General features: G+C 41.1%; 1 protein-coding gene, 1 non-coding gene and 1 pseudogene across 3 annotated transcripts; all 3 read left to right on the top strand.

Moving 5' to 3' along the window:
* Positions 1-45623: 45623 nt before the first annotated feature.
* On the top strand, positions 45624-55020 carry LOC132663405 (dual specificity protein phosphatase 5 pseudogene; annotated as a pseudogene).
* An 8604-nt stretch (positions 55021-63624) lies between these two features.
* On the top strand, positions 63625-116440 carry SLC28A3 (solute carrier family 28 member 3). Of its 2 annotated transcripts, XM_060609955.3 has the most exons (18): positions 63627-63843; positions 82403-82486; positions 87302-87384; positions 90520-90611; positions 92023-92212; positions 93300-93444; positions 94679-94792; positions 95866-95943; positions 98109-98189; positions 99632-99712; positions 101662-101787; positions 103421-103551; positions 104710-104878; positions 105257-105454; positions 111584-111665; positions 112635-112733; positions 112975-113095; positions 113936-116440. In XM_060609955.3, the coding sequence occupies exons 1-18, from the start codon at positions 63766-63768 to the stop codon at positions 114060-114062; spliced, it is 2079 nt and encodes a 692-aa protein (XP_060465938.1). In that variant the 5' UTR covers positions 63627-63765; the 3' UTR covers positions 114063-116440. The 2 variants fall into 2 exon arrangements, 1 of the variants encoding a protein (XP_060465938.1); XR_009603125.3 differs by lacking the exons at positions 111584-111665; positions 113936-116440 and having other exon boundaries at positions 63625-63843; positions 112975-113086.
* LOC132663942 (U6 spliceosomal RNA) lies at positions 84294-84398 on the top strand. Its single transcript, XR_009603332.1, has one exon. It is a non-coding gene; the product is annotated as a U6 spliceosomal RNA (small nuclear RNA).
* Positions 116441-134017: the final 17577 nt, after the last annotated feature.

The raw sequence follows: 134017 nt of genomic DNA, 5'->3' as shown, positions 1-134017 counted from the left end.
CCTGAATACTTAGGGATCTATACCTTGTCATTAACCTCAAGTCCAGTGTCTCACCAGCATTGCTCCCTGTCCCTGCCCTAAGGGACCTGTTCTCAAGTGCCCAGCTCTAAGCCTCCTGCCAGCATTTAGCAGAAATCTGGGCTGATTCCACAGCACCCATGGTCTGCTGCTAAATGCTGCAACTCCAAGGACCCTCTCCGGTCCTGAACACTCCTGGGCACCAGCGCACAAGATGAGCCAGACCAGATTAGCTTCAGCTGCCCTAAGAGCCCAAGTGGTCCTGCTTTGTGAGAAATTTTAGTCTTAACAAACCCCCCAAAAACCTTCTATGGGCCAAGTGGTTATAATCCTGAAACAGGTGGCCAAGGGAACTAACAGAATCCCTTCCAAAGATCTTTACAATTAGTTACAAGAGAATGCTGTGTATAATAATGAATCTGTAATGCCATAAAACGTGAAGTAAAACAGTAAGAGACACTGAGGACTGCCTTGCATTTGAAACTCCAACATGCAATGACAGTATGCATTTTGCTATGAATATTTTATTAATTCATACAAGGTATGTATATTATACACCTAATTAGGTGATTAGGTGACCTGTATGTGCCACACTTCAAGCTGCTCTTAACATTGCTAACTTGAAGATTATCAGACAAAATGTTTACATTTACATTTCATGAGAGAGGAACCCAAACACTAGTTGTTTTTCCTTAATTGATAGTTTCATAATTAATTGGGTACATTGCAAGCTTTAACTTTTTGGTTTATTATATAATGAATCGTTTGAAACTGCCCAACAAAGTATCCTTTTTTCTAATGATGTGCTGTTAGAAGTAAATGCTAACTGGTAGTTGGTTTTAAGGAATTGATCAGATCATTGTGCTTTATGAAAATGGAAAACAGAAAAGCCAGAATGTGTATGGAAGGAATCGGAATTGTGGAATCTGGTGTCTGAGAGAGGGAACCCTAGCACAACACCCGTGTTTTAATAAGAGGGGGAAACTGAGGCACAGATTGTTAAATGGCTTGCCCGAAGCCCCTCACTCACCTCACCACTCCACCACACGCCCTCTCTTTTGGGCAGCAGCTGGGAGCCCCGCCTCCCTGGCGGTGGGCGGGGTCTCTGGTTTCTCATTCTCACTCTGCAGCCACGTGGCTGTGAAATCCCAAGAAATTACCTACTCCCTCTAAGCCTCAGTTCCCCATCAGTATAATGAGGCCAGATGAGAAGACATCTATGATGCCGCGTCCCCCCCCCCCCCACAAAAGCCCTCCCATACTCATAAAACTAAGCATTAAATTCACACGCAAATCTGCAACATCATCTGTAAAACCGAAACCAGCCACAGCCTGCCGGCACTGGTTTTCAGCAGGGGCGCTCCGTTCACCGCACTCCGGACTTCTCATCAGTCTGGCTGCTGTGTTAATGCCATTTTCTCCACAGCCGTGCCTGACCCCACGCTGCCTTCCCAGCGGCAGGTCTCGGCTGGGAGCAAGGGCAAGGTTCTCTGCGGCAGGCCGCATCATCCTCCCCAAGTAATTTGCTAGAAGATATTTGGAGATATATTCAGAAGCCCCTGTCATCATGTGGGTTACAGCCGCCACCCTTGGAGGGGAAGAGAGGCCAGGCAGAGTCCATGCTGCCCCCAGACCCAGAAATGAACTCAAAGGTGCAGGCCAGCCACTGGGCAGGTCCTGGCTCCCTCTAGGTCAGCGGCATCCAGAGAGATTTGGGGGAAATTTAACCTCTGCCTCAGCCACTCTGGCTGTGTTATGGGTCCCTGGTAAGCTCCCAGGAAGGGAACAGCAGGACATTTCGTCACCTTCCTGGCCGGCTACATGGAAGCAAACACACCTGGAATAGGTCAGAGCCTGTGTCTTCTCACCGCTGGCATGTGAAGTGACCCTCCTCCCAGCTCCCACCACCTCACCTCCCTGCCTTGCTCGCAGATCCCACCCCTACACCTCCCTCCAAGCTTTGACCACCAGCCCCATCTCCTGATAGTTTTGCTTACATTGTCCATGAATAGCTGAGAGGCTCAAATGCCAGCTCCTGCTAAGCAGTGCCTGAATGACATGGGTTTGGAAAAGTAACTGGCAAATGTGAAACACCGGATGCTTTGGGAGGAACCCACTTTCTGTCACCAGAGTTACCCTGGGTCTTTGGTTTCCCTGGGGGAGCAGGTACTTAAAGGTACTGAGTCCTGGGGTGCCTGGGTGGCTCAGTCTGTTGAGCCTCCAACTTCGGCTCAGGTCATGATCTCAGTCTGTGAGTTCAGAGCCTGGAGAGCCTGCTTCGGATTCTGTGCCTCCCTCTCTCTCTGTCCCTCCCCCACTCATGCACTCGCGCTCTCTCTCTCTCTCTCTGTCAAAAATAAATAAGCATTAAAAAAAAATACTGAGTCTTGGGGCACCTGGGTGGCTCAGTTGGATAAGCATCAGACTCTTGATTTCAGCTCAGGTCATGATCTCGAGGTTTGTGAGATGGAGCCCCGTGTCAGGCTCTGCACTGTCAGTACAGAGCCTGCTTGGGATTCTCTCTCTCCTTCCCTCTCTACCTCTCTCTCTCTCTCTCTCTCAAAATAAATAAACTTCAAAAAAAATTAAATAAATAAAATAAAAACATTTTTAAAAAAAGGTAAGGAGTCCTCCCCAAGGTCTGAACAGGCCCAGAATGACACCCATGATCCCACCCAAGACAGGGAGAGGTCCCGACTGCCCATAGACTTTTGTCATCAACGGGATGGCCCACTGGGAGGTGGAGAACGGAGAGAAGTGAACCATCGAGCAAGGATATGCAGTGTGAGTGAGGGGGGTGCTCCCAGCCCCCACTCTGCTCCAAGCCCTGTGCCCTAGCCAGGAGAGTGCACCTGTGGTGAGAGGTATGGGGGCTGGGGGATGGGGGGTGAGCAGCAACTTTTCTGTGCGCAAAAGTAACTTCTGCTCCAAAGTTGCATTTCCCAGGACTGTAGCTGGAGTTTTTACATCAGTGCAGAAAGGACACTTTCTCCCAGAGCTCACACACAGAGGCCAGCAGGGGCCCTGCTTCCCCAAAACCCTGGACATGCCTCCCTGTGTCCTCCCTGCAGGCCTGCGGAGAGCACATTCAGTGCTGAGCACCTGCTGTCCCTTGCCAGCTGTGCAGGGTGAGGGCCGCTCCTGTCCCTCATGCAGACCCTGGACAAGGACCCAGAGGAAAAGTGCACGGGCATGACAGCCTTGACCCAGAGAAGAGTTTACTGCGGGTCCAGTGGCCCTTCCCTTTAGGAATGGTACTTGAGGCCATTCCATAAACGGTCCCATATCCAGTCATTTTTTGAGGATTCTAGTTGCATGATCCATACAAAATTAATTAAATCTGACCTCTATGCTATGACTGCATCAGTGCCTCTGAACCCAGGCTCGGAAAGCTGGGGCTTTGTTGAGCTCACAGACAGAGAATGAACTGATCTGTGCCTGCTTGCTAACAAATGTGTGTTTAATACATGTCTACATAGGGCAAAATTTGATCTGGGTCCATGTAATGTACCTTTAACTACTGGTGGCTACCATGACACACCAAAAAAGAATATAATCCCTGTGCATGACCCCACAAAGGGTCATTTCTTCAACATGAGAAGAAAGATGCAGGGGCCAGGAGAAGGTGGAGGGGTCCCAGGAAAACCCTGCTGCTCACAAACCTGCAGTTTCTGGAGAGCAATTCCACCAGGCAAGAAGCACCCAAGATCTGAAGTTTCCAGGACTCCAGGAAAAATCAGTTGTGTCTTACCCACACTTTTTGAACTCTTAAAAACTCCCTAGGGAGTATAGAATGCAGAAATGATGCTATCTCCTGCTGTACCTGTCTCCCTGGTTCATTCATCCAACACACAATAGAGTCACTACCATGTGCCAGGCACACTAAGGACTGAGGATTCAGCAGTGAACAGATCAGCCTGATGTCTGATGACTTCTGCCGGGTTGGTCCCAAATAACACTTCACTGCATTACTGTACAATTCTGGTTAGAGCCCACTGGTCAGTGTCGCTGGTGGATGATGTTGGTGCTCTACCCAGACCCCTCGGACCCTTTTTACCATCTCTGTACTCTTCACCTTCCCCGTGGGAGATCACTAGCCAGTGACTTGGGGAGGTGGACTTTAAAGCCCAGCTCCTTCATTTTCAGGTCTACTTTTGCAGCCAGATGTAACTTCCCCTGCAGAGTTGGTAGCCACCAGGCTGAAGCCACCCCAGCCGGACTTGATGTGCCCTCGCTGCTTCACTTGGTTTCCTCCCTCCCTGTCATGCCCTCCTCCCCAGAAGGGCTCCTTACCTGTCTTCCCAGAAGCACACTTCTAAGATGTCAATTGCACGCAAATCCTCATCTATGGTCTGTTTCTAAGAGCCACTGAAGACATCGATCATAACCCCATGCATGCTTACAACAGATGCCCTCACCCCATCACACCCCAGCATCACTGAGTGCCTTATATCTCAGCACTGCTGGGTTTGGACAGCACCCACTGAAGATGACTTGGTCCCACACAGGAAGGTGGCGCGGCAATTTAGCACGATGCACACTACATTCAAAGAAGTGGTGATGGGAGGGGGTAGGGGCTGGGGTAGGGCGAGTACAGGAAGTGAGAGATCAACTCTGCCCAGGGCTTTGGGGAAAAGGCTTCTTACTTATAATAAACCCAGCATGAGGATAGGATGCAGAAGCCCTCCTTCCTCTGACCTTCAACCTCCATGCCTTTCACCCTCTCCCAAATAATTGCTTTAACTTACTTTAACTCATCTGTGTCCCTTCTTGCTCATCTGGTCTCATCGCCCCTTCTTCCTTCTGTCTGCTCTTGACCAAACATCCTGGAGAACCAAATCCTGCTTTCAAACAAGACTCGGAGCATCCGGACACGCTTTCGGGAAGGATATATTCCTCCCAAAGTAAGGAAAGCAGGAAGCGTTCATGTAGGAAGACCTCGAAGGATGAGTGGAATTTTTGTATAGATCCCCAGGGAAAAGGAAGTGCCAGTGAAGAGAAGTGAGAAACAGGAAGGGAAGGGTAGCAGAGGTGATGGCTTTGGCTTAGCAGGATGCAAGAGCAAGAAGGGGAGAGAGGGTGGGCCAAGGTTTGCATGGCCTGACATGCCAGGCGCAGGGAGGTGGCCCCTCAGCGGGTGGCATGTGCGTGGTGATGGCGGATGGAAAGAACAGGGGTGGGTGGTGAGGGACAAGCCTCTGAAGGAAAGGTTGTTGGGTGTGGAAGTTGATTCAGTCTAAGAAGGGCAAGGGGCTCAAAGCCCTTGAAGAAAACCGGGAGGATTTGGGCACATGGATAATTGTAGAGTCACTTGAAAGGGCTGACACAAGAGTGGCGAAGAGCACCAGCCCACGGGCTATGTGACCTTGGGCTTGTTGCTGCCATACTCTGAGCCTCCATTTCCCTCCTCAGAAAAATGGAAATTACAATAATCTGCACTGTGATGGTTCATTTTATATGTCAACCTGACTAAGCCAAACATGTGATCAAACGTTATTGTGGGTGTTTCTGCTAAGGTGTTTTGGGATGAGGTTAACATTTTAACAGAAGAGGAAAACAGATCACTCTCCCTAGTGTGGGTGGGCCTTGTCCAACCAGTTGAAGGCCTGAATAGAGCAAAAAGACTAACCCTCCCCCAAGTAAGAAAAAAATTCTCCAGAAGACTGACTTTGGACTTCATCTGTACCAACTGCCCTCCTAGGTCTTAAGTCCTCCTGCCTACACTGCAGATCTGAACTTGCCAGCCTCCACAACCACATGAGCCAAGTCCTTGTAATAAACCTCTTTCTCTATAGGTGCATATCCTATTGGTTCTATTTCTGATATACATACTTCATAGCATTATTGTACCAGTTAAGTGAAATTATACTTGCAAACACTTAGAATTATGCCTAGCACATACTAAGCATTAGTCTGAGGAGTTTAGATACATGTAATTCAAGATTATTCTTCATCTAGGAAGGCTGGTCATCATTTGAAGACCCCAAATCAGGACTCCACACTGCAGAAGTGTTCAATTAGTGATACTCAGAAGAGCAGCAATCATAAATCCATACTCCTGTTAAAGGAAAACCATGCACCAAGCCTCTGAAAGGTAGAGGGATAATCGCTTCACATTTTATGTCCTGCTGGAGCACTTCCCAATAAGCCTGTCTGACCCTCACCTGACTCCCCCAGAGACTGTCACTGCATGTTTGACTAACAATCCATGATAAGATGGCAGGCAGTTTTTAGCTCCATCAGGTTAGAAGTTAAACCTCCAGAAATCGATAAGTTGTTTTGACTTTACGACCTGGTAGAAAAGTGAGCCCCAAAGCTGTTGCAGTTTTCCTGGGCTTTAGAAAGTTACAGTCATATATATAACCTGGCTGCCTGATTGGGTATCCATTTCCCTAAAGACCACAAATCCTTCCCCTTCAAATGCTCTGAGCCAACACTTTGGTCTCCCTGCTGGTTCCCTCATTAAAGAATTAAATCAAGTCTTGACGCCCGGTGTCTATCTATTTGTAGGAAAATTATGTTATAACACTCCAGAGGGAGTCAAATATGCACCAGGAGGTTCATGATTTCACACAAGATGTTTGAAATAATGTTTCCATGGATGAAAACGTGCTGCCTGAGAAATGTGATTGTCACAGGGCTTGTCAAACTTTTTTTGTCTTACTGTCCCCCTTAAGGAGCCTTTTTAGACATTTTTTTCCCCTGATCATCCCCTTCCTGTGAAACTTTTGTACAACCCATATACTTACATCTGTTTGTAATACTGTGACTCTTTGGGGAGCCCCAAACTATTATGATAGCTAATATCTTCTCATTCCCCCTGAAGGACTCATGTGTTCTCAATGGGGCAATATGACCTCCCAGGGGCGGGGAGGTGGATTTTAAGCTCTACCCTCCCATCCATTTGATCTTGAGGAAGTGGCTTCCTTACTCACAAGACAGTTGTGGGACACAGACACGGGAAGAGAGGGGAGAATCACTCTTCCTAGATGTATCTGTCTGGGCAGAATAATTAGAGTCTAACCCCTGTCCCGGTCACCACTCCACTCCCCTATATATGGACACACTCATCTCACTTTAGTGTTTTGGTTTTGGGGGATTCTGGTTCATTTGTTAGGTTGGTAGGTTGGTTTTGGCCTTTCAGGTCACAATGTCTTGAAGCTCGCCTTTCTCTCTATATATTGCTAACTATATATTATTCATTATTTATTTCAATTTAATTCCATGTCCCTTACAAATGTGAAGCACTGATAGCCAGCCTCCCCAGTTAACTAGCTTCGGGGTGTGTCCCTTTAACGCCTGCTGTGAGTGATAATTTCTGAGGAAGAGACCATTTGTGTCCACAAGGAACATTCTAGAAAGACTGGAAGACCTACCAAAGCAATACTTCTACTCAATGCTTATACTAATATAAGAGTGGTGGTGATAAAGTCACAGCCTTAGAGGTAATCTTCACAGAACTCAAGATTATTTCCCAATCATGTGATTTTGTCCTTGAAATTTGAAAGACTTTCTCACTTCAGATTCTAAGAACCCTGGCTTCACCTAGCTGGGAAGAAAAGAAGCCCTGAGAGATTCAGGTCTGCTGTTCTGTGGAGATCCAATCAGGGCCAAGATCTAAAGGTGATTCCATGCCATGGAAGGCCCTTTTCTGGGAACCGGAAAAAGAGCCTACGGCGGTATGCACAGAAGGAAGGAGGGGATGCAGGAGAGAGAACTCCCATCTTAGCCCCAGGCCCATCAAAGCTTCTCTTACTAGACTGAACCTCAGAAGTTTGGTTAAAAAAAAAAAAAAAGCAGGGCAAGAGTTTCAAACAGGCCATAAATCAATACTGATGCAAGAGAAAACAATGAATATATGACTAGTAGAGCCGGTAGGGTGGTCTAAGTAACAATGGAAGAGAAAAAGTGGGGAAAAGCATTTTTCCTTGAAGTTTCAAGCTAGCCCAAGGAATAAAGGACAAAGAAGTCAACCCTAGGCTCCTCAGACCAGCCTACTTGGTTTTCTTCCCACTTTGTTGGTCCTTCACACCCAGTTGTCTTCCAAATGCTTTTGCAATCCAGTTGTGTTCTCTACATGACTAGATTTAAATAAGATCTGTTTAGGGGTGCCTGGGCAGCTCATTTGGTTAAGCATCTGACTATTGATTTCAGCTCAGGTTATGATCCCAGAGTTGTGAGATCAAACCCCCCATTGGGCTCCATCCTAAGCGTGGAGCTTGCTTGGGATTCGCTCTCCCTCTCTCTCTGCCCCTCCCCCACTCACATTCACATGCCTGTCTGTGTGCAGGCGCACGTGCTCACTCTCTCTCAAAAGTGAATGAATGAATGAATGAATGAGATCACTTTAATACGGGGAATTAAGCCCACCAGTAATTTACACGCACTTTCAGCACAAAGAGGAAATTAAGATTGGATTGCCATCATCAGAATTTTCCTCCAAAATATGAGCAAAAGAAAATATGTAATGAGTGAAATTTTACAACTGCTATCTGGGGTCAAATGAAAAAAAATCTTTTGATGTCCTAGAAAGAAACATTTTCTAAATTGTCCAGAGTAGCAAAGTAAAGTTAGTCCTGCATACTTATTATAGTCACAAAGATTCACCAGATTTGTCAGCGCACTTTCCCTGTGATGCAATACATTTTGTAAGCTTCCACCTACTGCCACTGAAAATGTAGATTTTTCAGCTTTAGGCTGAATACAGTCAATTCTTGTTATTCATGTAGTTATGTTATAAATTCACTGTAATGTAAATGATGAGCACTGAACCATTGTTACTAGGGAAACTGCAGGGTCCAGTTCCTGCAAAACTCTGGTCACATTTTTGTCAATAGATCAATACATGGCTTTGTTTTGTATGTGCTTCTGTTTAAAGACCCTTTACTGAACATATAGTGCCGATCAATTGCCATTGAACTCACAGCCAACAGCACTGTAACTCATGCCAGAACATGGCTTATCTAACACACATATTTTCTCTGTATGATACATCATAGCCTTTTTGCCACAGGAAACACTAGACAGTATTTAAGTACAGTGCTTGAAGACTATTTCAAACAGTGAAATCACCAACATAAGCACAAAAATGCAAAAAGTGCAGCACTACATAGATTGGGGAAAGGGCCCTTATTTACAGTACAGGAGCTGAAACAAGAAGTCAGCCTTGTCCGACCTCAGTTGGGAACGTACGGCTCAAACTTTTCTCCAGTCTGCACATGTCCACAAATGACTTGGCAAAAGTGCCATGAGTCTTGGCTTCAGAAGTAGAACGCAGTGATTCAACTTATGTCAATTTAATTATTAGACCAACCAAAGAATTTAGAAGGGAAGACAAAGACATTTTTCTGCCCCTACAGTAGCCAGTCTGATCTGTTAGAAAGTTCGTCCTGTCTTGCCAGGCCACAGAACTTCATGGTTAAGAGAGGACCCTAGAGCCTGACGTCCGAATTTGAACCCAGAACCATCATTTACAAGGCTTGGGCTTCAACAACTCAACCTCATTAAGCTTCAACTTCCTTATCTTTAAAATGGAAATGACAAGAGTACCTACCTCATTGGGTTGTTACAACACTTAAATGATGCAATAAGTTTAAGGCACTGAGCCCTGTGCCTGTCATGTTCCCTCATCCTCAGTAAGTGAATATGATACTGAGTTGAACAGAACACACTTCCCGTAGTACTCACATGGAAGGTAATGCAGGAAAGTGATGTTTCAGAGTGGTTTTCAGAGCAATGAGCTGTGCTGCCAACACCGTGAGAAAGAAGATAAAGTAGTGTTCTTAAAAGATTCATTTCAGGGGCGCCTGGGTGGCTCAGTCAGTTGAGCACCAGACTTCGGCTCAGGTCATGATCTCACGGTTGGTGAGTTTGAGCCCCACGTGGGGCTCTGTGCTGACAGCTCAGAGCCTGGAGCCTGCTTTGGATTCTGTGTCTCCCTCTCTCTCTGCCCCTCCCTTGCTCATGCTCTGTCTCTCTCTGACTCTCATCCCATCTCACTTATTCTTTCTGGCTTTCAGGAAAGCATAACTCATGTACCTAGTGATGCTTTTAAAGTCCAGAATTCTAGGGGTGCCCAGGTGACTTAGTCATTTAAGTGTCCGACTTTGGCTCCGGTCATGATCTTGCAGTTCATGAGTTCGAGTCCCATGTCGGGCTCTGTGCTGACAGCTCAGAGCCTTGAGCCTGCTTCTGACTCTGTCTCCCTCTGTCTCTCTACCCCTCCCCTGCTCTCGCTTGCTCTCTCTCTCTCTCTCTCTCAAAAAAAAATATTAAAGTCCAGAATTCTTTTATTTTCAGTTGATTGCCTCTCTTCTGTTCCCTAATCCTGCTGGGCTCAGAAACTTACCAGAATCATGACATGCTCTAACACCATTTCCTAGACTGTATCTGACCAACTTGCAGTGAGCACAGTCCCTTAACACTCCACACCAAGCAACAATAATAAGACAAGAGTTTGCTCTTGGACATCACTGCTTCAGCAACACTTAAACCCATCAGGAAATCCCTTAAGAGGAAGAGATTTTGCACCAAGAGTGTGTGAAATAGTCTCACTCGGGTGAGCTCTTCCAGTCCAGGCTGAGTAAAGACCATGTAATTGGAAAAAAGAAAAGGAGAGAGGGGCCCGAGTAGCCCTCCACATTGTACCACTCTACTGCCTTACTAGGAGGGTGTTACAAGAGAACACCAGCAGCAAGGCACCACCAGGTTCTCCAGTTCACTCCTCAGACAGGCCTGTGGATGACAGCCCTGGTATCACAATTTTGAATCACTTTTTCCATTTTTTCATCATCTGATCAAGAGCAATGACTGAGATTATTGCCCTCATCTTGCAGACAAGGAAAATTGAGCTGCAAAGTTCTATGCCTTAGGCACCAGAGTACAGTCCCCCTCTCTCCTGACTGCCTGGCAAGACCATTACAGGAACACGAACTGAGGGGCGCCTGGGTGGCTCAGTTGGTTGAACGTCAAACTCTTGACTTTGGTTCAGGTCATAATCTCACGGTTCATGGGATCGAGCCCTGCCTTGGGCTCCAGGCTGACAGCATGGAGTCTGCTTGGGATTCTTTCTCCCTCTCTCTCTGCCCCTCCCCCCACCCTTATTCTCTCTCTCTCTAAGATAAATTTTCAAAAAGGAATACAAACTGAGATATTCTCACAGACTTCCAAGAAAGAAATGTACCTTCTTTTCACTAACAAAAACATTTTTGATAGTATGTAATGGAAATGTCCGTGTTAAAATGTATTCCCCTTATCCTGTCTTTAGTATAATGTAGGCAAAGAAAAATTGGTTCCTTTACAAGTTACTGAATTCTTAATCCTTTTTTTTAAGATTTTTTTTTTTTTAGTTTATTTATTTTGAGAGAGAGAGAGAGCAGAGAAGGGGCAGAGAGAGAAAGAGAGAGAGAGAGAGAGAGAGAACTCCAAACAGGCTTTGGGCCAATATCTTGGAGCCAGATGTGGGGCTCGAACCCACAAACTGTGAGATCATGACCTGAGTTGAAACTAAGAGTCAGATGCTTAACCAGTGAGCCACCCCACTGTCCCTGAATTCTTAACCTTAAAATTTGCTAAATTTTACATATAACCCTAAGGTAGAAGCTATAATACCCTTGAGAAAACTGAGGTCTGAGGTATACTGAGGTAAACTGAGGTATACTCTTACTACATGAAATGTAATCATGCAACCTTGGTATTGTCTCAAAGCTGTTGAAAACTTATGTCTACACAGAAAACTGCACACGGATATTTTATAGCAACTTTATTTATAATTGCCAATACTTACAAGATGCCCTTCAGTAGGTGAATAGATTAATTCAGCACTAAAAACAAATGAGCTATCAAGCCATGAAAAGATCTGGGGGAATCTTAAAATGCATATCACTAAGTGAAAGAAGTCAATCTTAAAAGGCTGCACACAATTCCAACTACATGATATCCTAGAAAAAGCAAAATTAAGGGAAGAGTACCATGATTAGTGGTTTCCAAGGAGAAAGGGATGAATGGAAAGAATACAAAGGATTTTTAGGTCAGTGAAACTACTCTGTATAATGCCATAATGGTAGACACATGTCAATATACATTTGTCCAAACCCATATAATATACAACAGCAAGATTTAATCCTAATATAAATTATAGACTTTGGGTGGTAGTAGTGTGTCAGTGTAGATTCATCAGTTGTAACAAATGTGCTACTCTGGTGAGGGATGTTGATAATGGGGAAGGCTGTGCATGTGTGAGGACAGGGATATAACCTCTGTACCTTCCACTCAATTTTGCTATGAACCTAAAACAGTTCTAAAAATAAGAACAATTTCTATTTTTTTAAGAAAAAAAATTCAGCTCTTCTCAGAATATTTAGATATTGTCATCCTGGGGGGCTCTCCTATCTCCCAGTACAAGTTCTGTTACATCCATGTTTGGAAACCACTGGTGTAAATGAACTGCTCCCTGCCATTTAACAAGTCGGTGACTCTGTGACCTTGGACAAATTCCTTCACCTCTTACTTTAGTTTATTACTCATAAAATGAGATGATCACTCCCTCATGAGATTCTGGGAAGGATTAAAGGAGGATTCAATGTAGGGAAAATATCTAACATTATAATTCCATTCCTATCTCTACAAAGTTTGGGTTGGGTCTAAGGGCATTTAAGCAAGTCACCAAGAATTTTAAGGAGGGGAGTGATGTGATTAGCTTCCTTTAGAAAATCATTGATTTAAAAAAATAATTTAATCAGCGATGGAAAGATGGATAGAAGAGTTCCGTTGACAGCTTCTTGCAGTGCTCAATGAAGAGAGATGATAAGATCTGAGAGAGTGGGATGGACACAGAAGGGAAACATACATTCTGGAAGAAGTTAGGAGGTAACATGGACAAATTCTGGGGACTCAAGAGCCAGCCTTGACTCCTGCCTTTCTTCACAGCCCACAACTACTCTGATGGCAGGTCCTACCTTCTCTACTGTGGAGTCATCAGACCCCTAGGCTCTCCCACATATGCTGTGACTACTACCATCTACACTACCCAGTCCCTGGTCGTGGAACGTTACCAAAGGCTTCTAGTGTTCTTCCTGCTTCCAACCCCAAGCCACTCTCTACAGAGCAGCCAGAATGTTATTTAGATATGTAAATCAAATTTCTTTCACTCCCCACCTTAAAATCCTCTAGTACATTCCCATGGCATTGAGCAAAATAAAATTCTTTAACCTGGCTTTTAGGATCATACTGATTTCCTTTCCTATTTCATTGACAATTGCAGCAGCTAAATTCAAGTCCACCTAAGAGTGGGTGTAGTTTCCTGTTCCTTCTGTCTTCTCTCCCTGCCCTCCCTTCTAACTACCCACCCCCAACTCCCCACTCCACCCCTCCATACTTGCAGGCTGTCTCCCAACTCAAATCTGCACTGCAATGTCACCTCCTCAGAGAGGCCTGACCTTCCTGCTTTAATTTTATACGTAGCCCATATTGCCACCTACTATTTTTTGTGTTCATCTATTCATTGATCACTGCATTGTCTATCTCTTCCTATTGGAATATTTCCTCTCTAAGAGCAGGGACTTTCTGTCTTGTTCCCCACTCCTGGCTTGTAATAGGCAAGCAATCTGGATTGTTGAGTGAATGAAGCAAAATCATGTAAGGGTAGAGGAGGTGTTTACAAAAATGTCTTTGATGATCACACCACCAATAACGATTATTACTTTCATAGCACTTTTAACCCTTGTTTCAGCACTTAGTGTACTTTATTGTATGACCCCTGCTCTGCTGTGCAGCCTTTCCCTACCCCTTTCAGGATAGGGAGCATTTTCTTATTTATCTTTGCATTCCCAACATCTCTTTCAGCATCTGACACATGGTAACTGTTCAGCAATTATTCATAAAACGAACAAATGAATGAGTGAATACTTCTCAGTTGAGGTTTCACTTCTTGTTGAACCAACTTTACTTCTCATGTAGTTGATTCCTGACTTACTCCTCCTGGCATTTCTTTAAACTTTGCCTCCTCTCCTCATTCTTGCAGTTGAGATCTGCTCACATTCAACACTCAGCTATCCTCATATCGAACTAGAATGTGCCCTCTAACCTTAGCTCCCCAGTCTTCTCTGTTTTCACCACACAATTTCTCTCAATTCTCTCACTTCCTCTTTCCTCCACTCTTGCCCAATTTTACCCACCCTCCCATCTCCCTTATATGCCCACAGAGGCTATATTTCTCCAAGGATAGTCAGGATCAACCCCATCAACTACTATAAATGCACAGTGCTATGTTCTACCTCAGACATAATGAATTGGCCTTTCTAGAGTGGAGATCAGAAAATACAATTAGGCCTTGAACAACACAGGTTTGAACTACACAGGTCTACTTAAACACAGATCTTTTTCATTGGGTACAGTTCTGTAAGTGTATGATTTATGATTTCCTTATGATTTTTAATAACATTTTTCTCTATCTTGCTTTATTGTAAGAATATAGTATATAATACAAATAACATACAAAATATGTGTTAATTATCTGTTTATGTTATTAGTAAGACATCCAGTCACAGCAGGCTATTAGTAATTAAGTTTCTGGAAAGTTAAACTCAAGTTGTCAATTATTCAGGGGGTCGGTGCCCTTAAACCCTGCATTGCTCAAGAATTAACTGTGTGCATTTTTAACTTTCCAGATGATTCTGAAGAAAACCAGAATATGTCACCCCAAAATATGCCTCTTGGACATAAAAATTATTTTTAACTAAAGACTATTAAGAACACAATTAGTAAACACAGAAAAAGCTCCCTCATTTCTGCCTAAAGGCCAGAAAAAAGTTCTCCTTTCACTGGGCAGAGATATATATCAGCCCAGGGCTGGTACCAAAGGAATCTGCAGACAAATCTTGTTAAACGAACCCTTCTTTTCTTAGTTAAGGAAAGACAAACTACCTAGCCCTAGTCTTATCAATGCCTCACAAATATATTGTTTCCTTGTCTAAAAGGTATAAAAGCTTCCTGCTCTAGTCATGTCTTGCCATCTTCATTCTGTTATGAACATGTAAAAATTCAATGAAATTTGTATGGCTTTCTCCTGTTTATCTCAGTCAATTTAATTTTTAGTCCCAGCCAGGTACCCTAAGAGACTCGAGAAAGATTTTTTCCTCTCCTGAAATTCTCAAGAAGACTAACACTGAAGACCTCTAGTAAGCTATTTTTAATATTTTAAATAGTTAATACCCTCACAATGCAAAAAAATTCCAATAGTGCAATAGGATTTGGGTGGCTTGCCACATGTAACTATAGAATTCTTACTATTTAATAAGATGACCAAAAACCAGAGGAAAATGGGAAAGAGACATGATCAGGCATTTCTCAGAATTGCCAACAAGCACATGAAAAGATGCACTATCTTGACAGAATAAACACTCATATCAATTTCTCTCCTAAATATGTATATATATATACACCCTCAGAATTCTTTCACTAAAACATATTCAAGAATGTTCTCTGAGGCACCTGGGTGGCTCAGTTGGTTAAGCATCCAACTTCAACTCAGGTCATGATCTCGTGGTTAGTGGGTTCGAACCCCACATTGGGCCCTGTGCTGACAGCTCAGAGCCTGGAGCCTGCTTCAGATTCTGCGTCTCCCTTTCTCTCTGCCCCTCCCCTGTTCATGCTAGTTCTCTGTCTCTCTCTCTCTCTCACTCTCTCTCTCTCAAAAATAACATTTTTTAGAAAAAGAAAAAAAGAATTTTTCTCTGCAACATTGTTTGTGATATAAAGAAACAGAACAACTAAAATGTCCATCAGCAAAAAACTGAATAAATAAGTGATGTTATATTGATTCAAAGGAATACTATACAACAATGAAAATAAGTGAACCATAGCTATAAGCTTCAAACATAGATGAATCTTAGAAAATAATGTGGAGGGGCATGCCTAGCTGGTTCAGTTGGTAGAGCATGTGACTCTTGACCTCAGGGTTGTGCGTTTGAGCCCCACGTTGAGTATAGAGATTACTTGAAAATAAAACCTTAAAAAGAAAGGAAATAATGTGGAGGGATGTAAGGAGGGAAAGTAATTTTGTCTCTACCCTTCTGAATCCTTAACTGAGACTCCCATGTTACAAAGGGAAAAAATGAATGGAAGTTTATTAATATATATAACTTCCAGCTACAGGGGAGATACCCAGGGAACCTGTAACTCTCCCAGAGATGGCCCAAGCCAGCACTTTAAATACCATCTTCAGCTAAAGACAAAAGAAAGATCCTCAGAGAGGGAGGCCAGTTTCCTGATGGTTACCAGGAAAAGCATAGAAATGAGGGTAAAGTTTGCTGTGCAGATTTCAGTCTGAGCCTCCTCCACTGATAATAGTTCCGGGAAATATAGAGACTTTCTTCTCTGCCAGGTATAGAAAAGGAGACATCTTCACAAATGGAGATTTGTTTTATAATTATAAACATCTTTTACAGAAGGATAACTTCTACTCTGTTTTCAGAGCTTCTCCTGTGTCTATTTCTCAAAATAATCCTTATGCCAAAAAAGGCATATTTTGGGGTGGCATATTCTGCTACATTTCAGGGGGAAAAAAGGATAATTAACAAGTTGCAGAAGAATACACAAAGTATTATACCTTTTTTCTAAAATTCATAAATAAGCAATACCAAGAACATGTCATCTAAGGATACATACCTATATGGCAAATCTATAAAGGAAGGCAAGGGGATGACCTTCTAACAAATTTAGGATAAGGGGCACCTCAAGGGAGGAGGTGGGATGGGAGGCAGAGTAATGGGATAGAAAGAAGTCCATAGAGAATGCTGAGTATTCCATGCCAAGGGACTGGCTTATAGGTGTTTATTTTATATTACATCTCATAACACACATGGTATTTTATTTATTGTTTTGGAGGTATAAAATATTTCATGATCTCCAAATGAAGTTAGCAAGACTTAAATGATTTAGAGGAGAAAGCATATCTCCCTCTCCCTCTGCGCCCCAATCCCCAGAGGACACCACTTCCAGAGACATGCTGTGCATATACAATTATAAATGCACATATGTACATATGGTACCATGGTACATGCAGCCTTCTGTATCCTGGAGTAGACTGTTCCATTATAATGTATTAGACTGTCTCATTCTACAGCCATTTTGTTTTCCTATTTAGTTGTTGAGCTCTTTCTCATTTATTTGTAAGAACTCCTTTTATTTTTTTTCAATAGCTTTTTCATCTGCAAATGCATTTTCCTCAGCTTGTCTTTTATCTCTCGATTTTGTTGATATTTTTCCACAGAAAACTTTTACCTTTTAATATTGCAAACTCATCAGACTCTTTCTGGGTTTGTTTGTGGTTTTCTTCATGCTTACAAAGGCCTTTCCCTGTTCAAACTTTTAATTCCCATATTTTCTTCTGACACTTTTATGGATTCATTTTTAACATTAATATTTTTTATCACTGCAATTTCTTGTGGTGTATTAAAAAACAAAACAAGGGGCACCTGGATGGCTCAGTCGGTTGAGCGTCCGGCTTTGGCTCAGGTCATGATCTCACAGTTTGTGAGTTCGAGCCCCGCGTTGGACTCTGTGCTGACAGTTCAGAGCCTGGAGCCTGTTTCAGATTCTGTGTCTCCCTCTCTCTCTGCTCCTCCCCCACTCGTGCTCTGTCTCTCTCTCTCTTTCAAAAATAAATAAACATTTAAAAGAATTTTTAAAACAATTCAACCAGGTAGATTTAAAGATCTAATTGATTTTATTTGATGATTCATGAGTCAGACAGCATCCCACCTAGCAAGTAAAAAAGGAGCTCCAAGGAGTTATACAAAATGGAAGGATTTTATACGCAAGATGGATCAAGGAAGTTAAGAGTGGATTATTTCAGATAACACTACCTTCCATTAAGAGAAGTGAGAGGGCCCCATCAGACAGATTATCTCACTAGTGCTGATCAGTACAGGCGAGCAACATTTGCCAACATAAAATATGTCTCTGGAATGTGAATTATTTTAGGCTGATTTTTTTTTCTTTTTTTTAAGTTGGCTAACATAGAGCATATACAGTGTGTTCCTGGTTTCGGGAGTAGATTCCCATAATTCATTGCTTACATGCAACACCCAGTGCTCATCCCAACAAGTGCCCTCTTCAATGCCCTCACCCACTTTCCCCTCTCCCCCACGTCCCCCATCAACCCTCAGTTTGTTCTCTGTATTTAAGAGTCTCTTATGGTTTGCCTCCCTCCCTCTCTGTAACTATTTTTTCCCCTTCCCTTCCCCCATGGTCTTCTGTTAAGTTTCTCAAGTTCCACATATGAGTGAAAACATATGATATCTGTCTTTCTCTGACTGACTTATTTCACTTAGCATAATAAACTCCAGTTCCATCCATGTCGATGCAAGTGGCAAGATAGGCTGATTATTTTTAAGAAACAGAAAGCTCAAGGAAAACCCTAGGTATTCTCCCAAACTCCATAAAAGATTGTAGATAAGAGGCTATCACCATAGATAACTATAGTATAATATGAACTAGGTGTGGTAGATAGGGAGGATCTTAGCAAAGTCTGTTTATTCAAATTCCTAAATTCCAATGTTTCTGAAAGGCCCAACAGGCATTTGTTTACCAAGCTTTTATTCTTTCTAATTCCTTTGAATTACATTCCTTCCCTTTGAAGTCCCAGACCCCTCCCCTCTTCTCCTTAGCTCTGGATGATTTCTAGGCCTTAATTGACTGCCTGTGGGCCTCATATTCTTATAGAACCACTATTCATACATAATTAAATTTGATTTTCTCCTGTTCACCTGTTTCATGTTAGTTTAAATCTTAGACCAGCCAAAAACACAGTAGAAGAAAAATTTTCCTAATATCAGAAAGTTCCTGACTGATTGGTTTAAAATTCCACTCCTGTAGAGGCTGAAACTATAATCAGGTTAGGTATGAAGTCTTTCTGTGGCTTAGCAAAAGTGACTCCATTTCAGGCTTGTTGTTTCTTTTTAACAGGCATAAAAAGTGAAATTAGAATCTCACTATTTCTTTTCCTAAATGGTCATACCATGCACTAAATAAGTCATATTTTCCCTGCTAATTTGATGTGCCACCTTTTCCTGCAACAAATTCCTGTATGTATCCAGGTCTGATGAATGCATGTTTTCTCATCTGCTGGACCTCATCTGCTGTCAAGGACAACTTGTGTCCTTGGACCACAAAGCAAAGAAAGCTTGCCAACCTTATTTCCTCATTAGCTCATCAACATGGAACTACTAAGACCGCTAATTACAACAACTTGTAAAAGTGCAGTGCAAAGGGCATCTAGATATGGCCCAACCTTCTCCAGGTCCAGTCTGTAATGATCAAAGAGCCCTTCCCAGGTTGGATTTCAATAGTTCCCAGTACAGCCTGATACCGGATTGACAAAGCATATGCTCTCCAGGCAGCCAATTTGCTGCTGATTCCCAGTATTAGCAGCATTTTTATCCATAAATGGAGATTTTGATCTCAGCCCTGAGAATAGGACTTCATCAAGAACAGAATTCTGCTTTGAATCAGTTGTAATAGAACCTTTCCTGAGATACCTCTCCCCACCGAGGCATTTTCTTCTTCCCTTGCCATGTAACTTAGCCTCAGAAACAACGTGAATTTTCTTTTCTGATGTCTTGGCAAATTCTGCTTTCAGTTAAGTTTTCTCCCAATTATATATAAAATATCCTTCTTTCTTCACTGTCAAAGGATGTGAATAACCTTTAGAATTCAAAGCGTGAATGTTAGGCATTCTGAATATCATGGACTCCATAACACAGCGCGCCCCCTACTACGTATAAGGTGCCATGTCAGGAACTATGGAGAAGATAAAGACAAACACGACATTGTCTTATTCCTCAAGGAGGTTATAACCCACCAGGTAAACAAGTAACAATAGTACAAGTTATAATATGACGAGAACCATTTACTCAGGGATGAGAAGCTTGAAGGAGAAGAGTCTTTCTGTATAAACATTAGCATGTGACTTAGTCTTTCGGGTGTCCCTCTTCTTATCTGAAAAATGGAATAAAACTTACACTTCTCTTGTCAATAAGAGGAACAAATGAAACATACATGTAGAGAGTATGCTCCCGTGCGTGGTACACTTGTGGGCACCTGATAGGGGAAGCGTTCTCATCATTACAAAGTGCCTTGGGAATATAGTGAAGTAATGAATGACATTCATTACTTCTTGGGCATTCCAGGATGAATAACTTTCACAAAATTAGAGACTTAGGATTCAGGAAAAGGCAACAACTTGGAGAGAGTACAGAGGCTAGTTAGAGGGATTCCAAGATGCCTGAAGCATGCCCTGCTTCCCAAGGTCAGTCTGCAAAGGGAGTAGAGGACAAAGAAGAATGTAGTTAGGAATTTAGCCATGATTCCATACACAGGGCATTAGCTCCTGGATCCAGCCCAAGAGTTCAGCAACCGGCCTGTGCTAAGTAAGAGAAAGCTTTCTTTTTCCTACATAATTATTCCTCTTGACACTTCATCCCTTGTATTTGAATTAGAAGCAACTCCAGCACACTGCCAGTCACTACCCTACCTTCCCACGTGCATGATGCTAACCAGGTTCTCATTAGAAGACTATTTACTGTCTTTCCTTTTTATTCCACTAAATACTAATATCCTCCTCCATCCTGACATAATAAATAAATCACTGCCACTTTGTTCTTCCAGCCACATCAATTCTACTTTGCTTCCTCTTTGAGTGGCAGAGGTTAAGAAAACACAATAAAAGTATGCTTCAATTATGCCATCAGAATGCAGCTTTTCTAAGGCATTTATCGGACTTACAGGGGTGGAAGAGAACATAGGGGAAAGCCATATTTTCAAAGATTTAAAGATGCATGAAATTCATTTTTAATAAGAAACAGATGTACTGTAACTAATTGAGTGAAAGTTTTCTGAAAACAACAAGCCTTAACTGGAAACTACCAGAAAGGCCAAATTTAGAGCTGAGGGTGACAGGAGCAAAAATAAAGATAAATGGCAGCTACCATGGAAGAATAAAGATCTGACATCACCTATAACCAGGCCAGACAGGGCCAGAATTTAGAACTCATTAGATTTGCTGCACCTAATCAAAAGCAGAAGGTGGTCCTAAAAGCACATCAACCCAGAGAGGATGGGTTCAGTAAGTCTACTCTCCACAGCAGCCACACTGATTTCTTTTAAAAAGTAAATCAAATCATATCACACCCTACAGGACCCTCCTCAGTCCCTCTTCACCTCACCTCACCTTCAACCCTCTTCTGCACAGATCCACCACCTTGGCCAATCTGCAGATCTCCTGACAAAATTTCACACACCTGCCATAGAGTCAGTACCTTGACCACTCTTCTGCCAGACACCTCCTCACACCATTCTCAGTGAGGCCACCCTGTGAAGACTGAAGCCAGCCCTCCTGCCCCTTAGTATTCCAATGCCCCCTACTCTACTTAAGCTTTCCTTTTTTTTTCCATACCACTGATCACTGTCTAGCAAAATATAATGAACATATTTTGTTATATTTGTTCTTTCTCTTCTATCTGCACCTCCTAGAGTGTAAGAACACAAAGACAAGAATTTTTGTTATTCCTTGGTCTACCCCCAGAACAGTGCATAGCATATAGTTCGTTCTCAATAAATATTGTGGGATGAATAAATGACATTTATACTAATAAAAGTATTGCTGTTTGTTTGTTTGTTTGTTTGTTTCTAAATAAGAGCCAAATTACAGTTGACCCTTGAGTGGTGCAGAGGGTTGAAGCACTGACACCCCTGTGCAGTTGAAAATCCAAGTATAACTTCCAAGTGCCCAGAAACAACTACTAATAGCCTACTGTTGACCAGAAGCCTTCCCCATAACATAAATAGCTGAACATATATATTTTGTACATTATATGTATTATATAATGTATTCCTATAATAAAGTAAGCTACAGAGAATATTCTATTAAGAAAATCATAAAGAAGAACTAGGTCACAAATCAGGCCTCAAGAAGTACAAAAAGACTGAGATCATATCATGCATATTTCCTAGCCACAATGCTATGAAAACTTGAGGTCAACCATAAGAAAAAATTTGGAAAGACCACAAAACATGGACGTTGAACAGCATGCTACTAAACAATGAATGGGTCAACCAGGAAATCAAAGAAGAAAATTTAAAAATAAATGGAAAAAAATGAAAACAAAGCAAGTGAAAAAAACACAATAGTCAAAAACCTTTGGGATGCAACAGAAGTGGTCCTAAAGGGAAGTACATACAATGCAGGCTTACCTCAAGAAGCAAGAAAAATCTCAAACAGCCTAACTTTACACCTGAAGAAGCTAGCAAAAGGACAACAAATGAAGTCTGAAGCCAAAAGAAGGAAGTAAATAATAAAGATTAGAGCAGAAATAAATGATATGGAAACTAAAAAACAATAGAACAGATCAATGAAATCAGGAGAAAGTTATTTCAAAAAATCAATAAAATTTATAAACCCCTAGTCAGACTTATCAAAAAGAAAAGAGGAAGGATGCAAATAAGTAAAATCACAAATGAGAGAGGAGAAATAACAACCAACACAACAGAAATACAAACAATTATAAGAGAATATTATGAAAATCTACATGCCAACAAATTGGACAACCTGGAAGAAATGGATAAATTCCTAGAAACATATAAAGTACCAAAACAGAAACATATAAAGTACCAAAACTGAAACAGGAAGGGGCACCTTGTGGCTCAGTCAGTTAGGCATCAGATTTCAGCTCAAGTCATGATCTCACCGCTCGTGGGTTCGACCCCCCAGCTGGACTCTGTGCTGACAGCTCAGAGCTCGGAGCCTGCTTCGGATTCTGTGTCTCCCTCTCTCTCTGCCCCTCCCCTGCTTGCTCTCTCTCTCTCTCTCTCAAAAATAAATAAATATTAAAAAAAACTGAAACTGGAAGAAACAGAAAACTTAAGCAGACCAATAACTAGCAAAGAAATTGAATCAGTAATAAAAATCTCTCAGTGAACAAAAGTCAAAGGCCAGATGGCTTCACAGGTGAATTTTACCAAACATTTAAAGAAGAGTTAGTACTTATTCTTCTGGAACTATTCCAAAAAAGTAGAAAAGGAAGGAAAACTTCCAAATTCGTTCTATGAGGTCACCATTACCCTATACCAAAAACAGATAGAGACTCCACTAAAAGAGGAAGAAGAAGAAGAAGAAGAAGAAGAAGAAGAAGAAGAAGAAGAAGAATTATTATTATTATTACAGGCCTATATACCTGATGAACACGGATGCAAAAATTCTCAATAAAATACTAGCAAACTGAATCCAACAGTACATTAAGAGAATCATTCATCACAATCAAGCGAGATTTATTCCTGGGTTGCAAGGTGATTGGATATTCTCAAATCAACGTGATATACCACACTGATAAAAGAAAGGATAAGAGCCATATGATACTTTCAACAGATGCAGAAAATCATCTGGCAAAATACAACATCCATTCATGATAAAAACTCTCAACAAAGTAGGGATAGAGGTAACATACTTCAACTTAATAAAGACCATATATGAAAAGCCCACAGCTAATATCATCCTCAATGGGGAAAAACAGCTTTTCTTCTAAGTTCAAGAATAAGACAGGGATATCCATTCTTAACCACTGTTATTAAACATAGTGTCGGAAGTCCTAGCCACAGCAATAAGACAACAAAGAGAAATAAAAAGCATCCAAATTGGCAAGGAAGAAGTAAAACTTTCACTAAATGGTGGCATGACACTATATATACAAAATCCAAAAAACTCCACCAAAAAAAATGCTAGAACTGATACATGACATTGGTAAAATCATAGGATATAAAATCAATGTACAGAAATCTGTTGCATTTCTATACACCCATAATAAAGCAGCAGAAAGAGAAATTAAGGAATCAATCCCATTTACAACTGCATCAAAAACAGTAAGGTACCTAGGAATAAACCTAACCAAAGAGGTAAAAGATTTGTACTCTGAAAATCTACATGCCTGTAAACTATAAAACTATAAAACTATAAAACTCTGATGAAAGAAATTGAAGGGGACACAAAGAAATGGAAAAACATTCCATATTCGTGGATTGGCAGAACAAATATCATTAAAATGTCTATATTAGCCAAAGCAATCTATACATGTATCATCTATACATGATAGGGATTTAATGCAATCCCTATCAAAATACCAACATCATTTTTCACACAACTAGAATAAACAATCCTAAAAGTTGTATGGAATCACAAAAGACCCTGAATAGCCAAGGCAACCTTGAAAAAGAAAAGCTAAGCTGTATACATCACAATTCCAGACTTCAAGTGATAGTACAAAGCTATAGTGATCAAGAGAGTATGTTATTGGCACAAAAGTAGACCCATAGATCAATGGGACAGAATAGAAAACCAAGAAATGAACCCACAACTACATGGTCAACTAATCTTTGACAAAGCAGGAAAGAATATTCAATGGGAAAAAGACAGTCTCTTCAAAAAATGGTGTTGGGAAAACTGGTCAGCTACATGCAAAAGAACAAACCTGGACCACTTCCTTACACCAAACACAAAAATAAATTCAAGATGGATTAAAGACCTAAACGTGAGATTGGAAACCATTAAAATTCTAGAGGAGAACACAAGGAGTAATCTCTCTGACATCAACCATAACAACTTCTTACTAGATATGTTTCCTGAGGCAAGGGGATGCCATCAAAATAAAAAGTTTCCATACAGTAAAGGAAACAATCAACAAAAATAAAAGGCAACATACAAAATGGGAGAATATATTTGCAAATGACATATCAGATAAAGGGTTAGTACCCAAAATATATAAAGAACTTATAAAACTCAACACCCAAAAAACAAATAATCAAATTAAACAATAGAAGACATGAATAGACCTTTTTCCAAATAAGACATACAGATAGCCAATGCACACATGGAAAAATGGTCAACATCACTCATCATCAGGGAAATACAAATCAAAATTACAATGAGAGGTGCACCTGGGTGGCTCAATTAGTTAAGCATCCAACCCTTGGTTTCACTCAGGTCATGATCTCACAGTGGTGGGATTGAACACTGCATTGGGCTCCATGCTGAGTGTGGAGCCTGATTGGGATTTTCTCTCTCTCTCCCTCTGCCCCTCTCCCCCTGCCACACTCTCTCTTAAAATAAAATAAAAATTAAAAAAAAAACTATAATGAGATATCACCTCACACTTGTCAGAATGGCTAAAATCAGCAATACAATAGACCAATGGAATGGAATAGAGACTCCAGAACTGGACCCACAAAAGAATGGCCAATTAATCTTTGACAAAGCAGGAAAGAGTATCCAATGGAAAAAAGACAGTCTCTTTAACAAATGGTGCTGGAAGAACTGGACAGCAACATGCAGAAGAATGAAACTAGACCACTTTCTTACACCATTCACAAAAATAAACTCAAAATGGATGAAGAACCTGAATGTGATATAGGAAACCATCAAAACCCTAGAGGAGAAAGCAGGAAAAAACCTCTCTGACCTCAGCCATAGCAATTTCTTACTTGACACATCTCCAAAGGCAAGGGAATTAAAAGCAAAAATGAACTACTGGGACCTCATGAAGATAAAAAGCTTCTGCACTGCAAAGGAAACCATCAACAAAACTAAAAGGCAGCTGATGGAATGGGAAAAGATATTTGCAAATGACATATCAGACAAAGGGCTAGTATCCAAAATCTATAAAGAACTCATCAAACTCCACACCCAAAAAACAAATAATCCAGTGAAGAAATGGGCAGAAGACGTGAGTAGACACTTCTGTAAAGAAGACATCCAGATGGCCAACAGGCACCTGAAAAGATGCTCAACGTCACTCCTCATCAGGGAAATACAAAGCAAAACCACACTGAGATACCACATCAGGCCAGTCAGAGTGACTAAAATGAACAAATCAGGAGACTATAGATGCTGGTGATGACGTGGAGAAATGGGAACCCTCTTGCACTGTTAGTGGGAATGCAAACTGGTGCAGCCACTCTGGAAAATGGTGTGGAGGTTCCTCAAAAAATTAAAAATAGATCTACCCTATGACCCATCAATAGCACTGCTAGGAATTTATTCAAGGGATACAGGAGTGCTGATGCATAGGGGCACTTGTACCCCAATGTTTACAGCATCACTTTCAACAATGGCCAAATTATGGAAAGAGCCTAAATGTCCATCAACTGATGAATGGATAAAGAAATTGTGGTTTATATACACAATGAAATACTATTTGGCAATGAGAAAGAATGAAATATGGCCTTTTGTAGCAACGTGAATAGAACTGGAACGTATTATGCTAAGTGAAATAAGTCATACAGAGAAAGACAGGTACCATATGTTTTCACTCTTATATGGATCCTGAGAAACTTAACAGAAGACCATGGGGGAGGGGAAGGGGGAAAAAAAGTTACAGAGAGGGAATGAGGCAAACCATAAGAGACTCTTAAAAACTGAGAATAAACTGAGGAGGGTGAGTGGGTGATAGGCATTGAGGAGGGTACCTGTTGGGATTGAGCACTGGGTGTTGTATGGAAACCAATTTGACAATAAATTTCATCTTTAAAAAAAAAGAAATTTTGGATTTGATCCTTGGCTCTTCCACTTCACTGTATAAAACAGGGTTATTTGCTTGATAAAAAATAAATAAATAAATAAATAAATAAATAAATAAATAAAATCAGCAACACAAGAAACAGCAGGTGATGGTGAGGATGTCAAGAAAGGGGAACCCTCTTACACTGTGGAAATGTAAACTGGTGAAGTCACTCTGGAAAAAAGTATGGAGTTTCCTCAAAAAGTTAAAAATAGAACTGCCTTATGATCCGGCAATTGCACTACTAGATATTTCCCCAAAGAATACAAAAATACTAATTCAAAGGGATACATGCACCCTAATGTTTATAGTAGCAGCATTATAAACAATAGCCAGATTATGGAAAGAGCCCAAATGTCCATCAACTGATGAATGGATAAAGATGTGGTATATATATATATATACAATAGAATATTACTCAGCCATAGAAAAGAATGAGATCTTGCCATTTGTAATGACATGGATGGAGCTAGAGAGTATTATCCTAAGTAAAATAAGTCAGTCAGAGAAAGACAAATACTATATTATTTCACTTATATGTGGAATTTAGGAAACAAAACAATCATGGGGAAAAAAGGGAGACAAACCAAGAAACAGACGCTTAACTATAGAGAACAAACTGATGGTTACCAGAGGGGAGGTAGATGGGAGGATGAGTTAAATATACGATGGGGATTAAGCACTGGGTGTTGTATGCAAGTGTTGAATCACTAAATTGTACACCTTAATCTAATATTATACTGTATGTTAACTAACTAGAATATAAATAAACACTTATTTAAAAAATTAAATCATAAGGAAGAGAAAACACATTTGCAGTACAGTTCTGTACTGTATTTATTGAAACAAAATTCAAATATAAGTGGGCCCATGCAGTTCAAACTCACATTGTTCAAGGGTCAACAGTAAAACCCTCAAGTGTTTTCATCATGTTCAAAGCTGTAATTCAAGATGTTTTAAAAGTCTTATGTCCATATCTTCAAGTTTGAGGGGAAGAAGATAAGTGTTGTATTCTTTTTTTGTTAAAAAGAAAAATCTAAGGATTGGACCATAGCATTCTCCAGTGTGGGGCATTGTGCCTGGTCTTTTCATTCACATGTGTCAACAGCTCCTGTAAAGACACAATATGTTTCTTAGGATAGTTGAGACATTTCTGAGTTTGACTTTAGTAGGGAGCAAAAAACCCCCTTTGGACAGCCACACTGAGAGTTAGAAACTCACTTAATATTGTTTTTATTTTAATTTTTTATTAAAAAAAAGTCACTCCTCATACATGTTGCAAGAATCTGACAATGCATACCTATATATCCTTCACCTAGATTCACTGACATTTTGCTACTTGCTTTCTTCTCCCTTATAATTTTTTGTCTGAGAACTTCTGAACATCAAGACTTCATCTTTAATTACTTCAGTTGTATTAAAATCCATTGTAAGGAGCTTTAAGGAGACAGCAAAATCACCTGAACTTCTCTGATTTTAGTATAAATGGAAGGTTGCTATGAAGTCAATAGTGTAGAGAGCTACAGAAAGCTGTAACTAAAAGGGAGATAAAGGATTACCAGGCTGACCCCTTTCATTTTATAGACAAAGGAAACAAAGTCCTCAAATCAAGGGTATCACAGGTCTCATTATGGGAGAGCCAGTAGTACTGAAGTCAGTCTAAAGACATTAGGATATGGGAGGAGCTGCAGAGAAGGTGGACAGAATGCACAATTGGCCTTGGTCCAGTTAAATAAGACAAGATACCCATTGCAGGCAGTGCTGTACAGGGTAATGAATCACCCTGGCTGGGTACTTTTGTGTGCTTGAGGAACTAGGGCCCTGGGCTTTGGGGTCAAAGAAAAGAAAGAAGTAGCAGAAAGATGGAGACCACCAGATATCCCTACATTGAGTGTTTTGGTGTGTGATATACTCAAGTTTGCATACTTTGAAAAATCATTATAATTTAAGGTGGCAGGTTTTGCAAAAGCTATGTTCTTCCGGCTGGTTTTATCCAAGAAGAGAGTTAAGAATTGGAGACCAAACTGAAGTCATTGAAGAACACTTTTACTTAGGCAGCCAAGGTTGAGCCAAGGTTCAGGGATAAGTTGTCAGCCACTTTTTATCAGAAAGGTCCCAGTCCAAAGGTTTCTTGGCCATAGGAGAGCCATTATGTTCAGCATAATGAAAGTCACAGATAGATTTTCATTGTTGAAGTTACTTGCCTTGGTAATCAGCATAAGAGTTGTTTAAAATGAGCTTCTATTTAGGGAAAGTAATGGTATTCAGGATATGTAAATTGGTTCAAATATTTCAGCGACTCTACCCAATCAATATAGCCCAAACAGAATAAAAGGATCCAGGGAGATCTGTCACTTGTGATCTTAGGGACAATGCCCTAAGCTAAATCCCACCATAATCTCAGAGTGTGCTGGTTACCTGATGTCAACCAACAGTCTAACAGAATCCTACCTTTACAGCCTAGTCTCTCAACATTGGCACTGCTGTTATTTTGGTCCAATAATTCTTCTTTTGTGGAAGATCATCCTAAGCACTGTAGGATTTCCAGCAGCACCCTGCACCCAACCCTCTCTTTTAACAACCAAAAACATCTCCAGATATTACCAAATATTCTCAAGGGAGCAAAATTGCTGTCAAGTACTGCTATTCAATAGAATTTTCTGTGACAATGAAAATGTTCTATGTCTGCAAGGGTCCAACACAGTAGCCACTGCCACATATGCCTTGCTAACCTTTGATATGTTATTTATGTGCCCAAGGAAGTGAATTTTTAGTTTTAATATTTCGTTTCAATTCATTCACATTGAAATCTGGATGGCCGGGTGTGGCTAAAGACTACTACATTGGAGGAGCCAAGATGGCAGAACAGCATGGAAGCTTTTTTTGTGTCTCGCATCCATGAAATACAGCCAGACCAATACTAAACCATCCTGCACACCTAGAAAAATGATCTGAGGATTAACACAACAATCTGCACAACCTGAGCCACAGAAATCAGCAGGTACACAGCATGGAGAGGTGAACTGGGGGAGGGAGAAGATTGAAGGGCAGGGAGCCCTTTTTGCACATGGAGAGAGGACTGAGACAGGGTGGGGTGGGGGAGAGAATATGGGAAAAGCACCTCCCCCCAAAAAGCAGCTGGAGAGAAAGTGGAAAAGTGGAAACAGCCGTAGGGACTGAAATAAAAAGGGAGAAAGGAGAAAGGAGAGGGTTTAAATTTCATTAAGACTGTATAAACAGGGGGAGCACAGAGTCTGAAATGCCACAGCTCAATACCTGGCAGTGCTCTGGTGAGAAGAGTGAATCCCCAGGAGCAGAGTGAAGTCCAGAGTTCTTCAGGCCACAGGGGAGAGGTGGTTCCCCTGCTGGGAGGACACCTGGGAGAGGATGTGTGACTCCCCCAAATGCAAAGGCCCCAGTGGACCCAGGAGAACAACCACATTTGCTGGTACTAGAATAAGGTTGCTAGGGGTGCAGCCTGGTGCCAGATGTGTTTTGTGGTTTTCCATAATCCCTGAAATGCTGCTGCTACACAATCATGCAAACTTTTTCTGGGGCAGGCTGGCACCCAGTCGCAGTCATGGCGTTGGCAGCAGCACAAGCCAAGAACATTCCTGGGTGCAGCCGCGGCACCTGGCCATTGCTCAGTGAGACCCTCCCACAGAGGGGCAGAGCAGGTCAAAGCCACAGTTCCTCAGAAATAAGGGGTCGGAAAAAATAGCTGCGTTGGAGACAAAACTCAGGAGGGAGGTTCTGCCTGGAGCTTGGTTGTGGAGTGTGTAAAAGCGGGGAGTGGACAGAAGCCAAAGACAAAGGACAGGTGCTTGATTGCTTATCAGGGAGAGCAGAGTCCTGATACTAGAGACTGGGTAGTTGGGTGACACCATTATCACCGCTCCCGCGAATGCGCATACGCACCTACAAGCACAACAACAATCCAACCAATAAGCTAAGCAGCGCCATCTAGTGAAGAATGGAGCAATTACACTAAGTCCCACCCAAGTGGGCCAACCTCGCTCTTAGGACCTTGAGTCGCTCCACCTGCTTATTTTATGGACTATAAAGCACTTCATAGGTTGATTCCAGGGGAAAACAAAGTAATTTCAGTCATATTTCAGTCTGTTCACTGGTCCATCTATTCAATTTTCTTTTTTTTCTTTTTTCTCTTTTTCATTTCTTTTCTTTTTTTTCAATAAGGAGACAGAAAGATTTTATTTTTATTAAAAATATTTTTCTTTAAGTTTTTTCACTATATTTTTCCTTTTGTGTAATTTTTTTCAAATTCTATTTTACTTCCATCATTCCATTTTATTCTACTTCAGTGTATTCATTTTTTCAAATTTTCAAATGATTTCCTTTTTTTTCCTTTCCCCTTTGTTCTCTAATCTGTCAAAACCCTTCCAACACCCAGACCAAAACACACCTAGAATCTAGCATCATTTATTCGATTTTGTGTCTGTGTGATTGCTTCTAATTTTTTAATTTTAATTTTTTTTAATTTTAATTTTTTTAACTTTAACTTTTATTTTTTTCACCTTATTCATTCCTTTTCTCCCTTCAAAATGACAAAATGAAGGGGGAGCCTGGGTGGCTCAGTCGGTTGAGCGTCCAACTTGGGTTCAGGTCATGATCTCATGGTCTGTGAGTTAGAGCTCCACGTCGGGCTCTGTGCTGACAAGTCAGAGCCTGGAGCCTGCTGCGGATTCTGTGTCTCCCTCTCTCTCTGCCCCTCCCCCACTCATGCTCTGTCTCTCTCTCTCAGTCAAAAAAAAAAAATAAACATTAAAAATAAATTTAAAATTTTTTTTTTAAAAATGACAAAATGAAGGAATTCACACCAAAAGAAAGAGCAGGAAGAAATGACAGACAGGGACTTACCCAACACAGATACAAGCAAGATGTCTGAACCAGAATTTAGAATCATGATAATAATAATACTACCTGGAGTCGAAAATAGATTAGAACCCCTTGCTGCAGAGATAAAAGAAAGAAAAGCTAGTCAGGATGAAAAAAAAAAATGTTATAACTGAGCTGCAATCTCCAGTGGATGCCACGGCAGCAAATATGGATGAGACAGAACAGACAATCAGCGATACAGAAGACAAACTTACAGAAAATAATGAAGCACAAAAAAGGAGGGAACAAAGGCAAAAGAGCACAATTTAAGAATTAGAGAAATCAGTGACTCATTAAAAAGGAACAACATCAGAATCATAGGGGTCCCGGAAATGGAAGAGTGAGAAAAAAGAGTAGAAGGGTGATGTGAGCAAATCATAGCAGAAAACTTTCCTAACCTGGGGAAAGACACAGACATCAAAATCCAGGAAGCACAGAGGAATCCCAGTAGATTCAACAAAAACTGACCATCAACAAGGCATATCATAGTCAAATTCACAAAATACTCAGGCAAGGAAAGAATCATGAAAGCAGCAAGGGAAAAAAAGTCCTTAACTTACAAGGGAAGACAGATCAGGTTTCCAGCAGATCTATCCACAGAAACTTGGCAGGCCAGAAAGGAGTGGCAGGATATATTCAATGTGCTGAATCAGAAAAATATGCAGCCAAGAACTCTTTACCCAGCAAGACTGTCATTCAAACTAGAAGGAGAGATTAAAAGTTTCCCAGACAAACAAAAATTAAAGGAGTTTGTGACCACTAAGCCAGCCCTGCAAGAAATGTTTAGAGGGACTCTCTGAGGGGAGAAAAAATTAAAAAGTAAATACATACATACATACATACATACATAACAAAAGCAACAGAGACTAGAAAGGACCAGAAACACCACCAGAAACTCCAACTCTACAAGCAACATAATGGCAATACATTCATGTCTTTCAGTACTCACTCTAAATGTCAATGGACTAAATGCTCCAATCAAAAAACATAGGGTAAAAGAGTTAATAAGAAAACAAGATCCATCTGCTGTTTACAAGAGACCCACTTTAGACCTAAAGACACCTTCAGATTGAAAGTAAGGAGATGGAGAACCATCTATCATGCTAATGGTCAACAAAAGAAAGCCAGACTAGCCATACTTATATCAGACAATCTAGACTTTAAAATAAAGACTGTATCAAGAGATGCAGAAGGGCATTATATCATAATTAAGGGGTCTATATACCAAGAAGACCTAACAATTGTAAACATGTGTGCTCCAAATGTGGAAGAATGCAAATATATAAACCAATGAATCACATACATAAAGAAACTCATTGATAATAATACCATAATAGTAGGGGACTTCAACACTCTACTTACAACAATGGACAGATCATCTAATCAAAAAATCAACAAGGAAACAGTGGCTTTGAATGACACACTGGACCAGATAGAATTAACAGATATATTCAAAACATTTCATCCTAAAACACCAGAATATACATTCTTTTCCAGTGCACATGGAACGTTCTCCAGAATAGATCACATACTGGGACACAAATCATCCCTCAGCAAGTACAAAAAGATCAAGATCATAACATGCATCTTTTCAGACCACAACGCTATGAAACTTGAAATCAACCACAAGAAAAAATTTGGAAAGGTAACAAATACTTGGAGACTGAAGAACATCCTACTAAAGAATGAATGGACTAACCAAGCAGTTAAAGAAGAAATTAAAAAGTATATGGAAGTCAATGAAAATGATAACACCACAGCCCAAAACCTCTGGGACGCAGTAAAGGCGGTCATAAGAGGAACGTATTTAGCAATCCAGGCCTTCCTAAAGAAGGAAGAAAGATCTCAGATACACAACCTAACCTTACACCTTAAGGAGCTGGAAAAAGAACAGCAAATAAAACCCAAAAGAGCAGAAGACAGGAAATAACAAAGATTACAGCAGAAATTAATGCTATCAAAACCAAAAAAAAAACAGTAGAACAAATCAATGAAACCAGAAGCTGGTTCTTTGAAAGAATTAACAAAATTGATAAACCAGTAGCCAGTTTGATCAAAAAGAAAAAGGAAAGGACCCAAATAAATAAAATCAAGAATGAAAGAGGAGAGATCACAACCAACACAGCAGAAACAAAAACAACAATAAAAGAACATTATAAGCAATTATATGCCAATGAAATGGGCAATCTGGAAGAAATGGACAAATACCTAGAAACATATATACTACCAAAACTCAAACAGGAAGAAATAGAAAATTTGAACAGACCCATAACCAGTAAAGAAATCGAATTAGTAATCAAAAATCTCCCAAAAAATGAGAGTCCAGGGCCAGCTGGCTTTCCAGGGGAATTCTACCAAACATTGAAGGAAGAGTTAACACCTATTCTCTTAAAGCTATTCCAAAAAATAGAAATGGAAGGAAAACTTCCAAACTCCTTTTATGAATTCAGCATTACCTTGGTTCCAAAACCAGACAGAGACCCCCACTAAAAAGGAGAACCATAGGCCAATTTCCCTGATGAACATGGATGCAAAAATCCTCAACAAGATATTAGCCAACCAGATCCAACAATACATCAAAAAAATTATTCACCACGACCAAGCAGGATTTATACCTGAGATGCAGGGCTGGTTCAATATCTGCAAAACAATCAATATAACTCATCACATCAATGAAAGAAAGGACAAGTACCATATGATCCTCTCAATAGATGTAGAGAAAGCATTCAACAAAATACAGCATCCTTTATTGATAAAAACCCTCAAGAAAGTAGGGATAGAGGCATCATACCTTGAGATCATAAAAGCTGTATACGAAAGACCCAACGTTAATATTATCCTCAATAGGGAAAAACTGAGAGTTTTCCCCCTAAGGCCAGGAACAAGACTGGTTATGTCCACTCTCACCACTGTTATTCAACATAGTATTGGAAGTCTTAGCCTCAGCAATCAGACAACACAAAGAAATAAAAGGCATCCAAATCGGCCAGAAGGAAATCAAACTTTCACTCTTCGCAAATGACATGATACTGTATATGGAAAACCCAAAAGATTCCACCAAAAAGCTGCTAGAACTGATTCATGAATTCAGCAAAGTTGCAGGATATAAAATCAATGCACAGAAATCAGCTGTATTCCTATACACCAACAGTGACACAACAGAAAAAGAAATCAAGGAATTGATCCCATTTACAATTGCACCAAAACCATAAAATACCTAGGAATAAATCTAACGAAAGAGGTGAAAAATTTGTACACTGAAAACTATAGAAAGCTTATGAAAGAAATTGAAGAAGATACCAAAAAAAAAAGGAAAAATATTCCATGCTCCTGGATAGGAAGAACAAATATTGTTAAAGTTTCAATACTACAATGAATACTACAGATTGAATACTACTAGATTGCTTTGTAGTATACTGGATTGCTTTGTAATACTACAATGCAATCTACATATTCAATGCAATCCCTTTCAAAATAACACCAGCATTTTCCACAGAGCTAGAACAAACAACCCTAAAATTTATATGGAACCAGAAAAGACCCCAAATAGCCAAAGCAATCTTGAAAAAGAAAACCAAAGCAGGAGGCATCACAATCCCAGACTTCAAGCTGTACTACAAAGCTGTAATCATCAAGACAGTATGGTACTGGCACAAAAACAGACACTCCAATCAATGGAACAGAATAGAGAACCCAGAAACAGACCCACAAACATATGGCCAACTAATCTGTGACAAATCAGGAAAGAATATCCAATGGAATAAAGACAGTCTCTTCAGCAAGTGGTGCTGGGAAAACTGGACAGCGACATGCAGGAAAGTGAACCTGGACCATTTTCTTATACCATACACAAAAATAAACTCAAAATGGATGAAAGACCTAAATGTAAGACAGGAAGCCATCAAAATCCTCGAGGAGAAAGCAGGTAAAAACCTCTTTGACCTTGGCCACAGCACTATTGGGACCTCATCAAAATAAAAAGCTTCTGCACAGCGAAGGAAACAATCAGCAAAACTAAAAGGCAACCGATGGAATGGGAGAAGATATCTGCAAATGACATATCAGATAAAAGGTTAGTATCCAAAATCTACAAAGAACTTATCAAACTCAACACCCAAAAAACAAATAATCCAGTGAAGAAATGGGCATTAACAACTCAGGCAACAACAGATGTTGGTGAGGATGTGGAGAAAGAGGATCTCTTTTGCACTGTTAGTGGGAATGCAAGCTGGTGCAGCCACTCTGGAAAACAGTATGGAGGTTCCTCAAAAAATTAAAAATAGAACTACCCTATGACCCAGCAACTGCACTAGTAGGTATTTATCCAAGGGATACAGGTATGCTGTTTTGAAGGGACACATGCACCCCAATGTTTGTAGCTCACTATCAACAATACCCAAAGTATGGAAAGAGCCCAAATGTCCATCGATGGATGAGTGTGGATAAAGAAGATGTGGGGTGTGTGTGTGTGTGTGTGTGTGTGTGTGTGTGTAATGGAGTATTACTCGGCAATCAAAAAGAATGAAATCTTGCCATTTGCAACTATGTGGATGGAACTAGAGGGTATTATAGCTAAGTGAAATTAGTCAGAAAGACAAATATCATATGACTTCACTCTTATGAGGACTTTAAGACACAGAACAGATGAACACAAGGGAAGGGAAGCAAAAATAGTATAAAAACAGGGAGGGGGATGAAACATAAGAGACTCTTAAATATGAAGAACAAACAGAGGGTTACTGGAGGGGTTGTGGGAGGGCAGATGGCCTAAATGGGTAAGGGGAATTAAGGAATCTACTCCTGAAATCATTGTTGCACTATATGGTAACTAATTTGGATGTAAATTTTAAAAATTTTTAAAAATTAAAAAAAAAATAGTGAAAAAAATCCCTACCCAGAAAAAAAAAAAAGAACTTGAACTTTGAGATTTAAATTAACATATCATATGTGTAAAAAGGAGGCACTTTGGCCCTCTCTCTGCAAAGGAGAGCTTAATAAACCTCTATCAAATCTGTAAAACAACAACAACAACAACAAAAAACCAACTATCACATTGGAGCACACAGCTCTAGAATATATCATATCTGCCTTGAATAAATCCTTCATGGAAGGTGGTGGCCAGAGCGTCTACAAAGAGAGAAAGCTGAGACTTCATTAAGGTGCCAAACAAGTTGTGGCACCTGGTTGGCTCAGCCAAGTGTCAGACTTTGGCTCAGATCATGATTTCACAGTTTGTTGAGTTCAAGCCCCACATCAGGCTCTGTGCTGACGGCTCAGAGCCTAGAGCCTGCTTCACATCCTGTGTCACCCTCTCTCTCTGCCCCTCCACTGCTCACACTGTGTCTCCCTCTCCTTCAAAAATAAATAAACATTAAAATAATTTTAAGTATTTAAAAGGTGCCAAAAAAATTGTACAAGCTGTGTATATGGCAGCTTGCTACCAAATATTTGTTTTATAGACTGAAAAGAAGTAAAAATAAAACCACTCCAACCAGATCTGTCCAGACCCTTTTCCTTCCCCTGTTTTTATTTTTTTATTTATTTTTTTTAAACAGAGGATCTGAAGTAGGCTCTGTGCTGACATTAGCAAGCCCATTACAGGGACTCAAACTCATGAACCATGAGATCATGACCTGAGCCAAAGTCGGGTGCTCAGCCAACTGAGCCACCCAGACGCCCTTCTTCCCCTGTTTTTAGAAAGGGGCTCACTATTTATGTACCTGTTTCCATCCAGCCACACCCTACACCATAATCAGAATCTTGCAGAGAAGTTTTCTTACACAAAGAAAAATGGAACAAAAGAACAAGAGCATAGGATTTGGGGATCTGTTAGACCTATTACTGAGAGATGAATCCTCATCTTGCTTTTCTCTCATATTCATAATTTTTTCAGTTTGCATTTTATCTATTCATTATCTAGTCTTGCAAAAGGTCTGGAGCCCAAAACAATAAAACTATGATCTGGCCTTTCATCTTTTATCAAAATAATCCTTCAGTATATTCAAATAACTACACCAGACAACTATAGGTATCAAACAGTGTCTAGATTAAGATTCTGACTCCTCCAGGAATAGAAACTGATGATTGGATATATTTGCAACAGTCATTCGGGAATTCTGATACAACAAAGTATTCTAACGTGGGAAAGGAGGAAAGCCAATGGAATGAATCATGTCTTGATGGGAATTATGGCAATCCTCATATTGTGAATGAGGAAAAACTAAGGTCTAAAAAGGTTAAATGACTCGTCCAGGACCGGAAAATCACATCTGTAAAATGGACTTGAACTTGGGTCTTCTAACCCCATATCCAGTGTTGCTGATGCTTCTATCTTTAGGCATATTATGGAAACAAGAGAATTTATCTTTATGATTGGTTTTTAGAATGTGTCCTTCCTTCCATCCTTGATAACTGGACTGATATCACCAAATGACCTCATTTTAGAAATGGAATTATCATAACATCCAAACTATGAAAAGAGTACTTTATTGATTTTATTAAAACTAATCTATGAAAAAGTAATTTTTAAAAAGATTTCTTCTTAATGTTTTTATTTATTTTTGAAAGAGAGACAGAGTGCAAATGGGAGAGGAGCAGAGAGAGAGGGAGACACAGAATCGAAAGCAGGCTCCGAGCTCTAAGCAGTCAGCACAGAGCCTGAATCAGGGCTCGAACTCAGTGAGGAGCCCAACGCGGGGCTTGAACTCATGAACTATGAGACCACGACCTGAGCTGAAGTCAGATGCTTAACCGACCGAGCCACCTAGGCACTCCTGAAAAAGTAGTTTTTAAATCCTAGCTAGTGCTAGGTTTCAAACTTTGGTCTATGCCAAAATCACTTGTGCCATTTATTTGAAACACAGTGGGACATGGGCACCTCCTGCCCCCATTCTGACTCCAAATGTGTATGGCAGAACCCAGTCATCTTTTTTTTCCTTAGTTAACAAAACATTTGTATGATTCTGATGCAGGCTAAATTTGATAATTATTATTCATACAGAGCATAGGAGAGAAAGAGCAGTGAGTTGGAAGGAAACCAAGAGTGTTGAGTCATAGAAACCAGAAGAAGGTGCTTCAAAAAGTGAAGTGGAAGTTGAGAGAGAGAGAAGAGATAAAATGTGAACTGACACTAAAAACAAAGGCAACAAGAGCAAAAAGAAACAAGTGGGGCTGTATCAAACAAAAAAGCTTCTGCAGAGCAAAATAAAAAATGAACAAAATGAAGAGGCAACCTAAGGAATGGGAGAAAATATCTGCAAATCATATTTCTGATAAGGGGGTAATATCTAAAATATATAAGAAACTCAGACAACTCTTTTTTTAAATCTGATTAAAAATGGGCAAAGGACTTAAATAGATATTTTTCCAAAGAAGACATACAAATAGCCAACAGGTACATGAAAAGGTGCTCAACAGGACTCATCCTCAGGACAATGCAAATCAGAACCACAGTGAGATAGCACCTCACACCTGTTAGCATGACTACTATCAAAAAGACAACAGATAACAAATGCTGGGGAGGATGTGGAGAAAAGGAAACTCTCATGCACTTTGGTGGGAATGTAAACTGGTGCAATCACTGTGGAAAACAGTATCTAGGCTCCTCAAAAAATTTAAAAATAGAACTACCATATAACCCAGTAATCCTACTGCTGGTATGTGTCCAAAGGAAATGAAACCAATATCTTGAAGAGATACATCTGCACCCCCATGTTCACTGCAATATTATTCACAACAGCCAAGGCATGGAAACAACCTATGTGTCCTTCAACAGGTGAATGGTCAAATAAAATGTGGTGTATGTATACAATGGGATATTATTCAGCTATTAAAAAAAAAAGAAGAAAATCCTACTATTTGTGACAACATGAATGAAGCCCGAGGGCATTCTGCTAAGTTAAAGAAGCCAGAGAAAGATAAATACAGTATGATATCACTTATGTGTGGAATCTAAAGAAGTTGAACTCATAGAAGCAAAGAGTAGATTTCATGATTTCCAAGGCTGGGTGGGGGAAATGTGAGACGTTGGTCAAAGTGTATAAATTTCCAGTTATAAGAGGAATAAGTTTTGGAGATTTAATGTACCTCCTGGTGACTATAATTAACAACACCATATTGTATACTTGAAATTGGCAAAGAGATTAGATCTTAAATATTCTTACCACATACACACAAAACTCTATGAGGTGATGGATGTTGTTAACTAACTTTATCGTGGTAATATTTTCACAATATATACATATATCAAATCATCATATAAACTTATACAATGTTATATGTCAATTATATCTCAAAAAAGCAGAGGTAAAAAGAATTTTAAAAGAATGATGAACAACCTTTCAGATCCTTAAAAACAAAACAAAACAAAACAAAACAAAACAAAAAACAGATCTAGGGCTCAGGAGCCAGCTCTAAATTCAGGCTAATATCCCTTCCCCTGGATAGACTATTTAACCTCTCCTGCCTCAATTTCATCTACTGCACAGGAGTAACATAAAAGAATTGCTGTAATAATTAAAAGTATAAATACTGAGGGTCTGTCACAGAGTAAGTGGCCATTGTTTCTGTATTCCCAGCCTTAGAACACCTTGCTTGCTATGTTGTTGGAGTTGACAAAAATGATGGATGGATGGATGGATGGATGGATGGATGGATGGATGAATACTGGGAATAGTCCAGTAGAGAAGAGTCTAAAATGTTGTACACAGTAAATCCCAATTTACAATCACAGGATTATAAACAAGGCTCCCCCAGAGACATTTTCTTCTCTTGGCTTCTGGATTCTACCCTCTCTTGCCTCCTCTCCTACCTCACTGCCTGCACTTTCTCAGTCTCTTTTGAGCTCCTCCTTTGCTCAACCTCCTAATGTCAGAATTTCCCAGGTATTCGTCTTAAGAAACTTGTTTTTCTTTATTTATATGCTAGTTGGTTTCATTGTGTTCTGTGGCTTTAAATAGCAGTCAGGGGATCCATGAACTGGACGGGGAAAATATCCTATTTTCACTAATCCCTAATTGAAATTTAACATTTTTTAACTCATGAATAAAGGAGCTGAGCACAGCAGTGTTACAATAACTGTGAATTTGTCACCAATAGAAGTCACAAACATTTTCATATTACATTAGAGTTGTTCCAGATATCACAGATATCACTTACTTTTTTAGTACCTTAAATTACGGTCATTAATTTCTCAGACCTCGGGTTGTTAATTTAACACATCGTCCTACTAGATCTGTTATTTAATGTATTAATACAGGAGCACATTATATTACTGTATCACAATTTTTAAAAACTTGTTTGTATTTTAATATGGTTTCCTGTGTAATCTTACTCATTTTATTTTACACATTTAAAGACATCATTCTGATAAAAAGTCTAGTGGCTTCACTAGACTGCCAAAGGGGTCCAACGGCATAAAAAAAGTGAATCACTCTTGATTTAAGTAATAATCTTAAATTTCAATCTTCAGCTCTAACTTCGCACTAGTTGCAGCCTCATAAATTCAGTTGCCTCCTTGACCCCTTCACAATGGGCATCCAGTAGGCATCTCAATATGAGGACCAGGAAAAAACACTAGCTCCTCTCCCAGTCTCCCCCTCACATCGCCGGAAGTTCAGGACCACCTGCAGAACAGCACCTGAAAGTCTCTAGTCAATAAGCTTCAGGAAAAAATAACAAGCCAGATGTCCCCCAGAAAAAGCAAATTGACTTTTTACTTTTGAAAGGAGCGCAAAAGTATTAGAATTGCTAGGATGAGCCTCTACAGAGAATTTCCAGAACCAGAAACTTCCCTTAGTAATTACTAGGGATGAATGTCTACCCAGAGTTGAAAATTCATACTGCCCATCCTTTTGAGGTCTACCCTCAGGTGGGGCAATTCAGGATGTGTGGGGCAGACGGGAGGGTGAAAACAAACAGATCCTTTAAAATGGGCTTATCCACACCCAGCCAGCAGGACTCATAAAAGGCATTCTCAGAGGGTAGAAGTCATTATCATAGGTGAGCTGGGGAGCAAACCTGGCATCTGGCCTTCCAGGCAGACCCACCGGCGAGGAGGCTCCGGAAAGTGTAAAGACCTTCTGTGGCTCCAGTGGTGATACAGAGAACAGAACTTCCTTCCCTGAAATGGTTTTCTTTGTGTAACTCAACAAGTGTGTGATGGCTCATATTCTAAATCAGCCTCATGACCTTCTTTGCATGTTTATCCTTAAAGGTCAGCCTGGTTTGGGATTAATTGTTGACTATGGGCTCATTGAACAAATGTTTCTTCAGGGAAGGGAAACTGACATTTACTGAGCATGTGCTCCACTCCAGGCCCTATGTTGGGGGTTTTTAATGTGTGGTATCATGTAATCCTCAATGAAATGACAGAGCTCTTGGGATTAATCCTGGACCATTGTCTCCTGTTCACTCGACGTGTCTACCTGCTGTCAGTTCATGTTTCCATCTCCAGCTTGGCATCTAAGGGCAAGCCCGAACTAACTCAAACTTCCTCCTCTACTTCTCTGCTCAGATCCCCTACAAGAACCCTAAATATTCCCAGGACTCTCCATGTCCTGCCCAGGCCACCTCATCAAACTGCTAATCTCTAAGATTACTTATCTAAATAAAAGATTTCTAGATGACCTTTAAAGACTCATATTTTTTCCACATTCCCACTACCCTTTGCCCCAGTCACCAAAATCACTGGCCTCACAAAATCTTTCCGATTGGTATCCCAGCTTCCAGTCTGTCCCCTTCACCAGATCCATTCTCCTTCACTCAAAACCTCCCAGAATGACTCAGAACCATACTGCTTAAAGGTTTTAAGGGGACACTTCAGACTCTGGCTTTATTTTCTGCCACTCTAGACACAAAGGCCTCGAAGGTTCCGGATTCCATCCTGTATCAGGATCTTTATCTCCTCCACATCCATAGAGATACAACACGAGCCTAATCTTTAAAGTTTTTGCAATTTAATGTCATTTGTTCTTAGGCTCTGATATTCATTGTAGCTTTCAGCCTAGTTACAAAGACATTTTAATTTGGAAACCCTATTTAAAAACCCTAAAATAGGGTTTAAAATAAACCTTGATTTATATTTCTTTTTTTTTTAATGTTTATTTATTTTGAGAGAGCGAGCAGGGGAGGGGCAGAGATACAGGGGAAGAGAGAGAATCCCAAGCAGGCTCCAAGTGCTGTCAGCATAGAGAGACTCGATCTCACAAACCGTGAGATCATAACCTGAGCCAAAATCAAGAGTCAGACACTTAACCCACTGAGCCACCCAGGCGCCCCTTGATTTATATTTCACACACATGCCTTCAAACACACCCACAAATGGGATCACAGTCCAAATACTGTTCTTCAACTTACTTTTTTGCAGAATCCTTTTATGGTCCTTACAGATGTGCTTTATTCTTTCTGTAGCTTACTCTCTCCTGGTAGGAGTGTACCATAATTCACCATTTCCCCTATAAGCTGTTCTAATGTTTTTGTTTTGTTAATACTACGGTGCACATCTCTGTACATGTGTCCCTGAGGACTTAAGTATTTCTGTAAGATTCCACAAGTGGAATGCTCGAAAGTATATGAAAAGCGCATTTTAAATGTTCATCTGTTACTGGTCTAGCTGCCCTAAACTCAAGTATTAGAGAGCATGTGGTCCATTGTGCTTTGTAACCCGAGAAGAAAACTTTGGAACAAAAATGGCCAGGCAGAACTGGAGATCAAAACAGAGCTCGGGGGACCGATTTGGAAAGCCCCCTGGTGGCGGAGGGACGGTTCGCCCTGAGAGAGACCACGTGGAGAGGAGCAGCGCCCTCCAGGGTCTGGAGGGGAAGAGGAGCTCTGCAGGGAATGAAGAGAACCCGGCCAAGAGCCGCGCCAGCAGAGGAGCCAGGAGCGGGAGAAGTTAAGAACAGCACCTGACAAAAGACGCTTCCAAGTGGCCAGGAGGGTTTTCGGTAGAGTGGTCTGGTCTGAATTCTTACCAAGGATGTGTCTGAGATCGCCAGCGCAGAAACGGGTACGGTTTACTGGCTGTTTACCCCTCCAGCCCTCTCAGCCAGCCTTGAGACAGACAGGTCAAGCACCCCCCCCCATCCATCACACAGCTGGTGAGAGCCTGAAGCCTCTTCTGAACCACAGTGTTCCCTCAACACAGGACGCTGCGTGTCCCCTGAACTCAGAAGATCCCAACTCCAAAAGCGTTGAGTTGGCTATAGTCTTCCCCACCCTCTCGCAAGGGTTTAAGGTGGTATCCAGGACCTCCAGAGCATTTCCACTTGGGGCTCGGGTCCCGCCCATCCCGGCCACCCACACAGACCACGCCCACCGGGCACACCCTCTCTGGGCCACGCCCACAACCAGCAGGGCTGAGGGGAGAGGAAAGTAATAGAACCAGCCTCAGGGTTATTGCGAGGATTACAGGTGTTAATATATGCGGTGAGCTTACGAGAACCCTGTTCACAGATGAACGAAAGCTGGAGGTGGTGGATACCGGGGACTGGATGGAAAGGCAGTGTGGTGCAGGCGCTCAGAGCACAGACTCTGGATCATGTCTGTCTGGGTTTGAATCCCGCCCTAACAGAGAACAAGCAAGCAATCTAACCCGCCTGTACTTCAGCTGCCATGAAATGGGATAATGAACAGCACCGCCGACTATTGTAAGGATCCAGTAGGCGGTGGCATTTAGAGCCATGCCTGGCACACAGCACCACGAAAGTGTTTGCGGTCACTCGCCATTCTGTCTCCAGCTGTCAGGAGAGAAGCTAGTGCCTGACGGGCACCCTACTTACTCAAAGGCATGACGAATTAATCATCTTTATACGACTTATTAGAAAATGTCTTCTTTTTGGTTCCTTATTTTGCACATTCATTCAAAAAATGTATTGAATTCTTTATGATGCTAAGTAAAATAAAACAGAGAAAGACAAATGCCATATGCTTTCACTTATATGTGGACTCTAAAAAATAAAACAAATACATCAACAAACAAAAAGCAGAAACAGACCCATACATACAGAAAACAAACTAGTAGTTTCCAGAGTTGGGGAGGGGTGGGGATGGGCAAAATGCCTGAAGGAGAGTAGGAGATGCAGGCTTCCAGTTGTTGAAAAAAGAAAAAATAAATAAAGTAATGAATTCTTAACAATAGAAAGGTATTACCTTGTTTGCCTGTTGTTAAGAATTCTTTCTTCACTGATGGAGAACTTCTGGAGTTTTCCTCCTAGTTAGTACTGTGCTCTAAGGAAGATCTGGGTAGAAAACCACTTTGCTATCTCGTTTAATCCAGGGGATTAATCCAGGGGATTAAACAAGCAACAGGAGATTTCAACATGTAACAAATAAATAAATCTCAATATGTAACAGTGCAATGGATGATACAGATGAAATTAAATGAGTGAATACCACCTGTGAATTGTAAATTTCGCCACACACCCCCTTTACTCCCTTTTAGTTTGGGAAGATGTGGATGCCCAGACCTCTGCATATCCGCTCTCTTTTTGATCCTTCTATTAATCCTGCTTCAGTTCTTTATACATAGAGCCAGAGTGCTGCCCTATGTAAATCATTTAAGGATGTAGAGCCTCACTCCAGTATGAAAGGAAAATGCAGTATAAGAGGGGTGTGAAACTTGGAGTGGGTACCTAGGTGGGCCTACCTGGGAAGTGGGCAGATCCCAGGATCCTGGCTTAATTCACCTGGGAAAACCAGGATGTATAACAGAGGACACATCCCTTGAAGGGGAGGCTTCAAATGTGGGGGGGTGGGGGGTGGAACTTTGCCTGGTGGATTGGATATAGAAAATGAAGGGGGAGGTAAGAAGATTGAGGTGATGTTCCCGACAGAAATTCCATGTGCAAAGCAGAGCAGGAAAGCTTAGCATGTTCTGGAGGCCACAAGGAGTTCAGCATTGCTGACCAAATCATGCTGGAGAATGGAAGATCATGGAAAGTGGTAGGCAAGGGCCAAGGCCTTCCTTAGCTGGCTCAAGTGTCTTTTTCTGTGAGCAATGGGGAGACCCTGAAGAATATTGGACATGAGAATGACAGGAATGAATGTCCATGTATGAAATACTTCTTGGGCAGCCACGTGAAAATAACTAGACAAATGAGAGGCAAGATGTTGGCAAAGAAACTCTGGCTATGGTTTAGGTGAGTATCTGAACTGGGCAGGTGCTGAAGGGTGGAAAGAAAACAGGGGACAGAGAGGGAAAGCTGGTGATTGGTTGGGTATGAGATGTGAGAGCAAATTAACAAGCTAAACTCTCCCTCCAGGCTCTGACTTGGGAAGCAGGGTGAATGGCAATGCCAAGCACAGGTGAAAAAAAAACAGGAACCGGAACCTGTTTGGAGGGTTGATTTCCGTTTTAGTCACATTGTTGGAGGTGCCTGTGGGATCATCAGGTGGAGATGTCCAAGGGGCAGTTTCCTAATATGGGTGTGGAGTGCCTTCCACCTGCAAATTTGGGCTCCACCTGTGTCCTTCCCTCATTTCCTCCTTCCCCACCCCACTTCTTATCGATTCCTAAGAATGATGAGAGTTCGAGACCCTTTCCCCAGGAAAACACACCAGTCAGACACTCGCAGAAGAGACACCTGTTCTCTGCCTGTGCTTCCCCTTGACTCACACAACTATCAGCTCACAACACTGCTGACACCGGATCTGGGGGCTTTTCCCCCACACCAAGCAATCCTGTGACACCAGCTGGGTGTCCTACAATTTAACTCAATTCTGACACCATCTACCTGGAGATAGTGTCAGATCCCACAGGTGAAGGGCTCAGTCCCACAAGACTGCCCCCCACAGACACACCTCAGATGCCGGTCACAGGTCCAGTTTGTCGTCTGTACTTCTGACCGATAGACTCTAAACCAGAGGTTTCCACGACCCCCTCCCCAGGTTCAATTAATTTGCCAGAAGGTTCACAGAACTTGGGAAAACAGTTTACTTACTATTTGCCAGTTAATTAGGAAATGATATGATAATAGATACAGGTGAACATCCAGAAAGAAGAGAGGCATACAGCAAGGTATGTGGGAAGGGGTGCAATGCTTCCACGCCCTCCCCATGCACACCACTCTCCGTGTATGTCTATGTGTACACCAGCCCAGAAGCCTTCTGAACCCCATAATATTGGTGTTTTTATGGAGGCATGATCATACGCAGGACTGATGAATTACTCCATTTCCGGCCCCTCTCCCTCTCTGGAGAATGGGAGTTGGAGATGAAAATCCCAAGCTTCTAATCATGGCAGGTCTTTCTGGTGACTGGCCCCATCCAGGAGCCATCCAGGAGCCACCCAGAGTCACCTCCATAGAACAAAAGATGGTCCTAGTGCCCTTATCACTTAGAGATTTACACGGGTTTCAAGAGCTCTGTGCCAAGAATAGGAACAAAGACCAGATACATTTTTATTTTCATTTTTATTTTTATCACAGCATGCATGCAAATGTTTGGATGATTTCAGGAGATACCATGCATTGATCTCATCTAAGAAACTGAGTCACGCACCAATGGCAGAGTAAAAGGAACCCAGCCCTAGGGACACCCCAAGGGCGGGTAGGGGAAGGGGAGTCACAAATGCAACTAAGAGGGAGTAGTGAGGGAGGAGGACCGAGGGAAGGGTGGCCAAAGTGCAGGGCAACTGGGCCAGGGAGGGCAGAGAGCCAGTATCCGGCCAGGGAGGAAGGCTTCACGGATTTGCAAGGAGAAGTCGCTGGTGACATTGGTAAAGATTCTGTAATGTGATGAGGCACAAAGAACTAAGAAGTGACCTGCAGATGAAGTGGGTTTAGTGACTGTAGACTCTTCTCTCAGCTGGCGTCTGATTAGATCTGAGGTCATTATTCACAGAACGGCACAGAGCACCCTGCACACTAACTGCTTCCACGGGCAACACATGACCAGTAACCAATGTTAATTTCAACAGTTCAAGCCTCTTAGGAAATGAAAGTCAGGTTTAAAGTGAGAATACTTTGAAGAAATAGTGAGGAAACAGAGAGCAGTGAGTGGAGAAGAAAAACAAAAGGTACAAAGAGATATGAGTCACAGAGGGAATTATGACTCAGTCTATGTGCATTCATGAGTATTTTCCCTCTAAAGACTAAAAGCTGAGCTCTTTGCTTTCCTATTCTAAATGTGAAATCAGAAATGAATAAACATGCTTGGAGGTGTCATTGAACTTCAGAGACAATATACAAATAAGATGTAATTTCCTCTCAGCAAAGATAGTAGAAATGCATTTGGTTTACAAACTAATTGAAGGAGGAAAAAACAGCTTCAAGATACACACTCATTTAGGGGCACCTGGGTGGCTCAGTAGGTTAAGCATCTGACTTTGACTCAGGTCATGATCTCAGGGTTCACGAGCTCAAGCCCCGCATTGGGCTCTGTGCTGACAGCTCAGATCCTGGAGTTGGCTTGGGCTTCTCTCTCTCCCTCTCTCTCTCTGCCCCTCCCCTGCTCACACTCTGTCTCTCTCTCTCTCTCAAAAATAAATAAAAACATCAAAAAAAATTTTAAGATACACACTCATTTAAATAATCCACATCTGTAGTGAGGCTAATCCACTAATCATCCTTGCATACATAGATGGCAAGGGTGATTACTGAAAGGTGGCAGCAAGGAAACAATTGAAAGAAAGAAAGAAAGAAAGAAAGAAAGAAAGAAAGAAAGAAAGAAAGAAAGAAAAAGAAAGAAAAAGAAAGAAAGAAAAGAAAAAGAGAAAAAAAAAGAGGAAGAAAGGAAGGAAGGAAGGAAAGAAGGAAGGAAGGAAAGGAGGAAAGAGAAGGAAGGAAGGAAGGAAGGAAGGAAGGAAGGAAGGAAGGAAACTTACTGTGTAGAAAGGTATGAAAAAGCCTGTGTCTTTCTTCCTGGAATTCATGCTTCCCGCATATAAATTATTAATTCTTCCTAGAACCACAAGGAAGGGCTCTTTTTTTTCCGGGATGTCACTGAGGGAATCATGTGAACACTCTGCGCATCCACACAGCAGGTCTCCCCTCTACTCTTTCTTGCTCATGGTCTCACAGTACACTCCACACATGGGCCCACGTTGAGGGAGTCTTGGGAACACGGCAGAACTCCTTTGATCAAGACTGCAAGATTTCTTTGCAATTATAAAATCCTATGAATCTTTTGTTGATTAATTTATAATGACTTATAACTATATTCTTTTTAAAAAAATTTTAATGTTTATTTTTGAGAAAGAGAGGAAGAGAGAATGAGAGTGTGCATGCGCAAGCAGGCGAGGGGCAGAGAGGGAGGGAGACAGAAGATCTGAGGCAGACTCCGATCTGACAGCGCAGAGCCAGCCCCATGCAGGGCTCCAACTCACAAACCCTGAGATAGAGACCTGAGCCCAAGTCAGACGCTTAACCGACTGAGCCACGGAGGGGCCCCTACTTATAACTACATTCTTAATTCTAGGAACAATAACAGCTAACACTTCAATAGCCCTTAGTTATGTGCCAAGCATTCATCTGGGCACTTTCCGTATAACCTCAGCCCAATCTTTATAACATGAAAAAAGAGAGACTGGCTGAGTCACTGGCCAAGGTCACACAGCTAATAAGTAACAGAACTGGAACTGAACCCAGGTAATCTGTTCTTAACCACTACCTCCTGTTCTAATCTATATGCTTACCACACAGAAAGTGCAAAAGTAAAATAATAAACACCCATGTTCCCACCAGCCAGAACTGGCTACTAACATTTAAGCCAGTTGGTACTATAACGTTTCTTTTCTAAAGAATCCAAACAGTGGGGTGCCTGGGTGGCTCAGTCGGTTAAGCGTCCAACTTTGGCTCAGGTCATGATCTCACAGTTTGTGAGTTCAAGCCCTGAACTGGGCTCTGTGCTGACAGCTCAGAGCCTGGAGCCTCCTTTGGATTCTGTGTATCCCTCTCTCTCTCTGCCCCTCCCCTACTCATGCTGTCTCTATCTCTCATAAATAAACAAACAAAAATAGAAAGGAAAGAAGAAAGGAAGAATTGAACACATAAACAATTCTGTTGTCAAGGACCCCTTGGCCACTGACCCATCCTTCCTTCTCGTGCTCTGCACTTATTGCCACAAATTTAATTCATATTCTTCCAATCTGATTGGTAGTGGTGCCACGGGCACTTACAGGTGAAATGGTCCCCTTTATTTTCACCCGACTGCTGCCTGTCTATTGCTTAAAGACCACTACACTGCAACCCCTCCCACTCAAAACTCCTGCACTTGGGATTGCATTTGAACCAACCAAAAATGAGAGCCATTCTTGAAGCAAAGATTGAGATCGAACTGAAGTACAAGGACTGATAGATAAGGCTCCATCTGGAGAACAGCTTTTAATGCTGAGACGGATTGTGTGGTAGAACATTCTGGGGGGACAGGGGAAAAGCAAGGAGTCCTTCTACAGATGTTTAAAGAGCTGGACTTCCGTCTCTGCCCTGAAGGCTGCCCGCCACAGACTCCCCCATCTCAGGCAACTGTGACTCCATTCAGAAGCTCAGGCAAAATTTTCTGCACGAGTTTTCAGCCCTTTGTCTCAAAGTCCATGTCCCACAGTTCAGGTCAGAGATCTTTCTTCGTTTTGCTCGCTGATGCCTGCCAGGGGTCTAGAATGGTGAGTAACTCATGAGTAACTCTGAGTAAATATTCGTTAGGGAGTTGGAGATGCCAAAGGAAGACAGGGAACAGCAGGAAAAGCCCAAGTCTTCAAGGCAGACGGCCTGAGTTGGGTTGTCTGGGAAAAACCCAACCTGCTTGGCGGTGTGACACGTATTACACATACTTACATCAGGCCTCACCCACACTCTTAAACAGCTCTGTTGTTTCCCTGACTCAAAACAGTCTTGGGTGGAGACAAGTGAATATACCCATTTGACAGGCTGCAGACATAAGCCCCATATGTTATAAGAGCAATCAATACCCATGCTAATAACTTAGTAAGGATTTGTGAACAACTAAGATAATATACGCCAACGGTTACCTGTACGCCAGGTACCGCTGTAGGTGTGGGGATGTATGAGCCAGCAAAATAAAGATCTCTGCCTTCGTGGAGGTTACAGTGTAGTAGGGGAAGCAGGCAATCAATGTAGTCCTTGTACTGTTGTATAAGGGGATAAGGGCAAGGGAATTTTTATTCTGGAATAAGAATTATCATTAAAAATTTAAAGGATTTTTCTAATGTTTATTTTATTATTGAAAGAGAGAGACACAGTGCGAGTCGGGGAGGGGCAGAGAGAGAGGGAGACACAGAATCCGAAGCAGGCTCCAAGCTGAGAGCACAGAGCCCGATGCGGGGCTCAGACCCACGAACTGTGAGATCATGACCCGAGCTGAAGTCGGACGACCAACCAACTGAGCCACCCAAGCGCCCCAAATTTAAAGAATTTAGTAAACAAATATTTGTTCACTCAATCCTGGAAGGGATAGAATCAAGGCAGCCCTCAGTTTTATTTTGGAAATTTTAAGAAAAGTAAGGTCAGTGTGCTGTCCCCTGAGTGGGGGAAACATTACATTTTATCTTATATACGTTGTCCCCTGGGTCACGCTGAATAATACCTTCCTACCAGGTTTGCGTCATCTTTCTCCCTCACATGCCACACGCTCGACACATCGTCCACTCTGCCCACCTCTTTTCTAGGCTCATGATGAGGAAACTGAGTGACTCACTCAGGTTCTGCAGGTGGGTTAGTGATGAAAGAATATGGAGCCTGGGTTCTGACACATTTATAGGTTTTCAAAGTATCCCCTGCTAGAAGTCTAGAATCTCATGGGCTGGACTGGGTTGGGTGAAGGGAGAGGGGAGGTACATAGGTACATATGTACATAGGTACATATGGCTACAGTATTCATTTATTCAGGAAATAATTATTTACAATAATAATAAAGCTAATTTATTGAGTGTTGTAGGGTCCAGCCCTAGTCCAACAATTCCACAAATATCCTTTTTTTAAGTGTATTTATTTAATTTGAGAGAGAGGGAGAGAGATAGAACACATGTGCCAGCAGGGGATGGGCAGAGAGAGAGAGGGAGAGAATCTCAAGCAGGCTCCGCCCTGTCAGCACAGAGCCCTAAGCAGGGGTCGAACTCAAAAACCATGAGATCATGACCTGAGCCGAAATCAAGAGTTGGATGCTTAACTGACTGATCCACCCAGGCACTCCTTCACAAATATTCTTATTAGACCTTCACAAAACCCTATGAAGTCTAGGAAACTGAGGCTCTGAGATGTTGCATAAATTGCTCAAGATCCCAACCCAGAAGTGAGAGCATCAGGAGAAAAACCAAGCAGTCTCATTTCAGAGCTCTTGAGAAAAAAAGAAACCGTATGCAAATGCAAATGCAAAAAAAATGCAAAAAAAAAAAAAACATATGCAAAAAGAGAAGTGATAATACACACTTCATATTATCCCACATCAAAGGCTCATAATAGCTGGCAGACCCACTTAAAAAAATGATAGACCCATTTGCATCAAAACTGGCTTGAGCTCGGGGAACCTGGGTGGCTCAGTCGGTTAAGTGTCTGACTTCAACTCAGGTCATGATCTCATGGTTCATGAGTTCAAGCCCCATGTCAGGCTCTGTTCTGACAGCTCAGAGCCTGGAGCTTGCTTCGGATTCTGTGTCTCCCTCTCTCTCTGCCCCTCTCCTGCTCATGCTCTGTCTCTCTCTGCCTCTCAAAAATAAATAAACATTGATTAAAAAAAAACTGGCCTGAGCTCTATTCTGCTACTTCATGGTCCCCTGTGCCACTATGTCACCTGCACGTAGAGACTTTGGCTCCATATAATGTCCAGCACTTCACCAACTCCCCACCAAATAATTTAATGCCAACTGATCATCCTTACTCAAGGAGTCTCCAAATCACACCTTTTGAATCTTACCTATTCCTCTTATATATGATGCCTGCATTGTTATGTAAAGTATAGCTCAACTGGGCATTTGGTTACTTACCTTGAAATGCAATTCCTGCCAGACAATATAAAGCCTTTCTTTTCCCCTTAACTACTTTCACAGTAAGGAATTAATCCTGCTTAAGTCACAGCAAATATGAGAGGTGTTTTCTAGAGTTTTCTTTTTAAGAATCATTATGGACTCATGAATTTTCATGTATTTGATGCCTTTCCACTATAAACATTGCTCTTTTTGGTGTTAAAATCGCCTTGACTTGACTTTTTTGGAAACCTTTGCAGATCACTCCTTTAGACACACCATCAGCCAGGCTTAAAAGCTTCCTTGTTTCCAGCACAAGTTTTAGGTGCACCTGTCAGGTTCCTTTCAGGGGGATAACATAAGGAGTCAAGATCCAGGCCTTCAGAGCTGCTATATAGCTCCTCTCTGCTGCCCCCAGGTTGGGTGCCCGGACAGGGGATTCTATAGTGCAAAAGACGGTCTGAGTCCTCAACTAGAGGTGGGTTACCTAGAGGACTCAGAGGTCTAAGACAAGCCACTGGGGAGCTGAGGACCCAGCAATGTGAAAGAACCAGTCCAAGTTCAGGTGAAAATGCTCCAAGACCAGAACAGAGTCCAGAGGGCCTGGAAGATTTGTAAGCAAGGATGAGAATAGAACAAGGACGAGTCAAGGCCCAGGCGTTTCTGCCCTGTTCCTCCACCAGCGGAAAACAGTGGTGAACAATATCTCAGTGTGTGCAATCCTCAGAAGAGGAAGCAGGGAATAGGATTACTTTTGTTTCAGTTTAGTCATCAAAATCTGCACCGAATGAATGAGTAGAAGTTACCTGGAATTTCTGATAAGTTCTGGATCCTGCTAATGAATGTTAACAAAGCACATGATAAGTAACAGACTAAAGTTAACAGAAAAACTCAGAAACTGAAGTTTTCTCGCCTGAGTTTACATAGTTCTGGCAATTTGTGATTGTGCTGGTTTCAATGCATATGTAGAATATAGTCCTTTTCTGCTCATACGTTGTTTCTAGCACAGCAGGTCAAATAGAATAAAATATCAATATTTCACAGTGTCCCCAAATAATAATACAACTTCAGATGTTCTACTACCTGGTTTAAGAGCTCCAATACTATCTCAAGCTTCGCCAACACATGAAATAATTGGGTTGTGATAGGTATGGCTGAAAATGTAATTGAGCTCAAGATGTGATTTAAACATTTACTTTTACAGAGAGAAAATGTTAGAACAACTTGCATTTGGGCTACCCCCTTAAGTTCTTTAAATTCAATGCCACCAATTTGAAATTTAATGTCACTGTTGGCATTTCTAGAATTATGAGCCATACTACTTGACCAAGTAATGACAAATATTACCATTTCAGGGATATGTTATGTAAGAGGAAACCCCATACCAAAAATCTTAACCTCCATTAATAACTGAATTTTTGATGTTGTCATTAATATGTCTATCCCAACTCTGAACTAGAATGATAAAATTTGCATGGAATCTGTATTTAACCACATAGGAAGAAATATGCAGGATAATGTATAGATTCAAAGTCTTAAAATATATAGATCAGGGCTTCTAGGTGTGGTGAGCAGCTAGTCAGTAGATGAACATGTCAAGTCTCCTTGGTGTTTCCTTATTTTTTTTTTAGTAATCTACCCACAACGTGGGGCCCAAACTCATGACCTTGAGATCAAGTGTGGTGTGCTCTGCTGACTGAGCCAGCCAGGCACCCCATCCTGTAGCTGAATATGCCAGGCAGCACTGAACTCCATCCGCTGGCTGCAGCCCTGAGGACTTCCTCAAAGTGGGATGTGAGACCTTTTACTCAGAATATCCTCAGTATTATGTGGATGTCCAGCCCATTTCACAAGAGAAGATTGCAACAAGAGAGACCTCATGAGCCAGTGTGGTCAACATCAGCTGAAGGGCAGCCTACTTGCACTCTTGCCTTTTCCTCAACCTCGAAAGTACCTACCAATGCATCCAAGGGCAAGGTCCTCACCAACCTGCTTAGCATGCATCCAAGTACAAGGTCCACACTAACCTGACTACCATGCCTCCAAGTGCAAGGTCCACACCATCCCCCACATCACAGTCTTACTGAATGTCTCACAACAGAGCCCTGAGGCCAGCATGGTCCACCTACACTACAAATGGATCCCTGAGGAAGACAGCTATGTGGCTGACATTAGTTCTCACTTTCAAGAAGCATAGTCTCCATTGGACTGTGTTTGGGGAAAGGGAGGCAAGGTTCTTGTCCATTGCAATGCCAGGATCTCCTGTTCACCCAACTCTGCATGGGTTATCTCCTGAAGACCAAGTAACTTGCCTGAAGGAGGCCTTACATTATATCAAGCAGAGAAGTATGATCTCACCCAACTTTGGCCTCATGGGCCAGGTTCTGCAGTATGAATCTGGGATCCTGCCTTCCACAGCCACCCCAGGCTCCCTCCAGCCAAGGGGAGAGAGATGGCTCTTCATTTACAGACTGTTTGCAGTCACTGAGCCCTGACGTGCAGAGTTCCTACTGCACACACCCTACCTCGGTGCTCCACCAGTGCCCACCCACTCAATGGGAGTCCATGGGCACAGACACATCCTGCTAAAGCTAGGATGGGGGGACCAGCCCAGCCTCAAGAGCAACTGTGGTTTTCTTTCTCACTCATGTACATTTCATACCTGTGCAATACTAAAGACCTCACTCTGTTCCCCTGCCCCAGTGGGATAGTGAGCAGTCACCAGGCTTGCAGTCAAAATTCAGACTAACCTCAGGGATAGGTCCTCAAGGCTGAAGGAAGGGCCAAGTCGCTATAAGAGCACAGTGAGCACTGAATCCTGTTCTTCCAGCCCCCTGCATTCTCAGGGCTGCCCAATCTCTGCACCTAAAGTTACCTTCTCACTCCAAGCATAAGGTAGCAAATACCTGCAGCAACAGGGAAGAAAGCAGTTGCTAGACCAGGAGAAAAAAACAGTCACAAGAACAATTCATTCTGAAGGAAGCATAATTTCAATCTCAGTTTTTAAATTTGGCAGCCTCGGTATCAGTCTCTGTTGCTTCAGGACATAACATGATCACCATCCAAGAAAGTAATCCTACAGGGTTTATAGCGACATCATTTATATGCTGATTTGACCCCTCAAATTTTTTGAGATTCCCTTTTGAGTCCAACAGAGGCAGTTGGTTGAAGTAGCAAGACATTGACATGCTGAGTTTCCTTTTCCTTAGAGGCTCTTTCCCGATCTTGAACTTTGGCATAATTCTTATTCACATTTGGGCATTTCTCTTTGCACAACTCCTCAAAGACACTCTTGTGTCATTTGAAAAGCATTCTTCAGACCATAGACCGAAAACGATCCCTTTGAGGTGGCGGCGGTGGATGCCAAGAGAAAAAGGATACCTACTGTGCATTCCGGGTCAGTGGTGTTGAAGACAGAAATGACAGGTTTCCCCAGCTTATGGTCCTGATGTGCTTGTCCCATCTCCTGTGACACACTTGCTTTCTTCCCTGCCCCTGGGGGTCATCTTCAAGCTACTGACTGCGGCACTCACAGATCTCACAGTGTGGTGCTACTTTTTTGTCTGTGGGCTATTTCTGCAGGGGAAAAGGCAGTCATTTCCTAAAATCCATATGAATGGGAAGAAAAGCACTGTTATTGGTTTTTGTTTTCCATATGCAAAATAAAACTAGTAAAAGAGGAAATATATATATATATATATACATATATATATATACATACATATAAATATATAATTAACCATTTCACTGTCTACATACATAACTGAGGCTAAATTTATACATTTGTATGTATGAATAATTTATAAAACATCTATTTTTTATAACTTTTTACTACTCATCTCAAACTTACAGAAAAGTTGCAAGAATAACAAAAACTCCCATAAATTAATCAGATTCACCATTAACACATTGTCTAATTTGCTTTTTTAAATTTTCTCATATACTCATATACGTTTACCTGTCATTGCTTTTTTTCCTAAGCCCATTCAGGAATAAATTACAGACATCATGCCCTTCTATTCCTAAAGACCCAATGTCTACCTAAAGACATTCTCTTACATGACACAATATAGTTATGAAGATGAAGAAATTTAACACTGACACATGCTGTGACCAAAATTCAAACATGGCCAATTTGTCCCTGTATTGTCCTTTCTAACACTGGTCTAGGACCCACTCTAGGATGATATGTTGCATTTATTCACGCTGTATCTTTGGTATCCTATAATGTGAAATGGCCTCTCTGCCTTCGTTGCCTCCCAAGACCTTAACAATTTTTAAAAATACAGGCCAGTTATTTTGTAAAATATCCTGTGATTGATTATAACATCCTTATTATTAGATTCAAGTTATACATTTGGGGCAGAAGTATCACAGAAGTGATCTGTCTTCTGTGCAGCCTATCAGGAGGCACGTGATGTAGCTTTGTCCCATTCTTCTTCTTTTTTTTTTTTTTTTTTTTTTGCTTTGTCCCATTCTTGATGACCATTTGGTTAAGATGGCATCTTTCAGGTGTCACAATTATTAAATTTCAACATTATAAACGCTCTTCTCATCAAAATTTTCCAGCTAGGTTTAACACCTGTTCATGATTCTTGCCATCATGGTTACAAAATGATAAAGAAAACACTTTTGAGTGTTTTCTTTTCCAGAAATTGCAATGTTTCCCCCCACCATAACAGCCTTGTTTAGCTAACCATCCCAAACCACCCGCCATTCCCTCATGAACTGTGTCTTGTTTTCTCACCTGTGAAAAGGGACAGTGAGTGTTTCCCACAAGAGAATGACCAGCACTGTGGTCCTTAGAGAGTGATACCTAAGTGTTCAAACCTTGGGCTGGGTCCATGGACCTTTAAATCACACAAGATCAACTCACCTGACCACATCAAAAGAATGCAGCTGGCACTACCGCCAACCACTCTTATGGGTAAGAACTGGGGAAATTTTACACACAGACCCAGCCCAGTATGAAGCTTTTCTACAGACCACTCACACAGCTGTGTCTTTCTCTGAACTAACAGAATAAAGGGGAAGATGTTTATCTCTGGAAATCTCAAGACTCAAGAATCCTAGACTCAAGAATGGGCTTCCTGGAGAGCCTTTGGTCATCCACAAGGGCTACGTTGCCATTACCATAACCCAGGCAAAAATCACTGCTTCTTCGTCACTCTCTTAGTTAACCTTATTTAACCACTTACCCTACTAGACACTTAGCAGGCTCTAGAGGTCCACTCTGAGTTGCTTTCTGGGAAGCGACTGGCAAGTTTTCCTTGGAATCTTGAGAATGTACACTCTTACTCTCCAATGTGAACCACTTTCCACAGCAGGCCTGTTGTAAGATAGATAGAACTATAAACCTCATTTTTCAGGTAACCACAGATGTTTAGAGAGATTACTGGTAAGTAACTTGCCTGAACTTCTAGCTAGTTAGTATTAGTAAGAGTCAAAGCCTTGGTTAGAAGCTGAACTGAGTCTGGAGTCTGTACTCTATTTTTTTTAATGTTGTATTATTATTATTTTGAGAGACAGAGAGACACAGAGCACAAGTGGGGAGGGGAAGAGAGAGAGACACACACACAGAATCCAAAGCAGGCTCCAGGCTCTGAGCTGTCAGCACAGAGCCTGATGCAGAGCTCGAAGTCTCGAGCCATGAGATCATGACCTCAGCCAAAGTCAGATGCTTAACCGACTGAGCCACCCAGGCACACCCAGAGTCTGTACCCTTAACTCCTATGTTATACTAGTCCAAAATAAACTCATAGATTGTTCTTGGCGGGGCCAGAAGCAGGGTGAGCTGAGCAAGGTGCCCAGGATGCCAAATTTAAGAAGGCTGTCACTACTCTCAGGTGCTGATCCTACACTTGCAAGGCACTGAGAGGAGTGCCTTGTTAAACTTTGTACCCTAGGCTCTTTGTTTACCTCACCCCCCTCCCAGCCCTGGTTCTTGGGGAGAGCTGGCCAGTGTGAACTCATCTCGCTAACAACTCATTGTGCAACTCACAAGTATCTCTGGGCTACACGGAATGTAAAGATTTCAGTTTTCTTCCTTTGAGCAATGGACAAGCTATTTAGCCTTGAGCCTATTCTGTCCCAGAGCACTGAAGAGAGAGCAGGGACTAAGATGGCTAAAGCCCTCCCATAGCTTGTAGCCCAAACATTCATTTCCAGTGGAATCAATATGGCAGGCCAATACTTGGGCCTTCTAACAAATCTCCTCAACTAAGCATTGGCACATTTTTTGAGGATTTCAAAGTACACAGATGGATGAAACTCTGCTATCATGACAACTGTATCATTTTTCCATTTTATTCACTTTTTTGCATTTAGCATGGTTGTGGTTTGCTTTCCCCACTGATAGAATGAGCACTTTTGGGTATTAACTCAGTTGTGCTTCCCCTGAGTTTTATTTCTTTACAGAACTTAGAACTCTTGATAGAGGCAGGGTTCAAATTAGACTTTGCCATTTATTAATGTTCTTGGAAAAATCAATTTGTGTCCCTGAGCCTCAGGTGTTTCATCTGTGAAATGGGGATGTTAATACCTCATTTGCAGGGTTGTTCTGAAGACAAAATGGAAACAACATAAGTACTTAAAAGGCACTTGGCAGTGCTCCACAGACACTAGTTCTCTCCCTTTCTTTATTGGTCTGCGCTTGGGCCAAGGTCATCCTTCCCAGGATTTTAACTAAAGTGGTACAGACATAGGCACCTGGCTGGCTCAGTCAGGAGACCATGTGACTCTTGATCTTGGGGTCATGAGTTTGAGCCCCTCATTGGGCATAGAGATTAGTTAAAAAAATAAAAATAGGGTGCCTGGTTGGGTGACTCAATCAGTTGAGCCTCCTACTTTGGCTCAGGTCATGATCTCATGCTTCGTGAGTTCAAGCCCCACATGGGCTCGCTACTGTCAGTAGCCCACTTCAGATCCTCTGTCCCCCTCTCTGTGTGCCTCTCCCCCATTCATGCTCTCTATGTCTCTCTTCCTGTCTCTCTTTCTCTCAAGAATAAATAAACATTAAAAAATAAAATACAAATACAAATATAAATTAAAAAATAAAGTGATATAGACAGCCAAACAATCTTAAGTCACAGGTATTACTCAGGTTGCATATCTTCTGACCGATCTCTGACTACTATAAATGCTATGGCTGGCCTCTTCTAGTACCCCGAACAGTGGGAGTGTTGAAAAGCAAAAGGGATTTTTTTGTTGGAAAACGTCCCAAAGTATTTCTTATCTCAAATATACATTATTGTTTTGGATTTTTTTTTCTCATGAATGATCTGAATAGTTAGAGTCGGTTAATTAGGTTAAGCTTTGTAAGCATCCCAGGATTACATTTTTGGTTTATTAAACTATAAAATGTATAAACAAATGTTAATCTGTAATACATGAAATGTTCCTTGGTGGAGAACAGCAGGGAGCAGATAAAACTCATGCTATAACATATTATACATCATTCTTAACATGGGACAAATGTTACACACGATTTTTAACAATTAATTTTACTCCTTTTGGAAGCACTGTCACCAAAAGAGTGACCTTAGTATAGAATTTCATGCACAAGGCAAGATACATTATCATGTATTTCATTTTCTTTTTACTTTCATTTTTTTTTTAATTTTTAAAAAATATTTATTTATTTTTGAGAGAGAGAGACAGAGCATGAGCAGAGGAGGGGCAAAGAGAGTGGGAGAATCAGAATCTAAAGCAGGCTCCAGGCTCTGAGCTGTCAGCATAGAGCCCAACGTAAGGCTTGAACTCACAGACTGCAAGATCATGACCTGAGCTGAAGTCGGACACTTAACCAACTGAGCCACACAGGCACCCCATTTTACTTTCATATTTTTAATAAATTTGGAGGAGCTTGAGGTTATTTTCATTTGCTTTTCTTGAATGAGCTTGTCCACACAACCCATGGGTTTTCAGTCTTCGGAAGCCAACTCTTGGGGAATGGAATATAGAAATTATTTGATTAAAAATCCCAGTAATTTGGTCGCTACACAATGATTTCAAAGTTTAAAATTGAGTTTGAGGGACACTACGAAAACAGCTGAGACTCTTCTAGAAGAGTTAAGGGATCATTCCTTTGGCCTTTGGCACAACTTATTCCTTACAAATAATGATTCTGCATGACTGGGGAATGATTTAAAATGTGGTCTTGTAAAGTTGAAAGGGTCCTTCACCTCATTTTCTGATCATGATTTCTATGTGCAAATTGGGAAAAATGAGCCACCACTTCTACCAAGGTACCAATCATTTTAAGTGATAGCCCCATAACTCAAGTTAATTCTTAGGCTGCAAAGAAAGTCTGAATTTTCATTAGGTCTTAAAGATCTTAACTATAGGTTTAGATAGATAGCATTTTAAGTCCAAACTTCCCTGTAACTGACCATCATTTTTATGTTTTAGCATCACAGTTGTATGTATAATTTATTCTAAGTAGGTCTCCATGTTTCCTTTTCACTGGTGTAGATGGATATGGAAGGGGCAGGTCACTGTGTCTTTTAATCAACACTATACAGTGCTCTTGCTTGCACAGTGATGTGTTCTCAAATACTCTTGCACTCTTCAAACTAACGGGCTTAACAGCCTAGGGACAGAGAAAACACTGGATTGTGCATTTTAAAAGGTTCATAAAAGCGTATAGGCAGGAATTTCAGGTATTTGAGCCAAGCTTCTGCACTTATAACCGTAAGTGACAATAAACGGGGGTTTTTTCCCCTCCAGAGAGTAAAAATCTTCTGTAAACCTGAACCAGATTGAGTCTTTGAGTTCATGACAGTTCTTGATATCTAACTGCAGCAACTGGCTTTTTCCAACAACTTTACAATGAAAGTTTCCCATATTGGGGCACCTGGATGGCTCAGTTGGATAAGCATCCAACCTCAGCTCAGGTCATGATCTTGCAGTCCGTGGGTCCGAGACCCACATCAGGCTCTGTGCTGACAGCTCGGAGCCTGGAGCCTGCTTCAGATTCTCTGTCTCCCTCTATCTCTGCCCTTCCCCTGCTCTCTCTCTCTTTCTCTCAAAAATAAATAAACATTAAAAAAGAACTTTTAAAGAAAGCTTCCCATATTATCTACTTTCTGTTTATCTGCACCCCTCTTGATCACTTCCAATGGGACTTTTCGCATTGGGTTACATGGCAACAACTTATTATGGCATATCACAATTATGGGGGAGAACTGGTAAAAATTCCTAAGTCTCCATTCATCAGTGAGAATCATTAAAGAAGGAAAGCATAAAGAAAGCTCCGATGGTGTTGATAAATGGTGAGGACTTCGACCAGGGTTCCACAAGCACACAGTGAGAAGTCAGAGATCACCTTTTCCATGCTGCCAATATGGTGGGGATTTGGGGAGAGACTGACCTGACCACCAGTCTGGTGGGGGTGCTATGCTTTCCTATGTAGGGGGCAATATATCACCTGCTCAACGACAGGTGTACCTGGCCTCAGGGAGAAAGCCTGTCCCTAAAGCACATGCCCACTACTGTTCAGAGATCATTGTGCCTTTTCTTTTTAAGGTTTTAAGATAAGCATTACCTTATCACAATTTTATTATGTGCCAGGCACCATTCCATGTGTTTTTAAGTCTATTATCCCATTTTGTCATCTCAGTAATATACAGTGTGAAACAGAACTATTATGTCCATTTTATAGATGAGGTATTGAGGCACAGAGAACACAGTACCTTGCCCAAATTCAACGTGGTTAGTAAGTCAGGGATCCACACAGATTTTCTGTAAAGAGCCAGGTAGTGAATATCTTGGACTTCCAGCCATGCAGTCTCTGTAACAATCACCCAGCTCTACTCTTGTGGGGCAACAGCAGCCATAAATGATACACAAGGGGATGGGCATGTTCGTGTTCCAACAAAATTTTATTTCTGGGGCCTGCAATTTGCATGTGTTGTATAGTTTGCATGTGTCATGAAATATTCGTTCTTTCGAATTTTCCCAACCACTTAAAAATCTAAAAGCCATTCTTAGCTCTTGGGCTTTCTGTTTAAAAATATGTCACAGGCGGGGCACCTGGTGGTTCAGTTGGTTAAGCGTCCGACTTCGGCTCAGATCATGATCTCCTGGTTCATGAGTTCTGGCCCTGCTGTCCCGGGGCTCTGTGCTGACAGCTCAGAGCCTGAAGCCTGCTACGGATTCTGTGTCTGCCTCTGCCTCTGCCCTCCCCCCGCTTGTGCTCTGTCTCTGTCTCTGTCTCTCTCTCTCTCTCTCAAAAAATAAATATTAAAAAAAATTTTTAAAAATAAAAACTAAAAATAAACAGCTGGCTGGGTTTAGCTCTTGAGCTGTGGTAAGTTGTAGAGCCAGGATTTGAACCCAGGCAATGTGGTTCCAGTGAGCTTTTAATTATTATATAGTCTATATCATGATAATAATAATAAATCATGGTCTTTATAGAAAACTCAGCAAAGAAAGAGCAAATAAAAACCAGGCATAAAAACCACAACCCAGAAATAATCATAATTACATTTGATATTTTCTTCTATTCTTTTATCTACTGTATGCAGTATTCCATTTATTAATTCTAGCTTTTCACTTATCATTAGCATTTTTCACATTTCCTCAGAGGCCACACAACTATATTCATTTTAAGTGTACTAGGGGAAACTGCTATTTGAAAGAATCTTATAGCTAATAATTTCCTAAAGTGAAGAATCCTTTTATTAAGTGAGCAGTTGGTCACGTTCCATTTATCTGCTGCATATTTGCATTTCTAGGAATTGGTTTTTTAAAAGCAAACCGATCTGTAGACAGGGATGTAGTAAAAAGACTTTGAGTTGACTTCTCACTGTCCCTTTATTAGCCAAATGACCCTGAGCAAATTGTTGACTTTACTTTATCACATCTCAGTTTTTGCTTGTCCTGAAGATAAACCAAAACAACCGTATACAAAGTACTGAGCACGGACCTAGCAGAGAATAGTGGTCAATTGGTAGCAGCCAGCCCTTATGTTCCTTGCCACCCCACACCATTCCTAGTCCCCAATACCACCCACAGGAAATAGATTATTTCACTGGTGACTGTTGAGAAAGTGTCTTTTTCTGCTCTGTGTACTGAGTTTTCCAAAGTAAAAATGGGCCAGCAATCCTAAACGGGAAGATTAATGAGGTGGGTGGACCTGAACTGGAGGCCTCACCCCACCCACCTATCACTCCTGCTCCGCCCCACAGATTGTTAAGTTTTCAAATGTAAACCGTGCCCAGGTTCCTACAACAGCAGGTGGCATTCTGACATCAGCAGAGGCTGATGTTCCTTCAGGTACGGAGGAAACTCTAGACCAGACACCTGAAAAGAATTCAGAGCCCAACCAATGCCATGAGCAGCGAAGACTTCGTGGAGCTGAAGAGTAGGACGGCGGCCAGAGCGGAGGGCTACAGCAACACTGGCTTCCAGGTGAGCGGAAGTTTTATCTTGTGTTTGAGACCAAGTAAATGGACACAGTGCTCATTTCTCGCAACCTTGGCAAATTCCCAGACAAAACCAGTGGGGTTCTTGGAACGCAATAAGAGTTTTTCATGACACTCTTTAAACCTATGATTTTTTCCTTTTGGGCTGACAAACCTGAAAAGTCTCTTTTAGTACAACTTGTTTTGATCCCTAACTTGCCCTGTCACTTAGAAACAAGATTGTCTTCTCAGGCTTTTGTTTCAGGTTCACAAGCCCTGCCAATATTTTCCAAAGAGCTGGTAAGAAGGAAAGAATGGAGAGACTCCAGATCCTGGATGTAGGGAGCACTTCAGGCTTTCTTTCTCTTACACCACCTCCCAAAGCACCTGTCAGATGGGAGCCTGGGTGCCCGCCCCAGTGCAGCCGGGTTATGCAAACCAGTCTCATGTCATCAACCAAAACTCACTGAGTGATTAATGCTGCTTAACTTGGAACTGGGTGCTGCAGAGGCCTAGAAAGAGTCCTGTCACAGGGAAACACCAGCCTGTTCTGACTGGCTCTGGGATGAGAGTTTTTCAGGGATGTCCCTAGCTGTGCTTCCTTTCCTAAGCTGACTTGGCAGCCCAAACAAACAGGTGTCAGCAATCTGTTGGGATTCAGAATCACCAAAAAAGCAAAACAAACTTTTAGGCACTAACAAAGGAGGGAACAAGGAAGGTAAAAGAGCTTTGGCACAAGTCCTAAATCTTTTACCCACATGTGACTGTAACTTCCTTGAGCTTCAGTTCAGTTGTCTACACAGTGGTCACACTGAACTTCATCTCATAGATCATAAGTGTAAGGGAGGAAAAGTCTTTTCCTCTACCCTCTTAGATTCAGCACCTGAGATCTGCAAATTAAACTGAGAAATGGCAGATTAACCAGAGAAAGCTATACAAATTTTATTAATATTCTTCATTTTATATTCATGCAGCTTCACAGAAAATAAATGAAAAATTCAAAGAAACATTAAGACTCAGGGTCTTATGTACCATTTTAACAAAGGACAAAAAATTGTGGAGCAGTGATTAGACCAAAAAAAGAGAGGTTAAGCTCTTAGGGCCAAGAAATTATGGGAAAGTGATGAGGAAAGACATGGGGGCAGCTAATGGGAGATAAGGTTTGGCAGTGAGGTTTATGCAATCTTAGCACCATCTCTGTTTCCAGTGACAAGTGTTGTTCTCCTCTGCCTGTTATGGGACACCTACACAAGGGAAAGTTCGTCCCTGCTCTAGACAGAGAGAGGAAAAATGAAGAGCTCTTTCTGTGTTTGTTTTTTCTCAGTTGCCTTCAGCTCAAGATAATTCTCATGCCAAAGTGGTAGATTTGGGGGCAGCATGTCCTGATTCCCCTCATAAGGGTTAAATGAGAAAAAAAGCATAAAGCAGAGGGCCTTTTATGGCTCAAAAGAATAGAAGGGCTAGAATGGAATAGAGTCAAAGTGAGTATGACAGCAAGACAAAGATGTCTGCAAGGGAGGCGGGTCCATGTCACCAGCAACTGGTAGCCCAGTCAGTGAGGAGGACACACATCCACCAAAGATAGTCCTCTTTTCTCTCCCTCATTCTCTTCCATGAAAAGAAAAGGAAAAGAAAGGAAAGGAAAGGAAAGGAAAGGGAAAAGAAAAGAAAAGAAAAGAGAAGAAAAGAAAAGAAAAGAAGAGAAGAGAAAATAAGAGAAAAGAAGAGAAAAGGAAAGAAAAAAGTACCTCTAGGTCTCAGGGTGCAGAACACGGCATCTCAAACCCAGCAGAATACCACATACCACCACCAACGAGCAGAAACAAGGTTATTTCTTCCAATGCCTGCTGCTTGACAAGAATTTCCAGAGATACATATTTACTCAGCAAAACCATTAACTTCCCCCTAGATAAGACCACTGCTGGAAAGGGATACCAATTCAAGAAGGAATAATACACTATTCTTGCCCTCCAGGAACAAGGCAGGCAGAAACCAATAAGCAATTATGTGTGATGTAAAACAAAAACAAAAAACAATGCTGGAAGTTGGCACCAAGTACATTATAAATAAATAAGCAGGTGGAGCTGGGTTGACTGGGGAGTCTCTGAGGTGGGCAGGGATTTCCTGGTTGAACAGGGAGGGGTGTCAGCAGAGCACTGCAAGCAAAGAGAACTGTCTGCACAGGCCCAGGGGCCTGAAAGAATATGTATGCTGGGGATAGAGGAGATGAGGAGCAGGGGCTCCAGGGAAGGTACAGGGGACAGGCTGGCCCCAGATCACGGGGCCTCCAAATGGCTAAGGCATCAGGAAAGAATAGATCAGAATTCACACTATCAAGGGGTGCCTGGGTGGTTCAGTCGGTTAAGCATCGGGCTCTTGATCTCAGCTCAGGTCTTGATCTCAGGGTCGTGAGTTGAAGCCCAAGACGGGCATGGGGCCCAACACGGAACCTACTTAAAAAAAATAATAAAAGAATTTACACTATCAAATTATTGATACCCCCATTGAAGGTGGACAAAATGGAAAGAGATTTATGTGTGGTTGGGACGACATTTAGGAGGTTGGTATGATAATCAGATTGTAGCTTAGAGGTGGTAACAACCAGCACTGGACAGAAGTACCAATACTCGTAGGAGGCCCCCTTGGCCATGCAATTAGCATTGAGTCAGGGTGAGTTAAGAGCTGTTCTGGCGATGAATGTTTCCATTTTCTCCTCTCTAAAGTAGGATAATAATACAATATCCTGGTGTTGAGAGAATTAAGTGAGTTAATACATTTTTTTTAAGTATGTAATATATGTTTTAAAAAACTACTGTTCGTTCAGGCTGCTATGACAAAATACCACAGACTGAGTGGCTTATAAACAGAAATTTGTTTCTTATTATTCTGAAGCCTGGAAATCCAAGATTGTGACACCAGCAGAACAGTGTCTGGCAAGGGCACACTTCCTCATGGACAGCCATCTTCTTGCTGGGTCCTCACATGGCAGAAGGTGCAAGGGAGATCTTTGGAGTCTCTTTTATAAGGGCACTGATCCCATTCATGAGGGCTCTGCCCTCATGACCTAATCACCTCAAAGGCCCCACCACCTAATACTGTCACATTGTGCATTAGATTTTCCAAACAGGAATTTGGCAGGGGGTGGGAGGGTAGGTAAGGGGACACATTCAGACCATAGCAAGTGCCTAGCATGCCGTGTGAACATAAATAATAGTATGTCTCTGTGCTGGGGCAGATTAAAGAGAGTCAACATTTCTAGCCTGAGATTTCAACTTAGAAGTGATTTTCTTTATGTAGACTGGAAAGACAGAAATAGGGCTGGAGCAAGGAAGACCATGAGTTCATTTTGAGGTTGTTGGTTGAAATTAGGGTGATTTCATATCCCTAGAAGAAAATGGAGAGGAGGCAGGAAGCTCTAGGGATAAAGGCACCTGGAGTCCCCTGGAGGGAACATCATGCATTTGGGGGCTGATCACACAACAGTGAGCCAGTGGCATGGATGACACCAGGAGGAAGGAAACCCAGGAAGCCCCGGTACTTCAGGAACTGGAAAGTTAGAGCAGTCAGAGGTTGGAGCAGAGAGGCCACAAGGAGGGAAAGGGGAGAAGCACCAGGAGAGGGAAGGGTCTGGGGAAGCCAAGGGAAAAGAGAACTACAAGGTTAACAGCAAAGACAGTTCATGTGATTTTTCAACCAGGAGGTCACTGGTGACCAGGGGTGGGATGGGGGGCAGTTTGTGTGATGAGTGGGAGCTGGGAAACTGGGGAAAATGAAGTCAGAGAGGAAGTTCCCCTGGTGGAGAGAAGAGCAGGGAAGAGAGGCTCAGAAGAGGCAAGATTGGGGCTGCAGGCAGGGGGCTTTTTTATTTTTTAAAAATTCATTGTGAAATATAACATGCAGAAAAACACACAAAGCCAACTAGACAGCTTATTATAAAGTGCCATCCAGATCAAGAAATAGGACACTGGCATCCCTCAGCTCTGACACACCAATCCTGCACATCTGTCACAACTGCCCCTGCCCACAGGGGTGACAATGACCCCAACCTTATGGTAATTACTACCCTGCTTTGCTTTATACCTTAACGTATAGTTACGAATCCCCAAGCACTGTTTTTGCCTATTTTTGAACTTTATATAAATAGAAAGTTACAGGAAAATTCTTTGCTTATTTTAAAACATTTATATAGAACTAGGCAAGACAAATCATTTTGTACCTGACTTCTTTTGCTCAGTTTTGTATTGTTGAGACTCAGCCATACTGTTGCATGTAAGTGGAGTTCATCCAATTTCACTGATATACGGTGTTCTCCATAAACATTACACAATTTATCTGTTTTCCTGTAGGTGGACATTTGTGCCATTATCCTTGGAGCTTTTAGGAGCTTCTAGAAACAAATGCAACTATGAATACTCTTAGACATGTCTCCTGGCGCATATGTAACAAATTTATTTGGGGTTACATTTAGGAGTGGAATTGCTAGGTCATGGAGAATACATATATATTTTCAACTTTAGTAATAATGCCAGACTGGTTTCTTAAGTGGTTTTACTAATTTATATTTCCATCCACAGAGTGTAAGTGCCTATTACTCCATAGCCTCACCAATAGTTATCTGGCTTCTTAATTTCAGTGATTCTGGTAGATGTGTAGTGAGTAGTGTAACACTGAGATTTCATTTTAATTTTCCTATGTTATTGGCCACTAGATGCCAACTTTGTGAAATGCTTGTTCATGTCTCTTGCCCGTTTTCTCTACTGGATTCTGTCTTTTTCCTACTGATTTGAAAGAGTTCTTTAAATGTTCTGAATATAAGCCCTTTTCCAATTATATGGTTTACAAATGCCTTCGACCACTGAAACTGTCTTTCACTCTTTAATATTTAGATGCACAAAAGCTAATTATTTGGGGTCCATTTATCAGGTGTTTCTGTTTTATATATCCTGTTTAAGACATCTTTTTCTACTCTGCAAGATCATAAGGATACCCTCCCATATTTTCCAAAAGCTTATTATTTTCCTTCTACATTGAGGACTCTACTCTCCCTGAAGTTAGTTTTTATGTATAGTGTGAGGCAGGCATCAAGTTTTTGTTTTGGGGGGTGCCTAGATGGCTCACTCAGTAGTGCATGTGACTCTTGATCTTGGAGTTATGAGTTCAAGCCCCACATTGGGTATAGAGATTACTTAAAAAAATAAAATCTTTAAAAGCAAAAAAAAGTTTGTTTTCTCTACATGGGTATCCAATTATTTCAGTGTTGCTTTAAAAAATATAAATTTTCCCCACTTGACAAATACCACATTTATCAAGTGTCCATATTTAGGGTAAGTCTTTTTAGAATAGGACAACCAAAAGATTTTTGCAAAGTCAAAGGAAGGAGAAGGATCCAGAGAAGAGGAAAAGAGGAAAGCAAAGAGTCCAAATAAAGCTCAGAATTTCTAAGGGTGAAAATTCAGGCAATTTTTGAAAGAATACTTTTACTAAATGATGTTTCTTAGAATCCCAAATGAAGTTTCCTTCTGCCTATGAGTATCGATTGTACCACATGTGGCCCTCAGAGCCACAGAACCCATGCTCACTCTTAAGCCAGCTGGATGTGGACCCACTTACAAAATTTCAAGACAGAACTCGATGGGAAATACGTCTCCACTCTGCACACACACACAGAGAAAAGCTGACCTATTCCAGGAAATGTCTGGTGAGTCAGTGGGGTTTAAAGAGTTTGTTAAATGGAGGTCAAAATTTGGGAGGTCATTTAAGTCCAAGAATGTTTGGCCTAGATAATTTGAATAGAGAAATTCAAGGTTGGTGGTGATTATGCAAAGTAAAGAGGAAGAGCATTGTTTCTCTCTAATCCCCTGAGGGAGGTCAACATGAATCACACCAGGTGGATGAGGGGTTTCCACTAATTCAGGACAAGTTTGGCTACAACTATCTAGATGTGTTTCTTCCACAGGTGAGTTGAAACACAGAAAACACATGACAATAATTGTCTTTGTGAAGAAGGTTAAAAAAAAATTTTCTCCTCTATCCTCAAATCAGGTCATACCTAGACTTATTTCTAACAGCCTAGATGACTAAGAACTCAAGGCACTTCCATGACATCTTAGAGGGGAAAGATTTAGGGATTTGGTTTCTTCCACAGTCCCTGAATTTATTATTTTTCATGGTGTCTTAACTTAAAATGAAGGTGGTGGCACCAACTGACCCATCTCATCTAGACATTGTTGATGTTGATGAGAAGCTGGCCCTGGATGCTAGCTGAACTGTCATGTGTCAAACTGAAAAAAAAATCAGAAGTGGGAGTATTTGGACTTTTATACAGAACAGATTATTGTGAGCAGGAGCCCCAAGTTTCTATCGTGCTACAGAAGTTTAGAACTGTGTCTTCAGATTGTAGATTTAGGCAGACGTAGTATATGATTTTCACTCAAAGCCGGGATCTAGATTTGGAGGCATCTAATTCTTCTCCACACGTGGGCAAAGGTATTTGACCCAGAAGCCACTTACAGCCTTGGCGTGCCTAATTGTTTCTTCTTTTTCCTGGAAAGGAAAAAAAGTTAAAAAAGAAAGAAAGAAAGAAAAGAAAAAGATGACATGCATGCCTTGTGTCTTCTGGAAGTAAATAAAGACAAGTTTCTTAGGAAAACATTATGAGTCACACGGTGAGAGAGCCTCCTGTGGGTGTTCAGGAACAAAGTAGATGATTACCAGGAATGGTTCAGTTGAGAAACAGGGAAATGTAACTGAAGACTTCTCAATGTTCCTTTCAATCCCCTAGTTCTGTGATTTCAAGGCTTTGCTTGCTTTTCCTCCAAGAGCCAAAACCCATTGACATAAAGCATGACATTTATTGACTCAACGAAAATTTATTGACAGTGTGCCAGGCATTATGCAAAAAGCAGGAAATAGCTACCATTTGGTTAAAATTAGTTCACAATGGCAAATCAGCACAACACAGTTTATAAAAAGTGTTACTCATGACACAAGATGGTGGTCTCATCTAGACAGGGAGTTGGGGAATATTTCCCAAATATTCCCAGTGAACACTTCCAGGCTTTAATTCATTAATTCATTCAACGAATATATAGTGAGCACCAACTCAATGGGCGCTAGGCATAAGGAAAATAACCAGTAAGACACAAATAATTCCACAAGCTACCATATCAAAAATTACTTTTTTCCATATGGCACTATGTGGAGAAGTCAAGGCCCCAGATGAGAAGATATGCAACACATGTACAGGGAAACAGAAAAGTAGTAAAGAGAGACAGACAGGAATAGAGGCCAGTTCTGATTCACCTCAAGACTCTTCACTGATTTCAAAATCTTGGTCCCAAGAATCCGAAACCAATGATAAGTTTAGGTTTAAAACTGAATTTCTACTCTCTGCAGATTCGGGAACATTCTACAGTAAACTAGCCAGACAGATGATAAGGGGTTGTAAGCAAAGTAATGGTATAAACTCCTCCATGAAACATGGTCAGAAAATAGCCCATTAATGTGAGGCGAGGCTTTTTGCACCATAAGAAAGTGTCAGTCATAGTTAAACAGAAGCCAGGATAGGCATACCTGCTTCCCTGTGGATTCTCCAGCTGCCTTACTCCCTCCACCTGCTCAACTGTGGGAACATAACATAGTTCCAAACAGCACAATCTATAAAGTTGTGCAGCTGTGCCCCAGTGGGTCCTACTTGCCTCTCAGTGTCCCTCCCTTTGGATTATATCACTTCTTACAACATTTCTAGCTTTTAAAGTTTTTATTTTTCTATTTTCAAATTACTGTGTCCTAGTTTCTCATACACCTGAATCCGTTGCTTCAGAAAACATTTTGCAAGGAGGAAGCTGATTAGAGGGCACTGGCCTAACTTGTGCAGTAGGAGGATTTGAAATGTAAATTACTTAATTAAGGGCCAGACCCATGCAGATAGAGCAGGTGGGAGCAAAGGTCTTGTTACATGGTATGCTGGATCCAGCAAGGAAGGGAAAAAGAGACAAAGACACACACAAAGCCAACAGAGACATTTCCAGGAGGCAGCAAACATTAGGCTTCCTGTTGACCCAGATGGCTACTTCCTTGTTTCCCTGTAGAACATGAGGTCTTGAGGTCAGAGAAGAGGGAAGAAAGAAGTAAGAGTGGAAGCATTTTGAAAGCACACGTGGAAGAAGACGTGGTCTATCATGGTCCAAGAACTGATTGTACTGCATGTGACTTTGATCTTGGCTGAAGATAACAAGGGGCCCCTTCTTAAGGAGGAAGTGGAGAGGAAAGAGAGAGGTGAGCTTCTGAGAAAAGTCAGACTGGGAAGGGGTGGGGGTTAGCAGGGCACAGGTTAAAAGTCACATAGTGAATCATTATGAGGAAAGTAAAACATAAATTCTTTGGGTGAAGAGTTGAGGCTTCAGAACCAGACTGCCATTAGGCAGTTACCTAACTTCTGCATCTACTTCCCCATTCAAAAATAGGTCCATAACACCCTGCATCAAAGGACTAAGGGGAGATTAGTGGAAAGCACTAGCACCTAGCAAATTGCTCAAGTATCAGCAACCATTAACCAAACCATTTAGTTGGGAATGCTATTTTGGTGCAGGGGCCAAACCAAAATTTGAAACCCATCTATGAAGGCCGCCTCTTTGTATAGTAGATACTGGGATCTACTGATGGATAACTATGGAAGACACCAACAGGCAACTCTGAATTGTTTTAATGGCCGTCAAATGTAAACGTCAAGCCCCTTGGGTCCCTGCCAGACTGAGAGACCTTGGCTCCCTCCCAGCATCTGTGTCTCTTCCAAAGGACTTTTATAAAGTTATTTTTCAAATACTTTGGTTCATTATGATCCATATCTTACTTACTCAAATGCATCTCTTAAAAAAAATTTTATGGGCTCTATCCATGTATTTATAATTAATTTGTATTTATTTAGTCAGTGCTCTTTGGGAAAAGGTGTTTCATGACCAAGGTGATTTTAGAAGTTGCTAAGAAGCAATGTTTTTCCAAACGTAAGCAAATTCAAGTGTCCATGGTGCATGTATCCTCTTTCATGCCTCACTATTAACTATTGTGGCATGAAACAGTCTGGTAAGTCTGATAATGGTCTGATGAGACCAATACTTAGGAAGTGACCATGACTTCCCAAAATAACACAAGAATAAGGCAGGCCCGAGCAAATAAGACTTCATCCTGCAGGTGATTTAGGCTTTGGCATGAAATGCATTTTCATTAAAAAAAAAAAAATCTATAATAACCTTTGATCCCTTTAGGCAGACTGGCGATTTACCTATGAAAAACAAATCAGAGAAAGAAATGAGAATAAGAAGAATTTTAGTTTCAATTGACAGAGTCAAAGAGATTATATCTTTGTTTCTTTATTTTTTTTCTCAACTATAGGAAGATGTTTTGCTGTTAAGAGCATTTCTGTTTCCCTCATGCATCTTTGGAATTTCAGACACAGCCAAGTCCATTCTAATCAATCTGTAAAAGCATTATAAGGTGCAGGACTTGAACTTTTTAAGTCTTTATCATGATTGTAAGAAAATAATTAATTGTGTTATTATTATGGTTGGCATCTTCTAAATTCCCTGAGAACAGAGACCAGCAACCAGCATAGGAACCATTGCCTAGTCCATAGTAGGTACACAAAAAATATTTGTTAGAGGAGTGAATGAGAATGCCTAAGACAGAGCCCCAAGGAACTATATGTAACATTAAGGGTTGAGTTGAAAGGCTGATATGGTACAGGAAATAGAGAAGAAGTCTGGGTGACAAGAGGAAACTAGCAATGTGTGATATCACAAGTTGGACAAGAGTATTTGAAGAAGGAAACAATCCCTTGTGGATGATGAAAACTGGATTTAAGCACATGAAAGCCATCAAAGACTTGGGCAAGGGTGATTTCCATGGAGTGGTAGGAATGGAATACATATTGGAATGAGTGGGAGACAAAATGTGGCAAGAAAATGGAACTAGTGCCTTTATCTGGGCTGCTATAACAAAATACCACAAGCTGGGAAGCTTATAAACAACAAACATTTATTTCTCACAGTTCTGAAGGCTAGAAGTCCAAGATCAAGGCACCAGCATGGGCCCATTCTAGTGAGGCCCCTCTTCCCAGTTCATAACCAATGCCTTCTCACAGTGTCCTCATATGGTAGAAGGGGTCAGGGATCTCTGTGAGACCTCATTTCTAAGGGCACGATTCCCATTCATGAAGGTTCCACCCTCATGACTTAAACACCATCTCCTAGCCCTGACAGGCATCATCTCCTAATACCATCATCTTTGGAGGTTAGAATTTCAACATGGTGAATTTTAGGGGCACACAAACATTGACCATAGCAGCCAGCAAGTGCAGATGGAAGGGACACTTCTGAGAAGCTGCATGTAGCTTCAATCACAGTGGCAGAATTCAACCAGAGCCACAGGGAGGTCAGAAATGTACCTCTATTCTGTGAAATCTCAGGCCCAGCTAAAATTCAGAGCCCTATATCTAAAGGAAATAGAGAAAGATAGATATCAGGGACACCTAGCAGTCTTGGCCACAATATATTTTCTATTGGAGTTATATAATTCAATAGATGCTAATCAGATTCATATTATTTATTGTCATCTTGGTCTTTCTTATTCTTACTTTTGCCCATTTGATCTGTCATAGACTGAAAGAGTTCTATCAACCTCTTTCGAAATGTGTTTCTAGATATTTCTTCCTCGATTCCCTTTACATTAATCTACACCATTTGTACACAGATAGCCAGGCTTCTCAGAGCATTAGATTGTACTCTGACCATTGTTTCTTTTGGAACACCTGAATTGCTTTTTTTAATCCTGTATACAGCCTTGGTCAATTACGATCCTGACCACTCCACGTTTTATCTTTCTGAGTCCCTGAGTCATTTCCAGGACAGAATCTCCTCAGTTTATGATGGGATTATGTCCCAATAAATCCATCATAAATTGAAAATATTGTATGTCATGAACGCATTTAATACACCTCATCCACCAAACATAGCTTAGCCTACCTTAAATGTGCTCGGAATCCTTATGTTAGCCCAGAGTTGGGCAAAATCATCTAATATGAAGGCTATTTTATAACAAAGTGTTGAATATCTCCTGTAATGCATTGAATACTGTGAAGTGAGAAACAGTGGTTGAATGGACACAGAATTGATTGTGGACGCTAGTGATCTCATGGCTGACTAGACAATGCCCAGCATCACGTGTGAGGATCATACTGCATATTGCTAGCCCCAGAGGAGGTCAAAATTTAAAGTTCAACGTACAGTTTGTACTGTAGTAAATGCATGTCTCTTACGCACCATCATAAAACTCAAAGACATCAGAAGGTGTCTGTGTGTGGTTACGTGTCCTTATTACCCCCTCTGACTCCATCGAATCCATTGATCTGCCAGATGGGTGTATTTGTTCTTAGCTCCTCTCATCATATTTTATGTTGTGCTTTGTAAAAATCTTTTCACATATGGTTTGCATATTCTTTATTTTTGTTCGTTTTCTTCTGAAGATGTATTTTTTTGTTGTTATCTTAACGGTTCCTTTTATAATGAGCTTAAGATTATAAGTAATCACAAAATTAGTATATTTTTCTAATTTCTGGGGGGTTTTTTTCCTTCTCTTCCACCACTTGATTTTAGCAGAATATATATATTTTAGCATTTACCTTTCCAAAACACTGCTGCTTATAATGTCGTTCAGCTCTCAGAAATTAAAAGATAAGAAGATTGGCCTGTTCACCCTATCTTCTACCTTTTCTTTTATTTTCTTTCTTCAGCTAAGTGTTCTGAGTATCTTTTCTACACTGTGAGGGGTTAAAATGTCTATAATTTCTTCTGGAATCTTAATCCCTGGATTAAGGTTTTAATTCATTGAATAGATTCACAACATACTGTCACTCCTTTTGCCATAATTTTTCATTAATCTTTTGTTTGGCTGAAGTTTCTCCCCTAGACGTTTCTCTAAGAAAACCGTGGAAGCCATTTCTAGGAGTACTTGCAGGCTTAAATTTATTTTTATAAATCTGATCATTCTAAACCTTCCCCTAATTTTTCTCATTTGGGTACAGAGCCCTGCTTTTCCCTACTTTCCTGTACTCAGGGGTTTCACTAGCTCCTGGCTCACAAAGATCACAAAGGGAGAATGTTATCAATGTTCTGTGGTCCTGCTTCCTTGCACCCAATTCAAAGCTCCCTTCAGATCATTCAGAAGTGACAGAGAATTATGCCAGGGAAATGTGATGACGAACTACAGGCTGAGCAGGCATTTCCCCTCTCGCCGTACTGCTGCTCCTTAATCCAGTCCATAAACCCACACAGGCTGGTGAGAAAAACAGGAACATCTCAGGAAGGAATGGTCTAGCTAGTGCCCATGAACTACATTAAGGATTTTGTAAACCAGAGACTTGAGGCACAAGGCTACCTGAGCCAAAAGGGTCACATGCCATACAATAAGTAAAGATCAAAGACTTCTGGAATACCACCTTTGAAAATGCCATCATTCCAAGGCAAAGCCCATGCAATTTAGAGGGAACATTATAGAGTAAATGGCCTTAAAATATTTGACATGAAGTAAAACATAAATAAATAAAGGGGAAGCTATATTCCCAAACAATGAGAAGAGATTAGATTCATGCAACAGATGTTGACTTTTATATGCCGAATTTCAACCATCGAGAGCAAAGTGGCTATAAATGCCCCAGAGAAGCAAGTAGGTAGCAAACTCAACAGTAAAACTAATATAAAAGTCAATTGACAAAAGTCAATTGCTATATATGGCACTAGGTAGGTAATGAATGTTACACTCCTATATGGTGATGAATATGGCTTCAAGACATTAAGCTTGGAGTTGAACCCGGAAATGGCGATGGAACCCAAGCCTTTATCACAATGCAGCACCAATTAGTATAGATAATTTGTCAATATTCCTGAAAGCAGTCGTCTTCAGGTTTTTGGTGAGCCGCTTCCTATGATCTATTTATATTGCATTTTGGAATTTTAAGTTACTATTTGAAACACTTGCTCCAGCTAGTCCCATTCCATGTTCATAGAAATGGAGACAGAAAAGTTAAATCAGTCACTTGAAACTCAAAAAAAAAAAATTGGAGGTGTATTTCTGGTACCTTCATTCAGGCATCTCAGGCATAGAATATTAGAACATACAGTAACCTTCTTGGAGAAGTAGAGAAAGCAGTCCCATACCATTTTGTCTCTACTTAGTTGTAGAGACACAATTATAGCTTCACTGTAATAAGCCTGTAGGAATATCTTTCCACTGAAAAACAGTCACCAAGCACTTCTGTGCTGCCATTGTGTTATATACATGGTATTCAGCAGAGAACAGGGGACAGAGAATCCGGCTTCTCAGCTTAAAGTCCAATGGGTATAATATAGATTTTTACATATTTACACAGTTCCAAGTTTTCCAAATGACATCCATAGCAATATTTTAAGGCATCACTCCTCAGAAAGTATCACATTGACTGTTTCTTAGGAAGATTGCTTTAAAGATGTACAGAGATGGGGAGATAGGTAGGATGGATGGATAGATGATAGGTAGATAGAGATAGATAGATAGGTAGATAGGCACACACACATACACACATAACAAAATAAGCAAATCTGATCACCAACCTAAGTCTGTTCTGATAGTATAAAGCCTTCCAACCAAGGTATTTTAGCAAACACTTTACAAAACTTGCTGTGAAGTGTCAAGCTCTAGAACCAGTTAAGGCTCTTCATAGTGGGGTGCCTGGGTGGCTCAGTAGGTTAAGCATCCAACTCTTGATTTCAGCTCAGATCATGATCTCACAGAGCCCTGAATCGGGCTCTGTGCTGACAAGTGCTTGTGATTCTCTTTCTCTCTCTCTGCACCCCAACTCAAAATAAATAAATAAACTTAAAAAAAAAAATCTCTTCCTAATGACTCCTCAGGGTCCTTATCAACATCATATTTGCCTGATGAGCCATTCCCATCTGTCATTAACCAACATGATGTATGTCCCACCAGAACTCAGGTTGAAAGTCTCTCCAGGGATGAAGGTGTCTGTTCTTGCCCCAGGCTCAAGCCCATCAGTGTCCCCCTCAGCAAGACCAACCATACCGTCAGAGCACACCAGGCCAGAGTAGTTTCTGGAAAGAAGGTTGAAGAAAGTCTCCCCTGGCAGAGTGGTGTTCAGTCTGCAGCAGAGAAACCCCCCGCCACAAAAACTGAGAAATGGAAGCCACATTGTGCAATCAGGGCCACAGTGGGAGGGAGAGACCAAGTAAGCGAAGCAGACATGGTTGCAAGAGAAAGCGTCAGACTAATCACGGAGACAGACATGTCCACAAATGCAGAAGTGCCCACTTGTGTATTTAAAGAATAGCATCTACTTAAAACCAGTCTATAGGGTGAGAGGCCCACTATCCTGGGTTGGGAAATGACCACCAAAGCCTAAATATAGTTTAAAAGTGGCCACGAGCATTTCAGGAAACTTTCAGCACCTCTGTCAAGTCTACCTGGTCTTTTCTTTTCTTCTCTTTTCTTTTCTTTTGTCTTTTTTTTTTTTTTTTTTTTTTTGAGTATACACAATGTTACACAATGATACACAATGTTACATAAGTTTCAGGTATACAACATAGTGATTCTACAAGTTTCTATATTATGCTATGCTCACAAGTGTAACTACCATCTGTCACCATTCAATACTATTATACTACCATTGACTGTATGCTGTACCTTTTATGCACATGACTTATTCATTCCATAACTGGAAGCCTGCGTCTCCCATTCCTCTTCACCCATTTTGCCCAACCCCCCACTCCGCTCCCCTCTGGCAACCATCGGTTTGTTCTCTGTATTTATGGGTTTGATTCTGCTTTTTGTTTATTTACTTATTCACTTGTTTTGTTTTTTAGAGTCCACATATAAGTGAAATCATACAGTTTCTCTTTCTCTGTCTGGCTTATCTCACTTAGCATACTACCCTGTAGGTCCATTCATGTTGTCCCAAATGGCATAATCTCATCCTTTTTATAGCTGCATAATATTCTGTTGGCTATAGATATAGATGACGTCTTCCTTATCCATTTGCCTATCGATGGACACTTAGATTGCTTCCATGTCTTGACTATTGTAAATAATGCTGCAATAAACATAAGGGTGCATATATCTTTTTGAGTTAGTGTTTTTGTTTTCTTCAGATAAATATCCAGAAGTGGAATTGCTAGATCTTTTTATCTTCATGAGGTCCCAATAGTTCATTTTTGCTTTTAATTCCCTTGCCTTTGGGGATGTGTCAAGTAAGAAATTGCTGCAGCTGAGGTCAGAGAGGTTTTTCCTGCTTTCTCCTCTAGGGTTTACCACTATCTCTTTAGACATTCCCAAGACCAAAGGGTCCTGCCCTGAGGTCTAAACTCTACAGGCATGATAGTCTGGGGTTGGACGGTCTGAGTTCAGATCCCATCTTGGCTATCCTGGTTATATAACCTGAGTCATGCAATGCACTTACGTTTGCCTTAGTTTCTTCATCTGTAAAAATGGAGATCATTGGATCACAGGACTTCAAAGAGTTTAACCTTGTGTCGTGTACCTACTATGTATTATATCAATCCAGGTGCAAATAAAAACAAAACCAAAAGTAACAAGGGAGAAGCCTGTATCCTGCAGATAAAGGTCGGGAAGTAGGTAGTATAGAGCTGGAGTGGAAGCACTACTCTGGGTTTTAGGAACCCAAGAGCCCTACAACTCACTCACTGCTCTAACATCCCCAGGATGGGGCTCTTGTGTTCATGTTCATGGCCTGGCTGGAGCCATCCACACACAAGGCAGCATGATGTAGGAAAAATGTAAGGGACAAAGAGCACCTGCCAGCCATCTCTTAAGGCATATTCCTGAGCTGCCCCACTCAGGGTACCACATCTATTTGTACTTCATTGGCCAGAATCTAATTATAAGTGGAAATGTCGCCATTTTTCTGGGTGGCTACATGTTCAGCTATAATTCTATAGAAGGGAAATACCTTAAGTAGATGGGGAGGAAATGGTTTCAGTGATTTCTCATGTTTTAGAGGTTGAATGGTTTAGAAACTGAAAGGAATAAATAAGTAAATAAATACATAAATAAATAAATAATTTTAAACACCTCTGTCCATCTGTACTCACTGCAACACCCACTGTGGACCTGTAGTTGTTCGAACAGCATGGAAAGTTCAGGATGGAACCCCAGGCTCAAGGATCTGCCATTCAGAGCATCTCAAGCCAGAATGGAGTACACCCAGCAACTAACCCTAACAAGAGAAATTACATGGCATGCTGTAAGCTGCTTACAATATTGTCACCCATTCAGTGGAGTGACAAGCTTGCATTTATAACACAATATTCATTGTAGTTCAGTGTACTAAGATATCTAGTAATCTATACTAATGTATCTAGTAATCTGAATTGCTAAGTAGATGGTCAAAAACAACAGGCCAAGAAGTAATTATGGACCGACCACCCATTCAGGCCCTATGACTGCAATTTGACAAGAAGCAATAAGACAAAGCAAAGCAATGTCTTAAGGGTTATTTTTCTAGCGCCAGTCAACACCCACAACACCCCCATGGTTTCTGTTGGAAATCCTCAAATGATAGACATTGTTCTTCCTGAAAACGTTAAAAAGCCAAGGCGTACACTCTACCAGAGGTAAAACAATCCATTACATGTTACAGAATACGTCCACAGGTGCCCTTCTCAACACTTACATCTATTCTACCCCACCCCCAAACACAACACACACACCCACACACACACACACACACACACACACACACACACACACCCCATTTCCTATTTCATCCTTGTGTTCCACAAGTTTCAGATTCTGCCACCAGGTGGCAGGAGTAATCAAGAATTAGCAGGAATTACCAAGAAGGTCTCAGAAAATGTCAGGATTCTGGAAGGGATCATAAGAACACTGAATCAAAACTGTGGTATAGATGGGTAAACTGAGGCTGCAAAGCATCACACATGGAATTAGGGACCCCAAGGACCAACACCCTCTGTTACCTGTGCCCTGTATTTCCACCAACTTACACTGGGTTTTATAGTAAAACCTTGGATTGTGAGTAGCTTTTTTTGTGGGTGTTCCACAAGATGAGCAAATATTTCTAATAAATTTTACCTTGATAAACGAGTGATGTCTTGTAATAAAAGTAGTATGTGATGCCAAACGTCACATGATCACAACTGAGCCAATGGTTCTTGAAATTTGCTTTGATATACAAGTGCTTTGGATTACAAACATGTTTCCAGAAAGAATTATGCTCACAAACCAAGGTTTTGCTGTACTTGTAACTTTTCAGCTTTATTTACGTATTCATTTTTATTTTAAAATTTTCAGCATCCATGAAAGTGAGAATAGTAAAATGAGTCCCTGAGTGCCCACTAGCCCACCCCAATCAGCAAGCTTTGTCATCTTTCCATACCATACACAGAGCCCCCTACTATATTTTTTACCAAATACTCAGCTGTATTATGCCATACCAGTTAATGCAACATCAAAATTTCTGTGGTTCATTCATTCAACAACTAATCATTAGCAACAGCAACTAATGATGTGTGGGAGGCACTGTGCTAAAGTAAGATATGCAGCTGTGACACAAAAAGGCACTGAGGCAACCAGGCTTTTATGCATAAATCACATGTACGCTGCAAGTTAGATTTTATCCACATTTTATACACTCTTGTATTTTAATAGGTGGAAAATGCAACACGAGTTGGAATTGTAATTTTTATAGATCCTTGGGGCCAGACAGATCTAAAGTTAATATCAAAGTCATACACTTGTTCTTCTTTCAAAGACAAGGTCACAGCCGACAGGCCAAGCAGGATACATTTCCTGAAAAGCTATGGGGACCTACCTGACACGGTTTATCTACCTTGTTGCCTTACGTGGAACGAATTACCTTATGAAGGCAAGTTGGGATGAGATGGGAAGAAAGATTGGACCCCCTCAAAACAGGTAAAAGAGCAATGAGCGAGGGGGTGTCAGTCATATGTCAAAACAGCAGCTCAGGGGTAAGGACACTCCTCCAAGAGAACAGCTGACTTCCATCCAAAATGTAAAATCAAGACAGCTTGACAAAAGAAGGCATTTTCTGATTCTCATTACTAGGAGAGATTGCTTTAAGCTAAACAAAACACATTTTAGCATTTCAAAAATCTAATATCTAAGAAGAAAACTACCTGGCCTACATTTTTCTTTATTTTATAAGTTGGAAACCTGTGGTATGTGATGCCCCCTAGCCTCTTCTCTGCTTATTACAAAGTCACATGATTTAGACGGAGGCACCTGGTCCTCCTTTCTCTCTTCCTCAAGCTGGACCACATCATTCCTTCCATCAGAACAGAACAGAGATCATCTGTTTCTTTATAAGCCTGAGATTCACTGGTCCTTTCTTTTTTCAGCTGACTCATCTAAACACCTCCTCTTTGCTGTCCCATCCCTCAAAATTCTTTTGGTACCATTTTATGAAAAGAACATTTGAGTTTCTTGATTCTGAAATTGTATTTTTGCAATCTGTACTTTTTCCTTAGAATGAAGATGACTTCGATGAAAAACAGAACACATCAAGAAACAACAACTCACTAAGGTGTAGAGCTGTGCAAAACACCCAGCAGGTAGGGCGGCGATGGTTGAGTGAATCTATTACCATAGTAACTGCTGTGCAACAGGGACGGACAGTGTGGGGACAGAATGCATGTGCTCAGCTGGCACTCAGAGGAATGAATTAACTGGTAATTAGAATGTGTAAGGCAGAGTCATGAAGAAAACACACGTGCTCAAACAAAGAGATTTTGTGTTTGTACACCTGTCCCCAGAGTTTTCTGCTGGCGAGAGTACATAGGCTTTCTCGGACACGTCACTATTACAGATGCCAAACTCCCATCGCAAAGCATAAAGCACTGGCTTAAACCAAAGCATCTCGATTTTAAAGTAAGTGAGGCAGATGAAGAAGGTTCTAAGATGTGGTTCTAACACTATCCATCATGCCTCTCGAGTTCCTCAGATGCCTAAGCTTACAGCAGGCTGAGGCACTCTGTCGCAAGGCTACTTTTATTTCTTTTATATATTGAATTCTGGGTAGGATCTCATTTGGAGAAAGGCTTCTGTTGCTAAAAATCAAGCAGATTATTCATGTAGATCATCCTTTTTTGGGTAATTCTGGGTGCCTAATATCAAGCCATCTATTGGAGGGAGTTATTCTCATGATAAAAAGTATAACTTGTTTAAAGTAGAATATGTGGGAAATTATTGCGGCAAAATTTGGAAGACAGAAAAAGTGACCTGTATAATTCCAGGAAAAAAATCAGTGCCTAACATCTTAAAATGTGGCCTTTTAGTGCAAATATACACTGCCATGCACATGTCACTTATATTGGGATCATGCTATCCATATTCTTACTGTCTATTTTACTTAATATATTATAAAAAAGTGTCCATTTCCCTATTTATGCAACAAAACAAGAGAAAACAATACTTCTGTCCATATAAAACCTGCACATAGAAGTTTATAGTAACATTATTCATAATTGCCAAAACTTGGAAGCAGTCAAGATGTTCTTCAGCAGGTGAATAGATAAATGAACTGTGGTTCATCCAGACAATGGAATATTCTTCAGCACTAAAAAGATATGATGAACCCCCAAGCCATGAAAAGACATGGAGGAACATTAAATATGTATTACTCGTTAAAAGAGGCAGTCTGAAATGACTACATACTGTATGATCCCAAATATATGACGAAGGAAAAGGGAAGACTGTGGAGACAGTAAAAAGACCAGTGTTTGCCAAGAGGAGAGGGTGGGATACATGGGCAAAGCACAGAGGATTTGGGGGGCAGTGAAACTACTCTATGTGATACTATTATGGTGGATACATGTCATTATGCATTTGTCCAAACCCATAAGATGGACAACACCAAGAGGGATCCCTAATGTAAACTATACATTTTGGGTGATAATGTGTCACTGTAGGTTCATCAATTGCAACAAGAGGCGGTGATCATGGGGGAGGCTATGCATGAGCGGGGGCACAGGTATATGGGGAATTTCTCCTTATCATTCAATTTTGCTGTGAACCTGAAACTGCTCTTTAAAAAAATGAAGTCTTTTTTTATTGTTTCACAAAACAATCAAAAACAAAAAAATTTAGACAATTTACTGTTATACACAAGAACATAAAGACTGAGGAGGATCCGCCACATTGGGCACCAATGGTCGTTGGGTGATCTTGGCAGAGGCCATCTCAATAGAAGCCTGATCACAATGGACTGAGTGAGTAGGATGTAAGGGTCACTAAAAGTAAAGGCAACTCTCTCCAGCAGTTTGGCTGTGAAGAGAAGGAGGGAGGGTAGATGTCCTATGACTATGGGGTCAAGGAGATTTTGTTGTTGTTGTTTTCGGTTTGTTTTAAAGATGAGGATGGGTGCTCACTGTGGCAGCACACATATAAAATTGGAATGACAGGAAGAAGACCGGCAGGCCCCTGCACAAGGATGACATGCAAATTCATGAAGCTCCCATATTTTTAACACACACAAACACACACACACACAAATCCCACAAAAAAAAAAAACAACTAAAAAATGGGCAGAAGAGATGAACAGACATTTCTCTAAAGACACAGATGGCCAATGAACGTATGAGAAGACACTCAACATCACTCACCATCAGGGAAATGCAAATAAAACCACAATGAGATATCACCTCACACCTGTCAGAATGGCTAAAATTAAAAACACAAAAAACAACAAGTGTTGGCGAGGATATGGAGAAAAAGGAACCCTCATGCACTGTTGGTAGGAATGGAAACTGGTGCAGCCACTCTGGAAAACAGTATGGAGCCTCCTCAAACACTTAAAAATAGAATTACCATATGATCCAGTAATTACACTACTGGGTATTTGCCCAAAGAATATGAAAACGCTAAATCAAAGGGATACATACACCTCTATGTTTATTGCAGCATTATTTACAAAGCCAAACTATGGAAGCAGCCCACATGTCCACTGATAGAAGAATGGTTGAAGAAGAGGTGAGATAGATAGATACACAGATACGTAGATAGATAATGGAATATTACTCAGCCATAAAAAGAATGAAATCTTGTCATTTGCAGCAACATGGATGGATCTAGAGAGTATAATGCCAACTGAAATAAGTCAGCCAGAGAAAGACAAATACCATATGATTTCACTCATATGTGAAATTTAGCAAGCAAAAGAAATGAACAAAGAAAAAAAGAGACAAGCCAAAAAACATGCTCTTAACTATAGAGAACCGGTAGTTACCAGAGGGGAGGTGGGTGAGGCATGGGTGAAATAGGTGAAGGGAATTAAGACTACACTTATCATGATGAGCACTGGAATTGTTGAATCACTATATTATACACCTGAAATTAATATAACACTGTGTGTTAATTATACTGGAATTACGATTTTTGAAAAAGAAAAAATCTTTACCAATCTGATAGGTAAACATTAATTAAACAAACAAATAAAGATGGGAATGGGTGTGGGAATAAAAGAGAATAGTTAATGCCAGGCATTCCATTGATAGTAGGTAACTTGAGACAATTTCACTGTAAGAAAATAATAATCATGATTATTTAAGTCAAATAATTGTCAAACTTTACTGGCTAAGCTAGGTGTTAGATGGGAATGAAATGAATAAGGCTTATCTCTACCCCTATCCTCAGCAGCTGCAGCTTGGACCCCACTGGTCTCTCCTTCTGTTATCCTTCATCAGAAAATGAAGTTAGTCTAAATGTAAAGTATAATGGAGTTTGGCAGCAAAGGACTCTATGATCTTTGAGAATCCTTTCAGCTCAGAGATATGCTTGTGACTTATTTCGAGGAATTCTCTTACAGTCCAGATCAATCAATGGCCACCTGGGCTATGACAGAAAATAAAAGCTGAGATATGACTTTATCTGTCTTACAGCACATTCAAACCACTCCGCATTTGCATACTTCTTTGCCACTTTCCCTCACCATTGCTTACGGTAGCTGGACCTATTTGAGATATTATTGCAAAGTGGTGGAAGGCAGGAAATCCTCTATGCTATCCTGAGAACAGGACGGGTCATGGATATTTAAAAGTTCAAACAGTGGGGGGCGGGGGTGGCACCGGGTGGTTCAGTCAGTTAAGTGTCCAACTTTGGCTCTGGTCATGATCCCGCAGCTCGTGAGTTCAAGCCCCATGTCGGGCTCTGTGCTGGCAACTCGGAGCCTGGAGCCTGCTTTGGATTCTGTGTCTCCCTCTCTTTCTCTCTCTCTCTGCCCCTCCCCCACTCGCACTCTGTCTCTCTCTCTGTTTCTCAAAAATAAATAAACATTGAAAAAAAATTTTTTTGAGTTCAAACAGTATCTAGAAAGATAGCCCAGGTATATACTTCATTAATTAGAGCAAGGGTTAGCTAACAAAGGGAAATACTTCCCTTTAGCCCAACTGATAGGACCCTAGTTCCCAAGGGAAAGTTAATCAGCTCTTGATGATACTAGGCTAGTGGTCACATCTGCAGGCCAAGCTTTGGGCTGTCAGGAAAATAAAGCCAGCCTTGGTCTCAGTCCTTTGGAAAACAGGGTTGACAGAGTTTAAAAGGAGATTTATACAGCCTCTGATATAAACTTCATTTAGCACTTGCCTGAGAACAGCGCAGGGGTTGAATGATTACAGTAGAGAAAGGAGCAAAAAGCATAGATATGAGCCTATTCCCTAAAGGAAAGAAGAAAATACCAACAGTTCCTTTGGAAGAAAAAGGAGAGAGAAGTGTGATCCTGTAGGTTTTGTGTAAAGGGAAAAATGTGCAAGTAGATAATAGGAGCTATCTTCTTGCATAATAATTTTAAAAGACCTTTAGAAAGTCCTTTGCCAATGAAAAAGAATGAAATCATGCCATTTGCAGCAACGTGAATGGAACTGGAAGATATTATGCTGAGTGAAATAAGTCAGAGAAAGACAGATATCATATGTTTTCACTCATGTGGATCTTGAGAAATTTAACAGAAGACCATGGGGGAAGGCAAAGGAAAAAAAATAGTTACAAACAGAGAGGGAGGGAGGCAAACCATAAGAGACTCTTAAATACAGAGAACAGACTGAGGGTTGATAGGGCTGGGGGGTTGGGGGATAGGGGAAAATGGGTGATGGGCATTGAGGAGGGCACTTGTTGGGTTGAACACTAGGTGTTGTTATGGAAGCGATGAACCATGGGAATCTACCCAAAACCAAGAGCACACTTTACACACTGTATGTTAGCCAATTTGACAATAAATTATATTAAAATAAAGAAATATTTAAAAATTAAAAAAATAAAATTAAATGCAGTCCATAAAAAAAGTCCTTTGCCAAAATTCTAAGCAAAAAGAGATCAGGGTTCATTTTGCCCAGAATTCTCATTATTTCATCTCTGCTGCAATGTTTGATTTCCAGGACGAAGAGCAGGTCACCATTGAGCAGGATTCTTTAAGAAACAAAGAAGATGTGGAGGATGATCCAGAGGCACATCAAAAAGGGTACAGGTTTAAACGGAGAAATAACCATACTGACCTCCTTTTTGGTTTTGCCACTTTGTTTTATCTTCATCTAATTTTAAACATTTATTATTATTTATTGGATATTACCACCACTACCACCCATTTCCCTTCCCCACTACCCGCCCAACACCATTTCCAGAAAAATTAATGGATCTCTATGATAATCACCATGGTAAATTCAAACTGCTAATGTCCTGGGAACCGAATATCCAGGACAGTCTTCTAATTAAAGGCATAAATTACCAACTAATTGCTCCAGTCCATGCAAAAGTAGTTAATTCATCTTCTCAGTGTCAATCAATAAGCAATTGATTTCTCAAAACCCAATCCACATTAAGTCCCAACAAACTTGCTCTGACTGTAGTATCCTGAAGGTATTCCAAGTTCTTACTGCCCATGAGGTAAGAGAGGCAAATTATTTTTATTTTTTTGACCAGGAAAATGAACCTCAGAAAAGTGACTTACTCAAGGTTAGCTAGAGAGGAACAAAGATAACTTAATGTCAGCTTCTGGTTCCTAGCCCAAGATTGTCTGGTACTCTGTCATAACACTCAAGTATTTATCAAGTTTCTAAATTCCTATTTAAATTTTGTTTAAATTTCTATGTCTCTGAGGAACTTTATTTTTATGCATCAGAAGATATCTCTGGAGTTGGTCAGAATTAAGATTAAAAGCTCTTGTCACATTTACATCATCAAAAATATTTACTACCTCAGAAACCTGAGCTTTGTTCCATCTTTTATTATGCTTTACAGACCTCTGACTCCAGGGGCTGAGTAATTCTCTTGGGTGGTCAGGTTTCACTACTGTTAATGGGATGGAAGTAATCACCAAGAGGCTGGGAGTTGCCTAGCCATGATAACCAAATGGCCGAAGCCTCTATTTCTAGCTACTTTATTTTATGCAGTGTGAGCTGTCATGGACCACACATATTCCCTGCAATTAAAGAATCTGATCAATCCAACCCAAAGTATATGAATGTGTCCAATGAAATGTCGCCCTCCACCGCTGCCACTTTGAAACACTATCAGAAACTGAAGATGATGCATCATCAACTTTTCCTAAATTAGACGATGAAAATTTAGTCTTTACTGAACTTTGATTCCCTCAATATCTTCTGGATCAGTGTTTCCAATTCTCAGTACATGTATTCACACACATACACAACACCAAAGTTTTCATGAAATAAGACATCATTACTGTGAGTGATATGCTCTTATCAGTCCTATTCTTTCTTATTAAAGATGGGTGTCAGGGCATCTGGGTGGCTCAGTCAGTTAAGCGTCTGACTCTTGATCTCTGCTCAGGTCATGATCTCATGGCTCATGGATTCAAGTCCTGTGTTGGGCTCTGCACTGTCAGTGTGGAGAATCCTTGCTTGGTATTCTCTCTCTCTCTCTCTCTCGCTCTCGCTCTCGCTCTCGCTCTCGCTCTCGCTCTCCCTCCGCCCTCCCCTCTCTGCCCCTGCTCCTCCCTTTCTCTCTCAAAATAAATAAATAAACTTTAAAAAATAATAAAAGCTGTACATTTATTTAAAAAATAAAATAAGGGGCACCTGGGTGGCTCAGTTGGTTAAGCGGCTGACTTCGGCTCAGGTCATGATCTCACAGTCCGTGAGTTCGAGCCCCGCGTCAGGCTCTGTGCTGACAGCTCAGAGCCTGGAGCCTGTTTCAGATTCTGTGTCTCCCTCTCTCTCTGCCCCTCCCCTGTTCATGCTCTCTCTCTGTCTCAAAAATAAATAAATGTTAAAAAAAGTTTTAAAAAATCAAAAAAATAAAATAAAATAAAATAAAATAAAGATGAGTGTCACACACTGTGCCTTCGCAACCCACTAATGGGTCCTAACCCACAGCTGTAGCATACTATTCCAAATAAGCAACACACACTCCCACTTCATTTATCTAGTAATTCAACAAATGCCCATCAAGCACACTAATGTCCAAGGTCCTAGTGCCATTGGGCTCACATCTGCTCTCCAGGAAGTTAGCCAGTCAAGCCTTTATCATAAAATGAAATCAAAGGAGACAGTAGGAGTAAAGCACAGAGGAATGACTCTGTTCAAGGAGATGCAAGAAGGTGTTGTTGGAGCAAGGGGCTTGGGCTGTGCCCTGAAACTTGCACAGGGGCCGAGACTTGGACATGGACGCACAGCTGCTGCAAAATGGACAAGTGGAGGCATTTGCAAGTGAGTCCTTTGGAATCCCAGAGATGAGGAATCTCCTACATAGGACTAGAAGTGACCTAGAAGTGGCAATGATTGTGTGAATAAATTCCTTCCTCCATTGGGAGAAGAGGTCTCTGTTAGAAGGGGCAGTGAGAAAAGAGGCAAATGTATGGAAGCCAGACCTCAGGGGAGGCACAGAGGGAACCAGGAGAACTCTGGGAGAAGCAGAGCATGGTCATTGTGGGTATGGGCCTGGGCCCCTCCAAAGTCACTTGCTGATGGCCACCATCCCCCCAGCACAAGTGCCCAGATCCACATATTGCTCACTCACTACCCACCACCCCCTAACAAAGCTCTGGACAGGAACAAAGATGTGCCAACAATGCCAGAACTTTTGAGAAAGCTACCTTACAACTTGCTGGCTAATAGCTCTGAAATCCACAAAATCCTCCTTTATATTTCAAGCACCCAGTGAAATCTGTCAGTTTCCCACTAAAAAACATGGTGAGCCAGGACAGGGAACCACCAACTTACTCAAACTTTGTGAGACCAAAAGGGATGACAATTCCTTAAATCAACGTTTCATATCCGTGGCTTAAAAGCTATCAGAGGCCCACATAGTCCCGTGAGAAACAGTCTTCTCCTACCATTTATTTCCAGCTTTTGGTTAGTTATCCATCTCTCCTGCTCTGTTTTCAGAAGCATGTTTTCTGCATCTCTGTAAGCCCTCAGGGCTTGGCACATCCACGCAGCAAACATTGATCCAAGCTATGGCTGATTATAGTCTAAAAGGAGATGAGTATCCCATTTCTATTTTGTAGGACATCCACTTCATCCATCTGTTCGTTTGCTTGCTTGATTTACAAAGCCTCATCTAGCTTAGCATGTCAGTTTATTTCATGTTTTTGATGTTACCTTCTGCCTGCCTTTTTGCTCTTGTGTTGTTACAGGTATCTGGAAAGGAAGTATGATACAGTTTGTGATTTTTATAAGAAACACAAAACCACCCTTCAGTACATCCTCTGGGGCATCTTAATAGTAGGTAAATAACAAAAGGGGGGTGGGTGCCAGTGTCTTTGTTTGAGAATATTCCAAATAGTAGCTTTCTATGGAAAAAAAATAAATCTTTCTGTTACCCCTGGACCTTGGTGAATCCAGAGAAGTTAATCCAGAAGCTCCTGAGTGGTGGGTCTCAACTGTGGTTGCCTATGCAGATTGTTTCCCTGTTTGGTTTATGTAGCTAGCATCTAATTAGGTTCCCTACTCTTACAGCCTTGGTTGTTGTGATATGGATTTAAGGGCTAGTTCATGCAAATCCAGGTAACTAGAAAACATGGTGATAAACACAAGATGGGGACCTAATCACAGGGGACAATATAAGCAATTAATACTTCATGCAAATGCAATGTGAGCAGGAGCCTAGGGTCATGCAGGTCACCCCTCCTGCCTGAAAGCAAGACCATGCTATCTTCATAGATGAGCAGGTCCCCTATTTTTACTCCCTCCAAAGCAAAGAGTTCTGCAGCCCATTTTGAATAACACCCCTGTCTATAAAATGTGAACCGTTGCACCCAAGTCCATAGATGTTAACCCAAGACTCTTGCACCTCCAAGGTCAGTGGCTTCGTTGGTGCTCAGATATCTGAAACAAGGAAAAGCAGGGTTTAAAGCTTCCTCTACACTGGGCCAGGTAGTATTTTAGGCTTTTCAGGCCATGCGGTGAAAGCCACACAACTCTGTCCTTCTAAAACAAAAGTAAACAGACAGGCGTGATGGTGTTTCCATGCAATTTTATTTGTAGATTCAGACACAAGTATACAAATACAACTGTACTTGCAACCTACAAAGATAAGTGGTAGGCCCGATTTAACCTGCAGACCATGTTGGCTGACCTTTCTAGGACACCCTGTTCTTATCCTAGAATCTCCTCTTCAAAAGCAGACACCTTGGTAATTATCCCTCACCCCTTTCTTTAGAGATTCTTTGGAACTCAGAGATGGTTGGAAGGCCTATTTTCCCACTGAAGCGTAGGCCAAATCTGAGCTGCAAACCAGGAGAATCAATACCTTTTTGCCAGTGGTTGCTTCAACACCTAGCCTTTCTCTGATAGAAACTCCCCTGCTGAGTCTGAATACCCAAAAATAGGAGTTAGTACTGAGAGGCCCAACAATCAAGCATCAAGATTCAAGAACTTGAGGTTCTATGAGAAAACAGACCTAGCACTCTGTCCTTCCTGCATTCATGGTGAGACTGTTAGGGAATTACTGTGAAAAAAACAAAATCCTAAAAATATATAGTACAGATAATTACATGAGTCAATAGCCCTATCAAGAGCAATCCTGCATTCAATGGTTTCTTGATTGAACCTCCCCTTGGCTGAGCCCCATCAGTGCTAGAGGCTGGTCTGCACCTGGTGTTGGTGATGCCCCCTGTCTGTGCTTGCTTTCTCGACAGGTTACCTGGCAATGGTGATTGCAGCTTGTGCGCTGAACTTTCATAGAGCCCTTCCCCTTTTCGTGATCACCGTGGCTGTCATCTTCTTTGTTGTCTGGGATTACTTTATGGCCAAATATGAGCATCGAATCAATGAGTACCTATCTCCTGGCAGAAGGCTCCTAAACAGCCATTGGTTCTGGATGAAGTGGTAAACTCACTCCGTTCCCTTGTTGCATTTGAGAGAAATGTTAGTCTTTTCCAACACTGTTTCCAAAAACGTGTTCTGAAATTGGTCCCTCATTTATAGGCTATTGAAACTAGAAATAACCTGGGGAATAATCTGCTATAATACCTTCATTTTACAAACAGGAAATCAAAGCCTAGACAGGGCAATGACTCGTTCAAGATATGTTCAAATGTCCCTGCAAACTGCTTTAATTCCAAGTGCCGCTAAATGATAAAATATTGTCCAAAAGAAAGGACAGTTCTTACTTGGGGAGGTGGCTTTCTGATCTGGGCTTGAAGCTGGCCTCTTTGAAAGTAAGACCCTCTGAATATAAAAGTTGACTCTTTCCTATAAGACCCCCTATCCATATCCAATAGTGACCGCTCAGGGCTTTTCTTTCAGCCTTTTTCTATGGGACCTCCTCTTTCTCCAGGTGACCCTAGTGGATTAGACACAAGACAGGTTCTCCCCAGAATGGCTCTCAAGGGATGTACCTGGAAAGTTCACATATCCTTGACCTAACAACGTAGGATTGTTCAATCCCAACACAGCACACTTTCTGGCTCTGCCATCCAAGCTGTGAGTCAAACTTGTCATGCCCACTAGATCCGCCAAGGAGTCATAACCCTTCCTGAAGTCCAACTTACTCTGTGAGGTTCAGCTGAAGTCCTCCAACTTCAGAGAGCACATTTCAAGTTCTCCCCTAAAGGGCAGAAGGTTACATCTCTCCCATCTCCCAAAATGGACATGAGAACTCACAGAAGATCTCCCAAAGAAACCACTAGACTTCCCTCTCTGAACACACTTTCTCATCTCTGACCCCTTTGTATGATCTTGAACGAATGAAGAGCCCAAGAGTTTTGGAATGTGCTTAATCCAGTGCTTAATTTTTGGCTATCCTCCTTGATAGCCACAACCAAAGAGGGTTTGTGCCATGTCTAGAAGCATAACTTCCTGATGCCAGGGTGTTACTCTTAATAAATTTTTTGTTTATTAGTTTAAGTCTGATTTTAAGATTTTCAAGTTAGCAGAGCAAACGATACTGATGCCCCCTTTCCAATTTTCTTAGGGTGATTTGGAGCTTACTGATTCTGGGTGTTATATTCTGGCTCATCTTGGACACCGCCAAACTGGGCCAACAGCAGCTGGTGTCCTTTGGTGGGCTCATAATGTACGTTATCCTGGTATTTATATTTTCCAAGCACCCAACCAAAGTAAGTATGAAATCAATCTTTTTCAGCTTTTTCCCTCTTTTTTTCCCTCATGTCTAAATTGCTCAAAATAATGAGTGTGAGAGAATTTCACTGTTACTCAATATTAGTCTTACCTTGTTATGCTCTTTTAAGTGGCTAGGGCACCTTCCTTCCTGAACTTGCTTAGTACTAGTACTCTCTCATTTTTAATTCTCAGTAATTTTCCAGTTACACCACCAGTGAGGTGTTCTCTCCTGTCAAGTCTAATTTCTACTCATGTCCTCCACCTCCTTCCATCAAACATGCTAAGAAAATTCATCTGTTTTGATCCCGATCTCCCCGGACCAGTAAATAATCTAATATTCTACCATTGGATTCTGTAGTTTATCATATTTCCACTTGCAATTTAGGTTATTTTACTGCAAAAATCTGTCCTTAAACAGACCAGATTTGTTCCCACTGAATTCAATCCCTATCCTCATTCTGACAGCCTGTAACCCGTTAAATGGGCAAGAATTTGGAGACATCCAGGCTTTCACACATGACTCAGAATGGCAAACTCCGGAACACTTTACTGGCTGAAAGGTTGGCCCAAGAAGAAGGTCACGTAATAAGATCCAAAGTCCTTGCCCTGCTAGGGTCAGCATCGCTGCTGATTGGTCTGCCTCCAGTTCTTCAGTTCTCGGCAGCCCACTCGTCTCTGCACCAAAAATGAAAGCAGATGATTGTCCATTACTGCTGTACTCCCTGGGTCTGCATTAGAGTTAATTGGTTCCTTTTACAGTGAAATGAGAGCCCCTCAACAGGGAGGAATTTCACTTAATTCACTTACAAATTGTCAGATGAACAAACCTTGGGCACACAGAGAAGTCATGCTCTGCCTTTCCATTTTCCAGACAGGGGAAATAATTATATGTCTCTCACATTTATAGCACAACTAAGAGGGCCAGATCCTTCCTTCCTCCTTTGATTGTCCTTCTAAGACTACTCTTTGTGTCTAAGTCATTTTGTCGTGATATAATGATAATTGCATACCTTCCGGAGACTGAAGTCTTCGAACTCAGGATTGGGATGATGGAATGCAGCCCCAAGATCTGGGGCCGTGATTCTCTGCTCACAAGTGCTTTGGCCTCTCAAAGATGGATCACAGGCCATGTGTGAGAAGCTTCCGAGGAAATAGTAATCCTCTGGGTGTTTATGCTGAGCTTAGCCATTCATTTTCTAGTGACACCTATCTCTTCATCTTTCTGCATAGGTTTACTGGAGGCCTGTCTTTTGGGGAATTGGGTTACAGTTTCTTCTTGGGCTCTTAATCCTAAGGACTGAACCTGGATTTATGGCTTTCGATTGGTTGGGTAAACAAGTTCAAGTAAGTTGGGTTTAAATGAACACCTTGCTTGTAAATTCTTTTTTAACATTTGGATATAATCCTTAAGACATGTCAGAAATAGGTTTATTTAACTGCATTAGTTGACCCACATTTTTGTGTAGAATATGTTAATCTGTCTAGTTTATTAATATTATAGTTGTCCCTCGCCCAATCATCCACTACATCACTCCCCATCCTGATTGCCCCTTCATCCTGGCCCAGGGGTGTCACACTTCTAAGATGGTTCCACAAATAGAGAAACAAGCTTTCTTTGCATGGAGTGATAGCTAGTGTCACCTATGTCCCATCTATGACTTGCTGGAACAAATTGCCACACCTGGTTCCTTCTTGAGTATCCTGGAGTCAGATTAAATGTCACAAGTGACAGGAAATCTGTATGCAGGTATAGTTCAAAAATACACTTCCTAGGGCACCTGGTGGCTCAGTCACATAAGCATCCGACTCTAGGTTTCGGCTCAGGTCATGATCTCACAGTTCATGAGTTTGAGCCCCGCGTCAGGCTCTATCTCAACAACACAGAGCCTGCTTGGGATTCTGTCTCCCTCTCTCTCTCTGCCCCTCCCCTGCTGGCTCTCTCTCTCTCTCTCTCTCTCTCTCTCAAAAACAAATATATAAACATTTTATTTTTTTTAATTTTTTTAATGTTTATTTATTTTTGAGACAGAAAGAGACAGACCGTGAGCAGGGAAGAGGCAGAGAGAGAGGGAGACAGAATCCAAAACAGCCTCTAGGCTCTGTGCTGTCAGCACAGAGCCCAATGTGGGGCTTGAACCCACAAACCGCGAGATCATGACCTGAGCCAAAGTCGGATGCTTAACCGACTGAGCCACCCAGGCGCCCCTTTTACTTTATTTTATTTTTTAAACATTAAAAAAAAATACACTTCCATGCCATCCACTGGAGGGGGAGAAAGGTTGTAAAAATTTACTTTCCACCTCTATCCAGCAAGTTTGCTGGGCTCCCCTTCTGCAGAGCCTGGGAGGTCCTGTGGACTGTAACCACCAGTTCCATGGTTGTAATGATCATGTGCTCTTTTCCTTTCTTTAACTCAGACCTTCTTGGGGTATACTAACGCTGGGGCTGAATTTGTCTTTGGTGAGACATATGCAGACCACTTCTTTGCATTTAAGGTAAAGCTAAACCCCTTTTCTAAGTATTACTTCCTTGTCAGTAGCTTCTCAATCTTTGTAGATGTTCCAATAGAATCTGACCCGAAACCAGATATATACCTGCTGGGCATGTCCTACATGGATAGCACATCACCACCTTTTTCAATTTATCTGATTTTATCTGAAGTCAGTGGATTGTAAACATTTTACTTTGTTACTATAGCACTGAGGGAAACATCTAGAAATATACAAAATATACAAAAACTTTTGAGGGGGCTCATAGCATTGCCTGAGATACTTTTGAGAAATCATATGGGGTAACAGCATCTGAAGCATCAGGGAAAAGAACATTTGGTACCTGACAATGAACAGGCATATGGCCACTGATAGCTTCCAGGCCAGGGATCAGAGACAGCCTTGTGCTCCGGAACCCCGTTTCCCAAAAAGAGACAGTTGCTCACTCGTATCAACCTCTGTTCTTCCAGAGCCATCTCCGTGCTAAACCTTTTGTGTCTTTCCTTCAGTACCGCAAGCCTGGAGGCTGGGCCTTCTCCCAACCAAAGGAGGGACATTATTCTCCAAGGGAAAGGCAACCTGGCCTCCCAGTGCTCCCACAAGCCCCAGGAAGCTCACTGTCCCCAGTGAAGCCCCTACAAATACTTGTTGATGAGTCAGAAAGATAAATTTGGCTTTGCCTTCAGCATTCTTCGTTGTGGTGTTATTATTCCTACACATCTAAATTGTTTTCTCACTTAGGGTCTCTAAGTTTACCTCCAAACTACCCCATCTTCAGTTAGGCCAACTTTTATGCTGAATCTTTTTTTTAATTGCTGAGTTTTGTTTTTTTTTAAATGCTGATTTGACGCTTTGGTTGCTAAGATGACAAAGCCATCTCCCAAAGGCCAAGTGTTTACAAACTGAGACAGAAATATGCTCATATCATGAATTGAACCCAGAATTGGAAAAAGAAAGTCACAAGGAAGGCATACCTTGATGCCCAGACTACACCAGTGTCTTTAGACTTTACCTACCCACCCACGCACCCACCACCTCCCTCTCCCCCAGAGAGGTGGCCTCTGTCCTCCCAGCCAAAGCAGAATCCCTGTGGGAACATTCAAGAGATAAGCTCCTTGAATTCCCCGAAGCTTTCAGGAAGGCACTGCTTGCCCATTAAAGCCAATAAAAGCACAGAAGTGACTGAGCTCTGCATAATGGCACAAAATGTCTTTTGATATATATTATTAATAAATTTTTCTAGATCAGATCCTGTACAAATTGTCCTCAGTCATTCTGTGCCTCTGGTGGCAGTATGTCCCTGTCCATTTAGCTGGGGAACAGAGGAGAAGGGTTACAGAGGGGTAGGAGTGTGGGGGGACCCAGCCCACAGCTCTGTGTGTTCTCTGCAGGGTGGAAACTGCTCACTGTAGAAACAGGCTATCTTGAAGGCACCCAAAGAGCTTCAGGGAAATAGGGTTCAGAAAAAGACACTTGTGGTATCACGCAATAAACTATTTCCAAAGTTTATTTTTTAGCGGTTCAAAAACTCCATGAGTACAATAATTATTCTCTTCAGAGCTAAGTGAATGAATGCTTACCCTATGGGAGGCAGTTTGGGTAAGCACCCACCATGCTGTATCTGGTCTGTGCAACTTCTGCAAATAAAGATCTGAGGCTGCTCACACTCTGTTTCGACCAGGATTCTCTGCCAATGAGGCTATTTAATATCAGAACTTCAAGAATATCTGCCAGTGGCCCTCAGTGTGTGGATCTAGTTATTACAAACTACCCTCTCATCGAACTTCATTCCTTCTCTAAGAAACTGAAGTAACAGCAGCTCATCATTGCCAAGAAACAAACAAACAAACAAACAAGTCATGCTTCCTATAAAATATCCTCAAGCTGATCCAGAGCAAATTCAAATAAAAGACTGTAGATGGGGAAGCTGCCTGAGAAAAGTGTCATTTAGTTCAAGAGGAGTGAACTAAATGTGTCATTTAGTTCATTCAAGTGTCATTTAGTTCATTTAGTCAAAAGTTCAAGAGGAGTTTCTAGTAGTTTTATGATGTTTCCAGGTGGGGCAGGGTTGGGGAGAGGGAGGCAGAAAAGAGACCTGATCTGAAACTTAACTAACACAACTGAGGCAACATCAACCCTGGATTGCCCTCAAACCCCCATCTCACCCCCAGGTCCTGCCAATCGTGGTTTTCTTCAGCACGGTCATGTCCATGCTCTACTACCTCGGGTTGATGCAGTGGATCATTAGAAAGGTACTGGGTCTTGAAGGGACTGGCTACTTCTTTCAGGGATAAAGTCTTAGATGCCTTTTATCCAGAATTTTCCAAAGTGCCTTTCTGTTTGTGCCAAGATCCGCCACCACCACCCCTCCACCCCAAGGTATTAGACCCAAACCAAAAAATCTTACATGTAGCCACAGAGGGAATTTTATCTTGGGGATTTCTAATGGGGCTTTGACTTACAGCCAGTGGTTACCGGCTATCTTCATAAAACCTCAGTAATTACTTCTTTAGCCAAATAATTGACTCCAGCAGACCTGACACCTGTGGAGAGAACAGCATCCTTCCTTTGTCCTGGCTGTCTACCCTGTGCCTTACACAGAATCCCTGCTTATCCTCAGGACATTGCAAAAGTGGAGACTCCTGGTCTAGGAGTGGCTACAGGATCAAAGCAAGCAAACTTTTTGTTTCTGAGGAAGTTTTATAAGCACACACACACACACACACACACACAAGGTCTGAAAATTTCATCTCATTTCTGCCACCCCAGCGTCAGTTCTACACTTGTGTTAAATTGCAACATGAGGAAATTTGCAAGTTAGTTCAAATGCACACACACAAACGGGGCAGTGCATACAGAGTTTGGGCACAGCCATTGCCCTCCTTTGATCCTTGTAAATAAATAAAAGAGGGGGAGGTAAGAAGGGAGGGAGAGAGAGAGAGAGAGAGAGAGAGAGAGAGAGAGAGAGAGAGAAAGCAACAGAACACCAGCAGAATCCAGAATGTCAGCAAGAGTGTGCCAGGACCTGTGATTTTCTGATTGCTGACCTGAACACACAGCATTATTGTGCTCATGTCTAAGCAGAAAGGAAGGAGAGAATGCAACAGGAAGTTTCCATCCTGAGGTGGGCACCACAGTCTCTAGTTGGAAGGGCCAGTAGAGAAGCAGGACCATAAACCATGTTCATTTGAGAGTTAAGTAGAAAGGGCCAAACCTCATTCCACTACTTATTAGCTGGGTGATCTTAGACAAAACAACTAAACTGTTCTATGCCTCAGATTCCTTTTCTATAAAATGGCCATAATTATAGGACCTCCGTCAAAGGGGTATTATGATAATTAAATGCATTACATGGATCAAGAGCTTAAAACAGTGCTTGGAATGCAGTAAAGCCTGTCAAGAATGTAAGCAATTATTAGAATTTATTATTCTCATACAGTGTTTCAGTACAGATTTGTTTCTATAGTGAATGTATAAATTCAAGGCAAATACAATGACTCAGCCTTATCACTCAAATAGGAGGATTTGATGGGCCTACTCTGTAAACTGTAGATAAGATATACTCACACTTAGCACCATCACTGGCCTGCCAACAATTGTTGAAGGCATTTTCCTCCAAAGATTTTCATCCCTACTTTGAAGTTTTGTGTATACAAGCAACTCTTCACTGACTTTGTCCCTTATCTCTTTTCAGGTTGGATGGGTAATGCTAGTTACTATGGGATCATCTCCTATTGAATCTGTAGTTGCTGCTGGCAATATATTTGTTGGACAGGTAAGTTGTAATCTCAAAACAAAACAAAACACCTGTTGAAATGGATACTCTTACCAGAAATTAGAGTAAAAAATATAATATTATAAATATACTGGTGTTATTTTTTTTTATGTGTCAGCAGAAGGGTGTCAAAATAAGGAGCCCTCAGCATTGACAATGTCCAGATTCCAGCGAGAAAAAAGAGTGTACGAGAATGATCCCTCCCAAGTGTCCCAGTGCACTAGTGTAAAATTTGGGTTCTTGAAAGTGTATGGAGAAGAAAGACGGAAAATCATTTTATCGAATTAGCAAAGCACTGGGCTCCTCCCATTCTCAACCAATCTTTTCTGAATTAATTGAATTGTTGAGGTCTCTGATCCACCCTTCAGAGGCTAACAGGTCACCCACTCCTGTGGAGTTCACCACTTACTCTGAAGCTGCAAACATGTAACAGGGAGCCTCACATTCTGTGGTATAATGCTTGTGGTAATGAAAGAGACCAAGAAAGACTTTCCACCAATAACCCTGCAGCCGTATGAATACTTGAGTTTATTCTCAACTTGTCTGAACTGGCCAACAGTCTGTCTTGGCTGGGCCTGAAGAAAAATGCTGATGAGCAAAAGCATTCTCATCCTTCTGATCCATCACATGGATAAGTGTTTTGCCTGAAGCCCATTTAAGCAAGGAAGTATGCTGCTAGGGGGTGTCCTTCAAAACAGCAGCATTACTATGGGGAGAATAAGTAAGATATGGTAATCATCCTCAATGCTCAGGGTATGTGGCTTTGGGAAAAATGGAATCACACACCCAAGAACCAAAGTATGAATGCTTGCCAGCACAGCTACCCAAGGAAATTGGATTTGAAGCAAAAAGCAAGTCACCCAGAGAAGCACATGGCTCCAAGTCTGAGGCTTAGAATTGTTCCAGGCAGGCTGAGCCTTATTGGTAAGCCCAGCGTGCTAGCCTGGAGTATAGTCTTTAGGGCAGGGCCCAGACTTCCTTCCCTAGGAGTTGAAATTATTATAATTATAGTCATAAAATCTCTCAGGACTAATTAGAACACCATCTTGACTTGATTACTCCTACCTGCGGGGTCAGAGAACTCATGTACTGAGTTTCTATTTAGTCCATGAAGTGAAGCTCAATACATTCAATCTTACAGAACAATTACAAATAATGAGGGGAAAATTGTAAAATTGCACACATGCTTCTGTGGTGCTCAATGTTATACTTAATATGCTAAAAGTACAGCTATTATTTTTGGAGAGCCCTACATTGTGGGCTGTCTGTCCTCCTTAATGGGATTCAAGCCTTTACAACTACACCCTCTCTAATTCCTTTCCACCCATGGGGAAGAGTGGGGCCTCTGAATCTCAACTAGGAAAGTGCCTGTGGGCACCTGCCCTTGCTATTGCTCGTATTTTTTTTATACTTGTGTCTCTACTTCCCTGTGCTTTAAGCAAAGAGGTTTATGGTCTGTCATAATGAAGCTGGAAGATGGGAGATCACAGTGACTTGGATATCACCAGTTCAGAAGAGCAGGGCATAGTTACTTGGGCAATAGTGTTCCAACCTTAGAAAAATGTACCTGGCCATCAGACTCCAATCCTAGGTTGGTGGGGGCCGTATATGAATTGGCCTTGCAAACTTTGCAAACCTCACACCTAACTCTATATGCACACTGACAGAGTTCAATGACCCAGACATCGATGGTATGGGTTCTCAAATGAGTATGCCTCCGAACCACCTGGAAGGCTTGTTCACACATGATTGCTCATCCCATTCTCAGCGTTGCTGAAGCGATTGAGTCTGAGAATTTGCATGCCTGACAAGTTCCCAGGTGATGTTGATGGAGCTGGCCTGTGGTTCACTCTTAGAAATACTGCTTTAGAAAATGGAATCTTGAGTAGATTGGCCCACCTTCCTAAGGTTTAAAAGGGGACGTTTAACCTGGTCTCACTTTGTTCCAGACAGAGTCTCCGCTGCTGGTCCGACCCTACTTACCACACATCACCAAGTCTGAACTCCATGCAATCATGACTGCTGGGTTCTCTACCATCGCTGGAAGTGTGTTAGGTGCATACATTTCTTTCGGGGTAAGAATGTTTAAAGATAAATTTATGGAAAATTCAACTTCTTCTTTCTTTGCTGCTGTTGTTTCTGTGTTTTCTCTACCACTGCTACTGGATAAGGAGGCCAAAAGAGTGTCCTTTTTGCTGAATATTTGGTCGTGGTTCCTTTGGCATTTGAATGGAGAGACCCTGAGGAGCTTTGTGGCTTCACTTTCAAAACCCTGCCACCTAAACGTGCATTATATCCGAATGTGGCAGAATGAAATCATATTATGAGCTTATTTTGGCTGAACATTCAAATATGTAAAAACAACAACAAAAAAAAAACCTTATTACTGTCTCTAGCAAAGGCAGTGTAGACCAGAGGTCAACAAGGTATGGCCCCTGGGACAAACTCGATTGCTCCCTTTTTTGGTAACTAAAGTTTGACAGGAAACCAGCTACTTCTCTTCACTTCTCTTTGACAGCTTTCATGCTACAGAGTTGAGTAGCGTGGCCTGAAAAAGCCAAAAATGTTTACTCTCTGGCCCTTCATAGAGAAAGTTTTCTGACCTGTGGCTAGTGCAGTGGGTCTCAAACCTTTCTGCACATTAGAACCATCTGATGCCCAGGCCCATACCACAGAGTAATTAAACCAGAATCTCTTAATATATATATTAATATATTAATATATAATTAATATTAATATAATGATTAATATATTAATAATTAATTAATATAATTATTAATATATTAATATATATTATATTATTGACAGCCAGTTTGAGAGCTGGTGGTCTGTGGCATCGGGCTGCAGAACACAACTGATGCATGTGTCCCAAGCACAGAGCTTATAAGCCATGTGGCTTATAAGTGGAGAAATGGAAGAACATGCAGCTTTGTGACCCAGGTGACTTATACTTCTTATAAGATAGATGGGCTTTTTTTCCTCCATTTCATCCAGGCCTCAGAGAGCCAACCAACAGGGACAGGGAAGAGAAAAAGGGTGAAAGTGATCTTAGAATAGCAGTTCTACTGAATCCCTGGATGGTCCACTCTGTCACAACCGTAGGAATGCTGCCAGCAAAAATGTGCAGGATGGAATAGGAGCGGGGAGGGATGTATGGATTCTAGAATTCTGAAAATACGAGGAAGAGAATGCAAAAACAAAATAACTTACAGATTAAAGGGACTCTGGATAAATGAATCTGGTATAAAGGCACCAAGGATTTCAGGAAAGCAAAAGGAAGACAGAGAGGGATCTATCCATGCCTGCATCCCCAGATATTTCCCCTATCTGCGTTGATGATGTAGTGAAATATGGGCTTTAGGGACTATTTAAACATTCAAAAGGTCAACAGAGAGGTAGAGGAATCTTCTTTGGAAGTTCTTACAACACAGGATTAATTAATCCTATTCTGAAATGATTGGATTTCGGTTTTATGCTTCTCCCCAAAGGATGTGGTCAATTAACACAAATTCCTCCCTTCCCCCTCTGACTCTCCAAGGTCATGCCGACTTGGCTCACTGAGTGTTTCCAAGCCTCCAAAGAAACCCTTTTCTGGCATAGGCTCAATTCCTGCCCTTCTCTTCTCTTGTAAGCCTTTTGGGCCATTTTTATTCTGAACACAACAGAAAGACTACACCTCAGTTGGTCTCCTTTCTCCTGAAATCACAGGTTTCAGCCTCCCACTTGTTAACTGCCTCAGTCATGTCCGCACCTGCATCATTGGCTGTGGCTAAACTCTTTTGGCCTGAGAGGGAAACACCTAAAATAACCCTCCAGAATGCCATGAAAATGGAAAGTGGGTAAGTGGGATGCATTCATCTACTTAATACAAGCTGGGGAGTTGGGGGTGGCGGGGAGGGGGTCCAAATTCAAAATACAGCAAAAAGTTGCTAATCGGAGAGCACAGTGAATTATAGTATTAAAGTGAATTTAATTTCCCAGTGACTATTAGACTTTACGAGACTTCCACAAAAATCTCTTTTCAATTCTTGAAAAACTTCCCAAATATTTGAATGTCAATACATTTCCTTAACTGTGCAATGTAGATATTTCATTTTAAAAATATATGTTTATTGAGCCCAGACTTAAGACCATCGGAAAGACATGGGACAACCATTTCTGGAAGTTTCTTATATAACAAGGAGAATTAAGGTGTGGTATAAGTATCTTTAACCCCTCTTCAATTCATTCTCTTTTGCCCTGTGCAAAAGAAAGAAAAAGGGGTGAAAAAGACAAAGGGATTTAGGATAGTCAAAAGAATTTAATTAAATGACAGAATCCACCAGTGAACATGTTGCTGAGGTTCATTCCTTGTCTGTATGTAGGGACAGTCAGAACCATGAGTGACAAGCAAGTTGTCAAAGAATACACATAGTGAATATGTGTGATTCCACTTATAAAGTTAGCAAATGTGTAAATATACACAGCATATTATTTAGGCATAAAATGATGTAGGAAAAATAAAAAGAAGGGGAATGATGAGCAATTTCTAGGGAGCCAGGTACCTCTGAGATTAAAGAGAAGAGAATGAGATTAAGGAAGCAGAGGCACTCAAAGGTGATGGTGATATTCCATTTCTTAAATGAGGTCATGGATATTCAGGCCTTCCTCGAATTATTAGTTCTTATACTGTGAATATTTTATAAATATTTTCTAGTAGCTACCTTCATACAATTTTTAAATCTACAATATTTTTATCTTTTCACAGATTTTTAACTATAAATCCTCCCCCCATTAACAGAGTAGTATAACAGTTAGACACCCATATACCCATCACCTACATTCAGCAATTATAAATGCCATCATGATTTCATGGAATTTAGAAGAGTATTTTGACCCAGGCCTGAGCCTGAGAGTTTGTCCAAACAAGTGAGTTCTGATCGTGCCATTTCTACAGCTGTGATGTCCGTCTGCTGACAACACCTGGGTAATTCTGGAATTGCTATTTTTTAATAAAGTGATTCAAGGAACCTCCTAGAAGCCGCAACGCAGGGAGCATCCTCATCCATCTCCCTAGTGGCAAACATAGCTGTGAACTTGATTGCCTTCCTGGCCCTGTTGTCTTTTTTGAATGCGGCCCTGTCCTGGTTTGGAAACATGTTTGACTACCCACAACTGAGTTTTGAGGTATAATTCTATCATGTCTCTTCTCCATTTTGTTTCTGCCTATATTTGTTTAAGAATAAAATAGGTTTGTGAATTGCCTTCCCTAACAACCTATAGTATACTCTTACATAATGCACATGCCTGTCATGTATCTGCCACCCCCTATCACCCTCCTTCCCCCAACATACAGCCATTCTCTCCTGACCTCATGCCAGGAATCCAGGTTACCAATGCCGACCTTGACTCCTAATGGATAGAGATAGGTCAGACAATGTGAAGGGATTTCTGTGCTTAAAGGAGACACAGCGGCAGGGGTGGGGGATCTTATCACAAGCGTGAGGCAGAATAACCAGAAACAAATCAACATTCTAATAAAATATCTATTTTTGGGTTTTATAGATAATATGCTCCTACATCTTCATGCCCTTTTCCTTCATGATGGGAGTGGACTGGCAAGACAGCTTTATGGTTGCCAAGCTCATAGGCTATAAGACATTTTTCAATGAATTTGTGGCTTATGAACACCTCTCAAAATTGATCAACTTAAGAAAAGAGGCTGGACCCAAATTTGTGAATGGTGTGCAGCAATATATGTCAGTGAGTAAATGCTTTGATTTCTCAATACTTCTTCATCACATACATACACTCGTCGAACAGTACTAGTGCTTCTGTGTATCAAGATAGGCACTTGGGGATACAACAGAGGACAAAACAGTCTCTGATCTCATGGGCTCATAGTGAACATAGTACCTCATAATTTTCAATGGCGTTGAACTAATCCATGTGTGTGTGTATGTGTGTGTGTGTGCGTGTGTGTGTGTGTGTGTGTGCGTGTAGAGAAACACAGCTAATCCTTACGACTGTGATCATTTACTTTTGAGAGCTGTGGATCCGAACATAGAGTCATATGAACTGGGACTGGAATCAATCAATCAACAAATATTTGCCATATGCCTCCTATCTGCAATGCAGCTATGCACTGAGGGAAGGAGTACTAAGGCATCTGCCCTCATGGGCTCATAGTCTAATCATCTTGAAAGTCTCTTCCTTCCAGCTTTTGAAATTCTATGAACTCTGAGAAACTGCCCAAATGCAAGACAGTCCCTGGGCATCTTAAAGAAGTAGTGAGACACAAGTGGATGAGGGAAGAGAAAATCTTGGAAAGTGGTCTGAACTTTGGAGACAAACATCCTGTAATGGTGTCAGGACTTCAGGTCAATAGGCTGTAAGGAGATGGTCATGTCCACTTGGCCTTGGAAGGGCTAAGGGAACTCAGGGGAAGCCATTACTTAGGTCATATTATATAGCCACATCTCCAATGTTTACTTTCCTGAAGAACAGAATTGTCACACACGTGGAAGGTCTTAGGGAAATGGTGGACATTTCTGACCACCACCATTACTCATTGAAACAAGTCACTTGTGGGGCACCTGGCTGGCTCAGTTGGTTGAGCATCCAACTTTGGCTCAGGTCAGGATCTCATGGTTTGTGGGTTCAAGCCCTGATACATGCCCTGTGCTGACAGCTCAGAGCCTGGAGCCTGTTTTGGATTCTGTGTCTCCCACTCTCACTCTGCCTCTCTCTCAAAAATAAGTAAACATTAAAAAACAAAATTAAAATTTTAAAAAGCCACTTGTAATTAAGGTTCTAGGCCTGTATTTGGCTTTAAAAGGAAAGAGGAGGAAAATCATGCTGCCCAAGGCTCTGAAATCGCCTGCCACTGAACAACACTATCATCTTCCCAGCAAAGTACCAAACATGCAAATTTACTCACATATACTACACAAATGGAACTGCCCACTCCAGGGGAGTACTGATCTGTGTTTTATGGTCCAGGTCGTTTGACCCACACATCGGATACAGTGGCTCTGTAGGTCTCCTGTTTTTCAATGTCTGTTCTTCAACTGGCCATGCAGTGCAGCTTGGCAGAATGTCTTCATTGTTTGGATGCCACCACAAACCAGTGTGCTTCCGCGCCAAAAGTAAACAATAGGCTAAATTAAGTGAATTGCTTTCCATCCCCAACTGTCAGTTGCCAGGAGAAAGTAGTTTTGTTCATGAGCTGAGCAAGCTCACGATCCCAGCAGTGCCCAGCGGGCTTGTGAACAATTAAGAGAACAGAGACACAACAGTAGAGCTGATTTGGGTTGAGGGTGAGCCCCCATCAGAGTCCGACCCACAGGAGAGATCTGGAGACAGGAATTCAGTAGCTTCTGCTACTGTCGAGTCATAATGGCAAAAGCATTTTGTTTTTTCCCATTTCTTATTTCCAGTCGACAAAATGGGGATGAGTCCCTGCAGTTTTTGTTTACCAACCAACAAGCAGTGGGGATGTCACAGCATCTCCTGGAAAAGGCAACACATGACTGAAGCATAAGATCTGGGTCCCTGAGGCAAAACCCAGTGTTGTCCAGGTCAGAATATGTACGTAGCATGTCATCTGCAAAATGAGCTCTTCCTTACCCCATCGTCTTTTCTTTCCCAGAATAAAAGTAATACTTTGTGGCATAAAAACAGACACTCAGATCAGTGGAACAGAATAGAGAACCCAGAAATGGACCCACAAACATATGACTAATCTTTGACAAAGCAGGAAAGAATATCCAATGGAATAAAGACAGTCTCTTCAGCAAGTGGTGCTCGGAAAACTGGACAGCGACATGCAGAAGAATGAACCTGGACCACTTTCTTATACCATGCACAAAAATAAACTCAAAATGGATGAAAGACCTAAATGTAAGACAGGAAGCCATCAAAATCCTTGAGGAGAAAGCAGGCAAAAGCCTCTTTGACCTTGGCCCCACAGCAACTTCTTACTCAACCCGTCTCCAGAGGCAAGGGAAACAAAAGCAAAAATGAACTATTAGCACCTCATCAAAATAAAAAGCTTCTGCACAGCGAAGGAAACAATCAGCAAAAGGCAAACGATGGAATAGGAGAAGATATCTGCAAATGACATATCACATAAAGGGTTAGTATCCAAAACCTATAAAGAACTTATCAAACTCAACACCCAAAAAATAAATAATCCAGTGAAGAAATGGGCAAAAGACATGAATAGACACTTCTCCAAAGATGGACAACCGACACATGAAAAAATGCTCAACATCACTCATCATCAGGGAAATACAAATCAAAACCACAATGAGCTACCCCTTCACACCTGTCAGAATGGCTAACATTAACAACTTTGCGCTGCTGGTGGGAATGCAAACTGGTGCAGCCACTCTGGAAAACAGTATGGAGGTTCCTCAAAAAAAGTAAAAATAGAACTACCCTACAACCCAGCAATTGCACTAGTAGGTATTTATCCAAGGGATACAGGTATGCTGTTTCAAAGGGACACATGCACCCCAATGTTTATAGCAGCACTATCAACAATAGCCAAAGTATGGAAAGAGCCCATCCATAGATGAATGAATGGCTAAAGAAGATGTGGTATATATATACAATGGAGTATTACTCGGCAATCAAAAACAATGAAATCTTGCCATTTGTAACTACATGGATGGAACTAGAGGGTATTATGCTAAGCGAAATTAGTCATACAGAGAAAGGCAAATATCATATGACTTCACTCATATGATGAATTTAAGATACAAAACAGACAAACACAAGGGAAGGAAAGCAAAAATAATATAAAAACAGGGAGGGGGATAAAACATAAGAGACTCTTAAATACGGAGAGCAAACAGAGGGTTGCTGGAGGGGTTGTGGGAGAGGGGATGGGCTAAATAGGTAAGAAGCATTAAGGAAATCATTGTTGCATTTTATGCTAACTAACTTGGATGTAAATTATAAAAAAATGTTTAAGTAATACTTTGTATATTTATTTATTTACACTTAATTTATACATACCATCATACAGAATTCAAAAGTCACAAAAAGGTGAAAAGGAAAAGGAAGTCACCCCCCTATATCTCTGCCACTCAGCTCTTCTCCCTGTAACCATAACGCTCATTGTTCTTAAACTTGCTCTTTGCACATAATAACCTATCTCAGATCCCTTTCCCCATCAGTGTCTGTGGAATAGTATTCTATGGTATGAACACAACATTATCTAATTTAACCAGTCCCTTGTTGATGGACACTGTTATCCATTTTCTGCCATTGGAAGTAATGCAATGACTGTCCTTGTACGTATGGTATCTCTGCTCATGTGCAAGAACTGCATGATGCATTATTATTTTCCCAGTGCAGCTCTTCCCATCACATAATCTTGCACATTTATGGGGGAAGGCAAAGTGGAATCGTTTCAGTCTCCTTTTCCTCTTATTTTAAAACCTTACATGGCCACATCTGTGTATCCCCTTCCCACAGAGCTCCAAAAGAAGGAAAGAGGAATCTCAAGCACTTTGTGCCATCTTCCTCCCCACAGTCTCTTAATAAGCCTGCCTGTTTTTGAAGCTTATTGAACTAAATGAAAAGCACTAGAGAGAGCAGGGAATGACAATGAGCTTTTCCGGAAACAGCAGACTGCTCAAATACTTGAAATATTTTTTCCTGCCTGCAATGTGCACACTGATTGAAAATTTCAACAAAGGCATTCTCAGAAACCACGAAAGAGAAGAGGGTCCTTATAATCAACAAAAAATTTACCATGACCACTTGAGTCTTGAATGTGAGCTTTAAAAAATCCAGTTAGTTGGGGAGGTGGGGGGTGGAGGATAAAAAGGCACCACTACTTTTGAATGTAGTATTTTCCTGGTCTGTTCTTTAAACCAAATCATAGATTTTTCAGGATTTTGGAAAAGAAAATAATTGCCTCAGTTGTGTGGGTGCCTTTGCCAGATTGGGTGACCTTCTGGTGGACCATAGAGTCCACTTAATCTTCTAAGTGTCCTGTGGTCAGTCCCTCAACCTGAGAAAGAATGATCTGTCCTGAGCAGCACCTCCTGGCTATCAGAATAGAGCCAGAGGACTATGTTCACGCTTCTAAGGATTTACCTTCCATCTTCCTACTGCCCTGTGAAAGGACTCATTCATTCTCCTACTTCTAAAGGGGCACCTAATATTCCTATGGGATGGTTAGAGCTGGGGACCAAAGAAAGGCAAGCACACTACCACAGCCAGCATGAAAGGAACTCCTAAGATATCTGTGAGTTTCCATTTTATTAATATAATTCCTTTTCACAGAAGTATAATTCACATACCAAAAAAGGCCCTTTTTTGGTGTATATACAAGTTTTGATCAATGTATCATCTGTGTAACCACAACCACAATGAACATATAGAACATTGCTATCACAGCTAGGAATTTTCTCTCCTGGCAAGTTGCAGTCAAAAATACCCCCACCCACCTCCTCATTCCCAGACAGCCTGACCCTTCTTTCACTCTCTATTACTTTTGCTTGTAAAATTTCATACAAATGGACTCGCTTCATCTTGTTTCACGCATCCATTATTTTCCTTCCTACCACAGAGTAGTATTCTGTCTTATGGATATCCATAATTTGTTGATCCACTTGCCTGTTGAAGGACATTTGGGTTGCTTCCAGCTTGAAGCTGCTATGAATACAGCTGCCATAAACACTCACGTACAATCTTCTTGTGGACATATGTTTTTATTTCTCCTGGGAAAATTCCGAAGAGTGTTATTGCTGGGTCATACAGGCTATGCCTATTAACTTGATAGAAACTGCTGAGTATGTTTGTATTTTATAAACAGGCTGTGTCCTGTTACATTCCCACCAACAATGTACAAGATTTCCAATTGTTCCACATCCCCATCAACACTTTGTATTGTCCAATTTTTTTTAGCCATTTTAGTGGTATCTTATTGTTTTGATTTGCATTTCCCTGGTGACTAATGATGTCAAATATCTTCTCGTGCTTTTTGACCATTTACGTGTCTTTTGTGAAATCTCCTTAACTGTTTTTTATCGGGTGCTTGTCTTCTCATTAAATTATAACAGCTTGGGGTACCAGGGTGGCTCAGCTGGTTGAATGTCCAACTCTGGATCTTGGCTCAGGTCACGATCTCAAGGTTCATGAGTTCAAGCCCCATATTGGACTCTGTGCTGACAGGACAGAGCCTGCTTGGAATTCTCTCTCTCTGTCTCTCTCTCTCTCTCTCAAAATAAATAAATAAATAATAACAGCTCTTTATACATTCTAAGTAAGTCCTTTGTCTCACAAATGTAATGTGAGTATTTTCTGGGACCAATTTTATATCTTCAGTAGCTAGCACTGTGCCTGGCACATTATAGCAGGTGGCCAGGTCATACTGAACATTAGAAGTCTTCATCAGGGACACCTCGATGGCTCAGTCACTTAAGCTTCCGACTTCGGCTCAAGTCATGATCTCACATTTCACCAGTTCTAGCCCTCCATTGGGCTCCATGCTGATAGTGCGCGGCCTGCTTGAGATCCTCTCTCTCTTTCTCTGACCCTTCTGTGCTCTCTTGCTCTCTCTCTCTCTCAAACTAAATAAACTTAAAAAAAAGTTATCATTGGGCAGAAAGTAGCGTTTGTAGAGGCCAAGACTACCAATTCCAACTCCTTTATAGAGAGTCTCCGAATCCACACAGCCCCTTTCTCTCTCTCAAAATTCAAGGGGAAATGGAAAAAAAGAGTCTACAAACCAACAGGTGTTTGACATCACTCACTGCACATTTACTCGCCAATATTGATTTCATAGTCAGAAAAGGAAGCCTAGTTAGGATATCAGATTTACTAAGCTGGGTCACACCATGTATACACCAATATGTTTATGCTTATTTACAGATTCGTTCTGAGACAATTGCCACTTATGCTCTCTGTGGCTTTGCTAATTTCGGTTCCCTAGGAATAGTGATCGGCGGACTCAGTAAGTGAAAAGAATATACTTCAACAATGTATGTAACATAAACATACTTTCAATATCCATCTTGTTCTGTAACATTATTTGTGTCAGGGGAAAAAAAGGCCCTGGGACAGGAATAAATCCTTTGGGGTCCATTTTTTATCCCTGCTCTGCAATATAGTTTTCCCATGTATATCCAAGCCAACCTCAGGAAGAATTTGTCCAAATGTACAAGTTCTTCTCCACCCAGGGGTGAGATAGGTTCCACTTTGTATGCCAATTGCAGTAGATTTCTAACGGCCAGGTGAGGAAGGATTCTGAGGCCCAATGAAAGTGGGAAAATGCTGTGAATAGTTAGTGATGTCTGCACAGAAGTAGATGGTGACGATGAGTTGCAGATCTTTGGATCTTTCCTTGAAATTTGTTCGGCCTTGCATGCCATATATACTGTGGTGAAATTTAGGATAAAACTTAGGACTTGTTTCCTCTGTAGAAAATGGAAGAGTCTGGGGTGCCTGGGTGGCTCAGTTAGTTGAGTGTCCAACTCTTGATTTCGGCTCAGGTCATGATCTCACGGTTTGTGAGTTTGAGGCCTGCGTAGGGCTCTGCACTGACAGCCCAGAGACTGGTTGGGATTCTCTCCCTCCTTCTCTCTCTGCATCCCCCTTTCTCTCTCTCTCTCTCTCTCTCTCTCTCTCTCTCTCTCTCTCTCAAAAATAAATAAGTAAACTTAAAAAAAAAGAAAAGAAAATGGAAGCCTCTGGGCCTTCTGGTATGAACAAATTTCTTCCCTTCCTCCCATGTCAGAGAACTTCTCTGGACATGCAGCTAATTCATCACTAAGCTCTTGAATCTTGATTTTCCCAGCTAATTTGGAAAAAAAGAAAAGTCACTGACCTGACATGCCTAGCCTCAGAACAGTTCTCAGAGTCTGGGAATTTGGAATTCTAATTAACGATCTCAACATTAATCTCATATTTTCATGTTCCCCAGCATCCATGGCTCCTTCCAGAAAGCATGATATCGCCTCAGGGGCAGTGAGAGCTCTGATCGCTGGGACCGTCGCCTGCTTCATGACAGCCTGCATTGCAGGTACCGCCTGCCGTCCTCTGTGTCCTATCTCCCCAAATCCACAGAATGGCAGCTTTTGGGGGGGGGGGGGCATGCCTCCAACCCAAATGTGCAGCATATGCCACCGCAGAAAGCTGAGAGGCAGAGCTGCTGTTGAGCATATTGCCAAGTGAAATGTGCAGAGCATGGTGGAGAAGCTAAGAACAGAAGGAAGGCTCGGTAACATTAATTAATAAAATAAATGGCACTTTTCCACTTCCAGGGATGCTCTCCAGCACCCCAGTAGACATCAACTGCCATCTCATTTTGGAGAATGCCTTCAATTCCAGTTTGCCTGCAAACACCACTGAGGTGGTATCTTGTTGTCAAAGTCTATTGAACAGGTAGTGTATTCTTGGTTATAACTTCTGCCATTATTAACAGACATATTAGGCCTAAAGATGCAACCCACTTCTTTTTATAACTTTATAACTGTTTAAAAATGAGAACTTGTGCAGCAATTCTAAACCACCTTTCATTTTGACATTTCTCAGCTAAGACTAGGATCTATAATACTAGCTAGTGCTGCGCAAGCATTTCTTATGCCCCAGCTTTGCGATAGGCACTTTGTATGAATTCTCTCACTTAAACCTTGAAACCACAGCATAAGTTAGGAACTATTGCTCTTTTTAGTGTTTGATAAAATTGGGGCTGGAGAAGGCTCTACCACTTTCCCAAGCAAAATGAATGTAAGCACAATCAAGATACAAAATTTAGGTTTTTCTGCCCACAGAGCCCATGCCCTTGACTAGCTAGCTGGCACTGCCTCTCTTTCAAGGGGATCAAGCCGTGCAGGCTGTCCTGACGACATGGTGACAGTGATGATGTTGGGCTACAGTGCATGACGGACCACCAGTGACCCTTACTGGCCACTCTCACCCTCTATAGTTTCTATCTGCAAAATCAATATCCCTACCCTAGGTGCCCTTCTTAAGGTGCAGGTGTTTTATGAGGATTGATTCTTTGTTTATTCTGGAAGACAGAGGGGGAATCCTTGAGTCCAAACAGGATTTCAGAGTCAAAAACTAATTCTCTGGTGCCTCTGTCCTTAATCCACCCTAACCTGAATGTGAGGGAAGAAATCAGCTTCCTGCCCTTTGCTACTTTTAATGTGTCATCTTCTGCTCATCTACTGTCTCTGTCTTCAAAGACTCAACTAACTGTTTTATTCCACTTTCCACCAGCACTATTGTCAATGGTCCTGGTGACGTCATCCCAGGAGGAAACCACACCTTGACTTCTTTAAGGGGCTGCTGCATATTGCTGACTCCACCAACACTGAACTGCAGTTGGATCCCTAATGCATTTTGAGTTCAGCTACTTCTCCAACAGAACTCTAGGTACAGTTGCTGAATTTTCTACTTTGGGGAGGAAAAGAAAAACTGTTCTTCACAGATGGAAAGTCCCATCATGGAATCAGCTTTCATTGGAAAGAAGAAAAACAGGAATGAACACTGCAGATCTCCAGCATCATCCCCCTCTCCGGCCCTCCCTTCCCCAGACCCTTCCCCACTGACAACCACTATGATATCTCAAGATGTGTCTCCAGTCCCAGAGATGTTTTCTGACCCTAGAATTTTATGATAGTTTGACCAGAATACAGATATAAATGGTTGCTCATGACAACGGGAGTATGGCTCAGCCACACCCAGAGTGGCTCACTTCTCAAACATCTCAGGGGAGGTCACTGCATTCACCTGGACCTTGAATCTCACATGGAGAATCGTTTATCACCCAGTCATTGCCTGCCCTGGGGAGGTCCTACAGAAATCAAGAGTGCACCAGGATTACATTTAGACCATTCTAAAACCAGGTTTTAAATCCCATGTGCTTAGTTAGACCAGTCAGCTTACCCCCAAACTATGGTGTAATAACAAATAAGCCAAAAACCGTGGTGACTTACAAGTTTATTTTTCCCCTCACACCATATGCTTATGGAGGGTCGATTTGGGCTGTATTTCATGTTGTCTTCACTTCCAGAACACAGGCTAAAGGAGCAGCCACTATGTGGGGTATACTGGGACAGGGGGGAAAGGTGGCCCTTAAATTTTCTGCTAGGGAGAACCCTTCACTTCTACTACCTTCCATTACCTGAAGTTAATCATATGACAAGCACAATGTCAATGGTTATGGATGAATTATCCTGTCCTCGGGAGGGATAGTGAGTATTTTGAAGAAACAACATGATATACTATGTGGATGCATGATTTCCATGTCTCTTCAATGTATCAACATGTTATAGAGTGTAACTGAAAGCCTACTCATGCATAAATTTGGTTATGTTACTGGTGACAACACTGGAAAATGGCACTACTTTTCATTCCAAAGGCCACTTAAGGACCATTTGAGAAGAGGAATAATTCCTGGTTATTGAAACCCTTCCACCAATACTTCCATTAACCAGGAAAGAATCAGCATCAAAGTCGCTTACTGAGTATCAAAGAAGAACCTTAATGGGTTCTGAGATTTGATATGTGTCAGAAGAAGAATCCAGAGTCAATGGCAGGGTGCTCTTTAATGAAATGCTCATTGCCAATTCTCTTAATAGCTCAAAGACCACATTGTGTGAGGAAACACAAACACCAATGACTGAGCCAAAAGGTGATTTACAAGTAAGAAAAAATGCGGGAAAAGGTTTGGGAATACCTGAAGTAATTTATTTTATTTATGCTTTCTTTCTTGTTCATGCACAATTTTTTGAAATATATATGTAAATACCTTGGGGTGTGTGTGTGTGTGTGTGTGTGTGTGTGTGTGTGGCGGTGGTGGTAAAGGATGAAATTAAATACCCAAAGGATTCTTAAATTTTTTTTAATGTTTATTTATTTTTGACAGAGAAAGAGAGAGAGTGTGAGGGGGGGCAGGGGACAGAGAGAGAAGGAGACACAGAATCTGAAGCAGGCTCCAGGCTCCAAGACCTGAGAGAAAGTCAGGCACTTAACCTACTGAACCACCCAGGTGCCCTGAAAAGACTCTTTATCTTAAGTATAATATACTAGGATATTTATAACTATTGATCATTTGTATCAAATTATTCTTGGAACTCATGTGCCCTTGCAAAATTTAGACTTTATTTTAGGAAAACATATTTGCATGACTTTTCCCTCTGCTCTCTGTGTTTTTGTGTCACCCTTCATAAAAGCCCGTGATGTAGTACGTCAAGGGTGCCAGTTATTCATATGTTGGTTCTCTCTGGTCTACTATGACTATTGTTTTTCTAACTCTTTTTTTCCTCATTTTAATTCTTTGTATTTTCCTATGTTGTTTTATTCCTGACACTCTCTTCTTATTCCTTCTCAAAGAGATTTGTTGTTTCTAGCGTGCCTCTCTGGCCAACTAATTTGCAAAGTCCACCTGTTGCCATTATCGTTCTTTGGATGTTGATGGCTCTTCTCCAAACTCTTTTATTTCAAGGAAAATTTAATCCTCACTGTCCTGTTTTTTCAAGTCTTCTTTTTTCAAGTGCAGAATGTAATACCCATTTGTAATAAAAAGGGACAAACACACACAGACCTTTCTTCAAACACACATAAGAGTGTTGAGGAGTTGTTGCTTCTACATAGCTAGAATGAGTCTACTTACATATCACCTTCAACTTCTTTTCACTTGGCAATATACTTTGGACATTCCTACCAAGTTATTATATATAGTTCTAGCTCTAGCCTTCCCTTCCCACGTGTGTGTGTGTGTGTGTGGTGTGTCTGTGAGAGAGAGAGAGAGTTAAATATCTTATTTTCTTTCTCCTTCCCTCCTCTTCCCTGTCTCTGGCCTACCACACATGGGTAACCCTAGTTAGATAACCTGATATATAGCTTTCTGTACTTTCCTTTCACGTTCGGGTCATATTTTATAAACATATCTATCATTGAGGATTTTACCATACTGGAGCTACTCACATTTCTCTATAGTTTACTTTTCTTCTATAATAATACTTTGTGAATATTCAAGTCCACTGGCAAAACTTTAATAATTTTTTTCAAAGGCATCATAATATTCCTTGACATATTATGTATCTGCATTAACCACTCCGTTCAGGACAAGGATCCACTTTGGGGGTTTGATTTTGTTTGAGGACTACTTTGAATCGTATCTGCCCACTTACTTTGCATATTAGTGATTTTATTCTATAGCAGTGCTATCTGACAGAAGTATAATGGAAGTCACATGTGGTATAAAATTTTCTAGTGACCACTTTAAAAATGTACAAAGAAACTGGTAAGATTAATTTTAATAATGTATTTGACCCAATATATCCATGATATTATCATTTTAATGAATTATTTTATATTCTTTTTATTGAACTAAGCCTTAAAATCTAGTATATATTTTATACCTAGAGCATACACTAAGACACTATATTTTCATTGGCAATACTCGGTCTGTATTTAGATTCCATAAAATTTACAGTTGAAAAGGAAATGCATACACCCAAATTGTTCCAAACACACTCAAAAGCTTTCCAATAACTGAAATGAGTATCAGTTGTTAAAGTAAAATTTTAGTTCCTCAGTTCCACATATGAAATAGTTCCACAATTCAATTATTAGTAGCTACCATATTAGACAGTGCAATTCTATAAGATGGTTTTCTAGGTCCACTAAAGTGCCACATATATTTGGTGTTAGTATATGTTGCCAGATTGCTTCTTGGAGAAATATCTTGTCTTGACTTTTACCTGCTTTGTGATATAATCTTTCCAATGTGTTTTATTCATCTACCTCTGTGTGTAGGTGTGATATTTCTTGTCAAATGCTACATGTTCACATAAATCTCATGCGGATTTCTTTTTTAATACTTTCCATCCTTGAACTGAGGAGGGCATATTATTCCTGAGTCATATGAGAAAGAATAATAAGGGTACGGACCAGACGAACGAGTTGGTGACCACTTTGGACTTGTTGCATCCAGAAACCTTATCAATCCCCTGTCCATGTTGAATGGCTCGGGACTGGTTGAAAGTTTCCCTCCTCCCAGTGAAACCACTTCATGGAATTTTTGGTACATGGTGATGTCTCCACTCTTCTTTGGCAAACATAAAAGCTAGAGGGCTGTTTGTTCCTCCTGGTTTGTCCTACACTAACCTACCCATAGTCCTCTAAGATGGCAAAGTTGGGACATCTGTATGCTTCCTATATGTTCATTCAATTGTTGTCTGAGGTCACTCAATGCTGACAGCATGTTGCTGTGAATCTATGCACCCCGAGCTTCTTTCAAGACAAGGCTGTGACATCTATTTTGAAGAATTCTACACTCTGTCTAGTCTGCCCATGAAATTTGAAGTCCCCAGACTTCTCTCTGTGTCTATCTTGACACCAATACAGCTTTCACTAATCTGAAAGCCCTTTTTTTCAAATGTTTTTATTTATATTTGAGGAGAGAGAGACAGAGAGAGAGAGACAGAGAGAGAGAGAGAGAGAGAGAGAGAGAGAGCAAGTGGGGGAGGGGCAGAGAGAGAGGGAGACAGAATCCAAAGCAGGCTCCAGGCCCTGAGCTGTCAGCACAAAGCCCTATGTGGGGCTTGAACTCATGAGCGGTAAGATCATGACCTAAGCCAAAGCTGGACACTTAACCAACTGAGCCATCCAGGCGCCCCTGAAAGCCCTTTTTTAAACACAGTATTGTGGGTCCAGCTATGAGTATTTCCTACTTTTAATGAAAATGAAAGTTTGCTTTTCTGCTGCTTATTCTCATTTTCCGTCGGTTTGCAAAAGGAGAGGGAACCAGAAATGGCATTTCTCTCACCAATCCAGAAACTATGGTTCCAAACAAATTCTCTGGGCCTGCGGAGGCCTTATAGTCCCAGCAAAGAATAAATTGTAGCCATGGGGTATGGATAATTTTCTTTGGTTTTTTTTTTATATTCCATTGGTAAAATCAGTATACCCAAGCAGTGAAGTCTGAGTGAGAAGGTCTCCGTAACTACCCAGATTACTAACATGCATTCATTTTGCAAATGCTCCCAACTCATTGCTTTATATTTCTGTAGTTTCATGAGGCTGGTAGGCCACTGTGAAGGGCTTAAAGTGTACACTTGCCCAGTGAGACTGACTTCCAATTACAGAACAATTCCCAAATCAGCCCTGCTTGTAAAGGAGGTATTGACGGACACAGTGTGCCAGGAACTACCCTAAGTGTACTGGAGGCCGGGAAGGGGAGGCAATCGTTCACATTTTAAATAGGCAGGAGCACAGGACTTAAGAAATGTCTGGAACAGGTGCACCATATGGTGCTAATGAACCATATGGTCCTGAGAAAAGCTACTTTTTTACAACCTGTTACTTAATTTTGAAAAATGTTTTAAGGTCAGGCAGGAAGGAAAGTATACACTTAGCCCTTCTTTTTCTGGACCTTAAGACAGCATAAGCTTATGATAATTATGTTTCCTTTTATACTACAAGGCAATGTGATTGACCTCTGGATGTAGAGTGATTAATTTCAACCTCAGTCATTAGTGGACTACTTGGCATTTTCATTTCAAGGGACTCTAGAAAATAAACAATGAGTCTGCACCAAGCCATCCCCTTTTACACATTATGCCTTTTGCAAAATGGGAGGACAAGTTTCTAATAGTGGGGATACAGCCTGTAATCACAGAAGAGAGAAAAGCATTTAAATGACAACCTCTTAATATAGTCCTCTGGCAATGGACAACCAGCCACTTTACCATGAGAAACCAAGATTAGGGAAAAACCTATGACTTGCAAGCTATGTTAATATGCAGGATCAGCCCTACATCTTCCATGTGCTGGGCATGCTTCCAGTAATTTCCATAAAGTAAGAGGATTGTAGAATCCTAGGTCATTCAGAAATGTTTCCATCTCCTCTAGCCACCCCCTACCCCAGTCACATTAGAGTCACCAAACCCGTAGATTATAATGGCTAAGAGGAGAGTTGGGGGCAGTATTCCTTGGTCTAATCTAAGTCCCTTCAACTGCAGACTATCCACCTCATTCCATAATTGTTTGCCCATATGTCTGTCTGTCCACTAGACTATCAATTCCTATGTGTATCTCCAATACCTAGCACCTAGCATCTAGCAGACATTCAATAAATATCTTCTCATGCATTGAATAAACAATGACAAAGGTCAGCCAAATGGCTGACTTTCACATAAGCAGGAACAGTTAATTGGATCACTTTTAGAAACTTTTAAAAATCTCATCAAAAATTCATACTCGTGATAAAAATTGCAAATGGTATGCAAGTGTATGACTGAGAGATTGGAAACTTTCTTCCAACCTCTATGTAGTCCCCATAGTTAGCCACAGTTAACACTTTGGTGTCATGGCTAATTTTTCTCTTTATGATAAACTACCGTAAGTTGTAACAAACTAAACTGGATAAGTCTTCTTTCAAGCTCAATGCCTGAATCACTTTCATATTCCATCTGTTGGCAACATCAGGTACGTCTTGTTTGCTTGTCTTGTAACACTGTATGGTACGATGATTAGCAAGCCAAGTTCAGGAGCCTGGCCTTCCTGATAACCTGCAAGGCCAGTCTACTATTTACTAATGTTTCCTATGTTGAAGCTAAATGGAATCGTTAAAAGCATCCTAATCCCTGCTTCAAAAAAAAATTTTTTTTTAGCAAATTTTAAAAAATCCTAATCCCCAATATAAATAGGTGTATTTTAAACAGCCAGATTCCTTGTGCTTAAATGAGCAACTGTTCTGCTATTGGATTTGGAAAAGCTCTTATAGAAAATGGAAAACAACAAGCCAGTTGGTGCTGCTGACAGGGGTGGGAGGGAGTATGTTTCAGCAGCTAAGAATCCACCTCTGGAGCTGAACTGCCAGGGTTCAAACCCTGGCCCTGGACACTTGTTCCATTACCTTAGAAATTCCAATGACCTCTCTATGCCTCATTTTCCCCATCTGTAAAATCAAAATCAACCTATCTCCTCCCCCATATTTTTTATGACAAGTAAATGAGTTAAGTCATGTAAAGCACTTAGAAGAATGCCTCCCTGAGAAAGGCTATAAAATACACTCCTTTTTGTCATTGAAGTATAATATATATATGGTAAATGCACAGATTCTAAGTGTACAGTTTGATGAGTTTTGACAAACGGATGCACCCGTGTGGCTATCATCCCAATCAAGATGGAGCATGTTTCCATGATTTCAGAAAGTTCCCTGGGAATCTACCCGCCCCTCCCGGAAAAGCCGGATTTTCTTTTCCCCCTCCCAAGATTGGTTCAGATAAACAGCTCAGATGGAACTTCATATAAATGGAATCACACAGCAAATGCCTGCTTGTCTCTCGCTTCAGCATAAGGTATTTTAGCTTTATCTAGTGGGCCACTCTTTTATTGTTGTCATTACATCGTATGAATGTACCACTATTTATCTGTCCATTCTGCTCCTGATGGACATTTAGGTTGTTTTCAGTTTTTGCAGAATACACATTTTTGGAAAAAAAAAAAAGCTTCCATTTGCCACACATTCTTAGGTGTTTCAAAAGACTTTAAGCTTAGGAAATATAAATTGGAATGTGAAGAAGGCATTGTTTAGCCACATGGGGGTTGGTTTGCTCCTTATCACCCTTTCTCTCCCTCATAATCTTGCTGAGTCTTTTTATTTATATGTTGTTCTTCACGGGGATTTTCAAGATGGTTGGCTTCAGGTCACAGACTGGAAGATCAGTGATGATGGAGCTTCGGAAGGGAATAACAGGGAAGCTAGAGCACCAAGAGTGACCTCTTGGCTGAAGAAAGTGTTGGTTTGCTTGAGGCTACGCTACATAATGGTACTTTCACCGTACTGCATTTTGAGAAAATTCACTCGGCTTTTCTAAGTCTCAAATAAAAGTAAAATTTACATTAGCATTTGACCTCATAGAACTATAGTGCTGGAATATGAATTAAAAATACAAATGAGGGGCTCACTCGGTTAAGCATCTGACTCTTGATTTCAGCTCAAGTCATGATCTTATAGTTTGCGAGTTCAAGTCCCATGTGGGGTTCTGCACTGACAGCCCACAGCCGGCCTGGGATTCTCCCTCTCTCACTCTATCTGCCCCTCCCCTGCCTGGGCTCTCTCTCTCTCTCTCTCTCTCTCTCTATCTATCTATCTATCTCTCCCTGGTTCTCTCAAAAATAAACTTAAAATTTTTTTAATAAATAAAAAAAAGTATATGTATATGTATATGTATATGTATATGTATATGTATATATGTGGGTATATATATGAACTGTAAAAATACCTCATATCTTGAAAGTACGGTAGGAAAGCCTGATGAGCATGCAAGGTGAACTCTGATCATACCATAGCAGATTCTGGCTCCAGCAGCTTGCAAGTTATAGAAGCATCCATCAGCTGACATATTTGTAACTTAGGAGCTATAATAAATTTAATCCCATTGATGGGAAAGGTTGGCCGGCTCTTAAAGCACTTGTGCAAAACAAAGACTCTATTTCTCATTAGAATTCACCCATCAAAATACAATCTGACCTTTCTGAGAAGGACACCACAAAGAGTTAAGAATGATTTGCTCTCTTTGACCATCCATTCATCAATGCCTGGCCATGGAAACAGGTTATCCAGAAAGTGAAGGTTTCTGTGTCTACTTGGACCAAACAGAACCAAACGGAAGGAAACAATATGTTCTTGGGGACTCAGGAGAGGTCCTCCTGTGGCAATCTGACTTGATTATTGTTTCCATAGCAACGGACTCCAAGGTTCTCAAACAGGCACCATGTGCTCCCAGGAAGCTGCAGCTGGACACTCAAGAAAGTTCTTTCTCAAAAGCTACTGGAGATTTCAGAAAGAATTCAATCGAATTCCACCTGAAATTGGCAGGGGGCTTGCCATCTAGATGACCTGAAAATGAAATAAATTTCTTAAATGTTTTCTCCTCCCACTTAACAGGAATACCAGGAATATGCTTGAGGTGGGGGTGGGAGGATATATTCAGGTTAGAAGTTTTTACAAGTGTCTCTGCTCAGGTGGATGGCACAGACATTTTCCAGACATCAATAGCAAGGAACAGGGCAGAGATCCAGAGAGTTTCCCCAGCAACTGGCCAGTACCCACAAGGGCCTGGAAGGACAAAAAGAGATTCAGGTTCTGGAGGTGGGTTCCTGCATCAGACACTGCAGCTCAACCAGAAAAAGCATTCACAGACATTTTTGCATCTATTCATTCTCAAAACATCTTTTATTAGATGCTTTGTTGCAAAAGCAATCATATTTGTTTTAGAAAAATATTCATAATCTCAAGAAAAAATAAAAACTTTACCCATATCACAAAAATATAACAAGTGCTAATAATCCGTGGTGTATAGACATTCTGTGTGTGTGTGTGTGTGTGTGTGTGTGCGTGCGCATGTGTGTGTGTGTGTGTAATACTTTTGAAATGAGATCACTATTGTGATTTATTTTGAGGACAGCTTTTCTCCCCTTAATATATCATGAACACTTTTGAATGTTGTTAACTTTTCTTCTACCTCGTCATTTTTAAATAGCTGCAAGGCATTCCATTATATGACTGTACCATAATTTAATCTATCTCCAATGATTGGCCATAGTGGATGTTGCCCATGTTTCATGATTAGTAACACATTTGCAATGAACATTCTTGTAGTCAAATCTTGGCACAAATTCACAGTGACTGCCTCTCAAGACATACAGAAATGCTACAGACACATGGAGACTTATCTCCCAAAAGAATGCTTCTCATCTTCTGCTAAGCCTCAAGGCAAGGCCAAATGATCAATCTTTGATTGGACAACATATTTTCCATACAAAGCTAGTCTACCTGTAATCAAAATCTCAGATTATGCTAGCAATCGAGAAGGTAGTTGAAACATGAAAGCAAGCCTGGGCTTGTCGGGATTTCATACACTGATCACTGGTACCCACTTTGTAAAAACCCTTGGTGTATGACATACCAGCTTATCTTTATCTGATTAAAGATGAATTTTCCAGTTCCAAATGTGGAACTGAAAGCCATTTCTCTATTTCTTCAGTGGGCTTCTATAAATGCCAACACAGACTAATCGAGTATGAATAAAACAAAAGTAAGTGTGAACGCTAACTCCCAACAATCTTTAGGCCCGCGTCCAGGAGGAAAGAAGTCTTCATCTACAAAGAATCAAAAAGTATGGCTCTCACCACTACAGGTGGGCACAGGCATGCTGATGGTGAGGGAGAAGGGTGAGCACTGCATGAGTCCCTGAGGATCTAGGTCTGTTCACCCAGGTAGGGGAGGACCAGCAATTTCACCAGCAAAAGCAGGACCAGAATTGTGTGTTCTATCTACTCAAGGTGCCCAGGAGAGCACCTCCTGGATTCTCCATTGCTGGGAGAGGGGTCAACTCCCTGTACTCGTGATTCACAAATGACAGCATACTATGCACACTGTTCTGTACCTAGCTCTTTCTTACTTAATAATATATTCTAAGGGGACACCTGGGTGGCTCAGTCGGTTGAACATCCAATTCTTGATTTCAGCTCAGGTCACCATCTCACAGTTCACGGGATCAAGCCTCACGTCAGGCTCTGTGCTGACAGTGGAGCCTGCTTGGAATCTCTCTCTGTCTCTCTCTGCCCCTACCCCACTCAAGCACTCTCTCTCTCTCAAAATAAATAAATACACTTTAAAAATCCTTTAAAAATTAAAAATATATATTCTAGGGCACTTTCTAAATTATTACATACAGATTTCATTCTTTTGTACATATCATATGGATACTATAATTTATTCAGTAGTCTTCTATTTATGTTGTATCCCATCTTTTGCAAGAAAAAAAAAAGCTGCAGTAAATAGCATCTACATGTGTCACTTAACACAGCATACTCATAGGAGAAATCTCTAGAAATGGAATTGCTGAAACTTGCACATACATTTAAAATTCTGGGGGAGGAGCCGAGATGGCAGAACAGCATGGAAGTTTTTTGTGTGCCTCCCATCCATGAAATACAACCAGATCAACACTAAGCTATCCTGCACACCTAGAAAACTGACCTGAGGATTAACACAACAATCTGCACAACCTGAACCACAGAACTCAGCAGGTACTCAGTGAGGAGAGGTGAACTGGGGGAGAGACAAGCCATGGAGGGCAGAGAGCTGTTTTTGCCAAGAGGAGAGAGGACTGAGATGGGGCAGGGGAAGAATACGGAAAAGGCACCCCCCCACCCCAAAGTAGCTGGAGAGAAAGTGGAAAAGTGGAACAGCCGCAGGGACTGAACTAAAAAGGGAGAAAAGAGAAAGGAGAGGGTTTAAGTTCCATTAAGACTGTATAAACAGGGGGAGCGCAGAGTCTGAAACGCTGCAGCTCAGTACCTGGCAGTGTTCTGGTCGGAAGGGTGAATCCCCAGGAGCAGAGTGGAGTCCGGGGTTCTTCAGGCCACACGGGGAGAGGCAGTTCCCCTGATGAAAGGACACCTGGTAGAGGATGTGTGGATCCCCCAAAGGCAAGGCCCCAGTGGACCCGGGAGAACACCCACATTCACTGGTGCTGGAACAAGGTCCTTAAGGGTGAAGCCTGGTGCCAGATGTGTGTTGTGATTTTCCATAATTCCTGAAACGCTTCTGCCACACAGTCATGTGAACTTTTTCTGGGGCAGGCTGGCACCCGGCCACAATCACTAGGCATCGGCAGCAGCATGGTCCTGCAATGTTCCTGGGTGTGGCCGGCACCTGGCCATTGCTCAGTGAGATCCTCCCACAGAGGGGCAGAACAGGTCAAAGCCGCAGTCCCCCAGAAGTGAGGGGTCGGGAAAAACAGCCGCATTTGAGATAAAACTCAGGAGGGAGGTGCTGCCTGGGACTTGGTCACAGATTGTGTAAAGGCGGGGAGTGTACAGAAGCTGAGGAAAAAGGACAGGTGCTCGATTGCTGATCAGGGAGAGCAGAGTTCTGGTGCTGAAGACTGGGTAGCCGGGTGACACCATTTTCACCACTCCTTCGCATGCGCATACACACCTACAAGCGCCACAACAATCTGCCCCAGTAGGCTAGCAGTGCCATCTAGTGGAGAAAGGAGATGTTACACTAAGCTCTGCCCAACTGGGCTAACCTCGCTTTTCAGGAACACAAGTCGCTCCACCTGCTTAGTTCATGGACTGTAAAGCAATTCATAGTTTAACTTCTAGGGGAAAATGAAGTAATTTCGATCATATTTCAGTCTGTTCACCAGTCCATCTATTCAATTTTATTTTTTTCTTTTTTCTCTTTTTCATTTCTTTTCTTTTTCCTGAATACAGAGAGAGAAAAAATTTTTTATTTTCAATTTTTATTAAAAATATTTTTCTTTAATTTTTTCTACTATATTTTATACCTTTGTGTAAATTTTTTCAAATTCTATTTTACTTCCATCATTTCATTTTATTCTACTTCAGTGTACTCATTTTCAAATTTTCAAATGATTTCCTCTTTTTTTCTTTCTTTCCCCTTTTTTCTCTAATCTATCAAGCCCCTTTCAACACCCAGACCAAAACACACCTAGGATTAGGATCATTTATTTAATTTGTATGTGTGTGTTGCTTTTAATTTTTTAATTTTAATTTTTTTAATTTTAATTGCTTTACCCCATTAATTCCTTTTCTCCCTTCAAAATGACTAAATAAAGGAATTCACCCCGAAAGAAATAGCAGGAAGAAACAACAACCAGGGACTTAACCAACACAGATACAAGCAAGACATCTGAACCAGAATTTAGAATCACAACAATAAGAATACTACCTGGAGTCAAAACTAGATTAGAATCCCTTTCTGTGGAGATAAAAGAAGTAAAACCTAGTCAGGATTAAATAAAAAATGCTATAACTGAGCTGCAATCTCCAATGGATGCCACAGTGGCAAGGATGGATGAGACAGAACAGACAATCAAGATATAGAGAACAAACTTATGGAAAATAATGAAGCAGAAAAAAAAAGAGGGAGACTAAGGCAAAAGAGCCGTATTTAAGAATCAGAGAAATCAGTGACTCATTAAAAAAGAACAACATCAGAATCATAGGGGTCCCAGAAATGGAAGAGTGAGAAAAAGGAAGGGTGATGTGAGCAAATCATAGCAGAAAACTTTCCTAACCTGGGGAAAGATACAGACATCAAAATCCAGGAAGCACAGAGGAATCCCAGTAGATTCAACAAAAACTGACCATCAACAAGGCATATCATAGTCAAATTCACAAAATACTCAGGCAAGGAAAGAATCATGAAAGCAGCAAGGGAAAAAAAGTCCTTAACTTACAAGGGAAGACAGATCAGGTTTCCAGCAGATCTATCCACAGAAACTTGGCAGGCCAGAAAGGAGTGGCAGGATATATTCAATGTGCTGAATCAGAAAAATATGCAGCCAAGAACTCTTTATCCAGCAAGACTGTCATTCAAACTAGAAGGAGAGATTAAAAGTTTCCCAGACAAACAAAAATTAAAGGAGTTTGTGACCACTAAGCCAGCCCTGCAAGAAATGTTTAGAGGGACTCTCTGAGGGGAGAAAAAATTAAAAAGTAAATACATACATACATACATAACAAAAGCAACAGAGACTAGAAAGGACCAGAAACACCACCAGAAACTCCAACTCTGCAAGCAACATAATGGCAACACATTCATATCTTTTAGTATTCACTCTAAATTTCAATGGTCTAAATGCTCCAATCAAAAAACATAGGGTAAAAGAGTTAATAAGAAAACAAGATCCATCTATCTGCTGTTTACAAGAGACCACTTTAGACCTAAAGACACCTTCATATTGAAAGTAAGGAGATGGAGAACCATCTATCATGCTAATGGTCAACAAAAGAAAGCCAGACTAGCCATACTTATATCAGACAATCTAGACTTTTTTTTTTTTTTAATTTTTTTTTTTTCAATGTTTTTTATTTATTTTTGGGACAGAGAGAGACAGAGCATGAACGGGGGAGGGGCAGAGAGAGAGGGAGACACAGAATCTGAAACAGGCTCCAGGCTCCGAGCCATCAGCCCAGAGCCCGACGCGGGGCTCGAACTCACAGACCGCGAGATCGTGACCTGGCTGAAGTCGGACGCTTAACCGACTGCGCCACCCAGGCGCCCCCAGACAATCTAGACTTTAAAATAAAGACTGTATCAAGGGATGCAGAAGGGCATTATATCATAATTAAGGGGTCTATCCACCAAGAAGACCTAACAATTGCAAACATGTATGCTCCAAATGTGGAAGAATGCAAATATACAAATCAATGAATCACATACATAAAGAAACTCATTGATAATAATACCATAATAGTAGGGGACTTCAACACTCTACTTACAACAATGGACAGATCATCTAATCAAAAAATCAACAAGGAAACAGTGGCTTTGAATGACACACTGGACCAGATAGACTTAACAGATATATTCAAAACATTTCATCCTAAAACACCAGAATATACATTCTTCTCCAGTGCACATGGAACGTTCTCCAGAATAGATCACATACTGGGACACAAATCAGCCCTCAGCAAGTACAAAAAGATCAAGACCATAACATGCATATTTTCAGACCACAACGCTATGAAACTTGAAATCAACCACAAGAAAAAAATTGGAAAGGTAACAAATACTTGGAGACTGAAGAACATCCTACTAAAGAATGAATGGACTAACCAAGCAGTTAAAGAAGAAATTAAAAAGTATATGGAAGTCAATGAAAATGGTAATACCGCAATCCAGAACCTCTGGGACGCAGCAAAGGCGGTCATAAGAGGAACGTATATAGCAATCCAGGCCTTCCTAAAGAAGGAAGAAAGATCTCAGATACACAACCTAACCTTACACCTTAAGGAGCTGGAAAAAGAACAGCAAATAAAACCCAAAAGAGCAGAAGACAGGAAATAACAAAGATTACAGCAGAAATTAATGCTATCAAAACCAAAAAAAACAGTAGAACAAATCAATGAAACCAGAAGCTGGTTCTTTGAAAGAATTAACAAAATTGATAAACCAGTAGCCAGTTTGATCAAAAAGAAAAAGGAAAGGACTGAAATAAATAAAATCAAGAATGAAAGAGGAGAGATCACAACCAACACAGCAGAAACAAAAACAACAATAAAAGAACATTATAAGCAATTATATGCCAATGAAATGGGCAATCTAGAAGAAATGGACAAATACCTAGAAACATATACACTACCAAAACTGAAACAGGAAGAAATAGAAAATTTGAACAGACCCATAACCAGTAAAGAAATCAAATTAGTAATCAAAAATCTCCCAAAAAAACAAGAGTCAGGGCCAGATGGATTTCCAGGGGAATCCTACCAAACATTGAAGGAAGAGTTAACACCTATTCTCTTGAAGCTGTTCCCAAAAATAGAAATGGAAGGAAAACTTCCAAACTCTTTCTATGAAGCCAGCATCACCTGGATTCCAAAACCAGACAGAGACCCCACTAAAAAGGAGAACTATAGACCAATTTCCCTGATGAACATGGATGCAAAAATCCTCAACAAGGTATTAGCCAACCGGATCCAACAATACATTAAAAAAATTATTCACCACGACCAAGTGGGATTTATATCTGGGATGCAGGGCTGGTTCAATATCCGCAAAACACTCAATATAATTCATCATATCAATAAAAGAAAGGACAAGAACCATATGATCCTCTCAATAGATGCAGAGAAAGCATTCGACAAAATACAAGATCGTTTCTTAATAAAAACCCTCAAGAAACTAGAGAAAGAAGCATCATACCTTGAGATCATAAAATCCATATATGAAACCCCAACACTAATATCATCCTCAATGGGGAAAAACTGAGAGCTTTCCCCCTAAGGTCAGAAACAAGACAGGGATGTCCACTCTCACCACTGTTATTCAACATAGTATTGGAAATCTTAGCCTCAGCAATCAGACAACACAAAGAAATAAAAGGCATCCAAATAAGCCAGGAGGAGGTCAAACTTTCACTCTTTGCAGATGACATGATATTCTATATGGAAAACCTAAAAGATACCACCAAAAGCTGCTAAAACTGATTCATGAATTCAGCAAAGTTGCAGGATATAAAATCAATGCACAGAAATCGGTTGCATTCCTATACACCAACAATGAAGCAACAGACAGAGAAATGAAGGAATCGATCCCATTTAGTTGCACCAAAAACCATAAAATACCTAGGAATAAATCTAACCAAAGAGATGAAAAATCTACACACTGAAAACTATAGAAAGCTTATGAAAGAAATTGAAGAAGACACCAACAAATGGAAAAATATTCCATGCTCCTGGATGGGAAGAACAAATATTGTTAAAATGTCAGTACTACCCAAAGCAATCTACATGCTCGATGCAATCCCTATCAAAATAACATCAGCATTCTTCACAGAGCTAGAAAACACAATCCTAAAATTTGTATGGAACCACAAAAGACCCCAAATAGCCAAAGCAATCTTGAAAAAGAAAACCAAAGCTGGAGGCATCACAATCCCAGACTTCAAACTGTACTACAAAGCTGTAATCATCAAGACGTATGGTACTGGCACAAAAACAGAAACTCCGATCAATGGAACAGAATAGAGAACCCAGAAATGGACCCACAGACATATGACTAACTAATCTTTGACAAAGCAGGAAAGAATATCCAATGGAATAAAGACAGTCTCTTCAGCAAGTGGTGCTGGGAAAACTGGACAGCGACATGCAGAAAAATGAACCTGGACCATTTTCTTACACCATACACAAAAATAAACTCAAAATGGATGAAAGACCTCAATGTAAGACAGGAAGCCATCAAAATCCTTGAGGAGAAAGCACGTAAAAACCTCTTTGACCTTGGCCACAGCAACTTCTTACTCAACCCGTCTCCAGAGGCAAGGGAAACAAAAGCAAAAATGAACTATTGGGACCTCATCAAAATAAAAACTTCTGCACAGCGAAGGAAACTATCAGCAAAACTAAAAGGCAACCAATGGAATGGGAGAAGATAATCTGCAAACGACATATCAGATAAAGGGTTAGTAACCAAAAATCTATAAAGAACTTATCAAACTCAACACCCAAAAAACAAATAATCCAGTGAAGAAATGGGCAAAAGACATGAATAGACACTCCTCCAAAGAAGACATCCAGATGGCAAACCGACACATGAAAAAATGCTCCGCATCACTCATCATCAGGGAAATACAAATCAAAACCACAATGAGATACCACCTCACACCTGTCAGAATGGCTAACAACTCAGGCAACAACAGATGTTGGTGAGGATGCAGAGAAAGAGGATCTCTTTTGCACTGCTGGTGGGAATGCAAGCTGGTGCAGCCACTCTGAAAAACAGTATGGAGGTTCCTCAAAAAATTACAAATAGAGGGGCGCGTGGGTGGCTCAGTTGGTTGAGCGACCGACTTCAGCTCAGGTTATGATCTCACAGTTTGTGAGTTCGAACCCTGCATCGGGCTCTGTGCTGACAGCTCAGAGCCTGGAGCCTGCTTCTGATTCTGTGTCTCCCTCTCTCTCTGCCCCTCCCTGACTCATGCTCTGTCTCTCTCAAAAATAAAATAAAACAAAATAAACATAAAAAAAAATTACAGGGGCGCCTGGGTAGCTCAGTCAGTTAAGCGTCTGAATTCAGCTCAGGTCATGATCTCACAGTTAATGAGTTCGAGCCCCGCATCAGGTTCCATGCTCACAGCTTGGAGCCTGGAGCCTGCTTCGGATTCTGTGTCTCCCTCTCTCTCTGCTCCTCCCCTGCTTGCACTCTGTCTCTGTCTCTCTCTCTCAAAAATAAATAAACATTTAAAAAAAAATTTTTTTAATTACAAATAGAACTACCCCACGACCCAGCAATTGTGCTACTAGTTATTTATCCAAGGGATACAGGTATGCTGTTTTGAAAGGACGCATGCACCCCAATGTTTACAGCAGTACTATCAACAATAGCCAAAGTATGGAAAGAGCCCAAATGCCCATCGATGGATGAATGGATAAAGAAGATGTGGTATATATATACAATGGAGTATTAATCATCAATCAAAAAGAATGAAATCTTGCCATTTGTAACTACGTGGATGAAACTAGAGGGTATTATGCTAAACGAAAGTAGTCAGAGAAAGACAAATATCATATGACTTCACTCATATTAGGACTTTAAGACACAGAATAGATGAACACAAGGGAAGGGAAGCAAAAATAATATAAAAACAGGGAGGGGAGCAAAACATAAGAGACTCTTAAATATGGAGAACAAACAGAGGGTTACTGGAGAGGTCGTGGGAAGGAGGATGGCCTAAATGGGTAAGGGGCATTAAGGAATCTACCCCTGAAATCATTGTTGCACTGTATGCTAATTTGGATGTAAATTTTAAAAATAAAATTTAAATTAAAAAAATTAAAAATTAAAAAATAAATTAAAAAAATAATAAAATTCTGTAAGATACTGGGGCACCTGGGTGGCTCAGTCAGTTGAGCGCCTGACTTTGGCTCAGGCCACAATCTTATAGTTCATGGGTTCGAACCCACATCGGGCTTTGTGTTGACAGTTCAGGGCCTGGAGCCTGCTTCAGATCTGTGTCTCCCTCCCCTCCCCTGCTTGTTCTGTCTCTCTCTGTCTCTCAGAAATAAATAAACGTTAAAAATTTTTTTTTTTTAATTCTGGAAGATACTGACAAAATGCCCTCTTTTGGAGATTAGCCTGATCGATAGTCTCACCAGCCAAACACAATGCACCATTTTATTAAACTTTTGAATTTTTGCATAATGCAAAGAAAAGGGCAACTCAGTGTTGTTTTCATTTACATTTCTCTTGTTAAATGAGGCTGAGTTTCTTTCTGAGTGTTTAAGAGCCATTTGCATTTCTTCTAGAAATGGTCCATTCTTATCCTTCATCCATTTCTCTGTTGGTTAAGTTTCTTTTCCTCAGACATTTGTGGGTGCTTTTTATCTATCAGAGGGCATAACCCTTGTCTGTGATATGAATTGCAAATATTTCCCCAATATTGTCATTCGTATTTTTACTTTTTTGTGGTACTTTTTTGCCATGTGAAACCTTGTCCCAGGGTGCCTGGTTAGCTCAGTCAGAGGAGCATGTGACTCTTGATCTCAGGGTTGTGAGTTTGAGCCCTATTCTGGGCTTAGAGATTATTTTTAAAAATGTTCATTTTGGGGGTGCCTGGGTGGCTCAGTCAGTTAAGTGTCCGACTTCAGCTCAGGTCGTGATCTCACAGTTCATGAGTTCGAGCCCCACATCGGGCTCTCTGCTGTCAGCACAGAGCCTGGAGACTGCTTCAGATCCTCTGCCTCCCTCTCTCTCTGCCCCTCCCCCACTTGTTCTCTCTCTCTCTCTCTCTCTCTCTCTCTCCTTTTTCTCTCTCTTTCTTTCAAAATAAATAAACTTTAAAACTTACAATAAAATTACATTAAAAATGTTCATATTCTCCATTTATTTGAGATGTCACTTTTATCACATAACGAATCTCCATGTATTGAGGTATACATGGACTTTCTGTTCAGTTCCATTGATCTATTTATTCCAGCGAGGATCAATTGATGCTACCCCTAAAGATGCCACTTTAGTATAAGGACTGTTTTGAACTGAAAGCAATTAGTCTCTGCCCTCTTCCTTGGTGTCTAAAAGCAGGGCATTAATTTCCATTTGTAAAGGTATCTCTCTCTCTGTTTCTCTCTGTGTCTCTCTCACCAGAAGAGGAGCACGACTCAATCACTGAAGATGGCTCTTACCAATGGGGAAGGCACCCACTTAAGTCTATGTAACAAATCTTACTGAATACTGTTTTTCGTCTATTAGTTCCCTGTATATTTACCTTCCCACAATTAACTGCCCCTAGAACTACATTTTACTGCCAATTCACTTCCCACAATCAACCACCTTCCTTTGTCTACTTCTTTCACAATTGATCGCTCTTTGTTAAAATGGTATAATCCCAGGTCTAACCACTTTCTGGCTTTTCACTTCTTTCTTCTGAATCCCCCCTCTCCATGGGAAGTTAACTGTTTCTCTTGTTAATCTATCTTTTATAAGTTTATTCATGGTCTCTGGCCACAGAACCTAACAGGGCAAAGGAAAAGATCTTTCCCTCCCTTACAATCTCGAAAATGGAGATTGTGATATTCCCCCCTAGAATTAGCCTTAAGAATTAAATGAATGTGGAATGTTTTGCCCATAGAAGAACTCGATGATTTCAGCAATGATAATGAGGGAGAAAAATACTGCCTACTTCACTCTCATGCAAAGAAAGGCAGATATCCAGAGGGCTTGTACATAACAGTAGTCTAAAACTTTTCCATTGTACTCTGTCCTAAAGGCTCCTTTACATGTGGAAAATGATATTATCA

The sequence above is a fragment of the Panthera onca genome, chromosome D4, assembly GCF_046562875.1.
Source record: "Panthera onca isolate mPanOnc1 chromosome D4, mPanOnc1 haplotype 2, whole genome shotgun sequence".
Lineage (NCBI taxonomy): Eukaryota > Metazoa > Chordata > Mammalia > Carnivora > Felidae > Panthera > Panthera onca.
Note: the sequence above shows the minus strand (reverse complement) of the source record. Positions and strands in the feature narration are given on the sequence as shown.

Excerpts from the sequence above, each read along its gene's own strand:
- SLC28A3 (XM_060609955.3), top strand. The coding sequence starts at position 63,766 with ATGAGCAGCGAAGACTTCGTGGAGCTGAAGAGTAGGACGGCGGCCAGA. Across the intron at positions 82,487-87,301 it reads CTGTGCAAAACACCCAGCAG|GACGAAGAGCAGGTCACCAT; the intron begins GTAGGGCGGCGA and ends TTTGATTTCCAG. Across the intron at positions 104,879-105,256 it reads ACCCACAACTGAGTTTTGAG|ATAATATGCTCCTACATCTT; the intron begins GTATAATTCTAT and ends TGGGTTTTATAG.